This window comes from Salvelinus namaycush, chromosome 14 (assembly GCF_016432855.1).
Source record: "Salvelinus namaycush isolate Seneca chromosome 14, SaNama_1.0, whole genome shotgun sequence".
NCBI lineage: Eukaryota > Metazoa > Chordata > Actinopteri > Salmoniformes > Salmonidae > Salvelinus > Salvelinus namaycush.
In genome coordinates, this window is record NC_052320.1 from 26,175,130 (window position 1) to 26,319,308 (window position 144,179).

Sequence of the window (144,179 nt, forward strand, 5' to 3'; positions counted from 1 at the left end):
AAGTACTGCAGTGCATCTCCTCCTCATGGACTGCACCAGATTTGCCAGTTCTTGCTGTGAGATGTTACCCCACTCCACCAAGGCACCTGCAAGTTCTCGGACATTTCTGGGGGAAAGGCCCTAGCCCTCACCCTCCGATCCAACAGGTCCCAGACGTGCTCAATGGGATTGAGATCTTGGCTCTTCGCTGGCCATGGCAGAACACTGACATTCCTGTCTTGCAGGAAATCACGCACAGAACGAGCAGTATGGCTTGTGGCATTGTCATGCTGGAGGGTCATGACAGGATGAGCCTGCAGGAAGGGTACCACGTGAGGGAGGAGGATGTCTTCCCTGTAACACACAGCATTGAGATTGCCTGAAATGACAACAAGCTCAGTCCGATGATGCTGTGACACACCGCCCCAGACCATGATGGACCCTCCACCTCCAAATCAATCCCGCTCCAGAGTACAGGCCTCAGTGTAACGCTCATTCCTTCAATGATAAACACGAATCTGACCATCACCCCTGGTGAGACAAAACCGCGACTCGTCAGAGTAGAGCACTTTTTACCAGTCCTGTCTGGTCCAGCGACGGTGGGTTTGTGCCCATAGGCGATGTTGTTGCCGGTGACGTCTAGTGAGGACCTGCCTTACAACAGGCCTACAAGCCCTCAGTCCAGCCTCTCTCAGCCTATTGCAGACAGTCTGAGCACTGATGGAGGGATTGTGCGTTCCTGGTGTAACTCGGGCAGTTGTTGCCATCCTGTACCTGTCCCGCAGGTGTGATGTTCGGATATACCGATCCTGTACAGGTGTTGTTACACGGGGTCTGCCACTGCGAGGACGATTAGCTGTCCGTCCTGTCTCCTTGTAGCGCTGTCTTAGGCGTCTCACAGTACGAACATTGCAATTTATTGCCCTGGCCACATCTGCAGTACTCATGCCTCCTTGCAGCATGCCTAAGGCACGTTCACGCAGATGAGCAGGGACCCTGGGCATCTTTCTTTTTGTGTTTTTCAGAGTCAGTAGAAAGGCCTCTTTAGTGTCCTAAGTTTTCATAACTGTGACCTTAATTGCCTACCGTCTGTAAGCTGTTAGTGTCTTAATTCCACAGGTGCATGTTCATTAATTGTTTATGGTTCATTGAACATTCATGGTAAACAGTGTTTAAACCCTTTACAATGAAGATCTGTAAAGTTATTTGGATTTTTATGAATTATCTTTGAAAGATCCTGATAAAGGGACGTTTCTTTTTTTGCTGAGTTTAGTATGCAATAGAGATGGGCCTATAAAAGGGAAAGTGCCAATCTCATTTGATAGTAAATCGTATTGTACTACCTACTTATGAACAATTGGAAATGCTATGATTGATAGTGAAGGATATTTAACTGTGTGGTCGAAAAGCAAGTGGGCATATATTTCAGTATGGTGTCTTTCTTGGATAGCGGGCCATACAGTGTAATGTGGATGTGTAGAGCAGGGATGGGCAACTTTGAAGGGGGTGGGGGCCACCCAAAAAATCACCATGGGGTGAAAAAAATTAAAAGCAAGTTTGCTGCAATTCCACACATTTTGTCATGGGATGTAGAGACATTTTGTCATGTATACTCTGCAGTGCTCCAGGTCGCCAGTCTGCTTATTATTACGCACACCTGTCACCATCGTTACATACACCAGTGCCTCATCAGACTCACCTGGACTCCATCACCTTCCCGATTTCCTTCCCTGTAACTGTCACTCCCTTTGGTTCTTTTCTTAGGCGTTATTGACTCAGTTCATTTTTCATGTCTGTACGCTTTTTGTGTTACCTGTTTGATCCATGTTCGTTTATTTATTAAATTATTCACTCCCTGTACTTTCTTCCCGACTCCCAGCGTACACGTTACACATTTTAGCAGTTTTTAATATGATATCTGAGTGAGACTGCCTAACAAAATCAATGTGGGCCAACCGGGCCGGTAATTTGACTATGATTACTACATTTATAGATACAATGTCTTCAGAAAGTATTCACACCCCTTGACCTTTTCCACATTTTGTTGTGTTACAGCCTGAATTTTAAATGGATTAAATTGACATGTGTCACTGGCCTACACACAATACTCATAATGTCAAAGTGGAATTTTTACAAATTAATAAAAAATGAAAAGCTGGAATGTCAATAAGTATTCAACCCTTTTGTTTTGGCAAGCCTAAATATGTTCAGGAGTTAAACTTTGTTTAACCTGTCACATAATAAGTTGCATGGACTCTGTGTGCAGTAATAGTGTTTAACATGATTTTTGAACGACTACCTCATCTCTGTACCCCACACATACAATAATCTGTAAGGTCCCTCAGTTGAGCAGTGAATTTCAAACGCAGATTCAACCACAAAGACCAGGGAGCTTTTTCAATGCCTCGCAAAGAAGGGCAGATATTGGTAGATGGGTAAAAAAACAAAAAAACAGACTGAATATCTCTTTAAGTATGGTGAAGTTATTAATTACTCTTTGGATAGTGTTTTAATACACCCAGTCACTACAAAGATACCGGCGTCCTTCCTAACTCAGTTGCCGGAGATGAAGGAAACCACTCAGGGATTTCACCATGAGGCCAATGGTGACTTTAAAATAGTTACGAAGTTTAATGGCTGTGATAGGAGAAAACTTAGTATGGATCAACAACATTGTAGTTACTCCACAATACTAACCTAATTGACAGAATGAAAAGAAGGAAGCCTGTACATAATAAAAATATTTCAAAACATTCATCCTAATTGCAAGGCACTAAAATAATACTACAAAAAATGTGGCAAGGAAATTAACTTGATGTCCTGAATACAAAGTGTTATGTTTGGAGACAAATTCAACACAACACATCACTGAATACCACTCTTCATTATTTTCAAGCATGGTGGTGGGAGATAAAAAGAAATGCAACACATTTAACATTTACATTTTTGTCATTTAGCAGAAGCTCTTATCCAGAACGACTTACAGTAATGAGTGCATCATTTTTACAATTTTTCTTTGTACTGGTCCCCCGTGGGAATCGAACCCACAACCTTGGTGTTGCAAGCACCATGCTCTACCAACTGAGCAACACGGGAGGAAAACCTAGAGGAAAACCTGGTTCAGTCTGCTTTCCAACACACACTGGGAGACAAATTCACCTTTCAGCAAGACAAAAACCTAAAACACAAAGCCAAATATACACTGGATTTGCTTACCAAGATGACATTGAATATTCCTGAATGGCCTAGTTACAGTTTTGACTTAAATCGGCATGAAAATCTATGGAAAGACTTAAAAATAGCTGTCTAGCAATGATCAACAACCAACTTGACAGAGCTGAAAATATTATACAATCCAGGTGTGCAAAGCTCTTAAAGACTTATCCAGAAAGACTCTCGGCTGTAATCACTGCCAAAGGTGATTCTAACATGTGTTGACTCAGGGGTGTGAATACTTATGTAAATTAGATATTTCTGTATTTAATTTTCAATCAATCTGCAAACATTTCTAAAAACATGTTTTCACTGTCATTATGGGGTATTGCATGTAGATGGGTGACAAGAAAATATATTTAATACATTTTGAATTTAGGCTGTAACACAACAAAATGTGGAATTAGTCAAGGGGTATGAATACTTTCTGAAGGAACTGTAGCTGGCTGCTAGTCTAATTTACCAATCTGAAAATGTTAGCTGACATGGGCTAATTGAGTGACTATCAGTGACTGACATACAAGAGAAGAACTGCTGATGCACAACCAAAATTCTAAATTGCACCTTGTGTATTCTACTATTGCAACTCGCAATAGTATAACAAATAAATGTGTGTGTTGGGGGGAATTGATCTGAGAGCTGCCAGTTGCCCATCCCTGGTGTAAAGGTTAGCATGAGCACAATAGATCCCTTTCTGTGTTTGCAAACCTTGCCGTGCGAGATCGATGCGTGCCAGAACAAGGGGGAGTTCTTATAGGACGCCAGCAAAAAAAGCCTATATTTACATGTTGCTTATGAATGCATTTCACAATACTTTGGGATTTTAAGGCTGATATGAATATCCTGCTTAATATAATATGTGCGTCATCATCGCATATCAACTGCGTTATACTTAAAAAAAACACTTAAACTTCAACCAGTAAAATGGCTCTTTGGCTTTTGCTACAGCCTATATCAATGAGCTGCTGCATCCAAAATAGTTATTTTGAAAAGATCACAAACAAATATAATCTTAACGGCTGTTCAAGCATGAATCAAAACATAATTGAGAACCCAAAAAAGTTATTTGGTTTAGAAGTAATAAAAACATAAATCCAGGCAATGTTGAATGGGTGCAGATGGCGATGGCTTCCTTACTGTTGCCAAGAGTCGCACACATTTATGCGTGACGTCAGTGTGTCGTGTATTGGAAAGGGGTCTATGAGAAATGACAAGTCAAGCATTGGCCTGCAGTCAGATGAAGCTGTGTGAGTGTCTGAAGTGTTGGAATGAAGTGCTAGCCACGGGGTGGCTTTTTACACATCTCTGTAATCATTCATAGAAAGGTAGTGATAATTTAAACAAAACAAATACTGCCCTCAGATATAGTACAGGCAAACATGCAAGCAGCTCAGATGGCAAGTAGGTATTATGATTCTTCTTCATGTACAGTAATAGTGCTCTAAGGGTCAAATTGTGGACATAAAGTTTCACTGGATGGAAAATGTAAAAGTGTAAAGTCTCATATTTCTAACCAGGTTGCTACACATTACAGTAATGGGTTGTAAGATGTTGCTCTCCAGACTCTGGTCATGTGAGCCAGTGTGCTAACATTTCAGAGTATCAGGAGTGCACTTACAAAATTGTTCCATAAGGGTTCTTTGGCTGTCCCCATAGGAGAACCCTTTTTGATTCCAGGTAGAACCCTTTTGAGTTCCATGTAGAACTCTCTGTGGAAAGGGTTCTACATGGAACCAAAAGGTTTCTACCTGGAACTGTAACAGCTCTCGTTGGTGGTAGGAAGAGTAGACAAAAGCGCAGCGTGGAAAGTGTTCATGATTCCCTTTATTAAAAAAACACTTAAACAAAATAACGAAAACGAAAGCGCACAGTTCTGTCAGGATCAGATACTAAACAGAAAACAAGATCCCACAAAACCCAAAAGGAAAATTACAACTTATATATGATCCGCAATCAGAGACAACGCTAGACAGCTGCCTCTGATTGGGAACCACACTCGGCCAAAAACAAAGAAATAGAAAACATAGACTTTCCCACCCGAGTCACACCCTGACCTAACCAAACATAGAGAATAATAAGGATCTCTAAGGTCAGGGCGTGACAGGAACCAAATAGGGTTCTTCAAAGTGTTCTCCTTTGGAGACAGCTGAAGAACCCTTTTAGGTTCTAGATATCATATTATTTTCTAAGCATGTAGGAAGGAAGGAACTCACCAAATATGGAATACAGTTGTTATGGTAACTTTGGAATGTTTAAATCACCAATTGATGTCCATATATGATTTCTGATTTATGTGGCTTTTGTTATTGTCCACTTGGGTGTTGCTAAATGAAGTGTAATCTACACTGAACAAAAATATTAAAATATAAATGTAAAGTGTTGGACCCATGTTTCATGAGCTGAAATAAAAGTTCCCAGAAATGTTCTATCAAAATGCTTCATTCTCTCAAATTTGTGCACAAATTTTACATCCCTGTTAGTGAGCCTTTCTCCTTTGCCAAGATAATCCATCCACCTGACAGGTGTGGCATATCAATAAGCTAATTATACTGCATGATCATTACACAGGTGCATCTTGTACTGGGGACAATAAAAGGCCACTCTCAAATGTCCAGTTTTGTCACACAGCACAATGCCATAGATATCTCAAGTTTTGAGGGAGCATGCATTTGGCATGCTGACTACAGGAATGTCCACCAGAGCTGTTGCCAGAGAATTGAATTGTCATTTCTCTACCATAAGCCACCTCCAACATAGTTTTAGAGAATTTGGCAGTACGTCCAACGGTCCTCACAACCGCAGACCACGTGTATGGCGTTGTGTGGGCGAGCGGTTTGCTGATGTCAACATTGTGAACAGAGTGCCCCTTGATGGTGTTGGGGTTATGGTATGGGCAGGCATAAGCTACGGATAATGAACAGAATTGCATTTTATCGATGGCAATTTGAATGCACAGAGATACCGTGACGAGATCCTGAGGCCCATTGTGGTGCCATTCATCCTCTGCCATCCCCTCATGTTTCAACATGATAATGCACAGCCCCATGCCACAAGGATCTGTACACAATTCCTGGAAGCTGAAAATGTCCCAGTTCTTCCATGGCCTGCATACTCACCAGACATGTCACCCATTGAGCTATTTTGGCATGCTCTGGATCGACGCGTACGACAGCGTGTTCCAGGTCCCGCCAATATCCAGCAACTTCACACAGCAATTAAAGAGGAGTTGAACAACCTTTCACAGGCCACAGTCAACAGCCTGATCAACTCTATGTGAAGGAGATGTGTTGCGCTGCATGAAGCAAATAGTGGTCAAACCAGATACTGACTGGTTCTGATCAACGCCCCTACCTTTTTTAAAGGTATCTGTGACCAACAGATGCATATCTGTATTCCCAGTCATGTGAAATCCGTAGATTAGGGCCTAATGAATTTTTCAATTGACTGATTTCCTTATGTGCACTCTAAGTCAGTAAAATCTTTGAAATTGTTGTGTTTATATTTTTGTTCAGTATAGATGATATCATCAGTGTATTTGAGGTAGGTAGCTATTTTAACTGTAGTAGATGTGTTACTAATCATGTGAAGTTTGATGGTGACACCGTGGCAGTGATGATGTTTGCATAGCTAAGAAAGCAGTTCTCTTGAAATCTAGTGTAGCATAATGTAAAGCTCTCGAATCAGCTTTGTGGAATTGTGTTGTTGGATGTGATAAGAGCTGACAGCTCTTAGCTGAATTAAGAGGAACGTAAAGCCACCAAATGTACCTCGAGAACAGGAGGTGAAAGTAACTCAGTGAACCATATGGGAGAGTGGGGTAAGTTGAACCAGCCTTGTTTCTAGGAAACCATACAAAATTAATCATTTGACAAAATAGCGTATTTAGGAAGAGGTCATCATTTTATGGAAAAAAACACATGGAAAAAGTGGTGAGCAAATTAGGTCCAAAATAATGTGTCAAAGGAACTTATTGTGTTAGATGTTTCATGATGCTTGTATCTAAACCAAAGTAGATAGTTGTAAGGTTGTTCTATACATCAGTTAGGGTCTCTTTAACCTTCAATATGAGGTCATTAACCTAGCATGAAAGTGCGTCCTTGTAGCTGTGTGGGCTAATATAGTGAAGATGTTTGCCTTGGGGTAAGTTGAGCCAATAGCAAGTTGAGCAAATGTCAGTGTTTTCATCCCAGGTGTAATGTAAAGCATTATCGCTGGGATATGAGTTAGGTGTTAAGCCTGTGTTAAAAGATGCATCAAATGATTTTTTAAAATGGTGATTGTGATGAATTGTGTTTGGGAAAAAACATGGTTTTTCAAAGGTATTGGTAATATTTAATTCAGTACAGAAATGTGTAGGCAGCTTAGCTTACCCTGTCCCGCGGCTCAACCTACCCAGTACCAGGGGTAAGTTGTGCCAAGAGACCACTTTTTTTTGGACAAGCTATGTTTTCAAAACTGTAATGTTTACATGAAATATATATATTTTTTCAGGGATACACAACATCCTGAAATATATGTAGATATCTTTGTTGAATGTAAAAACAAAATGGCTCAATTTACCCCACTCTCCCAAACAAGGTGAATCGAACCAGAGCAAGTCATGGAACAAGTAAAAAGGTCATACAGTTACTGTTAAAGTGGAACACAAACACACACATCAGACAGCTGCAGGGGCAAGTAGAGACTAACCATTGAGCTTCTCCTTTTCCCATCATCATTCCTTGTATTGTATTTATTCATTCACTCTTGAAATGTTTCTCCATCCCATTACTTCCACTCTGCACATGACCGCACTGAGATTGGTGAATTATTAATTAGATAATACATACTGCAGAAGCAGCCAATCAATGTTGACTTTAACGAAAGCCCTCCCATTGGATATCATATCACTACTTCACCAATTGGAAGAGAGAAACTGTTCCTTTAAGTAACTGCCATGCCCATGATTACCATTAACATTAGTTTGAGCAGTGAGTCTTGATGCAGCCTCTATCACTATCAAGTCCTTCACCTCAATGCAATCCAGCCATCTTCCTTTGACGAAGCGCCTCTGCCTTGCTTTCCCCTTCACTGCAGTTAAATGTATCTGTTGTGTTTTTATTCCCTATTGAATGCAGGAATGCCAACACCATATAAAAATCAATGCTTAAGCCAGTGAAGAATCCATGTTGTGTGTCTTAGGGCCTTTTGTTTAGTATCAGTCACAATAACTTAGTGCCTCAAGGCACACATTTCCAGGTTTTCACCATGAAATTAGAGTAAGAGAGTCACATGTGCACTGTGATGGCTATGGTTTCATTGAAAATAAACAAGTGGGCCTTAAAAACGAAGCACGTGATCCACAAAATTATTAATCTAGCTCCAGATCCTTTGCATCGAAGGTTTCAAAGGCAAACAGATCAATATCTGATAGCTGTACAGTTCAGTACAGTTCTTTCACAAGATTTTTCAGTTTAGGTTTCTTTGATACGATACATTCTTTTCCATGCGATGTGCATCATACTGTATATATTTATTTAATGGAGGCTGACATTCTAGACTCATACATACAGAATGAACCAGTATTTCAGTGCAGTTGCATGAACTGTTTATCCCATTCACAAACGTGGGTTTGTGCTGTATGTTTGTTTTGGTCAATGGCCATTGGCTGGTTATAAATGGTAGGTTGAATGAATGTCAGAGTGCTGAATGCAGCTTTTGCCCACATGAATAATTCAAGCGAGGGAATAGATTCACCACAGCTTGTGTTTGGATACTGCTTCTTTATGTTCTTCTTAAGGTGCTGTTTATCCTATGTTCCTCCTCAGGCTGTGTCTGTCATCATCACAAGCTTCTCTCCTCAGCCGTTCCTTTGTCTTTTTAAAAATGTAGTCCAGGCACAGTATCCAGGTAGGTTGTATTGAGAACTATTTGAACGTTCATTTTGTTATCCTAAGTGGGAACGGCAAATGTGACAGTACTTAATTAAGTGCTTTTGGGAATAGCAGGCCTGTGTTGTTTTCTTTTTTGGCTAGGTAATTGAAGCTTAAACACTGCCTGAAATACCACCCCTACTTCCTAATCAAGCTGCCCTATAAAAACTGTAGGAAAACAGGCACGCAAAGAATCTCTATGAACGGGTTGAGACTGAGTATAAAATGTGAAGTGTATTCCCCCAGTAAAACTGCTTAGTCAGATTTAAGCCATGGTGCATGCAAAAACAGTAGTCTGTGATTTCTGTGTATCAAATAACATCATCTTTATTTCCCAATGTATGATGCTCTTGTGTTTTCAAGAGGTAAGGAGGCGCGTGTGTATGTGATTGTGTATGTGATGGGAGAGAGGGAGAGCGCAGTAGAGAGAGAGCAAGAGAGAAAGAGAGAGAGGTTGTGGGGGGGGGGTCGAGCAAGCAAATGAGAGGTAGAGTTAGAGAAAGTGAGAGCAAGCTGAGGCACAGAGCTGACTGAGAGGAGAGAGTGGACAGGAGAGGAGCTAAGGCTAAGCATGACAATCACTCCCTCACTCTCCGGTGTGCGATGTGGTTCGATTCCAGGAGAGGGGCTGCTTATAATTCCCTCATTGCCTTTGCTTTCTCTTCCACATTGTCTGCAGCTTTAATGCATGGTAAGTAAGCTCTTAATTGCTCTAGCTACAACCCAAGCCTTAATAGTAATGGAATACAGAACTTCACGAGTTATTCAGATTTCTGTTTATATGTCAACACATAATATACTCTACTATACACTGACATAAATACATTTTTTTTTTTTATGACCCTTTTCTGAATTTAAGTGTAAAGATAATGTAGTTGAAATTATGCCTTTTCCTTAGGACTATTTCGTATTTCATTTTCCATTGACTGCGTGACCATGTGGTTTTAAGCAACATGGCGAGAACATTGAAGTAACAATTTACATAGAAGGCTAAGTGAACACAGCATGAAAGCCTCATTTCACTTGTAAACTAACCGTTAGTGCTCAACTGATATGTGAGATTGCTGTGTTTTTGTTTATATACTGAATTAGCTGTTTTGGATGTAATTCGCGTCCACTGCAGCAGCGTTGCTGTGTTATAGTGTCTTATTGATTTTTGATTGGGTGAGCATGTTGTGCACTGTAATGCATCTGGGTTGGGTCACCTGTCTGTTGGTTAGGGTCGGGGCACACTCCAGCTCCCCTCACAAGACAGACTAGATGTTTCATGGATACACCCTCACAAATCTCTTGTTTAGAAGAGTGACATTAAAAGAACAAGAACATACAGTCATCTGTATTTGTTTAGAATTGATTTAATCTCGACATTTAATGTTAACCTTTTTATATTGAAATACAATTTAGCGTTATTTACGTTATTGCACATTTAAAGCATAATCCCTTTGTGGATTAATACTGAAGAGGTACAGTTATGTTTTAGCATTTTGTCATGTCATTATCTTATGGTTTTGTGTGGTTGATGTATTATGTGTTTAGAGACCACATGAAGTGCTTATTTGGGTTGGAGTTCTGTACAAATTGACAATCAGTGCAAAATGAACATGTGTTTTTCTATTGGTACAACTGTTTGGTCTAGGTTCTAAATATGATTAAAATGTGGTCAACTTGAAAGTTATTTTTGTGAGGGACCTCTCTGTTTGTATATTGAAGCTCAGACTTTTTAAACAGACTGTGATGCAAACTGGATGCTAAGTTCACCCAAGCTGTGACACAAAGAGACAAGCATGCCTTTACAGCTTGTGCTGCGCAATATCTAAGTTGTGTGTGTTGTGTTTCTTGACAGGTATAAAAAAGGACGACCATACAAGGAATAGAAACGCCTAAGACTCAAACGTTTCCTTTCACAAGACCTCTGACACCAAAGAAATTGATAATACTTAAGGTTTGGTTGTGCATTTGAGAGAGAGGGCGAGAGAAACCAAGAGACAGAGAGAGGCATCCATAATCAAAGCTGGAGAGCAACAGTGAGAGGGAAAGGGAGAAAGCAACAGAGGAAAATGTGTCTATCTTGCAACTTCGGCGACCATCATCACAATTTAATACGAATTTGAAAAACCACAGCGCTGCAACTAATCTGTCTTCTGAGAAAGGGGAGGCAGTGAGCGAAGGCCAGAGACTTATTATTTATTTTATTTTTAACACTGCTGAAAAGCCATATACAGTATTGTTCTACAATATTACTGTGCTATTATTTATACAAAAGCGGTCAATAGTCTGATGTTTTATGAATCAGGCCTAGTTTTCCTGAGCTATTCCAATGGCCTGAACTTTAGGTTCAGTCCCCAACTGCCTTACCTTGACCCTTTTCTTTGATGATGTAAACACTATCATCTCTCTGCCTGCCTTACATTTCCCTCTCCTACTGAAGCCAATGCACAAACAAACTGACAGACTGGAAATGGAGGCAAGCCAACCCGGTTGTTGAGGCCTTCAGTTCGGATGATTAGATCGGATATACCTATACTTTTCCTCCTGATCCGGAAAAAGGCCTAGAAATAGCCCTCAAGTACCTAGACACACTCCGTACCTTTACTCACCATCCGGTTTACTCCTGAAACAAAGCTACTAATCAAAAATGGCTGCTGGAGTTGCAACATGGATGCCCTTTGCTCGGGCAGCAGCCGTAGGCTGGCTACCACTGGCCCAAAAGACCATGCCCAAGCCTCCTGTGGACAAAAAGAGTCGCAGTGATGAGATCTTGTTTGTAAATGTGAGTGGACTACGCTTTCAGACATGGAAGAACACCTTGGACCGTTACCCAGACACCCTTCTAGGCAGCTCAGAAAAGGAGTTTTTCTACAATGAGGAAACTCAGGAATATTTCTTTGACAGGGATCCAGAGATGTTCCGCCATATACTAAACTTTTTTCGAACAGGCAAGCTACATTACCCCCGACATGAATGCATTCAGGCTTTTGAGGAAGAGCTGGCCTTTTATGGCATAATACCGGAGATCATAGGTGACTGCTGTATGGAAGAGTACCGGGATCGCAAGAAGGAGAACCAGGAGCGTTTGGCTGAGGACACCGAGGCCGAGAATGCCGGAGACGCTCCCCTGCCCCCAGACGCCACATTACGAGAGAGGCTATGGAGGGCCTTTGAGAACCCTCACACAAGCACCATGGCCTTGGTTTTTTACTACGTCACTGGCTTCTTCATCGCTGTGTCTGTTATTGCCAACGTTGTGGAAACAGTTCCCTGCCGACCAATCAAAGGGAGTATAAAGGACCTGCCGTGTGGTGAGAAGTTTTCAGTGGCCTTCTCTTGTTTGGACACGGCCTGTGTGCTTATCTTCTCCTTCGAGTACCTCATGAGGCTGTATGCCGCCCCCAGCCGCTGTGATTTTGCGCGTTCGGTGATGAGCGTGATAGACGTGGTAGCCATCTTGCCCTTCTACATCGGCCTTGTCATGCCAGAGAATGAGGAAGTCAGTGGGGCCTTTGTCACCCTGCGAGTCTTCCGGGTGTTCCGTATCTTCAAGTTCTCCCGTCACTCTCAGGGGCTGCGTATCCTGGGCTGCACGCTGCAAGCCTGCGCCTCGGAGCTGGGCTTCCTCCTCTTCTCTCTCACCATGGCCGTCATCATCTTTGCCACCGTCATGTTCTACGCTGAGAAAGGCACCAAGGGAACCACGTTTTCCAGCATCCCCGCCTCCTTCTGGTACACCATCGTCACCATGACAACACTGGGGTAAGTGTTTGGATGTTGTTATACTACTTAACCTTTATAAACTGTAGAAGTATCATAACCAGTTCCATATCAACTTCTACCACCCACATACTGTGTTGCTTGAATATGAAATGGTGGTACTAATCTCAGTAGAATCAATTGAGAAATATCTTGGACTGTGAATGAGTCATTTTAGTTCTTCAATCCCCTGTCGTCACCTCATCTTTACACTGCTCTCAGGTGTCACACACTCCAACACTCTCCCTGCAGGTGTGTTATGAATGGGAGAGTAATGGCTTGTGTACTGTGAATGGGAAATGAATGGTGTTAAGAAGATTTGACAGCCCACTCCATGCACTTGGTGTGAACGACCAGGGTTTAAGAATATTGTCTTCAGTTTGTATTTGAGATCGAGTAGTACAAAAATCCTGTAACCTTATTTAATTTGACATAAGGTTTATTGTTATGTAATAGTATTCTGTGCTGTACAAAGATGCAGAATTGTATATGACAGTTCCCCAATGTAGGGAACCTGTCGCATCGTTTAATTTGATTTGAAAACATGTCATCATTATTAATTCATCAAAACCTTAACAAAGATAATTCCTGATATAAAAGCAGTGGTTTGCAGATGAGTATCTTACTGTGATGAAGGGTAGTTAAATAGGCAGAATGAGTGCAGGAAAAGGGATATTTAAGGGACCTCAGATGAGTTGCATCCTGTTTCAAACTGTCCTTCATCTGACTACCACTGCGGCAGAGACTACATGTTGTTATGTTGATTGAGGACTCATCTGTTGGATTATTTCAAGTGCAGCTGGGCCACAGGAACAACAGTACCCCAGTGAGCCATGGTCCTCGCCCCTGTCTTTTCCCAGGCCTCTTTCTCCAATACGTCCATGAGTAATCCGGCTTGTTTTGATGGCAATCCCCCAGGCCATTAAACTCAAAACAATATGTGTCCAAGCACTAAATGGGCTCAAACACAGCACAGATGCTTTTACTACCGTCTCCATGTTGCCTGACAATCTTCTGGCCCCATTATGATTTCTACTTCAAACCAACATGAGTCTGAGACGATCCAATGTATTGACATGTAGAGTAGAGAGATAATGTACCATGACGCCATACAACTTCATGCAATCTCCTTGATTTCCTCTGTAGAATTACAGTCATCCGGTTGTAAAATATCTGCGTTTGAAGATGGCTGTTTAAATTTCAGATAGGCCATTTGGCACTCCTAGAATGGATTAGATGCGTGGTTTTGGCCTTTTAATGTAGCGCCTATGGTGTGGATTTGTAACATATATCTCTGTGTCCATCTTATCTCAGGTTGAATTACATGATCTAATGCTGGCTTATTAATGTAGCTTCACCCTCAGGTAATGATGTAGCAAGAGCTGCTTGATGAGCAGTGTAGCAGCCTTGCCATCAATGGACAAATAAGCTCTGTCGGCGGGACTGCTCGAGGATTCTGTTTATCACTGCAACAGCATCATCTTTCCATTTGATTGATGGAGGTGGAGCCTTTTTCTGTGTCAGTGTGTAAACGATAAGAACCAAGGAGAGGAGAGAAGGGAGTGCTCCTTTGCCCTATTGTTTCCATCCCCCGAATCCACTTGACACATTTAGGTGTGATGTCATTATGGCATGTTTTGAACTTTGGATCCTGCCATTGTGTGGAGGCCGTCTGAGAGGATGTAACAATGTAGATGTATGGCAGTGACATTTCTCTTTTTTTCAGGAATTGATTAAAGGTGAAAGGCAAAGGACACAATCTATAAAACATAATGCTAATGCTAATTTAGGCTTCATTAAATAAGCCTCAATAGCATTTTTGTCTATCGCTACATTTTGGCTGTCAATTCTACTTTTTTGTGAAGATGTCATGAATGACATAATTTCAGGTCAAAAAGAAAAGAACAATGGCTTACTGCAAGCAACACAAGCTACATGCATGTTTTTTGTGAGTCTTTTTCTGGATCAGAAAAGAAAACAGAAATGATGTGAGAAGGCACTCGTATATTTGGGGAATAAACATTTATGACAAAAATGATCACTCATATGCAGATAGATATGATGTAGTTAGTTCGCTAGCTATAACCAGTCAGCGAATTCCCAATCAATGTGATGAGGCTGCCATTCAAATAGCTAATACTAGCTAGCAAGCAACATTTTTCAGTTAAGAAATTGTTGGATGACACAACACATGTACAACTAGCTAGCTAACATTCATATACAGGTAATTGCCAAATAAAGTAAACATCAACATAAGGTGTCTTAATTAACGTAATAAACATATAATTACATTTAGCTAGCTAGCAGAAATATTGTTTCCCAATAAGTAATCTAGGGCTGCATTCCAAACACTTAACAGACTCAACCTCTCACCTTAGCCCTCAAATTAAGTGGACACTTCTGATGACGTATCATGATGTCTGATGAGCTTACACTTGCAGGTCAAGGGGCGAGGGAGGAAGGAGTGAATTTTAAATGGACCGCCCTTGCCCGTAAATTCGTCACTCATTCGTCCTGCGACGATTGTGTTTTCTGCCACTGGTAACTTGTGCGTGCTTTATATGCGCTACAGTCAATTATGATTGCATGTCTACTTATATTAACTATATAATTATTAATATATGTCTACTGTATGATAGCTAGCAAATGAATTAGCTAACTAACGTTTGCCTGCCTAGCTGGAACTTCTGTAGAAGGAACATTTTCTATTTCTACAATTTCCAAAAGCTAACCAAACAAAAACATCATTACTTTTACGAGACATGTTTGTGCATTAGTAGCACAATTTATAACTTATTTACATTAGTTTTTACTTACACTTGTATGTTGAGGTTTTAAGTTTTGGCTGACTTTTCTTAGCGGATGTATAATCATCGCGAATTGAATTATGGGACGTTTCAGTCCACGAAGTGAACATAATTGTACACTCGCAAACTCCATTTGCGAGTGTACAAACTCCCCTAGAGCTGTGGGGCTTACGTTGCAAACTTTCCTTGCTTGGCTAATCATTTGGACCGACGACAAATATGGCCTCGGGGATTCCCCCAAGGGCATAAGGTAAGGGTAAGTGGACGAGGTTGTGTCTTTTCTGAGTTTGAAACGCAGCCCAGCTTTGATGCTGGCTTCAGCCAACTAGCTAACAAGCTATCCAAACTGTGGCTAACTACTACATGAAAATCATTTTGCTGTGGTATTTCTGATCAAATGTTACCATATAGCTAGACCCTTTATTAATGGAGTGAATAGCAGTGCAGTGTTAACCATTTCAGAGGGAAGAGACTCAGGAATGGAGACTACTGTGCTGTAGGTATTCTATGATATATGCTGCATTTTTTGGTGCAATTATTGAAATATATAGAAAGTAAAGCTATATTCTAACATTTTGGCATTATACTGTAGTCTACTTACCAAATATACTTTAACAAGAACATTTCATTGGCTTCTGCCAACCCGATGATTGTATTTCATTGCACCCACTCTATCCTCTCAGGTTTGGAGTATGTCAATGGTTATATGACACTATCCTCCCAAAATGGAAACATGCATAATTTCCCCAAATCCCTTATTCATGCCGTTTTCTCTCGGAATTCTAGTTCAATTGAAGAGAAAAATAATTTGAAAATTGCGTTCTGATGATGACTGTTACACTATTACAAAACATATGTTTTCTTCTATTTAGGAACATGTTTCCAATAATGGTATTAGCATTGTTAGAGCAGACTGATGATCGATCACTCACTGATGTTCAGACTTCTTTGAAATAGCTTAATGACACTCATTTTGGCCTTAGTTTGTCTTAGCCAGATGTAAATTCAGTACTGTGCTGTAGTAGAATGTGTATATGGAAGAGGAATTTAATACTGTCAAAAAACGGTTATCAGCTTGCCAAGGAGGTTTGATCTGGCAGAATTACAGGCAGATGGAACCATTCCCTAATAGTGTAAGGAACCACTCCTGCTCCGATTAGAACGGTATACTGTAACTCTCAATGGTAATAAAAAAATGTTGAAATTGTTCATGTGTTATGCTGGCATGGTTATAAAATCTCCCGTAATGTATTCTGTTCAGGCTAGACTGATGATAGCTTGTTAAACGTTATACTTTAGTCTTTAGTCTTAGTTAGCAGAAAGATTGCAAGTCATGTATGCTGATCCAAGCATAGGGGAAAGACTCGGAGACTTATAGATGCTCCAATAAATGCACGTTTCTATTTGCAATTACTTGACCCTGTTTCTGGGGCAACCGACTTGATTCCTCATTAATGGGACTTCATATCGAGCTTTTTTCATTCCCATTTTGACCTTGACCTATTCCCATCCAGCACATTGGCCAATAGTTTAGAAGGAAAGGAAATAAGTATTCAAGAGAGCGTAGGAGGAAATAACTAGCTGTGAAAACCTGCCCACAACATGTAGCAATTATTTATAAACTTTGAATACAACCAATATTCTTATTAACAAATAGTTAATATTGATACAGTATTTCTAGATCTTGCATACCTTGTTGATAGCGAAAACTGTCCAATCCCATCAGGAACAGGTGAAATACGTTTTAAAATGTGAAATACCTTATTGACTTTGATCCTAATCCTCAATTTCAGTTAAAAGACAAGCCTCTTTACTCCCGTTGCATCACTTTCCCCTTTCTTGAGTAATTCACTCCCAATACACTTCAGTCACCATCTGTTATTATATTACGTAAGTGCCTTTTGGGAGCACCGCTGTCCTTGAACAATAGTAGGCTGACTGACTGGGCTCACCAACTGTTTTATAACTCAACATGTTTTATAACTGAGTGCAGATATCATTCGTGACAAATTGTTGGATCTGAATGTGTAGTTTTGACCATGAGCTCCTTTGCATGAGATTGGGTTTAGTATTTATGAATAATTGTATTATCTTGTGATGTAACCTGGCTTAATCCTAATTTCTGAATTATGTGATACTTAGAAATTGCCTTCCACTAGCCAAATACTGTACTGTACCAGACGGCCTGTCTTGTCTACCTGCTGGTGGTATTAACATTGCTGCTGGAGGTCGAGGAGACCCATAAAGAGAATGATTCTAGTTGACTTGAAATTAGTTTTCTTTTCTTTTGTTGAAGAATCTGATTTTGAACCATGTCAGCCAAGTGCCATGTGTTGTATGATGTTTCATATTGGTCTGACCTTTTGTTCCCAAACTGCTCTCATTCACTGGATGGCATGACAAAAAGTGTTCCTAGGAGCCAACACTTCTCAGAGGGAGAAAGAGAGGGGGAGAACAGCCTGTGCCAAAGCAGCAATCTAACATTCACTATATATTTTACTTTCTGAGACTGTTCTGAGACTGTTGACTGTTTGTCAGGGCATGCGAGGGTTCATTTTTCATGGAGGCATATCTAAGCCGTTTTATATACCATTATAGTTTATGCTTATGCTGCCATTTTGACAGTACTCTGCAGTCAGACAATAACAAGCTATTCATAATCTATGGAAAAAGCAGACAACTGGATTTTCTCCAGATAACTGGATTTGTTGACCCGTAAAGGTCTACAGGGTGCATTGAGCAGATTAGTGTCATGAAGGCACCACCCATTGACACTAAACTGCAAGTTGGGAGTCAAATGGTCTGCTGTACAGTATGCTACTTTCTCTGGTCTAGAAAATTGGTCAATGGAAATGGAAAGGATAATTGGTGTTAGGTTAACACTCTTGTTATAACCCAGTTGTTGTAGAATATATTCAGTGTGCACTGTGCAAATGCGAAGCTGAGTTGAGTTCTTTCAGGGACCATTCTCAGGTCACAGCAATAGAAAGAGAATTAAAGTTGTTTTGTGGACTATGACGAACATTGAGAATAAAGCACATAGTGAGGTGACGTGGCTCCGTAGAGGATTCTACTCCAAAGAAGGCAACATAAGCAAAACACAACAGACTGAAGGTATTGGCCCTTGCCTTATTTCATATCATGAAGTGGTATACTTCTGCACTCAGGGAGTTTAACAGTGACTGAACCGATGGAGGGGTAGGCATCTACTGAACAAAGTATCAACTGAATAGTCCATTGAGGCCTTATTTTATTTAATGGTACTGTATACTGTAAAATCAATCACAAAGGTGATCTCTATGTTGTTTATATGTACTGAACAAAAATATAATTACAGAAATGTTCCATACGCACAAAAAGCTTATTTCTCTCAAATACTGTGCACAAATTTGTTTACATCCATGTTTGTGAACATTTTCTCCTTTGCCAAGATAATCCATCCACCTGACAGGTGTGGCATATCAAGAAGCTGATTAAACAGCAAGGTCATTACACAGGTGCAGCTTGTGCTGGGGACAATAAATGTCCACTCTAAAATGTGCAGTTTTGTCACACAACACAATGACACAGATGTCTCATGTTTTGAGGGAACATGCAATTGGCATGCTGACTGTAGGAATGTCCAACAGAGCTGTTGTCAGATAATTAAATGTTAATTTCTCTACCATAAGCCACCTCCAATGTCATTTTAGAGAATTTGGCAGTACATCCAAATGGCCTCACAACCGTAGACCACGTGTAACAACGCCAGCCCAGGACCTCCACATCCAGCTTCTTCACCTGCGGGATTGTTTAAGTAGACTAAATACATCCTATGCTGCTCTTCCCCTTTTCTTCTTCCTGTAGTCTATGAAGCTTTGAGTTGACTTCCTCTCTAAGTAATTGGAGTGCTCACAATTTTGGACAGGCTCTCGCTGTGGCCCTTCTGCCTTCTCAAGCTGACCTATTTACTGGCTATGTGGTGGGATGACAAAGCTGACTTATCTTCCTCCCAAGTCCCCATCTGCCTCGATAGTGTCCACACCACACCTCTCCCCGTGGAACTCTCAGGAATGGGCAGATACTGCACAGCTGCACCACTCAGACTCTGTCTCTGAATATCTCTCTCACTGAGGCAGAGAACACAGCCACTGAAAAAAAATCACTACAGCGAATACTCTCATCAATTATTTTCATTAAGTTTCCTTGCAATTCTAAGTGCCTCTCCGAATGTCATGCGCCCCAGTGTATATTCAAAGTGTATATTCAAATATTGAAATCCTCTATATATTGTATATATATTGTATATTGAAATCCTCACTTGGCTAAGCTATCATTCTTTTGTTTCCATGGTTTTGTGTTACTTGAGAACATAACACTTGCATACACGCACACATACATATGTAGCCTAGCCGAAATATGAGATTGTGAGTTATTTTTAGAATATAACTGAGCTCAACCTCCACATTAAGATGAAAATAACAAGGATGACCCTCACATAGAGTGATTCATATTCATTTGTTTAAAATGGGAGCTTCTTAACTCTATGCATAGTACCCAATAAATAACACAACATGCTAAAACTGCAATTCAATGGTTTTGTTCTCTGCTCATTGTTCATATTGTGTCTGTACTGTGTGTTTAATATATATGACCCACATATTACTACACTAGATAGCTCTGGTTTATTAGACGCATGAGCATGCTCTTTATCTTGTTGAGCTCCATGATCGTGTCTAATCAATTTAACACTCTTACTCTAATTGTGCCCATTCTGTGGTTCAAGATCCTTCATGTATATGGTTATTATGATGCTTGTTTGTTGTCTTGAGGGGTGAATACGGGGGATTCAAATCATTACTTTATTCAGCAGCCCCAGACCACATGTTCACCCCATTTCACTGTAAAAAGATGCAAGAGATCACATCTTGAGTAAGATTCTTAGTCTCTACTCAGAGGGTTTTGTTAGATGACAAAATGTTTACATTGACTTCTTCTGCACAGCTATTTCAATAAACGACTTATTTTGTGTATTGTGTATATAAATGGCTTATATTGGGTATTGTAGACTAGGTTCAAATGCAGTTCTCTTTTCAGAGGCGATGACTTTACATAGCCTTTATCCTCATTATGTATTCAGAGGGGATCATCTGAATTGTTGGAGGACAACCTGAAATTATGTTAATCCAAATTGTTGGACTATATAAATATCCTCAATGAAAAAATATCAACCACTGAACTTGTATATTGATTTATCTTGAAAATTAGGGAGCGAACCATTCATTTGGGAATAGCCAAGGTATTTAAAAATAGGATTTATCTATGGAGTAAAAATAATGAATCTAGCTATTGTCCCCAAGGCATGGCACTACAGTTTACAATAATAAACACTTTGAAATATCTTAGCACAGGCCATAATTTAGTTAGCCTACCATTGAATTGTAGTGGTTGTATTTTGAAACTTTTTGATCTGATAGAAAAAGGATTGGGAAAGTCTGTTAATAACTAGGTAAATACCTAGTAATAAAAAGTAAATATACTGTATAGTAGCTATTTACTCCCAAACGTACTATCTAGGAATAAAGCAAGTAAGTACTTCATACTTACTTTGTGAATACAAAGTAACAAAATGTAATTACAGTGCGTTCGGAAAGTATTCAGACCCCTTGACATTTCCCAAATTTTATTACGTTATAACCTTTTTCTAAAATGGATTAAATTGTTTTTTTTCCCTCTCACAATACCCCATAATGACAAAGAAAAAAAGCTAAAAAACAATACATACACAACAATACAAAAATAAATTAAATATTACATTTACATAAGTATTTAGACCCTTTACTCAGTACTTTGTTGAAGCACCTTTGGCAGCAATTACAGCCTCAAGTTTTCTTGGGTATGACGCTACAAGCTTGGCACACCTGTATTTAGGGAGTTTCTCCCATTCTTCTCTGCAGATCCTTTCAAGCTCTGTCAGGTTGGATGGGGAGCGTCGCTGCACAGCTATTTTCAGGTCTCCAGAGATGTTCGATCGGGTTCAAGTCCGGGCTTTGGCTGGGCCTCTCAATGACATTTAGAGAATTGTCCCAAAGCCACTCTTGGGTTGTCTTAGCTGTGTGCTTAGAGTCTTTGTCCTGTTGGAAGGTAAACCTTCGCCCCAGTCTAAGATCCTGAGCGATCTGGAGCAGGTTTTCATCAAGGATCTCTCTGTACTTTGCTCCGTATATCTTTCGCTCGATCCTGACTATTCTCCCAGTCCTTGCCGCTGAAAAACATCCCCACAGTATGATGCTGCCACCACCATGCTTCACCATAGGGAGGGTGCCAGGTTTCCCCCAGACGTGACATATGGGATTCAGACCAAATAGTTCAATCTTGGTTTCATCAGACCAGAGCATCTTGTGTCTCATGGTCAGAGTCGTTTAGGTGCCTTTTGGCAAACTACAAGCGGGCTGTCATGTGCCTTCTACTGAGGAGTGGCTTCTGTCTGGCCACTCTACCATAAAGGCCTGATTGGTGGAGTGCGGCAGAGGTGGTTGTCCTTCTGGAAGGTTCTCCCATCTCCACAGAGGAACTCTGGAGCTCTGTTAGAGTGACCATCGGGTTCTTGGTCGACTCACTGACCATGGCCCTTCTCCCCCGATTGCTCAGTTTGGCCGGGCGGCCAGCTCTAGGAGGAGTCTTGGTGATTCCAAACTTCTTCCATTTAAGAATGATGGAGGCCACTATGTTCTTGGGGACCTTCAATGCTGCAGACATTTTTGAGTACCCTTCCCCAGATCTGTGCCTCGACACAATCCTGTCTCGGAGCTCTACGGACAATTCCTTTGACCTCATTGCTTGTGGGACCTTATATAGACAGATGTGTGCCTTTCTAAATCATGTCCATTCAATTTAATTTACCACAGGTGGACTCCAGTCAAGTTGTAGAAACATCTGAAGGATGATCAATGGAAGGAGGATGCACCTGAGCTCAATTTCGAGTCTCATTGCAAAGTGTCTGAATACTTATGTAAATAAGGTAATTCTGTTTTTTTGTTGTTTTTTTTGCAAACATTTCAAAAAACATTTTTTTGTTTTGTCATTATGGGGTAATGTGTGTAGATAGATGAGGGGGGTAAATTATTTTATCAATTTTCAAATAAGGCTGTAACGTAACAAAATGCTGAAAAAGGGAAGGGGTCTGAGTACTTTCCAAATGCACTTCATGTTGGAAAAGTCAGTTATAAATTATTCTGTCCGAGTTAAAAACAATTTATCATCCAATAGGCTTTCATAAAATGTCCAATATCCTTGCCCATGTAGAAATTCTGTAAGAGCAATGTATATGCCAATTACTTGATGGTCCGACAGCATTCTGTCCCCTATCAACACTTTTTAAACTTTTGGTGCCAGCGAGAATGACATAAGAAGGTAATCAAGACGACTTGCTTGATTGAACCTCTGCCATGTACAGTTGAAGTCAGAAGTTTACATACACTTAGGTTGGAGTCATTAAAACTCGTTTTTCAACCACTCCACACATTTCTTGTTATCAAACTATGGTTTGGGCAAGTCGGTTAGGACATCTACTTTGTGCATGACACAAGTAATTTTCCCAACAATTGTTTACAGATCGTTTTCACTTATAATTAACTGTATCACAATTCCAGTTGGTCAGAAGTTCACATACACTAAGTTGACTGTGCCTTTAAACAGCTTGGAAAATTCCAGAAAATGATGTCATGGCTTTAGAAGCTTCTGAAAGGCTAATTGACATCATTTGAGTCAATTGGAGGTGTGCCTGTGGATGTATTTCAAGGCCTACCTTCAAACTCAGTGCCTCTTTGCTTGACATCATGGGAAAATCAAAAGAAATCAGCCAAGACCTCAGAAAGAAAATTGTAGACCTCCACAAGTCTGGTTCATCCTTGGGAGCAATTTCCAAAAGCCTGAAGGTACCACGTTCATCTGTAAAAACAATAGTATGCAAGTATTAACACCATGGGACCACGCAGCCGTCGTACCGCTTAGGAAGGAGACACTTTCTGTCTCCTAGAGATGAACGTACTTTGGTGAGAAAAGTGCAAATCATTCCCAGAACAACAGCAAAGGACCTTGTGAAGATGCTGGAGGAAACAGGTACAAAAGTATATATATACACAGTAAAACGAGTCCTATATCAACATAACCTGAAAGGCCGCTCAGCAAGGAAGAAGTCACTGCTCCAAAACCGCCATAAAAAAGCCAGACTACGGTTTGCAACTGCACATGGGGACAACGATTGTACTTTTTGTAGAAATGTCCTCTGGTCTGATGAAACAAAAATAGAACTGTTTGGCCATAATGACCATCGTTATGTTTGGAGGAAAAGGGGGAGGCTTGCAAGCCGACGAACACCATCCCAACCGTGAAGCACGGGGGTGGCAGCATCATGTGTAGGGGTGCTTTGCTGCAGGAGGGACTGGTGCGCTTCACAAAATAGATGGCCTCATGAGGAAGGAACATTATGTGGATATGTTGAAGCAACATCTCAAGACATCAGTCAGGAAGTTAAAGCTTTGTCACAAATGGGTCTTCCAAATGGACAATGACCCAAGCATACTTCCAAAGTTGTGGCAAAATGGCTTAAGGACAACAAAGTCAAGGTATTGGAGTGGCCATCACAAGGTCCTGACCTCAATCCCATAGAACATTTGTGGGCAGAACTGAAAAAGTGTGTGCGAGCAAGGAGGCCTACAAACCTGATTCAGTTACACCAGCTCTGTCAGGAGGAATGGGCCAAAATTCACCCAACTTACTGTGGGATGCTTGTGGAAGGCTACCCGAAACGTTTGACCCAAGTTAAACAATTTAAAGGCAATGCTTCCAAATACTAATTGAGTGTATGTAAACTTCTGACCCACTGGGAATGTGATGAAAGAAATAAAATATGAAATAAATCATTCTCTCTACTATTATTCTGACATTTCACATTCTTAAAATAAAGTGGTGATCCTAACTGACCTAAAACAGGGAATTTTTACTAGGATTAAATGTCAGGAATTGTGAAAAACTGAGTTTAAATGTATTTGGCTAAGGTGTATGTAAACTTCCGACTTCAACTGTATATCTCACTAGGTCAGGATAATTAAGCCTCCATATATCCACTAGTTCCAATATAGCTGTGATATTCGTGATTTCCTTAAGTGCATGATGGTGATATTTTTTGTGTCATTTCCTTACGGTCCATTTTGGTATTTAAAACCATAGAATAATCTCCCACCATAATAATAGAGTTGTGTATTGCTTGTATGTTTGATAAATTATTAAATATATTTTCAAAGAAGCGTGAATCATCATTATTGGACCGTATAGATAAATGAGCCAAATCTGTTTAGGACCCAATAACATATTTCTACCTTGTGGATCTGTTTGGACAATTTGCACACTCAGATAAAAATTATTGTTAATTAATATCATCACCCGTTTTGATTTTCTTTGCCCATGAGAGAAGTATATTTCACCCCCCCCAGTCCTTTTTCCACACAACTGTCACGATCGTCATAATAACTGGACCAAAGCGCAGCGTGATCTGGGTTCCACATCTTTTTATTACTAGGTGAAACTCACAGCAAAACGAAACGTGATGCTACTATAGTGCTCGCAGGCAACTATACATAGTCACGATCCCACAAAGCACAAAGGGGAAATGGCTGCCTAAATATGATCCCCAATCAGAGACAACGATAAACAGCTGCCACTGATTGGGAACCATACCAGGCCAGCATAGAAATATAAATCACCTAGATGACCCACCCTAGTCACACCCCGACCTAACCAACATAGAGAATAAAAAGCTCTCTATGGTCAGGGCGTGACAACAACTTCATCTAAAATTGTTGAATGAGTTTCCTGTAAACAATAGATGTTATATTCCTTCAATTTTAGCAATGTAAGTACTGATCGTATTTTCATATTATCTGCTAAGCCATTACAATTACAACTGGCTATACTTATTTCACTATTCTATTTACCATAATGAGATACAAGTTTCTTTTCTATTTATCATAATATATGTTTGTAAACTTACCATTTAAATGTACCATAATGATTGAGTGTCCATATAGCTGTACCATGATATTTGCATTGCTACTAAGTAAACCTCTAATTGTTCTCCACTATTCCACCCACTAAAACCTACCCCCATCCGAAGTTGGGTTGTCGTCCCAGTGACCGACAGACCACCCCCGTCCCCCTTTTCCAAACACAAAACACACACCCAACCTTCCATCACAATACACCCGCACATACCCACATACTGTGCCTTCTATGTCCTCTGTTTTTATCCCTACCATGTTGAATGACTCTTGGCGTAATGCAATTGCTTGACTGGCGCGAGGGAGATTTGCCCAATAGGCTATCGTTTGCTAACTGCAGCAGCCACCCAAAAGATTTGTTCTCTAGATTCGTTTTTGGTCGAGTGTTGAGCAGAGACAGACTGTGTATGTTTTGGTTCTACAAAGCTGTGTCCATCGATAACATTCAATAATGAATTGATTGCATTCATTCTTGCACCATGCAATCATTTATCAGTTCTAAACATGTCTTTTCCTTCTCTATGCTGCCTGCAGCGTGATCTTTTTTCTGTGCGCACATGATAGACAGGTGGTGGTCAGAGCATGTCTCTGGAGCCACTGAGCCGGAGAAGCGTGCATTAATCCTGCTGTAGAATTCATTGCGGCCAGCAGGTCAAACAAACAACTAAAAGCAGTCTTTCATAGTCAGGACTCTAACCTTTTGGGGCGTGATTTGGTTGGCGTGGGGGGCCCCCCACCTCGCAGCAAAACATTTTAGTGGCCCCCCTCTTGACAGTGGAGAGAATATTTATTGTTTTAAAGTTCATTTCCTGCAATTCTACACATTTTGACATGGAGAGTAGAGAAAATGTTGCAGTTTTTAGTAGATTTTCCTGTGTTTTATAGATATTTCCACACCGAGGTTGGAATAATAATGTGAAATTGAGAAAATTATGATAATGCCCTTTAAGTGTAAGAGCTGTTTGAAAAGACCTTCTGAAATTTCAGCTTGTTTTGGTGGGATGACGTTTTGGCCTTCCATAGTGACATCACCATGCGGTAAATTAGTTAGTTAATAGACCAATAAGAAAGAGAGTTCCGAACCTCTCTGCCAATAACAGCAATTTTTCCGTTTACTCCTCCCCACTCAGACCACTCCCAGACAGTACAGTCCTACCAAAATTCTTCTTTGAGAAATTGCTCTTTGCTAAAAAGCTATTTTTGTTTATTTTTGACAATTTTAATTGAAAACAATCAAAGTAAGGTACTTAATTGTTACCATTAATTATTTGATATTGAGATAAAAACAGCTGCATCGGACCGTTAAAGCTAATTTCCTGCAATTCTACCCATTGATATCTGAGTGAGAATGACTAACAAAATCAATAGGGGTCCCCTGAAGGTCAGGGCCTGGGCACGTGGACTGCGTTCCTGGTCGGTATTCGGCCATGATTACTACAAGTTATGTGATCAACACTTTTCAACTATGACAAATTTAGAAAATTACTTGACCCAGAAGTGACTAGTTAGTGTTGCTACAGTACCAATCCACTAGACCAGGTATTTTCAAACTGGGGTACGTGCAATGCCATTGGGGGTATGCCAAATAAAAATGTGATTCACATTTTTTTTTAATATAAAATATATATATTTTAGAAGACAAATAAAAATGTCTTCACATTTTCTAAATGTCCATTTATATTTTCCAACGGGGCTATACATATGCTGAGGTTTTCTTCTCGCCTGATTAGCCTCGTTTCACTGCCAAAAATAAAATTAAACCATCTAGTGTTCAGCGAAATAACAACACAATGTCAAATACAGGTAGCCTACTCAAATAATTAACATCTTGTCACGTTCCTGACCTGTTTTCTGTTAATTTTGTATGTGTTTAGTTGGTCAGGGCGTGAGTTGGGGTGGGCATTCTATGTTTTGTGTTTCTATGTTTAGGTCAGGTGTAATTAGCCTTATATGGTTCTCAATCAGGGACAGGTGTTTGACGTTTCCTCTGATTGAGAACCATATAAAGGTAGGCTGTTCACACTGTTTGTTTGTGGGTGATTGTCTCCTGTGTCCGTATATGTTACCACACGGGACTGTATCGTTTGTTTGTAGTCTGTTCCTGTTCATGAGTTCTTCGTGTATTTATGTAAGTTCCATGTTCAGGTCTGTCTACGTCGTTTTGTTATTTTGTAGTTTGTTGAAGTGTTTTCGGTTTTCGTCTTTACTTTAATAAACTTCGTTATGTCAAATTATCACGCTGCGCTTTGGTCCAATCCCTACTCCTCCTCTTCTTCCGAAGAGGAGGAGGACGACCGTTACAGAATCACCCACCAACCATGGATCAAGCAGCGTGAGAGGAACCAGCAGCAGCGGCCAAAGAACCAGGACTCGTGGACTTGGGAGGAAATATTGGACGGAAAGGGACCCTGGGCTCAACCAGGAGAATATCGCCGCCCCAAAGCTGAGCTGGAGGCAGCGAAAGCAGAGAGGCGGCGTTTCGAGGAGCTAGCTCGGAAGCAGGAGAAGGATCTGGGCTACACTACGTGGGAGGAGATCGACAGGTGGGCGATCGACCCAGGGCGAGTGCCGGAGCCCGCCTGGGATTCTCTGGCGCAGTGCGAGGAGGGATACCGGCGAATGGAGGCAGCACGACGACGCGGTAGGAAGCCTGTGAGTAAACCCCAAAAATTTCTTGGGGGGGGGGGGGCTAAAAGGGAGAGTGGCGAAGTCAGGTAGGAGACCTGCGCCCACTCCCTGTACTTACCGTGGAGAGCGAGAGTACGGGCAGACACCGTGTTACGCAGTAGAGCGCATGGTGTCTCCTGTACGTGTGCACAGCCCGGTGCGGTACATACCAGCTCCTCGTATCGGCCGGGCCAGATTGAGCATTGAGCCAAGTGCCATGAAGCCGGCTCTACACATCTGGCCACCAGTGCGTCTCCTCGGGCCGGCTTACATGGCACCAGCCTTACGCATGGTGTCCCCGGTTCGCCTACATAGCCCGGTGCGGGTTATTCCACCTCCCCGCACTGGTCGGGCGACGGGGAGCATACAACCAGGTAAGGTTGGGCAGGCTCAGTGCTCAAGGGAGCCAGTACGCCTGCACGGTCCGGTATTTCCGGCGCCACCTCCCCGCTCCAGCCCAGTACCACCTGTGCCTACACCACGCACGTGGCTTCCAGTGCGTCTCCAGAGCCCTGTTCCTCCTCCACGCACTAGCCCTATGGTGCGTGTCTCCAGCCCAGTACCACCAGTGCCTACACCACGCACCAAGCCTCCTGTGTGTCTCCAGAGCCCTGTACGCACTGTTCCTTCTCCCCGTACTCGCCCTGATGTGCGTGCCCTCAGCCCGGTAACACCAGTGCCGGTACCACGCACCAGGCCTATAGTACGCCTTGAGAGTCCAGTGTGCCCTGTTGTTGTTCCCCGCACTAGCCTGATGGTGCGTGTCCTTAGCCCGGTACCTCCAGTTCCGGTACCACGCACCAGGCCTACAGTGCGTCTCAGCCGGCCAGAGTCTGCCGTCTGCCAAGCGGCGCCTGAACTGCCCGTCTGCCAAGCGGCGTCTGAACTGCCCGTCTGCCCAGCGGAGCCTGAACTGCCCGTCTGCCCAACGGCGCCTGAACTGCCCGTCTGCCCAATGCCGTCTGAACTGTCCGTCTGCCAAGTGCCGCATGAACTGCCCGTCGGTACTGAGCCTTCAAAGCCGCCAGTCTGCCATGAGCCTGCAAAGCCGCCCATCTGCCATGAGCCTTCAGAGCCGTCCGCCAGACAGGAGCCGCTAGAGCCTTCCGCCAGACAGGAGCCGCTAGAGCCTTCCGCCAGACAGGAGCAGCCAAAGCCTTCCGCCAGACAGGATCAGCCAGAGCCTTCTGCCAGACAGGATCAGCCAGAGCCTTCCGCCAGACAGGATCAGCCAGAGCCTTCTGCCAGACAGGATCAGCCAGAGCCTTCCGCCAGACAGGATCAGCCAGAGCCTTCCGCCAGACAGGATCAGCCAGAGCCGTCATCCAGCCATGACCAGCCAGAGCCGTCATCCAGCCATGACCAGCCAGAGCCATCATCCAGCCATGACCAGCCAGAGCCGTCATCCAGCCATGACCAGCCAGAGCCGTCATCCAGCCATGACCAGCCAGAGCCGTCATCCAGCCATGACCAGCCAGAGCCGTCATCCAGCCATGACCAGCCAGAGCCGTCATCCAGCCAGGATCCGCCAGAGCCAGCCAGCCAGGATCCGCCAGAGCCAGCCAGCCAGGATCCGCCAGAGCCAGCCAGCCAGGATCCGCCAGAGCCAGCCAGCCAGGATCCGCCATCCAATCCGGTGTTGCCCCTCATTCCGGTGTTGCCCCTCATTCCGGTGTTGCCCCTTAGTCCGGTGCTGCCCCTTAGTCCGGTGCTGCCCCTTAATCCGGTGGGTTTAATTTGGAGGGTGGTCATTGGGAGGAGGCTACAAAAGCGGGGTTTGACTATGGTGGGATGGGGACCACGCCCAGAGCCTGAGCCGCCACCGTGGACAGATGCCCACCCAGACCCTCCCCTAGACTTTTGGTGGTGCGTCCGGAGTTCGCACCTTGAGGGGGGGGGGGGTTCTGTCACGTTCCTGACCTGTTTTCTGTTAATTTTGTATGTGTTTAGTTGGTCAGGGTGTGAGTTGGGGTGGGCATTCTATGTTTTGTGTTTCTATGTTTAGGTCAGGTGTAATTAGCCTTATATGGTTCTCAATCAGGGACAGGTGTTTGACGTTTCCTCTGATTGAGAACCATATAAAGGTAGGCTGTTCACACTGTTTGTTTGTGGGTGATTGTCTCCTGTGTCCGTATATGTTACCACACGGGACTGTATCGTTTGTTTGTAGTCTGTTCCTGTTCGTGAGTTCTTCGTGTATTTATGTAAGTTCCATGTTCAGGTCTGTCTACGTCGTTTTGTTATTTTGTAGTTTGTTGAAGTGTTTTCGGTTTTCGTCTTTACTTTAATAAACTTCGTTATGTCAAATTATCACGCTGCGCTTTGGTCCAATCCCTACTCCTCCTCTTCTTCCGAAGAGGAGGAGGACGACCGTTACACATCTAATCACATTAACCGTTACTCTCTCGCAAAAATTCCACTAACGGTCCGTATGTAGCCAAACGTAGCTGCTGCTCATTCTGTTTGCTCAAAAAATGATAAATGATTAAAAAAGTAAGGCCCGCATCCATAGAGACACATACCAGCTCTACTGGTAGTTCTGCTACTACCAGCAGTACTACACCTGCACCTGTCGATGAAACAAGTTGTTCTGCATCCACGAGCACATCCAATGCTAGCATCAGTAATTCTACGTTTGTTGTTAGCCCAGCTAGCATGGACACTGACAATTGTGAATCTGATGCAGCCGAAGAGCTACTACCCTCTTACCCGGGAAAGCACCGAACAACAGACAGGGACGTTGGACCATCGAAAAGGCGTAAAGATGATGAGAACTACATTGATTTGGGGTTCACTTATATTGGGAGTAGTGCCTTTCCTCAGCCACATTGTGTTATATGTGCAAAAGTACTATCTCACAACTCAATGAAACCTTTACTCCTGCGCAGACATTTAGAAACAAAACATGGCAATTTGAAAAATAAGGCACAGGACTTTTTTTTTGCGAGAATTACGATGACTTTCGAGTAGTAAGACATGTATAAAAGCAACAGATACCATTAATAAGAAGGGGCTAGAAGAGTCTTAAATGGCGAGCTACCGTGTGGCTAGGACAGTCAAGCCCCATACTTTTGTGGAGGACTTAATTCTTCCTGCTGCCGCGAATATGGCTGGGACAATGCTGGGGGAAAAGGCCCAAAAAACTATACAGACAGTGCCTTCATCAAACAAAACTGTTTCACGATGCATCAGTGACATGGCAGGAGATGTTTTGAAACAATTACTACTTCGCATACAAGCTAGTGAATTCTATGCGTTACAGCTGGATGAGTCAACAGACGTGGTGGGCCTTGCACAGCTCCTGGTATATGTCCGGTCAATTAAGGAAGACATCCTCTTCTGCAAACCACTGGCAACCAGGACAACAGGAAAGGATATTTTTAATGTACTGGACAGCTATGTGACATCAGATGGATTTTGGCGGTCGAGATGTGTTAAATATAAAAATTATTGATTATTATTATATTATTATTTGTGCCCTGGTCCTATTTGAGCTCTTTGTCACTTCCCACGAGCCAGGTTGTGACAAAAACTCACAGTCATTCTCATGTTTAATAAATGTATCGTATAGTGCGTGTGGCAGGCTTACAATGATGGCAAAAAACAACATTTGAGAGTGTGCTGACCCTGGTGCTCTAGGGGGTACGCAGCTGGAGGTTGAATGTTTGAAGGGGTACAGGACTATAAAAAGTTTGGGAACCAATGCACTAGGCTATCTACTTTTAAATGTTACCCATGATATACAAGTCTGCCACAATCCAAAGCCATCCTTCTCTTTATAGCCTTTAAATAGACATCATTTGTGAGTACATACAGTATATTGACTATCATGATGTGAACATTTACATGTTGTTATTGAGTTTATTTTGTGTTACTTTTACCAGAGTTAATAGATCTATGATCACATTATCCGTCCATTCAAATTAATTATCTTTATCCAGGTAGTTCGGTTTCCACATAGAAATGAATGCAGTTCACATTTACATTTACATTTTAGTCATTTAGCAGACGCTCTTATCCAGAGCGACTTACAGTAGAGTGCATACATTTTATTACATTTTACATACTGAGACAAGGATATCCCTACCAGCCAAACCCTCCCTAACCCTCCCTAACCCGGACGACGCTATGCCAATTGTGCGTCGCCCCACGGACCTCCCGGTTGCGGCCGGCTGCGACAGAGCCTGGGCGCGAACCCAGCCCAGCCTGGGCGCGAACCCAGAGACTCTGGTGGCGCAGCTAGCACTGCGATGCAGTGCCCTAGACCACTGCGCCACCCGGGAGGTTCACTTTACTTGTTGTGCTAGCTTGTATGATTACATGATTGTACATGACTACAAATGTGTTTCTACTTACAGTATTCAGAATTTTTTTACATTACAGCCTTATTCTAAAATTGATTGAATAAAAAATGTTCCTCATCAATCTACACACAATCCCCCATAATGAAAAAGCGAAAAAAGGTATTTAGAAATGTTTGCAAATTTATAAAAAATGAAAAACAGAAATACCTTATTTACATAAGCATTCAGACCCTTTGCTTTGAGACTCGAAATTGAGCACTGGTGCATCCTGCTTCCATTGATCATCCTTCAGATGTTTCTACAACATAATTGGAGTCCACCTGTGGTAAATACAATTGATTGGACATGATTTGGAAAGGCACACACCTGTCTATATAAGGTCCCACAGTTGACAATGCATGTCAGAGCAAAAACCAAGCCATGAGGTCGAAGGAATTGTCCGTAGAGCTCAGAGACAGGATTGTGTCGAGGCACAGATCTGGGGAAGGGTACCAAAACATTTCCGCAGCATTGAAGGTCCCCAAGAACATAGTGTCCTCCATCATTCTTAAATGGAAGAAGTTTGGAACCACCAAGACTCTTCCTCGAGCTGGCCGCCCGGCCAAACTGAGCAATCGGGGGAGACGGCCCTGATCAGGGAGGTGACCAAGAACCCGATGGTCACTCTGACAGAGCTCCAAAGTTCCTCTGTGGAGATGGGAGAACCTTCCAGAAGTACAACCATTTCTGCAGCAGTCCACCATTCAGGCCTTTTTGGTAGAGTGGCCAGACGGAAGCCACTCCTCAGTAGAAGGCACATGACAGCCCGCTTAGTGTTTGCCAAAAGGCACCTATAGGATGAGAGAAAGGAGAAAGGAGATTCTCTGGTAAGATGAAACTAAGATTGAACTCTTTGGCCTGAATGCCAAGTGTCACGTCTGGAGGAAACCAGGCACCGCTCAACACCTGGCCATTACCATCCCTACAGTGAATCATGGTGTTGGCAGCATCATGCTGTGGGGATGTTTTTCAGCGGCAGGGACTGGGAGACTAGTCAGGACGAGAGAAAGATGAACGGAGCAAAGTACAAAGAGATCTTTGATGAAAACCTGCCCCAGAGCGCTCAGGACCTCAGACTGGGGTGAAGGTTCACCTTCCAACAGGACAACGACCCTAAGCACACAGCCAAGTCAACGCTGGAGTAGCTTTGGGACAAGTCTCTGAATGTCCTTGAGTGGCCCAGCCAGAGCCCCGACTTGAACCCGATCTAACATCTCTGGAGAGATCCAGAGATCCAGCTCCCCATCCAACCTGACAGAGCTTGAAAGGATCTGCAGAGAAGAATGGGAGAAACTCCCCAAATATAGGTGTGCCAAGCTTGTAGCGTCATATCCAAGAAGACTCGAGGCTGTAATTGCTGCCAAAGGTGCTTCAACATTGTACTGAGTAAAGTGTCTGAATACCTCTGTAAATATGTTTAAGTTTTTTTTTATACATTTGCTAACATTTCTAAAAAAAAACATTTTTTGCTTTAATCCATTTTAGAATAAAAGTCAAAGGGTCTGAATACTTTCCGAATGCATTGTACCTCTGGTTGATTTTCAATAAGTTTCACTCTGAGTTGTGTGCTTGACTTAATTGTGACGTTTTTGTTTTTCACTTCGACAAAGTCGATCACTTTGTTACATTGCACTGTAATACACGTAAGGTATTTGGTTTTTACATTGTATAAGCAACAGCTTCCTTTTTCAGCCCTCTTACCTCGTACTGTACCTACCCTTTAAGTGTGAAAGTGCTATCATGTAACAACAGGGTAAGATCACGTACAGATTTTCTGTCGTCTTAATGGGACAGTCATCCAATGTGGTGGTATTTCATAAGTAACTACGTTGTATCTACCTGGAAACAGACAGCTTTTATTACAAACATACATGGTAACTAATGGCAAAGTACATAGAAACAACATGAGAGAATAGCCAATTGTTATACTTCAGTAAAAAATAAAGATACCTTAATAGAAACTGACTCAAGTAAAAGTTTTAAAATATACTTAAGTATCAACGGTAAATGTAATTTCTAAAATATACTTAAGTTTCGAAAGTAAAAGTATAAATCATTTAGAATTCCTTATATTAAGCAAACCAGACAGCACCATTTTAAAAAAATGTACAGCTAGCCAGGGGCACACTCCAACACTCAGACATAATTTTCAAAGGACCCATGAAGTAAAAGTAAAAGTTGTCAAAAATGTAAATAGTAAGTAAAGTACAGATACCCCCCCCCCCCCAAAAAAAAATACTTACTGTAAGTAGTATTTTTAAGCATTTTAACATCACTGGAGAATAACAATGTCGGTATGATTGACTTGACAGTATTTTTGTGGTTAATACATGGTAATAAATAAACAATATATCACATACACTACCGTACAAAAGTTTGGGGTCACTTAGAAATGTCCTTGTTTTTGAAAGAAAAGCAAAAAAAATTGTCCATTAAAATAACATCAAATTGATCAGAAATACAGTGTAGACATTGTTAATGTTGTAAATGAGTATTGTAGCTGGAAACAGCTGATTTTTAATGGAATATCTACATAGGCGTACAGAGGCCCATTATCTGCAACCATCACTCCTGTGTTCCAATGGCACGTTCTGTTAGCTAATCCAAGTTTATCATTTTAAAAGGCTAATTGATCATTAGAAAACCCTTTTGCAATTATGTATAGCTGAAACCTGTTGTGCTGATTAAAGAAGCAATAAAACTGGCCTTCCTTAGACTAGTTGAGTATCTGGAGCATCAGCGTTTGTGGGTTTGATTACAGGCACAAAATGTCCAGAAACAAATACCTGTCACGCCCTGACCTTAGAGAGCCTTTTTATTTCTCTATTTGGTTAGGTCAGGGTGTGATTTGGGTGGGCATTCTAGTTTTCTATTTCTTTGTCGGCCGGGTATGGTTCCCAATCAGAGGCAGCTGTCTATCGTTATCTCTGATTGGGAATCATACTTAGGCACCCTGTTTTACACCCTAGTTTGTGGGATGTTGTATTTGCACAGTTTCTAGGTAGCCTGCAGAACGTTACGTTCGTTCATTCTTTTGTTGTTTTGTTGGTGTTCATCTTAATAAAGAAAGATGTATGCTTACCATGCTGCGCCTTGGTCTCCTTCTAACGACGGCCGTAACAATACCTTTCTTCTGAAACTCGTCAGTCTATTCTTGTTCTGAGAAATGAAGGCTATTACATGCGAGAAATTTCCAAGAAATTGAAAATCTCGTACAACACTGTGTAATACACCCTTCACAGAACAGTGCAAACTGGCTCTAACCAGAATAGAAAGAGGAGTGGGAGGCCCCGGTGCACAACTGAGCAAGAGGACAAGTACATTAGAGTGTCTAATTTGACAAACAGACGCCTCACAGACGCCTGTTGACGTTGAGACTGGTGTTTAGAGGGTACTATTTAATGAAGCTACCAGTTGAGGACTTGTGAGGTGTCTGTTTCTCAAACTAGACACTCTAATGTACCTGTCCTCTTGCTCAGTTGTGCACCGGGGCCTCCCACTCCTCTTTCTATTCTTGTTAGAGCCAGTTCTGCGCTGTTCTAATGGGCCTCTGTATGCCTATGTAGATATTCCATAAAAAATCTGCCGTTTCCATGTACAATAGTCATTTAATACATTAACAATGTCTACACTGTATTTCTGATCAATTTTATGTTATTTTAATGGACAAAAAATATGCTTTTCTTTCAAAACAAGGACATTTCTAAGTGACTTCAAACTTTTGAACAGTAGTGTATGCTGTGACTAGGTATTTACATAGTAAGTACCTTGTACTTAACTATAAGGTTCTCAATATTAACCTTTGAGACAAAAAATATACTATATAATAATTACATGTTGTTTGTATTTACTAATTAAGTATGTAGTACGCACTTGCTTGGTTCCTAGTAAGTACGTTTGGGACTAAATATGTATTTGTATCCTTTTTGTTACTAGGTATTTTCTTAGTCATTACATAGTCATTACATTGAAACATCATACTGTATAATGCATAGCTTCTGAGAAACATCTATCAAAAGAAATTATATCACTTGTTCCATTTTGAATTCAACGTTTTGATAAAATGTATAGATTTTAAAGATTTAAAACTTTTCCTCATGATGACAGTGAAAAGTTAACACATTTTAAACATCTTTTGTACTGCCCAAAATATGTTCCTGATAGCCTGAGCAAGTTCCCCTCCCTGTCCTGCCCCCGCCTTTTCCACAGAGTCAGTAAACACATTAACGAGAAGATGCCTTCCTCTCAAATATGCTGGAAGAAAATCGATCACCTCTGCATCGTTCAGCATGCACTCCCATTCAGTCACAGACTCACATATCCACTTACACAGAGAACAAGTACATGTAAGCAAGTACACATCTATTTACAACAGTACCATACACAGATACAACACTTATGCCATGACTTGGACATTGAAGAGTATGTGTAGCAGCCAGTACAGTGGCATATGTCAAGTTGTAACTCAATTGGCAATTGAAATATGCACATTGGATGATGTTTTTACATTTCTTCCAAAATCAATCCACCATATATCATCATCTATATTGTCTGCTGCTGTGCCTAAAGAAGATGAAGACATTGGCAGTCCTTAACAATGCCTGATACTGCCAACCCACGTTACAGCTATTGGACAATGTTGATTTAACAAAACAGACTCTGTCTGAGACACTGTTTACAATTCTCTACACTCAAACCAAACAGGAAACATAGAATGTTATGACATATCTCTCAACAGTTACAGTAGGCATCCTCTTTGACACACTTACTTGCATACAACAGTGTAGTGCAGAAAAGGACAACATTGTGACGTAGGCGCTGATTACTTCCTGTGTTTCTCCATCTGACTCTCACAGGTGAGGTAGCCTACAGCACTGGTATTTTGGTATTTTCCACCTTCTACTCCCTCCTTAATTCTCCACCCCTCCTCCTTCCTCCTCCCTCTCTGAAGACAACTTTGTCAACCACTTTGAAAAAAAGTTGAAGACATCTGCTACTCATTCACTCAGCCTATTGAGTCCACTGGTCTCACTCATACAGAAATACCCTGCGCCTTGACCTCTTTCTCCCCTCTCTCTCCAGATGACATCCTGCAACTAGTGAGGTCTGCCCGCTCAACCCCATCCCCTCCTACATCTCTGGAGACCTTCTCCTATTCCTCACTTCCCTCATCAACTCATCCCTGGCCACTGGCTGCGTCCCCTCTGACTTCAAAATGGCCTGAGTTTCTCCCCTCCTCAAGAAACCAACACTCGACTCATCTGATTAAAAAAATTATCCCTTCTTTCTTTTCATTCCAAAACACTTGAGCTTGCTGTCTCTGATCAACTTTCTCGTTATCTCTCTCAGAACGATCTTCTTGACCCTAACCAGTCAGGCTCCAAGACGGGTCACTCAACCCGAGACTGCACTTCTCTGTGTCACAGAGGCTCTCCGAACTGCCAAAGCTGACTCTCTCTCCACTGTTCTCATTGATCTATCCACTGCCTTCAACACCGTGAACCATCAGATCCTCCTCTCCACCCTCTGGGCTGGGTGTCTCAGGCTATGCACACTCTTGGATTGCATCCTACCTGGCAGGCCGCTCCTACCTGGTGACATGGAGAGGATCTGTGTCTTCTGTGTCTGCACCACATATTCCCACTACTGGTGTCCCCCAGGGCTCAGTTCTAGGCCCTCTCCTCTTCTCGCTATACACCAAGTCACTCTGCTCCGTCATATCCTCACATGGTCTCTCCGATCATTGCTATGTGGATGACACTCAACTACTTTTCTCCTTCCCCCCTTCTGACACCCAGGTGCCAACACGCATCTCTGCGTGCCTGGCAGATATCTCAACTTGGATGTCGGCCCACCACCTCAAGCTCAAGCTCAACAAGACAGAACTGCTCTTCCTCCCGGGGAAGGCCTACCCGCTCAAAGACCTCTCCATCACGGTTGACAATTCACAGTGTCACCCTCCCAGAGGGCAAAGAACCTTGGCGTGACCATGGACAACACCCTGTCATTCTCTGCAAACATCCGTCGAGTACGACCCTACCTCACACAGGAAGCGGCGCATTTCCTAATCCAGGCACTTGTCCTCTCCTGGACTACTGCACCTCGCGGTTGGCTGGGCTCCCCGCTTGTGCCATCAAACCCCTGCAACTTATCCAGAACGCTGCAGCCTGCCTGGTGTTCATGTCACTCCGCTCCTCCACACACTCCACTGGCTTCCAATCGAAGCTTGCATCCACTACAAGACCATGGTGCTTACCTACAGAACAGCAAGAGGAACTGCCCCTCCCTACCTTCAGGCTATGCTCAAACCCTACACCCAACCCGAGCACTCTGTTTTGCCTCCTCAGGTATCTTGGCCCTCCCACCCCCACTCAGCCCAGTCCAAGCTCATCTCTGTCCTGGTACCCCAATGGTGGAACCAACTTCCTCCTGAAGCTAGGACAGCAGAGTCCTTGCCCATCTTCTGAAAACATCTGAACCCCATGGTAAGCTTCGATTTGGTCTGTGTTTGAGCTATAGCTACATGGGGGTATCAAATTAATCCTTAGGTTGGTAGGAACAAATCTAGCCTATTGCCATGTTATCTGATGATGTATGACTTAATGGCAACATTGGATGTCCACTGAGTGACTATATCTATGAGCATCAAAATATGATGTGTCCTGCTTACTCGCATCCATTACACAGGGGATTGGCTACTATGTAACCTTGACAGTCTTGTAGCCAGTGAGATAACCTTTACAGGATATGCAGTTGACCTGGGTGGGACAAAGGCTTAGAACCTTTTATGCGTAATGCGAACTATTGTTACCTGGCTCAGAGGCAAGACACACCGAGCACGCTACATGACATTGTAAACAGATTTCATCGCTTTAATTTCATCGCTTTAGCATACAAGATGGCTTCTCAAGGGGGAAAAGAAAGGTAAAAGCTAAGAATATTGAACAGGAACCTAAAAAGAAGGTAGTTATGAATAATTATACCGACATAGAAGCTTTGAATAAAATACTGGAGTCAGACTCGGATCAGGGGAGCGATTTGGACAACGAGGAATTCAACTTGGCCGACGAAGATTGCATTCTAGAAGGATTGGATACACTTTTAGATCTGTAAGTAAAATATTTTCATGACTTTGTATAGCTAATTTACTATATGTATTTTGTTTTTTATCAGTTGTCTGTAACAAGTAATTTCAATGTTATATAATTCCAAAGTAGTTATTGTCTATGTTTCATATTAGTTCACTGTTTGCTGTTCTACGTTTCATCCTTGTAACTTTGGAGAGGCCACCAGACTCTCATGGCCATTGTTTATTTGTGGTTCTCACCTCTGCCTTTGTCTCCAAAGTGTTTGCATTGTGTGTGTGCTTCACACCTTCTATGTGAGTCACTGTGCAGATAAAGTTTAAGCGTGGTGTTTTGTCTTTACAGTAATGTCATTTAGAAAATGTTGTCAACTGTAATTCTGTGTGTCTTACAACAATATATCCCTTTATTTTATTCACCACAGAGCGGAGGATGCAGAGGATTTGGATGATGACATTTTGGAGCCACCCCTCCCCAGCAAGCGCCCAGCCGGTCAAGGTCTTCACCCCCCTCTGATGGTTCTACATCCACCATTCGACAAAGGCCCCACCCCTCTTCAATCACCCTCACTGCAGGCCCTGGCACCACTCCCCTCTCTGCAAGTTCATCTGGAGGTGCGGAGGCAGGGAGGAGATCTAGGCCTCAACAGAGAAGAGGGAGAGACAGTGGAAGCAGCACAACAGAGGGAGATGAAACTAAGGACAGGTGGCATACGGTCCTTGAAGATGATGAGAAGCCAGAACAATTTAGGTTTAAACCCAAACGACCTGAAGGCCAACAGTTGGTTAGTGATGAAACATACACCACATTACAGCTGTTTCAGCTCTACTTTACCACTTCTGTACTGGAAATACTAATTAGTAATACCAACAAGTATGGGGCAAGAAGCAGCAGGGTGACAAGCTCAACGACATTTCCTTGGTGATTTACATCAGACTGGTGAAGGTATCAAGACTAGTTGACAACTGGAGCAAGTCCCCACTCTGTCGGTTCGAGTTCCCCACCTCCATCATGAGTGAAAACAGGTTATTGGCCATTAACCGTACTCTTCACATGAGTGATCCACAAAAGGATCAGGTGAATGACCAGAAGAAGGGGACTGCAGGGTATGATCGTCTTGCAAGAGTCAAGCCCCATTATCATGACATGGAGGCATGCAAAACTTACTTCCAGCCTGCTCAAAATCTATCTATAGATGAGCGCATGGTTGCCTCAAAGGCTCAAATTGGCTTGAAGCAATATATGAAAAATAGGCCGACCAAATGGGGCTACAAGCTCCACACGTGGAACTTTTTCATCTATGAAGGCAAGGAGATCACACCCACTAGGAATGCAGCTGATGGCATTCCCTTACTTGGCAGCGTGTACAAGCTCTTTGTGGACAATTTTTATACTAGTCCCATGCTTTTCATAGACCTCTTGAAAAAGAAAATAGGTGCTTGTGGCACCATTCGTCCTAACAGAATCGTTTTCCCCAAGACCAAGGTAAACGACATGACAAAGACAGTGGAGAGCTTTTTGTGAAATGGAAGGACACTTGTGAAGTAACCATACTTACCACACAGCATAAGGTATTCAATAACGACCATCGGTGAAAAATGCCATTGGGTGAGGAAGAATGTCCCCATTCCTGTTTCTGTGAAGGACTACAATGCCAGCATGGGGGATGTCGACCTATCTGATGCTCTGATAGGCTACTACCAGGTCCTCCACAAGACCAGGAAGTGGTATAATACTTTTTTTTACCACTTTGTGGACATTGCTACAGTAAATGATTTTATTCTCCCACAAGCAGATGGCCAAAGCAAAAGGTCAAACCCCTCTCACCCAATTGGCCTTCTGAGAAGGTGTTGGAAATGGCTGAATTGGGGGCCCAAAGCAACCTCACAACCATCACAAGACCCCCACTCAAGGTGAGCGCCACTATCCAACACATATGCCAGAAGACAAAAGGAAGAACTGCAAGCATTGCACAAAACACAGGGGGGGAAAAGGGTGAAATGCCAGATCTTCTGTCCAAAATGCCAGTTCGCTTTTTGTTTCCTGGCAGAGAGGCACCGCTTCAAAGACTTTCATGACATGCACACGCTATGCTGAAAGTGAAGTCTAATCATCTACACCTGGGATGTAAAACCAACATGAATGCCATTTGTAAATAGTTCAGCTAATTTCCATTTTTGCACCTTTTTAATGAAGGACAGGTGTGTAACCAAGTTTGTGTTTGATATGACATTTTTATATATTTTTGTATGTATATCTGTTGCTTTTATATTGTTTTTGTAAACAGTTCATTTGTATGTGGGACCAGTACATTGGATATGCCTAGGCTAAACGTTCAGGCACTTTGGAGAGGTTGAGAACACACTTGGATATCCCCTGCATGTCCCCTGACACCACCACAATGTTTGAGAGAGGTTGGTGTGGTAGAAATGTTGTTTGTATAGTGAACAATAAATTTTAGGCACATCCAGCGTGCAAAAACAGTGCAATTACTACATTCTGACACTTTGGAGAGGTTGAAAGGACACCTGAATGTTCGCTGGATACCCCATAACACCACCACAATGTTTGACTGAGGTTGATATGGAAGAAATTGTGTTTTTATACTGAAAAAATTGCATTTAGGGATTGCAAATATGTAAAAGCACTGGAATGATCTAATTTACGCCACTTTGGAGAGATTTAGGGACGTCCCGTGACAACACCTGACACCACTTTCAAAAACATCTGCCCATTTCTGGTTGTTAGGTCTATCAATCCCTTTTCTCTGATATTGTTCACATGTTGTGGAAGCCATCTGATGTGTTTCCAGCTCTAGTCATCAATAATTCACTTATACTGTAGCTTGTCAATGAAATATGACTTTCAAAATGTGTGTGCTTGATCTTGTGTATTCTGTAACTCCTATCGATCTTCTGATCATTTCTTCATAATCTCCCAGATGTCTTCTTTTTGCGTAAATCTCAATTTTGCCATGCCTTTAAGTCCCTTTTCGGTCCCACTTTAAAAGAAGTACAACTTATAAAGGCTTATATAGCATACATAAAGGCTTCACAAATTATCTATAAGCCTATGCCATACTCTATAAAGGGTGTACAGTATAAAGGGTGACATAACCATCCCCACTGTTGGGTGAATTGCCAAATGTGACATAACATACTATGTATGTTTATACACCATTTATTGAGTATGACATACGCTTATAGATGTGTGAAGCATTTATGTAGTGCTTATGAAGCTTTTATGTATGCTATATGCGTTTGTCATTTTAAAGAAAAATCTGCAGTTTCCACTATTTTGTATGCTTATTAACTAACTAATAACCAGTGCAACTGTATTTGAATAACATTTATTTATATCTCCGTACAGAATCTCAACTTGCTTTAATCCTTACGTACAGTAGTTTAAGATGCCTCTTGTAGTCTTGTACATCAAATCATGTAACTTACTGTGCAATATTTGCTGCGACTATCAACAGGTGATCCGTATTTCTGGGCAACAAACACACTCAGCCCATACTTTACCTACTGTGGGACTAAATGTGGCTGGTTTGTTTGGAAAATGAGTCATTGAACATGTACAGTGTGCAGTGGAGGCAAAATGGCAATTACATTTTAGGTTACTCCTTAAATGATGTAATTTGCAGTGTTCAAAGGACTCTATTGTGAGTGTTGATGCTTTACATTCATTCTCAGCACAGCCTCTCCAATTACCACCTTTTATGCACAGTTAGTAAGTTTGGGATTTACGCTGAGTGTACAAAACATTAGGAACACCTGCTCTTTCCATGACAGACTGACCAAGTGAATCCAGGTGAAAGCTATGATCCCTTATTGATGTCACCTGTTAAATCTACTTCAATCAGTGTAGATAAAGGGGAGGCGACATGTTAAAGAAGGACTTTTAAGCCTTGAGACAATTGAGACATGGATCGTGTATGTGTGCCATTCAGAGGGAGAATGGGCAAGACAAAAAATTGAACGGGTATGGTAGTAGGTGCCAGGCATGCTGGTTTATGTCAAGAACTGCAACGCTGCTGGGTTTTTCACACTCAACAGTTTCCTGTGTGTATCAAGAATGGTCCACCACCCAAAGGACATCCAGTCAACTTTACACAACTGTGGGAAGCATTGGAGTCAAGATGGGCCAGCATGCCTGTGGAACGCTTTCAACACCTTGTAGTCCATGCCCCGACGAATTGAGGCTGTTCCGAGGTCAAATGGGGGTGCAACTCAATATTAGGAAGGTGTGCCTAATGTTTTGTACACTCAGTGTATGTCAACAGTCACTTCCAATAATAATCACAGACGATCGCTGATATGAACCGCCGCGTGCTGCTATTACACCCAGCCTGTCAGGCTGGGCTGGGCTGGGCTGGGCACAGCACTGAGGCTGGGCAGTGGTTTCACTGAGACTGGTGGAGCATACTGAGAGGTTAGGGGGGAAATAGTAGTACAACATGACTAGAAATACTTACTTCTTAATACTCTGGCACTGTATCTAGTCTCATTCAGGTACACACTAATTTATGTTAAAAACATGGTATTCTTTTGGTGGCCTCTGCTGCTTTTGAGAGAGATCATGTTTCCCAGGACACGCATCAAAAGCAGTCCCAGGGCCCCTTACAGTTTATTTTACTGACTGATTGTGATAAATCAATACACATACCTGTACTACCAACAATCCTTAGGTTTCGTACCTCTATACGGTTAAACTGCTTCACACCACTACCATTTTATTACTCCTTCATTTGAAACTTTTAGACCACCTAGATGAGCACGGCAAAGCCATTAAACATGTGCACGGAGTTGATGTTTATACTGTAATAAAAAATATATATATTTAAGTCGGTGAAGCAGAATGGAGTGTACGATCTACAAGCAGCTTCATTGCACAGTGTTCGCATGTCTCGCTACTTCATGTCTCACTAGGGTGTGTATGAGGATGCTGCTCTATTTTAGCTGCATGCTACAGGATTGTTGAAGGGAAAGGCAGGTGGTGTAAACAATTAAATATCAAGGACTAGCAGAGGAACACGAAATACCAATCCTTCCTCCTGCAACTTTTATATGCTTCTTATCAATAAGTAATTGCAGAATATTACACTGTTTTGATGAATTGTTGGAAGGGGAGAAGCTATGCTTGCATTGTTATGTTATGTTATCAACTGTATGTGGTACTGAAAAGTACACAAAAATGAAGTCGGAAGTTTACATACACCTTAGCCAAATACATTTAAACTCAGTTTTTCACAATTCCTGACATTTAATCCTAGTAAAAATCACCTGCTTAGGTCAGTTAGGATCACCACTTTATTTTAAGAATGTGAAATGTCAGAATAATAGTAGAGAGAATTAATCATGTCACGGTTTTCTTCCATAGGTGAAGGAGAGGACCAAAATGCAGCGCGGCTAGTGTTCAACATGTTTAATTAGACGAATAAACGGTAACACTAATACAAGTAACAAAATAACAAATGTGAAAACCGAGACAGACCTATCTGGTGCAGACAAAACACAGAGACAGGAAACAATCACCCACAAAATCCCAACACAAAACAAGCCTCCTATATATGATTCTCAATCAGGGACAACGATTGACAGCTGCCTCTGAGAACCATATTAGGCTGGACACAGAAACAGACAAACTAGACACACAACATAGAATTCCCACCCAGCTCACGTCCTGACCAACACTAAACAAGCAAAACACATAAGAACTCTGGTCAGGACGTTACAGTACCCCCCTCCTGAGGTGCGGACTCCGAACGCACCCCTAAAACTCAAGAGGAGGGTCTGGGTGGGCATCTGTCCGCGGTGGCGGCTCCGGCGCAGGACGAGGACACCATTCCACCATTGTCTTTGTCCCCCTCCTTAGCGTCCTTTGAGTGGCGACCCTCGCCCCCGACCCTGGTCTAGGAACCTTCACAAAGGTCCCCCCTAGATAGAGGAGACAGCTCAGGACAGAGAGGTAGCTCGGGACAGAGAGGTAGCTCAGGACAGAGAGGTAGCTCAGGACAGAGGGGCAGCTCCGGACAGAGGGGCAGCTCCGGACAGAGGGGCAGCTCCGGACAGAGGGGCAGCTCCGGACAGAGGGGCAGCTCCGGACTGAGTGGCAGCTCCGGACTGAGTGGCAGCTCATGACTGGAGGGCAGCTCATGACTGGAGGGCAGCTCATGACTGGAGGGCGGCTCCTGACTGGCTGGCGGCTCCTGACTGACGGACGGCTCTAGCGGCTCCTGACTGACGGACGGCTCTAGCGGCTCCTGACTGACGGACGGCTCAGACGGCACTGGGCAGACAGATCGCTCAGACGGCACTGGGCAGACGGATGGCTCAGACGGCACTGGGCAGACGGATGGCTCAGACGGCACTGGGCAGGCAGGCAGCTCAGACGGCACTGGGCAGGCAGGCAGCTCAGACGGCGCTGGGCAGACGAGCAGTGCAGGCGGTGTTGAGCAGACGAGCAGTGCAGGTGGCGTTGGGCAGACGAGCAGTGCAGGCGGCGTTGGGCAGACGGCCGACTCTGACCTGCTGAGGCGCACAGTAGGCCTGGTGCGTGGTACCGGAACTGTAGGTACTTGGCTGGAGACATGCACCATAGGAAGAGTGCGTGGAGGAGGAACAGAGTTCTGGAGACGCACAGGAAGCCTGGTGCGTGGTGTAGGCACTGGTGGTACTGGGCTGGGGCGGGAAGGTGGCGCCGGATATACCGGACCGTGAAGGAGTACACGAGCTCGTGAGCACCGAGCCTGCCCAACCTTACCTGGTTGAATGGTCCCCGTAGCCCTGCCAGTGCGGCGAGGTGGAATAGCCCGCACTGGGCTATGCTGGCGAACCGGGGACACCATTTGTAAGGCTGGTGCCATGTACACCGGCCCGAGGAGACGTACTGGAGGCCAGATATGTTGAGCCGGCTTCATGGCACTTGGCTCAATGCTCACTCTAGCCCGGCTAGTGCGGGGAGGTGGAATAACCCGCACCGGGCTAAGTACACGTACAGGAGACTCCGTGCGCTCTTCCGCACAACACGGTGTCTGCCCGTACTCTCGCTCTCCACGGTAAGCCCGGGAAGTTGGCGCAGGTCTCCTACCTGACTTCGCCACACTCCCCTTTAGCCCCCCCCCCCCAAGAAATTTTGGGGTGAGCCTCTCGGGCTTCCAGCCGCTCTGCCTTGCTAGCGCCTCATAATGCCGCCTCTCCGCTTTTGCTGCCTCCAGCTCCGCTTTGGGGCGGCGACACTCCTCTGGCTCTGCCCAGGGTCCCTTTCCGTCCAGAATTTCCTCCCATGTCCATTCCTCCTGGTACCACTGCTGCTGTCGCTGCTGCCTGTTTCCACGCTGCTTGGTCCGAGTTTGGTGGGTGATTTTGTCACGGTTTTCTTCCATAGGTGAAGGAGAGGACCAAAATGCAGCGCGGCTAGTGTTCAACATGTTTAATTAGACGAATACACGGTAACACTAATACAAGTAACAAAATAACAAATGTGAAAACCGAGACAGACCTATCTGGTGCAGACAAAACACAGAGACAGGAAACAATCACCCACAAAATCCCAACACAAAACAAGCCTCCTACATATGATTCTCAATCAGGGACAACGATTGACAGCTGCCTCTGATTGAGAACCATATTAGGCTGGACACAGAAACAGACAAACTAGACACACAACATAGAATTCCCACCCAGCTCACGTCCTGACCAACACTAAACAAGCAAAACACATAAGAACTCTGGTCAGGACGTTACAAATCATTTCATCTTTTATTTATTTCATCACATTCCCAGTGGGTCAGAAGTTTACATACACTCAATTAGTATTTGGTAGCATTGCCTTTAAATTGTTTAACTTGGGTCAAATGTTTCGGGTAGCCTTCCACAAGCTTTCCACAATAAGTTGGGTACATTTTGGCCCATTCCTCCTGACAGAGCTGGTGTAAATGAGTCAGGTTTGTAGGCCTCCTTGCTCACACACAGAGGTCAGGGCTTTGTGATGGCCACTCCAATACCTTGACTTTGTTGTCCTTAAGCCATTTTGCCACAACTTTGGAAGTATGCTTGGGGGTCATTGTCCATTTGGAAGACCCATTTGCGACCAAGCTTTAACTTCCTGACTGATGTCTTGAGATGTTGCTTCAATATATCCACATAATTGTCCTGCCTCATGATGCCATCTATTTTGTGAAGTGCACCCGTCCCTCCTACAGCAAAGCACCCCCACAACATGATGCTGCCACCCAGCGCTTCACGGTTGGGATGGTGTTCGTCGGCTTGCAAGCATCCCACTTTTTCCTCCAAACATAACGATGGTCATTATGGCCAAACAGTTCTATTTTTGTTTCATCAGACCAGAGGACATTTCTCCAAAAAGTACGATCTTTGTCCCCATGTGCAGCTGCAAACCATAGCCTGGCTTTTTTATGGTGTTTTTTAGCAGTCGCTTCTCCCTTGCTGAGCGGCCTTTCAGGTTATGTCAATATAGGACTTGTTTTACTGTGGATATAGATACTTTTGTACCTGTTTCCTCCAGCATCTTCACAAGGTCCTTTGCTGTTGTTCTGGGATTGATTTGCACTTTTCACACCAAAGTGCTTTTACCTCTAGGAGACACAACGCGTCTCCTTCCTGAGTCGTATGACGGCTGTGTGGTCCCATGGTGTTTATAGTTGCGTACTGTTGTTTGTATAGATGAACGTGGTACTTTCAGGCTTTTGCTCCCAAGAATGAACCAGACTTGTGGAGGTCTACAATTATTTTGGCTGATTTCTTTTGATTTTCCCATGATGTCAAGCAAAGAAGCAGTGAGTTTGAAGGTAGGCCTTGAAATACTTCCACCTCCAATTGACTCAAATTATGTCAATTAGCTTATCAGAAGCTTCTAAAGCCATGACATAATTTTCTGGAATTTTCCAAGCTGTTTAAAGGCACATTCAAGTTAATGTATGTAAACTTCAATTCCCACTGCAATTGTGATACAGTGAAATATAAGTGAAATAAGTAAACAATTGTTGGAAAAATTACTTGTGTCATGGACAAAGTAAATGTCCTAACCGACTTGCCAAAACTATAGTTTGTTGACAAGAAATTTGTGGAGTGGTTGAAAAACTAGTTTTAATGACTCCAACCTAAGTATATGTAAACTTCCTACTTCAACTGTAGATGTTAGCAAAATTAAAGCTAAAGAAATAATGTACAGAAGCTATGTTGTGAATGTGATCTGTTTCTATAGTCTGAAACTGAGGTCCTTTGGAATTGAGTAACTGTTTGTTGAATCATTACTACATGCTATAAACATTATGCATTAACATCTTGTTTACAGTAATGTAGAAGCATAATACCTGATGATAAGAGTTATGGTTGGTCATTTTTAGTTGCACTTGAGCAATCTGCTGTTAGGGAGACTTGATTTAAATGCAAAAAAGACTGGAAAATCTTGTTCTGGTTGACAATGACAGAATAATGTCTACAGTATGTTATTCTGGTAGTCTGATATAATACAGGCTTTTTCCAGAACCTATAGTCAGCCTATAGAATTGTGTTTTTATTGTGTTAGTAGTTGATCATGCGTAAAATTACAGTATAATGGTTATAATAAGACTTTATAAATGTAAATGTACTTTGAACGAGTCATTCTTTAATTCTTTAGCATTACTAGAGTGTTAATGGGGTGACTCATTACGCTCTCCAGATATCTGCCTGAGAGGTATCTTTAAGAGGTATTTTTCTCTAGTAGATTTACAAATGGCACAGACATTATTTGCAAAGTCCTCCCAGTTGATGGTGATCCTTGTGTTCATTGCATTAACCCTCTCTGCATGGACGTGGCTATATTTAGACTAAAAAATAGCCCGCATTCAAAGTGTATAGCAGACGTGCATTCCTGTACAGTGATGTGTTCATTGCAATTAATTGTGGATCTGTCACTGTTGCCTTTTGTATTGTGCACATGCTTTGTCGAGGTACACTGTATTGAATATAAGTTATAGGCTCGGTATTAGATTGCATGGAGGAGTAATGCGAGGGAGGGGAGATAGCGTGAACCTCTGTTTTTTATTGTGTTCTTTATTTCTCCCCGTGCCCCAAGCTGTAGGGAGATGCATATTTCAATGTAGCTTCTAGTAGTATAGAATTTTTTTCTACTCTGAGAGAAACCAGATGCTGCAGAGAAACCTCTTCTCTAGGATAATATTTACCACACAATCCCATTAACCAGCCAGGTCCTGCACTCAGGTCAGACAGTTCATACATAACCAGAGGCCTAATGTATGTTTAAACATGTACAGAATCTTACATTAATATCATTACCCCTTAAGATTGAGCTACTGTAGGGCACAGGGCAGAACCAATTGGCCACCCAGAGGAGATAATTTACATAGTGTTTTTTAAGGAGATACATTGCACAGTATATTGTTTGTTGAGGTTATGATAATTGGATTTCACTGCACCAGCAACTAAGCCTAAGTAAATTGAATGGGCCAACCGTGATCATTCATCTTAAGAAAAATTACTTTTGTGTACGAAATGTCTTGTTTATTGCAAATACTGTACAGTACAAACAAATATTAGGCAACTACCATATTTAGGCCATAAAGCTAGAGAAAAGTGAGCAAAAATGAGCAATAGAATAATTAGCAACTTTCAAAAATCAAGGGTACTTAAAACATTTGGATAGAACAATATCATCTGTCTATTTTTAAATAGGTTGTAGAAAACCAGGAAATGAGCATTAGCTAAAAGATTTAGTCTAAAACAAACAACCACAAAGGTTGACAAAGACTAGCAGCAGTCCAAGTGTAGTCACTCTATTTGCAGTGAACATTGAGTTGAATTGCCCTTCCTCCTCTCCTTCTTAAATCAGTTTAGATTAGATACTGTTGATAACGATCTAATGCCTTTCTCTGCCTTAGTCATCACAAATGGACGCATATCTGCCCAATCTGGCTCTACACAACCAGCCAAGGATCCTCTCTGTATTCTCTCTTTGACATCTCCCTTGATGGGCCACTTGCAGACAGTATTTCTCTTTCTGTGATTCTGATTGTGATGTTCATTGTTTTTACAATATAGCCTACTGGCCTCTGTTTAGTATCAAGTCCATCAGATTTAATTTACCTATGATTAACAGAATATCTTCATAAGGTTATTTCTTAAAGGGCCAGTTCACTCCAAACTCAAAATGAAAATGGAAGACTAGCTACATCTAATTATAAGTAATTAAATGGTGCCAATCTTGAACATTATTTGGGGATTTGCCTTGTTTTCCATTTTATAGAGAATGCTTTAAGTGCCGTGCAAAGATAAAAGTCATTGTTATTATTATTCTTGCCTAATGACTTTCTGTAATCCACATCAAATTATTAGCTTAAACCGCTATGAGTAATTCATGTACACATGGTCTACATTGTGTACATCCAGGACATTCAGATCCCATGGCACACTGACTCCTCTAAATAGCAGAGGGGACAAGTAAAATGTACTTCCTGCTTACAAATCAAATCAAAGTTTATTTGTCACGTGTGCCGAATACAGCAGGTGTAGACCTTACAGTGAAATGCTTACTTACAAGCCCTTAACCAACAGTACAGTTTTTAAGTAAAAAATAGGTATTAGGTAAACAATATCAGAGGTAATATGTACATGTAGGATTAGTTAAGTGACTATGCATAGATGATAAACAGAGAGTAGCAGCAGTGTAAAAGGGACACAATGCATAGTCCGGGTAGCCATTTGATTAGCTGTTCAGGAGTCTTATTGCTTGGGGGTAAAAGCTGTTGAGAAGCCTTTTGGTCCTAGACTTGGCGCTCCTGTACTGCTTGCCATGTGGTAGCAGAGAGAACAGTCTATGACTGGGGTGGCTGGGGTCTTTGACAATTTTTAGTGCCTTCCTCTGACACCGCTTGGCATAGAGAGGTCCTGGATGGCTGGCAGCTTAGCCCAAGTGATGTACTGGGCCGTACACACTTTGCGGTTGAGCAGTTGCCGTACCAGGCAGTGATGCAATCAGTCAGGATGCTCTCGATGTTGCAGCTGTAGAACATTTTGAGGATCTGAGAACCCATGCCATATCTTTTTAGTTTCCTGAGGGGGAATAGGCTTTGTCGTGCCCTCTTCACGACTGTCTTGGTGTGTTTGGACCATGATAGTTTGTTGGTGATGTGGACACCAAGGAACTTGAAGCTCTCAACCTGCTTCACTACAGCCCCGTCGATGAGAATGGGGGTGTGCTCAGTTTTCCTACTTTTCCTGTAGTCCACAATCATCTCCTTTGTTTTGATTACGTTGAGGGATATGTTGTTATTCTGGCACCAGACTGCCAGGTCTCTGACCTCCTCCCTATAGGCTGTCTCGTCGTTGTCGGTGATCAGGCCTACCACTGTTGTGTCGTCTACAAACGTAATGATGGTGTTGGAGTTGTGCATGGCCACGCAGTCATGAGTAAACAGGGAGTACAGGAGGGGACTGAGCACGCACCCCTGAGGGGCTCCAGTGTTGAGGATCAGCGTGGCAGATGTGTTGTTAACTACCCTTACCACCTGGGTGCGGCACGTCAGATAGTCCAGGATCCAGTTGCAGAGGGAGGTGTTTAGTCCCAGGTTCCTTAGCTTAGTGATGAGCTTTGAGGGCACTATGGTGTTGAATGCTGAGCTGTAGTCAATGAATAGCATTCTCACGTAGGTGTTCCTTTTGTCCAGGTAGGAAAGGGCAGTGTGGAGTGCCATAGAGATTGCATCATCTGTGGATCTGTTTGAGTGGTATGCAAATTGGAATGGGTCTAGGGTTTCTGGCATAATGGTGTTAATTTGAGCCATGCCTTTCAAAGCACTTCATGGCTATGGACATGAGTGCTATGGGTCTGTAGTCATTTAGGCAGGTGTTCTTGGGCACAGGGACTATGGTGGTCTGCTTGAAACATTAGTATTGGTATTACAGACTCAATCAGGGACATGTTGAAAATGTCAGTGAAGACACTTGCCAGTTGGTCAGCACAAGCCCAGAGCATCTGTCATGGTAATCCGTCTGGCCCAGCGGCCTTGTGAATGTTGACCTGTTTAAAGGTCTTACGCACGTCAGCTATGGAGAGCGTGATCACACAGTTGTCCAGAACAGCTGATGCTCTCATGCATGCCTCAGTGTTGATTGCCTCGAAGCAAGCATAGAAATGATTTAGCTAGTCTGGTATGCTCGTGTCACTGGGCAGCTCGCGGCTGTGCTTCCCTTTGTAGTCTGTAATAGTTTTCAGGCCCTGCCACATCCAACAAGCATCGGAGCCGGTGTAGGACGATTCAATCTTAGTCCTGTATTGACGCTTTGCCTGTTTGATGGTTCGTCTGAGGGCATAGCGGGATTTCTTTTAAGCATCCGGGTTCGAGTCCCGCTCCTTGAAGGAGCTCTACCCTTTAGCTCAGTGCGGATGTTTTCTGTAATCCATGGTTTCTGGTTGGGGTATGTACGTACAGTCACTGTGGGGACGACATCATCGATGCACTTATTGATGAAGCCAGTGACTGATGTGGTGTACTCCTCAATGCCATCGGAGGAATCCCGGAACATATTCCAGTCTGTGCTAGCAAAACAGTCCTGTAGCTTAGCATTTGCGTCATCTAACCACTATTGTTGACCGAGTCACTGGTGCTTCCTGCTTTAGTTTTTGCTTGTAAGCAGGAATCAGGAGAATGGAATTATGGTCAGATTTGCCAAATGGGGGGTGAGGGAGAGCTTTGTATGCGTTACTGTGTTTGGTGTAAAGGTGGTCTAGAGTTTTTTTTCCTCTGGTTGCACATTAACAAAGCTGATAGAAATTACAATTACAAATAATGCAAAAAAAAACACATAATAGCACAATTGGTTAGGCGCCCGTAAATCGGCTGCCATTTCTTTCGCCGCAATTTATTATGTCAAAAGTGGATGAGTGAGCCACAACATTCCACCTGAGCCCTTTTCTGTGGTCACAGCCAGCCAGCCAGACACTCTGGGGTTGTGTACAGGTTTTATGTTCTATCTCAAGGCCTTGCTCCTATCAGCTAATTCACTGGAGTACCCTCTTGATCGTCAGCCTGTTCCCCCATACTCCACTTGTTTCCTTGACCTCTCATGTCCTTCCTCTTCTTTTCCCTCATATTTGTCCTTACCCCACCTTATCCACTCATCCACTTTTGGCACCCTGACAAGCCAGCACTCAAAGCTCTTTTCTTATTTTTGCCAACCTTTGTCTGTAACCCTTATTATCACTGCACCTTCCAAATTTTCCTGGTGTCCATCTCTCTCCTCTTTCCTTTTCACCTTCAGTAGTCTCTCTCTGTCTCTCTCTCTCTGTCTCTCTCTCTCTGTCTCGCTCTCTCTATCCTGCCCCTTGCTGCTCCCATCTCTAGACTATGGAATGGCTTTCTGGCTCAATACCACACTCAGATAATGACTTCAATGTTCATTCGCATCCTGCTTATTGGCTGTCTTCTATCGACAAGCCGAGGATAAACAGAGCCGAGTGAGAACAGTAGGACTGGAGAGGAGGGTAGGGTGGCAGGCAGGAACACCGTCTGCTGGAGAGGAGGGTAGGGTGGCAGGCAGGCAGGAACACCGTCTACTGGAGAGGAGGGTAGGGTGGCAGGCAGGAACACCGTCTGCTGGAGAGGAGGGTAGGGTGGCAGGCAGGAACACCGTCTGCTGGAGAGGAGGGTAGGGTGGCAGGCAGGAACACCGTCTGCTGGAGAGGAGGGTAGGGTGGCAGGCAGGAACACCATCTGCTGGAGAGGAGGGAGACTGTGGCTAAGCAGAGGACGGTAAATGCTACAGAACCGGCCGCGCCCTATATCTGGTAATGGTCCAACATGATGCTTAAGCAGAATTCTCAAGTAAAACCTGCCACACGACAATAATCTTGCAGGAGGAGACACAATAATGTCTTTGAATAAAGGGATATATAGTTATCCGCAATATCCGTCCATCAAAACTCTTCTGGAGGCTTTTTCTTTGTCATTAGATTTCAATTGAGTATCTTTTACCAGTTCCCCAATATTTACTTCAAACCCCCAACAATTTGAAAAAGAGTTAGCCTGCTTTACAGACTACAGGCTCTGGGTTAGATGGTAGAAATTCTCATATTAAATATTAAAGGTTAGAGAACAAAACCTCACATTCCAGCCTTTAAATAAAGTTCCATTAAAAAGTTGTATGTTACAACCATACACTTTAAGAAAAAAAGGTGCTATCTAGAACCTATAAGGTTTCCTCGGCTATTCTCTTAGGAGAACCCTTTTTGAGTTCCATGTAGAACCCTTTACACAGAGCGTTCTACATGGAACCCAAGAGTTCTACCTCGAACCAAAAAGGGTTCTACCTGGAACCAAAAAGGGTTCTCCTATGGGGACAGCCGAAGAACCCTTTAGGAACCCTTTTTATCAAAGAGTGCACTGGGTTGGGTTGGGTTGAATTTGGGTTGAATTGTCTTTTAAAACAGAGGTACCTTGTAGGGCAAGGCTAAAAGCCATACAAATATGTTACAACTGCCTGCATTGTGTCATCCATTATTTATCATTAGAGCTCTGCACACTAAAATCATTGGAACCATAATGGGGGTGTAGGCACTGATTCAAAAGCACGATGGAGCAGATACTGGCCTCAGTGCATGTGATATGATTCAATAGTTGGGGAAATTCCCCTCTAGAGTTGGAAAGGTGTAAGACTGTTTTACACCTGGACTAGCATACCGTATAAAAGGGCAAACATTAGTTGTTTCTAAAACGGATATTGCTATAATATTTTGAGACAAAACAAAATGATGAATCAGTCTGCATGTCACGTTCCTGACCTTGTTTTCCTTTTGTATAGTTGTGTTTAGTGGGTCAGGACGTGAGCTGGGTGGGCAGTCTGTGTTGTTTGTTCTATGTTAAGTGTCAGGTTTAATTGACCTTGTATGGCTCTCAATCAGAGGCAGGTGTTTTACGTTTTCCTCTGATTGAGAATCATATATAGGTAGGTTGTTTCACATTGTTTGTTGTGGGTGGTTGTCTTCCGTGTTTGTGTCTGTGCACCACACGGGACTGTTTCGTTTGTTCGTTCGTTTGTGTAGTCTGTACCTGTTCATGCGTTCTTCGTGTTTATGTAAGTTCTCTAGTTCAGGTCTGTCTACATCGTTTATTTGTTTTGTAGTTTGTTGAAGTATTTTCGTGTTTCGGTTTTACTTTAATAAATATCATTATGTCATATAACAACGCTGCGCTTTGCTCCAATCCCTACTCCTCCTCTTCGGACGAAGAGGAGGAGAACAACCGTTACACTGCAAGATAAGTAGATGGAGGAAGAGGAGGGGGATGATAAGTGGTGATGATAAGATCTTGTGAATGCATTATTGCCTTTGTTAGAAAATGAAAACACCCATTGAGGAACGGTTCTATTTTAAGATGATCAAATGGAGGCTTTTTTTATTACTGTCTTCACCATTGGTGTTCCCTGTATTGTTTTATTTTAACAAGGGAGGAATAACAAATTATCTCTGTGCTACTATGTGGAATTCGTGTATTTTCCACAGTGGCAATAAGTACTTTTCAAATTGTATTATTCGTCACATGCTTCGCAAACAACCTGGAAACTAACAATGATATGCTTACTTACGGGCCCTTCCCAACAATGCAGAGAGAAAGAAAATAGATAAATAATAGAAAAGTAATAACACATAACAAAAAAAGCAATAATAAATACACAATGAGCAACGATAACTTGGCAAAATACACAGGGTACCATTACCAAGTCGCTGTGCAGGGGTACGAGGTAATTGAGGAAGATCTGTACATACAACTAGGACTAAGTGACTAGACAACAGTAGCAGCAGCGTATGTGATGAGTCTAAAAAAAGTTAGTGCAAAAATGGTCAATGCAGAGAGTCTGGGTTGCTATTTTGTTAACTATTTAACTAACTATTTGGCAGTCTTATGGCTTGGGGGTAGAAGCTGTTCTGCGTTCTGTTGGTTCCAGACTTGTTGCATTGAAACCGCTTCCCATGCGGTATCACAGAGAACAGCCTATGACTGGTGGCTGGAGTCTAACAATTTCTAGGGCCTTCTTCTGACACCGCCTGGTATAGAGGTCCTGGATGGCAGAGAGTTTGGCCCCAGTGATGTACTGGGCCGTACGCACTACCCCCTTGGTCAGATGCCAAGCAGTTGATGCAGCCAGTCAAGATTCTCTCAATGGTGCAGCTGTATATCTTTTTGAGGTTCTGAGGGCTCATGTGAAATCTTTACAGCCTCCTGATGGGGAAGAGGCATTGTCATGCCCTCTTCACAACTGTGTTGGTGTGTGTGGACCATGATAGATCTTTAGTGATGTGGACTCCGAGGAACTTGAAGCTCTCGGCCCGCTCCACTACAGCCTGCAAAGCTGGCATCAAGGCAAAGGGTGGCTACTTTGAAAAATCTAAACTCTCAAATATATTCTGATTTGTTAAATTTTTGGGGGGTTAACTACACGATTCCATATGTGTTATTTCATAGTTTTGATGTCTTCACTATTATTCTACAATCTAAAAAATAGTACAAAATAAAGAAAAACCCTTCAATGAGTAGGTACTGTATGTATAGTCACTGTGGGGACGACGTCATCGATACACTTATTAATGAAGCCGGTGACTGAAATGTTAAACTCCGCAATGCATCGGATGATTCCTGGAACATATTCCTTCCTGTCTGTGCTAGCAAAACAGTCCTGTAGCTTAGTATCCGCTTCATCTGACTATTTCCGTATTGGGCCAGCCACTGGTACTTCCTGTTTGGGTTTTTGCTTGTAAGCAGGAATCAGGAGGATAAAGTTATGGTCAGATTAACCAAATGGAGGGTGAGGGAGCGCTTTGTATGTGCTTCCTTGTTTGGAGTAAAGAAGAGTTTTTTTCACATCTAGTGACATGCTGGTAGAAATTAAGTAAAATGGATTTCAGTTTCCCTGCACTAAAATCACCGGCCACTAGGAGCGCCGCCTCTGTGTGAGCGTTTTCTATACAGCTCGTTGAGTGCGTTCTTAGTGCCAGCATCGGTTTGTGGTGGTAAATAGAGATCTACCAAAAATATAGACGAAAACTCTCTTGGTAAATAGTATGGTCTACACCTCATGAGGTATTCTAATTCGGTGCCCAAATTTAACGGCCTCCTACTATGTCCCAGATGATAATATATGCATATTATTATTACCATTGGATAGAAAACACTCTGAAGTTTCTAAAACTGTTTGAATTATGTCTGTGAGTATAACAGAACTCATATGGCAGGCAAACTTCCAAACAGGAAGTGAGAATTCTGAGAAGGGTCGATGTGAAAGTCATCGCCTATTCAATTCCCTGTAATTTATGGATCTGTTTGCACTTCATACACCTTCCACTAGATGTCAACAGTCAGTAGAACGTGGAATGAAGCCTCTAGTGTGATGTGGGGCCGGATGGGAGGTGTTTCATTCACTGGTCTGGCAGATTGCCAGTTCCTGGTCACGCGCGCTAGTCATGGAATGGCAATGTGTGCAATTACTTATACAGACATGAAGAAATTCTCCGGTTGGAACGTTATTGGATATATATGATAACAACATCCTGAAGATTGATTCTCTACTAAGTTTGACCAGTTTATTCGACTTGTAATATAACTTTTTGAAGTTTTCGTCCGACATTTGCCTTCACTTGCGCCAGTGTTTGGACACGTGTACTACACATGCTAGCTAAAGTTGCTAATTTGACATAAGTAATGGACATTATCGAACAAAAAAAACGATTTATTGTGGAAATAGGATTCCTGGCATTGCATTCTGATGAAGTTAATCAAAGGTAAGGGAATATTTATGATGTAATTTCGTATTTCTGTTGACTCCAACATGGCGGAGAAATGTTATTTATATTTGAGCGCCGTCTCAGATTATTGCATGGTGTGCTTTTTACTAAAGTTTTTAAAAAATCGACACAGCGGGTGCATTAAGAACCAGTGTATCTTTAATTATATGTAAAACATGTATCTTTCATCAAAGTTTATGATGAGTATTTCTGTTATTTGACGTGGCTCTCTGTAATTACTCCGGATATTTTGGAGGCATTTCTGAACATGGCGCCAATGTAAATGGAGATTTGTGGATAGAAATATGCACATTATCGAACAAAACATAAATGTATTGTGTAACATGATGTCCCATGAGTGTCATCTGATGAAGATTATCAAAGGTTAGTGATTAATTTTATCTCTATTTCTGCTTTTGTGTGACTATCTTTGGCTGGGAAAAATGGCTGTGTGTTTTTTGGATTTGGTGGTGATCTAACATAATATATGTTGTGTTTTCGCTGTAAAACATAAAAAAAATCGGACATGATGGGTAGATTAACAAGATGTTTATCTTTCATTTGCTGTATTGGACTTAATGTGTTAATGTGTGAAAGTTAATGACTTGTTAATGTGTGAAAGCGCTGCCTTTTCAGCGGAATGTTGGGGGGGGGGGGGGGGGGGGATGTGTGTCCTAGAAAGGTTTAATATTAGAGATCACGCACCAGCTGTTGTTAACAAATAGACACACATCTCCCCCTTGAGCTTACCCGAATCTGACGTTTTGTCCTGCCAATGCCTAGAAAAACCAGCTATATATATTATCCATGTCCTTGTTCAGCCACGACTCAGAGAAACATAGGATAATACAGTTCTTCAGTTTATAGGATAGTCTAGGATAGGATAGGGCCTCTGTCGGCCTCTCTTGCGCCGTCTCTTTCTCTTCCGAGTCTCGGGATTTGGGCCATGTCCAGGATGAGCACTATGTCCTGCGCCGCCGACTCATTAAAGTAGAAATCTTCATCAAAAACGAGTGATGTCTGTTCTAATGTCCAGAAGCTCTTTTCAGTCATAGGTAACGATCAGCGCAAAACAACACAATAAATAGATGAATTGGTCAAGAGCCTGTAAAACAGCAGTTATCCATTCCAGCGCCATCCGAGCCTAAAGGAGTACTGCGTCTGCATCCACAACTTTCTCACCGAGAGAACGGAGAAGTTTTACTTCACCTTATCTCAATCAATACAGTAAATCAAATTGAATCAAATGTATTTATATAGCCCTTCTTACATCAGCTGATATCTCAAAGTGCTGTACATAAAACCCCAAACAGCAAGCAATGCAGGTGTAGAAGCACGGTGGCTAGGAAAAACTCCCTAGAAAGGCCGGATCCTAGGAAGAAACCTAGAGAGGAACCAGGCTATGAGGGTTGGCCAGTCCTCTTCTGGCTGTGCCGGGTGGAGATTATAACAGAACATGGCCAAGTCATGAACGAACATGAACGAGTCATTCTTTAATTCTTTAGCATTACTAGAGTGTTAATGGGGTGACTCATTACGCTCTCCAGATATCTGCCTGAGAGGTATCTTTAAGAGGTATTTTTCTCTAGTAGATTTACAAATGGCACAGACATTATTTGCAAAGTCCTCCCAGTTGATGGTGATCCTTGTGTTCATTGCATTAACCCTCTCTGCATGGACGTGGCTATATTTAGACTAAAAAATAGCCCGCATTCAAAGTGTATAGCAGACGTGCATTCCTGTACAGTGATGTGTTCATTGCAATTAATTGTGGATCTGTCACTGTTGCCTTTTGTATTGTGCACATGCTTTGTCGAGGTACACTGTATTGAATATAAGTTATAGGCTCGGTATTAGATTGCATGGAGGAGTAATGCGAGGGAGGGGAGATAGCGTGAACCTCTGTTTTTTATTGTGTTCTTTATTTCTCCCCGTGCCCCAAGCTGTAGGGAGATGCATATTTCAATGTAGCTTCTAGTAGTATAGAATTTTTTTCTACTCTGAGAGAAACCAGATGCTGCAGAGAAACCTCTTCTCTAGGATAATATTTACCACACAATCCCATTAACCAGCCAGGTCCTGCACTCAGGTCAGACAGTTCATACATAACCAGAGGCCTAATGTATGTTTAAACATGTACAGAATCTTACATTAATATCATTACCCCTTAAGATTGAGCTACTGTAGGGCACAGGGCAGAACCAATTGGCCACCCAGAGGAGATAATTTACATAGTGTTTTTTAAGGAGATACATTGCACAGTATATTGTTTGTTGAGGTTATGATAATTGGATTTCACTGCACCAGCAACTAAGCCTAAGTAAATTGAATGGGCCAACCGTGATCATTCATCTTAAGAAAAATTACTTTTGTGTACGAAATGTCTTGTTTATTGCAAATACTGTACAGTACAAACAAATATTAGGCAACTACCATATTTAGGCCATAAAGCTAGAGAAAAGTGAGCAAAAATGAGCAATAGAATAATTAGCAACTTTCAAAAATCAAGGGTACTTAAAACATTTGGATAGAACAATATCATCTGTCTATTTTTAAATAGGTTGTAGAAAACCAGGAAATGAGCATTAGCTAAAAGATTTAGTCTAAAACAAACAACCACAAAGGTTGACAAAGACTAGCAGCAGTCCAAGTGTAGTCACTCTATTTGCAGTGAACATTGAGTTGAATTGCCCTTCCTCCTCTCCTTCTTAAATCAGTTTAGATTAGATACTGTTGATAACGATCTAATGCCTTTCTCTGCCTTAGTCATCACAAATGGACGCATATCTGCCCAATCTGGCTCTACACAACCAGCCAAGGATCCTCTCTGTATTCTCTCTTTGACATCTCCCTTGATGGGCCACTTGCAGACAGTATTTCTCTTTCTGTGATTCTGATTGTGATGTTCATTGTTTTTACAATATAGCCTACTGGCCTCTGTTTAGTATCAAGTCCATCAGATTTAATTTACCTATGATTAACAGAATATCTTCATAAGGTTATTTCTTAAAGGGCCAGTTCACTCCAAACTCAAAATGAAAATGGAAGACTAGCTACATCTAATTATAAGTAATTAAATGGTGCCAATCTTGAACATTATTTGGGGATTTGCCTTGTTTTCCATTTTATAGAGAATGCTTTAAGTGCCGTGCAAAGATAAAAGTCATTGTTATTATTATTCTTGCCTAATGACTTTCTGTAATCCACATCAAATTATTAGCTTAAACCGCTATGAGTAATTCATGTACACATGGTCTACATTGTGTACATCCAGGACATTCAGATCCCATGGCACACTGACTCCTCTAAATAGCAGAGGGGACAAGTAAAATGTACTTCCTGCTTACAAATCAAATCAAAGTTTATTTGTCACGTGTGCCGAATACAGCAGGTGTAGACCTTACAGTGAAATGCTTACTTACAAGCCCTTAACCAACAGTACAGTTTTTAAGTAAAAAATAGGTATTAGGTAAACAATATCAGAGGTAATATGTACATGTAGGATTAGTTAAGTGACTATGCATAGATGATAAACAGAGAGTAGCAGCAGTGTAAAAGGGACACAATGCATAGTCCGGGTAGCCATTTGATTAGCTGTTCAGGAGTCTTATTGCTTGGGGGTAAAAGCTGTTGAGAAGCCTTTTGGTCCTAGACTTGGCGCTCCTGTACTGCTTGCCATGTGGTAGCAGAGAGAACAGTCTATGACTGGGGTGGCTGGGGTCTTTGACAATTTTTAGTGCCTTCCTCTGACACCGCTTGGCATAGAGAGGTCCTGGATGGCTGGCAGCTTAGCCCAAGTGATGTACTGGGCCGTACACACTTTGCGGTTGAGCAGTTGCCGTACCAGGCAGTGATGCAATCAGTCAGGATGCTCTCGATGTTGCAGCTGTAGAACATTTTGAGGATCTGAGAACCCATGCCATATCTTTTTAGTTTCCTGAGGGGGAATAGGCTTTGTCGTGCCCTCTTCACGACTGTCTTGGTGTGTTTGGACCATGATAGTTTGTTGGTGATGTGGACACCAAGGAACTTGAAGCTCTCAACCTGCTTCACTACAGCCCCGTCGATGAGAATGGGGGTGTGCTCAGTTTTCCTACTTTTCCTGTAGTCCACAATCATCTCCTTTGTTTTGATTACGTTGAGGGATATGTTGTTATTCTGGCACCAGACTGCCAGGTCTCTGACCTCCTCCCTATAGGCTGTCTCGTCGTTGTCGGTGATCAGGCCTACCACTGTTGTGTCGTCTACAAACGTAATGATGGTGTTGGAGTTGTGCATGGCCACGCAGTCATGAGTAAACAGGGAGTACAGGAGGGGACTGAGCACGCACCCCTGAGGGGCTCCAGTGTTGAGGATCAGCGTGGCAGATGTGTTGTTAACTACCCTTACCACCTGGGTGCGGCACGTCAGATAGTCCAGGATCCAGTTGCAGAGGGAGGTGTTTAGTCCCAGGTTCCTTAGCTTAGTGATGAGCTTTGAGGGCACTATGGTGTTGAATGCTGAGCTGTAGTCAATGAATAGCATTCTCACGTAGGTGTTCCTTTTGTCCAGGTAGGAAAGGGCAGTGTGGAGTGCCATAGAGATTGCATCATCTGTGGATCTGTTTGAGTGGTATGCAAATTGGAATGGGTCTAGGGTTTCTGGCATAATGGTGTTAATTTGAGCCATGCCTTTCAAAGCACTTCATGGCTATGGACATGAGTGCTATGGGTCTGTAGTCATTTAGGCAGGTGTTCTTGGGCACAGGGACTATGGTGGTCTGCTTGAAACATTAGTATTGGTATTACAGACTCAATCAGGGACATGTTGAAAATGTCAGTGAAGACACTTGCCAGTTGGTCAGCACAAGCCCAGAGCATCTGTCATGGTAATCCGTCTGGCCCAGCGGCCTTGTGAATGTTGACCTGTTTAAAGGTCTTACGCACGTCAGCTATGGAGAGCGTGATCACACAGTTGTCCAGAACAGCTGATGCTCTCATGCATGCCTCAGTGTTGATTGCCTCGAAGCAAGCATAGAAATGATTTAGCTAGTCTGGTATGCTCGTGTCACTGGGCAGCTCGCGGCTGTGCTTCCCTTTGTAGTCTGTAATAGTTTTCAGGCCCTGCCACATCCAACAAGCATCGGAGCCGGTGTAGGACGATTCAATCTTAGTCCTGTATTGACGCTTTGCCTGTTTGATGGTTCGTCTAAGGGCATAGCGGGATTTCTTTTAAGCATCCGGGTTCGAGTCCCGCTCCTTGAAGGAGCTCTACCCTTTAGCTCAGTGCGGATGTTTTCTGTAATCCATGGTTTCTGGTTGGGGTATGTACGTACAGTCACTGTGGGGACGACATCATCGATGCACTTATTGATGAAGCCAGTGACTGATGTGGTGTACTCCTCAATGCCATCGGAGGAATCCCGGAACATATTCCAGTCTGTGCTAGCAAAACAGTCCTGTAGCTTAGCATTTGCGTCATCTAACCACTATTGTTGACCGAGTCACTGGTGCTTCCTGCTTTAGTTTTTGCTTGTAAGCAGGAATCAGGAGAATGGAATTATGGTCAGATTTGCCAAATGGGGGGTGAGGGAGAGCTTTGTATGCGTTACTGTGTTTGGTGTAAAGGTGGTCTAGAGTTTTTTTTCCTCTGGTTGCACATTAACAAAGCTGATAGAAATTACAATTACAAATAATGCAAAAAAACCCACATAATAGCACAATTGGTTAGGCGCCCGTAAATCGGCTGCCATTTCTTTCGCCGCAATTTATTATGTCAAAAGTGGATGAGTGAGCCACAACATTCCACCTGAGCCCTTTTCTGTGGTCACAGCCAGCCAGCCAGACACTCTGGGGTTGTGTACAGGTTTTATGTTCTATCTCAAGGCCTTGCTCCTATCAGCTAATTCACTGGAGTACCCTCTTGATCGTCAGCCTGTTCCCCCATACTCCACTTGTTTCCTTGACCTCTCATGTCCTTCCTCTTCTTTTCCCTCATATTTGTCCTTACCCCACCTTATCCACTCATCCACTTTTGGCACCCTGACAAGCCAGCACTCAAAGCTCTTTTCTTATTTTTGCCAACCTTTGTCTGTAACCCTTATTATCACTGCACCTTCCAAATTTTCCTGGTGTCCATCTCTCTCCTCTTTCCTTTTCACCTTCAGTAGTCTCTCTCTGTCTCTCTCTCTCTGTCTCTCTCTCTCTGTCTCGCTCTCTCTATCCTGCCCCTTGCTGCTCCCATCTCTAGACTATGGAATGGCTTTCTGGCTCAATACCACACTCAGATAATGACTTCAATGTTCATTCGCATCCTGCTTATTGGCTGTCTTCTATCGACAAGCCGAGGATAAACAGAGCCGAGTGAGAACAGTAGGACTGGAGAGGAGGGTAGGGTGGCAGGCAGGAACACCGTCTGCTGGAGAGGAGGGTAGGGTGGCAGGCAGGCAGGAACACCGTCTACTGGAGAGGAGGGTAGGGTGGCAGGCAGGAACACCGTCTGCTGGAGAGGAGGGTAGGGTGGCAGGCAGGAACACCGTCTGCTGGAGAGGAGGGTAGGGTGGCAGGCAGGAACACCGTCTGCTGGAGAGGAGGGTAGGGTGGCAGGCAGGAACACCATCTGCTGGAGAGGAGGGAGACTGTGGCTAAGCAGAGGACGGTAAATGCTACAGAACCGGCCGCGCCCTATATCTGGTAATGGTCCAACATGATGCTTAAGCAGAATTCTCAAGTAAAACCTGCCACACGACAATAATCTTGCAGGAGGAGACACAATAATGTCTTTGAATAAAGGGATATATAGTTATCCGCAATATCCGTCCATCAAAACTCTTCTGGAGGCTTTTTCTTTGTCATTAGATTTCAATTGAGTATCTTTTACCAGTTCCCCAATATTTACTTCAAACCCCCAACAATTTGAAAAAGAGTTAGCCTGCTTTACAGACTACAGGCTCTGGGTTAGATGGTAGAAATTCTCATATTAAATATTAAAGGTTAGAGAACAAAACCTCACATTCCAGCCTTTAAATAAAGTTCCATTAAAAAGTTGTATGTTACAACCATACACTTTAAGAAAAAAAGGTGCTATCTAGAACCTATAAGGTTTCCTCGGCTATTCTCTTAGGAGAACCCTTTTTGAGTTCCATGTAGAACCCTTTACACAGAGCGTTCTACATGGAACCCAAGAGTTCTACCTCGAACCAAAAAGGGTTCTACCTGGAACCAAAAAGGGTTCTCCTATGGGGACAGCCGAAGAACCCTTTAGGAACCCTTTTTATCAAAGAGTGCACTGGGTTGGGTTGGGTTGAATTTGGGTTGAATTGTCTTTTAAAACAGAGGTACCTTGTAGGGCAAGGCTAAAAGCCATACAAATATGTTACAACTGCCTGCATTGTGTCATCCATTATTTATCATTAGAGCTCTGCACACTAAAATCATTGGAACCATAATGGGGGTGTAGGCACTGATTCAAAAGCACGATGGAGCAGATACTGGCCTCAGTGCATGTGATATGATTCAATAGTTGGGGAAATTCCCCTCTAGAGTTGGAAAGGTGTAAGACTGTTTTACACCTGGACTAGCATACCGTATAAAAGGGCAAACATTAGTTGTTTCTAAAACGGATATTGCTATAATATTTTGAGACAAAACAAAATGATGAATCAGTCTGCATGTCACGTTCCTGACCTTGTTTTCCTTTTGTATAGTTGTGTTTAGTGGGTCAGGACGTGAGCTGGGTGGGCAGTCTGTGTTGTTTGTTCTATGTTAAGTGTCAGGTTTAATTGACCTTGTATGGCTCTCAATCAGAGGCAGGTGTTTTACGTTTTCCTCTGATTGAGAATCATATATAGGTAGGTTGTTTCACATTGTTTGTTGTGGGTGGTTGTCTTCCGTGTTTGTGTCTGTGCACCACACGGGACTGTTTCGTTTGTTCGTTCGTTTGTGTAGTCTGTACCTGTTCATGCGTTCTTCGTGTTTATGTAAGTTCTCTAGTTCAGGTCTGTCTACATCGTTTATTTGTTTTGTAGTTTGTTGAAGTATTTTCGTGTTTCGGTTTTACTTTAATAAATATCATTATGTCATATAACAACGCTGCGCTTTGCTCCAATCCCTACTCCTCCTCTTCGGACGAAGAGGAGGAGAACAACCGTTACACTGCAAGATAAGTAGATGGAGGAAGAGGAGGGGGATGATAAGTGGTGATGATAAGATCTTGTGAATGCATTATTGCCTTTGTTAGAAAATGAAAACACCCATTGAGGAACGGTTCTATTTTAAGATGATCAAATGGAGGCTTTTTTTATTACTGTCTTCACCATTGGTGTTCCCTGTATTGTTTTATTTTAACAAGGGAGGAATAACAAATTATCTCTGTGCTACTATGTGGAATTCGTGTATTTTCCACAGTGGCAATAAGTACTTTTCAAATTGTATTATTCGTCACATGCTTCGCAAACAACCTGGAAACTAACAATGATATGCTTACTTACGGGCCCTTCCCAACAATGCAGAGAGAAAGAAAATAGATAAATAATAGAAAAGTAATAACACATAACAAAAAAAGCAATAATAAATACACAATGAGCAACGATAACTTGGCAAAATACACAGGGTACCATTACCAAGTCGCTGTGCAGGGGTACGAGGTAATTGAGGAAGATCTGTACATACAACTAGGACTAAGTGACTAGACAACAGTAGCAGCAGCGTATGTGATGAGTCTAAAAAAAGTTAGTGCAAAAATGGTCAATGCAGAGAGTCTGGGTTGCTATTTTGTTAACTATTTAACTAACTATTTGGCAGTCTTATGGCTTGGGGGTAGAAGCTGTTCTGCGTTCTGTTGGTTCCAGACTTGTTGCATTGAAACCGCTTCCCATGCGGTATCACAGAGAACAGCCTATGACTGGTGGCTGGAGTCTAACAATTTCTAGGGCCTTCTTCTGACACCGCCTGGTATAGAGGTCCTGGATGGCAGAGAGTTTGGCCCCAGTGATGTACTGGGCCGTACGCACTACCCCCTTGGTCAGATGCCAAGCAGTTGATGCAGCCAGTCAAGATTCTCTCAATGGTGCAGCTGTATATCTTTTTGAGGTTCTGAGGGCTCATGTGAAATCTTTACAGCCTCCTGATGGGGAAGAGGCATTGTCATGCCCTCTTCACAACTGTGTTGGTGTGTGTGGACCATGATAGATCTTTAGTGATGTGGACTCCGAGGAACTTGAAGCTCTCGGCCCGCTCCACTACAGCCTGCAAAGCTGGCATCAAGGCAAAGGGTGGCTACTTTGAAAAATCTAAACTCTCAAATATATTCTGATTTGTTAAATTTTTGGGGGGTTAACTACACGATTCCATATGTGTTATTTCATAGTTTTGATGTCTTCACTATTATTCTACAATCTAAAAAATAGTACAAAATAAAGAAAAACCCTTCAATGAGTAGGTACTGTATGTATAGTCACTGTGGGGACGACGTCATCGATACACTTATTAATGAAGCCGGTGACTGAAATGTTAAACTCCGCAATGCATCGGATGATTCCTGGAACATATTCCTTCCTGTCTGTGCTAGCAAAACAGTCCTGTAGCTTAGTATCCGCTTCATCTGACTATTTCCGTATTGGGCCAGCCACTGGTACTTCCTGTTTGGGTTTTTGCTTGTAAGCAGGAATCAGGAGGATAAAGTTATGGTCAGATTAACCAAATGGAGGGTGAGGGAGCGCTTTGTATGTGCTTCCTTGTTTGGAGTAAAGAAGAGTTTTTTTCACATCTAGTGACATGCTGGTAGAAATTAAGTAAAATGGATTTCAGTTTCCCTGCACTAAAATCACCGGCCACTAGGAGCGCCGCCTCTGTGTGAGCGTTTTCTATACAGCTCGTTGAGTGCGTTCTTAGTGCCAGCATCGGTTTGTGGTGGTAAATAGAGATCTACCAAAAATATAGACGAAAACTCTCTTGGTAAATAGTATGGTCTACACCTCATGAGGTATTCTAATTCGGTGCCCAAATTTAACGGCCTCCTACTATGTCCCAGATGATAATATATGCATATTATTATTACCATTGGATAGAAAACACTCTGAAGTTTCTAAAACTGTTTGAATTATGTCTGTGAGTATAACAGAACTCATATGGCAGGCAAACTTCCAAACAGGAAGTGAGAATTCTGAGAAGGGTCGATGTGAAAGTCATCGCCTATTCAATTCCCTGTAATTTATGGATCTGTTTGCACTTCATACACCTTCCACTAGATGTCAACAGTCAGTAGAACGTGGAATGAAGCCTCTAGTGTGATGTGGGGCCGGATGGGAGGTGTTTCATTCACTGGTCTGGCAGATTGCCAGTTCCTGGTCACGCGCGCTAGTCATGGAATGGCAATGTGTGCAATTACTTATACAGACATGAAGAAATTCTCCGGTTGGAACGTTATTGGATATATATGATAACAACATCCTGAAGATTGATTCTCTACTAAGTTTGACCAGTTTATTCGACTTGTAATATAACTTTTTGAAGTTTTCGTCCGACATTTGCCTTCACTTGCGCCAGTGTTTGGACACGTGTACTACACATGCTAGCTAAAGTTGCTAATTTGACATAAGTAATGGACATTATCGAACAAAAAAAACGATTTATTGTGGAAATAGGATTCCTGGCATTGCATTCTGATGAAGTTAATCAAAGGTAAGGGAATATTTATGATGTAATTTCGTATTTCTGTTGACTCCAACATGGCGGAGAAATGTTATTTATATTTGAGCGCCGTCTCAGATTATTGCATGGTGTGCTTTTTACTAAAGTTTTTAAAAAATCGACACAGCGGGTGCATTAAGAACCAGTGTATCTTTAATTATATGTAAAACATGTATCTTTCATCAAAGTTTATGATGAGTATTTCTGTTATTTGACGTGGCTCTCTGTAATTACTCCGGATATTTTGGAGGCATTTCTGAACATGGCGCCAATGTAAATGGAGATTTGTGGATAGAAATATGCACATTATCGAACAAAACATAAATGTATTGTGTAACATGATGTCCCATGAGTGTCATCTGATGAAGATTATCAAAGGTTAGTGATTAATTTTATCTCTATTTCTGCTTTTGTGTGACTATCTTTGGCTGGGAAAAATGGCTGTGTGTTTTTTGGATTTGGTGGTGATCTAACATAATATATGTTGTGTTTTCGCTGTAAAACATTAAAAAAATCGGACATGATGGGTAGATTAACAAGATGTTTATCTTTCATTTGCTGTATTGGACTTAATGTGTTAATGTGTGAAAGTTAATGACTTGTTAATGTGTGAAAGCGCTGCCTTTTCAGCGGAATGTTGGGGGGGGGGGGGGGGGGGGAACGTGTGTCCTAGAAAGGTTTAATATTAGAGATCACGCACCAGCTGTTGTTAACAAATAGACACACATCTCCCCCTTGAGCTTACCCGAATCTGACGTTTTGTCCTGCCAATGCCTAGAAAAACCAGCTATATATATTATCCATGTCCTTGTTCAGCCACGACTCAGAGAAACATAGGATAATACAGTTCTTCAGTTTATAGGATAGTCTAGGATAGGATAGGGCCTCTGTCGGCCTCTCTTGCGCCGTCTCTTTCTCTTCCGAGTCTCGGGATTTGGGCCATGTCCAGGATGAGCACTATGTCCTGCGCCGCCGACTCATTAAAGTAGAAATCTTCATCAAAAACGAGTGATGTCTGTTCTAATGTCCAGAAGCTCTTTTCAGTCATAGGTAACGATCAGCGCAAAACAACACAATAAATAGATGAATTGGTCAAGAGCCTGTAAAACAGCAGTTATCCATTCCAGCGCCATCCGAGCCTAAAGGAGTACTGCGTCTGCATCCACAACTTTCTCACCGAGAGAACGGAGAAGTTTTACTTCACCTTATCTCAATCAATACAGTAAATCAAATTGAATCAAATGTATTTATATAGCCCTTCTTACATCAGCTGATATCTCAAAGTGCTGTACATAAAACCCCAAACAGCAAGCAATGCAGGTGTAGAAGCACGGTGGCTAGGAAAAACTCCCTAGAAAGGCCGGATCCTAGGAAGAAACCTAGAGAGGAACCAGGCTATGAGGGTTGGCCAGTCCTCTTTTGGCTGTGCCGGGTGGAGATGTTCAAATGTTCATAAATTACCAGCATGGTCAAATAATAATAAGTAGTTTTCGAGGGTGCAACAAGTCAGCACCTCAGGAGTAAATGTCAGTTGGCTTTTCATAGCCGATCATTGAGAGTATCTCTACCGCTCCTGCTGTCTCTAGAGAGTTGAAAACAGCAGGTCTGGGACAGGTAGCATGTCCAGTGAACAGGTCAGGGTTCCATAGCCGCAGGCAGAACAGTTGAAACTGGAGCAGCAGCACGGCCAGGTGGACTGGGGACAGCAAGGAGTCATCATGCCAGGTAGTCCTGAGGCATGGTCCTAGGGCTCAGGTCCTCCGAGAGAGAGAAAGAAAAAAAGAGATAGAGAGAGCATACTTAATTTCACACAGGACACAGGATAAGACAGGAGAAATACTCCAGATATAACAGACTAACCCTAGCCCCCCGACACATAAACTACTGCAGCATAAATACTGGAGGCTGAGACAGGAGGGGTTAGGAGACACTGTGGCCCCATCCGATGATACCCCCGAACAGGGCCAAACAGGCAGGATATAACCCCACCCACTTTGCCAAAGCACAGCCCTCACACCACTAGAGGGATATCTCCAACCACCAACTTACCATCCTGAGACAAGGCCGAGTATAGCCCACAAAGATGAAGTAACGCCGAGGTCCTTCACAGTTTTATTTGAGACGACTGTACAACCATCAAGATTAATTGTCAGATTCAACAGAAGATCTCTCTGTTTCTTGGGACCTAGAACAAGCATCTCTGTTTTGTCCGAGTTTAAAAGTAGAAAGTTTGCAGCCATCCACTTCCTTATGTCTGAAACACAGGCTTCCAGCGAGGGCAATTTTGGGGCTTCACCATGTTTCATTGAAACGTACAGCTGTGTGTCATCCGCATAGCAGTGAAAGTTAACATTATTTTTTCGAATGACATCCCCAAGAGGTAAAATATATAGTGAAAACAATAGTAGTCCTAAAACGGAATCTTGAGGAACACCGAAATTTACAGTTGATTTGTCAGAGGACAAACCATTCACAGAGACAAACTGATATCTTTCCGACAGATAAGCTCTAAACCAGGCCAGAACTTGTCCGTGTAGACCAATTTGGGTTTCCAATCTCTCCAAAAGAATGTGGTGATCGATGTTATCAAAAGCAGCACTAAGGTCTAGGAGCACGAGGACAGATGTAGAGCCTCGGTCTGATGCCATTAAAAGGTAATTTACCGCCTTCACAAGTGCAGTCTCAGTGCTATGATGGGGTCTAAAACCAGACTGAAGCATTTCGTATACATTGTTTGTCTTCAGGAAGGCAGTGAGTTGCTGCGCAACACTTTTTCAATTTTTTTTGAGAGGAATGGGAGATTCGATATAGGCCAATAGTTTTTTATATTTTCTGGGTCAAGGTTTGGCTTTTTCAAGAGAGGCTTTATTTCTGCCACTTTTAGTGAGTTTGGTACACATCCAGTGGATAGAGAGACGTTTATTATGTTCAACATAGGAGGGCCTAGCACAGGAAGCAGCTCTTTCAGTAGTTTAGTTGGAATAGGGTCCAGTATGCAGCTTGAAGGTTTAGAGGCCATGATTATTTTCAAAATTGTGTCAAGAGATATAGTACTAAAACACTTGAGTGTCTCCCTTGATCCTAGGTCCTGACAGAATTGTGCAGACTCAGGACAGCTGAGCTTTGGAGGAATACGCAGATTTAAAGAGGAGTGCGTAATTTGCTTTCTAATGATCATGATCTTTTCCTCAAAGAAGTTCATGAATTTATTACTGCTGAAGTGAAAGCCATCCTCTCTTGGGGAATGCTGCTTTTTAGTTAGCTTTGCGACACTATCAAAAATACATTTTGGATTGTTCTTATTTTCCTCAATTAAGTTGGAAAAATAGGATGATCGAGCAGCAGTGAGGGCTCTTCGATACTGCACGGTACTGTCTTTCCAAGCTAGTCTGAAGACTTCCAGTTTGGTGTGGCGCCATTTCCGTTCCAATTTTCTGGAAGCTTGCTTCAGAGCTCGGGTATTTTCTGTATACCAGGGAGCTAGTTTCTTATGACAAATGTTTTTAGGGGTGGAACTGCATCTAGGGTATTGCGCAAGGTTAAATTGAGTTCCTCAGTTAGGTGCTTAACTGTTTTTTGTCCTCTGACTGTCACGCCCTGACCTTAGTTATCTATGTTTTCTTTATTATTTTGGTTAGGTCAGGGTGTGACGAGGGTGGGTATGCTTGTTTTGTATTGTCTAGGGTTTTTTGTATGTCTAGGGGTTTTGGTAAGTCTAGGTATATGTATGTCTATGGTGGCCTGAATTGGTTCCCAATCAGAGGCAGCTGTTTATCGTTGTCTCTGATTGGGGATCATATTTAGGTTGCCATTTTCCCTTTTGGTTTTGTGGGTTCTTGTTCTATGTTTAGTTGCCTGTCTGCACTATCCATATTAGCTTCACGGTTCGTTTTGTTATTTTGTTCGTTTTGTTCAGTGTTTGTTCTTTAATAAAGAAGAATGTACGCTTACCACGCTGCGCCTTGGTCTCCTCCCTACGACGGCCATGACAGAAGAACCCACCACAAAAGGACCAAGCAGAGTGTGAATGAGGAGCGGCATCCTGGACCCGGGAGAAAGATGAGTGGAGGACATCCTGGACCTGGGAGGAGGTAATGGCAGGGGACAAGACCTTGCCATGGAAGCAGGTGGAGATAGCACAGGAGGAACGGCGACGATACGAGGGGACACGGTTAGCAAGGAAGCCCGAGAGGCAGCCCCAAGAAATGTTTTGGGGGGAGCACACGAGGAGATTGGCTGAGTCAGGTTGGAAACCTGAGCCAACTCCTCGTGCTTACCGTGGGGAGCGTGTAACTGGTCAGGCACCGTGTTATGCAGAGATGCACACGGTGTCTCCAGTTCGCATTCTTAGCCTGGTGCGCTCTATTCCAGCTCCTCGCATTTGCCGGGCTAGAATGGGCATCCAGCCAGGACGCATTGAGCCAGCTCTACGTTCCAGATCTCCAATGCGTCTCCACAGCCCAGTGTATCCTATGCCTCCTCCCTGCACTCGCCCTGAGGTGCGTGTCCCGGGCCCGGTACCACCAGTGCCGGCACCACGCACCAGGCCTCCAGTGCGATCCAGAGTCCAGTACGTCCTGTTCCTGCTCCTCGCACTCGCCCTGAGGTGCGTGTCCTCAGCCCGGTACCACCAGTTCCGGCACCACGCATCAGACCTCCAGTGCGCCTCCACAGTCCAGTACGTCCTGTGCCTCCTCTCCGCACTCGCCCTGAGATGCGTGTCATCAGCCCGGTACCACCAGTTCCGGCACCACGCATCAGGCCTCCAGTGCGCTTCCACAGTCCAGTACGGCCTGTGCCTCTTCCCCGCACTCGCCTTGAGGTGCATGTCCTCAGCCCGGTACCACCAGTTCCGGCACCACGCATCAGGCCTCCAGTACGCTTCCACAGTCCAGTACGGCCTGTGCCTCCTCCCCGCACTCGCCCTGAGGTGCGTGTCCTCAGCCAGGTACCACCAGTTCCGGCACCACGCATCAGGCTTCCAGTGCGCTTCCATAGTCCAGAGCTTCCGGCGACAGTACCCAGTCCAGAGCTTCCGGCGACAGTACCCAGTCCAGAGCTTCCAGCGACAGTACCCAGTTTAGAGCTTCCGGCGACAGTACCCAGTCCAGAGCTTCCGGCGACAGTACCCAGTCCAGAGCTTCCGGCGACAGTACCCAGTCCAGAGCTTCCGGCAACAGTACCCAGGCCAGAGCTTCCGGCGATGTTTCACAGTCCGGAACCTCCAACGATGGGCCACAGTCCGGAACCTCCAACGACGGGCCACAGTCCGGAACCACCAACGACGGGCTACAGTCCAAAACCTCTTTTGACGGGCCACAGTTCGGAACCTCCTATGACGGGCCACAGTCCAGAACCTCCAACGACGGGCCACAGTCCAGAACCTCCAACGGCGGGCCACAGTCCGGAGCCTCCAGCGACGATCCCCAGTCCGGGGTCTCCAGCGACGATCCCCAGTCCGGGGCCTCCAGCGACGGTCCCCAGCCCGGGTCTCCAGCGACGGTCCCCAGCCCGGGGTCTCCAGCGACGGTTCCCAGCCCGGGGTCTCCAGCGACGGTTCCCAGCCCGGGGTCTCCAGCGACGGTTCCCAGCCCGGGGTCTCCAGCGACGGTCCCCAGCCCGGGTCTCCAGCGACGGTCCCCAGCCCGGGGTCTCCAGCGACGGTTCCCAGCCCGGGGTCTCCAGCGACGGTTCCCAGCCCGGGGTCTCCAGCGACGGTTCCCAGCCCGGGGTCTCCAGCGACGGTTCCCAGCCCGGGGTCTCCAGCGACGGTTCCCAGCCCGGGGTCTCCAGCGACGGTCCCCAGCCCGGGGTCTCCAGCGACGGTCCTCAGCCTGGGGTCTCCAGCGAAGGTCCCCATTCCGGGGTCTCCAGCGAGGGTCCCCGGTCCGGGGCCTCCGGCGATGATCCGCAGTCCAGGGCCTCCGGCGATGATCCACGGTCTGGATCTACAAAGGCGGAGGGATCAGTGTAAAGAGGGGGGGCGGCGTCCAGAACCAGAGCCGCCACCGAGGGTAGATGCCCACCCGGACCCATCCCTATAAGTTCAGGTTTGAGGTCGGGAGTCTGCACCTTTGGGGTGGGGTACTGTCACGCCCTGACCTTAGTTATCTATGTTTTCTTTATTATTTTGGTTAGGTCAGGGTGTGACGAGGGTGGGTATGCTTGTTTTGTATTGTCTAGGGTTTTTTGTATGTCTAGGGGTTTTGGTAAGTCTAGGTATATGTATGTCTATGGTGGCCTGAATTGGTTCCCAATCAGAGGCAACTGTTTATCATTGTCTCTGATTGGGGATCATATTTAGGTTGCCATTTTCCCTTTTGGTTTTGTGGGTTCTTGTTCTATGTTTAGTTGCCTGTCTGCACTATCCATATTAGCTCCACGGTTCGTTTTGTTAATTTGTTCGTTCTGTTCAGTGTTCGTTCTTTAATAAAGAAGAATGTACGCTTACCACGCTGCGCCTTGGTCTCCTCCCTACGACGGCCGTGACACTGACGTCCTTGGGTAGGCAGAGGGAGTCTGGAAGGGCATCAAGGAATCTTTGGGTTCTCTGAGAATTTATAGCACGACTTTTGATGATCCTTGGTTGGGGTCTGAGCAGATTATTTGTTGCGATTGCAAACGTAATAAAATGGTGGTCCAATAGTCCAGGATTATGAGGAAAAACATTAAGATCCACAACATTTATTCCATGGGACAAAACTAGGTCCAGAGTATGACTGTGGCAGTGAGTAGGTCCGGAGACATGTTGGACAAAACCCACTGAGTCGATGATGGCTCCGAAAGCCTTTTGGAGTGGGTCTGTGGACTTTTCCATGTGAATATTAAAGTCACCAAAAATGTGAATATTATCTGCTATGACTACAAGGTCCGATAGGAATTTAGGGAACTCAGTGAGGAATGCTGTATATGGCCCAGGAGGCCTGTAAACAGTAGCTATAAAAAGTGATTGAGTAGGCTGCATAGATTTCATGACTAGAAGCTCAAAAGACAAAAACGTCGTTTTTTTTTTGTAAATTGAAATTTGCTATCGTAAATGTTAGCAACACCTCCACCTTTGCGGGATGCGCAGGGGATATGGTCACTAGTGTAACCAGGAGGTGAGGCCTCATTTAACACAGTCAATTAATCAGGCTTAAGCCATGTTTCAGTCAGGCCAATCACATCAAGATTATGATCAGTGATTAGTTCATTGACTATAGCTGCCTTGGAAGTGAGGGATCTAACATTGAGTAGCCCTATTTTGAGATGTGAGGTATCACAATCTCTTTCAATAAAGGCAGGAATGGAGGAGGTCTTTATTCCAGTGAGATTACTAAGGCGAACACCGCCATGTTTAGTTTTGCCCAACCTAGGCCGAGGCACAGACACGGTCTCAATGGGCATAGCTGAGCTGACTACACTGACTGTGCTAGTGGCAGACTCCACTAAGCTGGCAGGCTGGCTAACAGCCTGCTGCCTGGCCTGCACACTATTTCATTGTGGAGCTAGGGGAGTTAGAGCCCTGTCTATGTTCGTAGATAAGATGAGAGCACCCCTCCAGCTAGGATGGAGTCCGTCACTCCTCAACAGGCCAGTACTGTATGTCATACATTTTTTCTGTATTATGTCTAAAGAAAAATTGGTTCAGAGATTCAATAACAGACAATTCTCATACAGTATCACTTCCCACGTATGGGTTGTATTCCTATGTTACTCACATTGTCATTCCTACTACAGAGTGCTGCGAATGGTTAGGGTACCCATTATGGCTGATGAATTTCAATTTACCACTCTGTCCTAAGGAAGATAGGACTACAGCTGTTTATCGAAAGAGGAAAAGACTTTCTAATTTATTTGAGTGAATCTAGGTCTTAAATAGACCATGCATAATGATTCTCCATTGCATGATCTTTTCATTAATCAACCACCAGATCACTATGGGGGTTTAATGAGCCATAAATATCTTTCACTTTCTTGAGACAGTGAAAACACAAATACAAATTTACACATTCACATCTAAACACACTTTAATACCCTTGCCCCATAAATGGAACAAGAGAAAATGATTTCATAACTTAAACAAAAAACAACACTTCATTTGTGTTATTTTCCCCTGGCTTTGGTTAGTATTAAGGTGGCAGGTCAGCTTTTCATGATCAGTCCAGCAAATTGCACAGGCTGTAGACAGGGAGCAGTAAATAGCCTGGTTATCTATATGGGACACATGCTCTGCTCTCTCTCTCTACCCAGCATCACAAAACAACCGATCTCAACAGCAACCTTCGAGGCTCCAGCAACACAGAGTGCTGCTCACTGCTAACACTGAATGAATATCCTTACCTGTTTCAGCGCTCATGTTCATGCTGTGATAAAGTTCATGTTTTATGGCATGTCTTTATGGAATCACTCATACATACATTTATGTTATGCTGCTGTTCTGAATGTTGTTGTCAGGGCACCCTTCTGTGTTTCAGTCCTGTTGGAAGTTTAGCAGAGGGACAGTCATAAGTCACAGACGGGCAATATTATTAATATCCGGGAATTAATAATATGATTTGAACAGATTTTGTCCGAGGCAAATCACCTCAACTACACAGCATGCGGACATCACTGAAGGAATCCAAGTCCACAATGACCCACACTTCAAAGTCAAAGTGATTTTTAAAATGTTTATTAAACAGGGTTTTTTTCTCTTACCCAAATAGAATTTGTACAATTGTAATCAAAGCGAGGAGATGTGGTTGTCCCATCCCAGCAATTTCAATGTCTATGAATACCGCTGGTCTATTGGTCGCTGACACTTTCTGTCAATAAATCATTGGTCATACCGTAACTAAACAGAGAGCATTCTCTTGGTGGTATCCAGGTGTGCTCCTGTAATCATTAACATTGTCAGCGAACCAAGGGGAAATCCATCCTCTGTTTAATTCCCAGGCACTTGACATTTGCCTGTTCATTACCAAATGAGTCATTACCTGATGCAATCACTGATGAGCTCATTGTCCCCATTAGGTTTGAATAGGATGCATGTCAAGTGGTGCTTGTGGGTCTGTCACTTTGCATTAGCAGCTGTTTATCATGTACAGCAAATGAGTGTTTAACCAATCAGAGATGCCGGACACAATCACCACTCCACTCACAACAAGTCAATATCAGTTACACACCTTATGGGATAGTCAGTATTGAGTAGGTTAGCAATTACAATTTATGGCCTAGTCAGACTATTACTCTGTTTCAGCTGGCTAATAGGCATTTTTAGATACGTACTGTTTGATGTAGCACAGAGAATATTCGACTAAACTTAACTTGTCAATACTTTCTCAATTCCCGACTCGGAAGACGACCAATGTCTTCTAAACGTCCATGTCTAGTTGCAGGGGGTTTGTTTGAATTTAGAAAATGCTCTGTTATCAAATTTAACGTTTTGCTCCATGAAGTAATCCAACAATGTATTCGCCGCCATCTTGTCTAGTTCAAATCTTCTCTCCTTGAGTGAGACAGGTGGGTGTCCACCCCAAAGTGCCGCATGTCATGATGACACTCACCTGTCTCAATAAAATGAGAGAAGATTTTTAATTTGAAAAAAATGGCGGCGTACACATTGTTGGATTGCTTGGTTAGCAAAACATTTAATAACGGAGTGTTTAAAAAATGCAAGCAAACCCCCTGCAACTAGACATTGATAATAAGAAGACATTGGTTGTCTTCCAAGTCCGGAATAGAGGATGTGTCGCCAAGTTAAGGTTGGTCGAAAATTTGGGGGCTCTCGAGTGGCGCAGAGGTCTAAGGCACTGCATCTCAGTGCTAGAGGCATCACTACAGACCCTGATTAGATTGGGAGGCCAATAGGGCGGCGCACAATTGGCCCAGCGTCGTCCGGGTTAGAGTTTGGCCGGGGTAGGCCGACATTGTAAGTAAAAATGTGTTCTTAACTGACTTGCCTAATTAAAAAAGGTTAAATAAAATAAAATAAAGAAATAAAGTTGGTAGAAAATGATCTGCTACTCCAACAGTACCTAACCTGTAACGGCTAATGGAGCATCACCTTAGCCCGTTACAATCTGCTAGCTATGAGTAGGTAAGACTCCCAATGAATTTCAATCTGAGATGGTAGGTTCACCTTGGGTGACTCTGGCAAAAATGCTCCATTCTCCAATGGTCTTGTTTGTGATCAGTGTTAAGTTTTTCATTGGCTTTTCCACAAACATTTTTTCAGAGGATTATCCTACAGTATGAGAATGCTGGATTGTAATGATTTAGCTCGTTTGAATCAGACCTTTTAGACACAGTTGGTCATTTTTCTCAAGCTTGAAGTGCAACATATTGCACTGTTATTAGACACGAAAACATAGCCTTTGGGCTAGATACAAGGATCATGTACAAAACCTCTCTTTCGAAAATGTGAGCAGCCAAAATTATTCCTTGATTGTAGAGACAGAATTGTGGAGAGGCAGGAATAGAGTGGTACAGTGCCTGTAGTGCTGATGGTGATTCATATGAAGAGCATTGTACTGCATTCACATGACTGCCAAGAATATAAGGTAGCCATATAAATAATAGCTCATCTTAAAAATAAAAATAAATGAATCATGTGAAGCATTTTCCATAAAAAATAAAAAAGAAGGAAAAAAAGAAGAGTTTACAGTTTTCTGCGATTTCTCGGTTCACTATTCTCTCTCTACTCAATATCCCTGTGAACTACTGACAACCCTCCTTGACCCCTTTCAGTACCCACATCTAGGCCAGGCTGCCTCTCTCTCGCTCTCCCACAGGGGCATCTGTCTAAGACATTATTCTATTATGGGCAAATTAAAGAGCTAGGAAGCTCTTCATAATGCTGATGAGAAATGCATGGATATTGCCGCATAAGAAAACATTGAGACACTGACACTGAACTGACCTGTGCACAGTAATATTCTGTTTTTGTCTCAAATATTTCATTTGTATTCTATTAATGCCTGTGTTCAATCTACTGTAAATATGCCATTGTTAAAATATATAACAATTGTAATTATATAGTATAGCTTTCATAGCATAATATCAATGAGCATTAACATACAGTACCAGTCAAAAGTTCGGGTGATTGTGGAAGCCAGGTCATCTGATGCAATACTCCATCACTCGCCTTCTTGGTCAAATAGCCCTTGCACAGCCTGGAGGTGTGGTTTGGGTCATTGTCCTGTTGAAAAACAAATGATGGTCCTGCTAAGCGCAAACCAGATGGAATGGCGTGTCGCTGCAGAATGCTGTGGTAGCCATGCTGGTTAAATGTGCCTTGAATTCTAAATAAATCACAAACAGTGTCACCAGCAAAGCACCCCCACACACCATCACAACTCCTCCTCCAGGCTTCATGATGGGAACCACACATGCAGAGATCATCCGTTCACTTACTCACCGTCTCACAAAGACGCAGCGGTTGGAACCAAAAATCCCAAATTTGGACTCATCAGACCAAAGGACAGATTTCCACCAGTCTAATGTCCATTGATCGTGTTTCTTGGACCAAGCAAGTTTCTTCTTATTATTGGTGTCCTTTAGTATTGGATTCTTTGAAGCAATTCGACCATGAAGGCCTGATTTTTGCAGTCTCCTCTGAACAGTTGATGTTGTATCTGTTACTTGAACTCTGTGAAGCAATCTGAGGCGCAGTTAACTCTAATGAACCTATCCTCTGCAGCAGAGGTAACTCTGGGTCTTCCTTTCCTGTGGCGGTCCTCATGAGAGCCAGTTTCATCATAGCGCTTGATGGTTTTTGCGACTACACTTGAAGATACTTTCAAAGTTCTTGACATTTTCTGCATTGACTGACCTTCATGTCTTAAAGTAACGATGGACTGTCATTTGTCTTTGCTTATTTGAGCTGTTATTGCAATAATATAATATAATTGGTATTTTATCAAATAGAGCTATCTTCTGTATACCACCCCTACCTTGTCACAACCCAACTGATTGGCTCAAATGCATTAAGGAAATAAATTCCACAAATTAACTTTTAACAATGCACACCTGTTAATTGAAATGCATTCCAGGTGACTACCTCATGAAGCTGGTTGAGAGAATGCCAAGAGTGTGCAAAGATGTCATCAAGGCAAAGGGTAGCTACTTTGAAGAATCTCAAATATAAAATATATTTTGATTTGTTTAACACTTTTTTGGTTGCTACAAGATTCCATATGTGTTATTGCATAGTTTTGATGTCTGTACTATTATTCTATAATGTAGTAATAGTAAAAATAAAGAAAACCCTTGAATGAGTAGGTGTGTCCAAACGTTTGACTGGTACTGTATATAACTTGTTCTCTTGCTTATCTTTGAACCGAGGGCCATCTGCAGAGATCCTGCCATTCGATCATTTGGATGTTTTCCAATGCGAAGCAAGATTAGAGGCTGGAGTTGATGTAGATTGGTCCAGGAGGCACAGAGCCCCTTACGGGCTATTGAACGGAGGGAAGCAGGGAACACAACAATAGACAACATCTTCACATAAAAAGAAGGCAGCAGGTAGTATTCTATCAAACACTTTGTCTTATGGGCTCGATGAGTGCTTTTTTAGATGTTCCCCCTCCTTATTCTGCCGGGTTTGAGATAGCCGTCTTGCCTCCTAGCTAACTTGCAAAACGATAAAACGTTGCTAACATTAATATATTTTTCAATTCAAAGGGGAAACAGTTGGCTGTAAAATGTATTAGGATCAGACCTAGAATGAATTTGAATGATATGGTAGGAAAAAAATGTCCCTTAGGCATTTGCTTATGATACATAATTTAACTTGTGTAATAAGAAATGTAAGTCTCATTATGAGCATGTAATTTCTGTCATGAATGAAGATATACCGTTTGTAAGTACGGTATCGACATACTAAACCAAACACTAGTACTAATACTACTACAACCACCACCTCCACCATCTTCACTACAGCTCTACTTTAACAGAGCTATTGCAGCTACTCGGATGGTTGGAACTAGCTGATGCTCCCTCAGCACTATGATGGTGTGCTGCACTAACTACAGTATGAGGCACAAACAATTGCTCAAAATGGTGCTGATCTAAAGGACTTGAGTGGTTTACAAATGTTCCCAGTCCAGAGAAACTCTATTAACTTTCCCATCAACTGTACAGTAATCTTTCTCAGTTTCCCCCTGTAATTATCCAGAACTGATTTCAACTGTATGGCTTGAGGAGTCCATCAGTAGCTTCAAATTAAAGCAGTAAATCAAATCTGTTTTTAGACAGAAAATTCATATTTTTCCCTTTTCCCTTATGGTTATATGCGTCCTATAAGACTTTTGTATCAATGTTTCTCGGATCAATATGCTACTCTAACGGTGACTGACTATTAATGCATGCGGATCACAGTATCTTCATGCTTGTTTTTGTACCTGCAGAATGCCGACAAATAGACAACCTGTTGTGAATACAGTACATACAGTAGTACCACTACAAACCTTTTGGTCTTTACATTATTTGAAAGACAAACATTCCATGAGTGAATGATGCTAACAGGTTTGTAGTGTTTATCTCTGACAGTAGCCCCCTGCCATGTTGGGACACAGCATGTCTATGTAGGACTTATTGTAATGGGAAATCTTGCTGATCAGGAGGCAGGTGGCATATTCCTCCACTGCACAGCAATGGCCATGATGAAAGTGGGAAATGTTGGCTCCACCACACCTGTCTGGCTTCTGACATCACTCCCCTATTATTGCTTTGTAACAGTCATTCAGCTCAGCACCAGTGAATTATGGAGTGAGCTAGGCCAATCAGAGGTGAGATGGTGTACTACTCTATATGAGGCAACCACCAGCAACTTGTGTGCCTTTGTTTGAATGATAGCATGTGCTTGGTAGAAAGTGGAAAAATGTGTGCGTGTGTGTATGTGCGTGTGTGTGTGCGACTGCATGTGCACGTGTGTGTACGTGCGTGTGTGCATGTACAGTATTTGTGTGTTCAGTGAGAGTGAAGGAAAGACACATACATGGTTTACTTAATTGCTCTGGCGTGATCACTCTCAGTCATGGTAATCAGTCTTTCTTAAATGAGGTGTTCAGTTGCAAAGATGAGTTTCTGAGTTTTGACAAGTAATGTATGATGTAATCAAATGTTCACACATGCACAATGAAGACTTGTCACAATGGATTTATTGAAGTCTTACTAGTGTAGTAAGAGTAATTGTGTTGATTTCATTTTCTTGTCACCCTATGAGTTTTTTCACAGGTAGTAGAGTGCTGTACCTGTCATCTATTTCAGCCACATTTCTTTTTTAATTTCAGAGCCATTCTAAAGTAAACTGTTTGAAGTCCAAGACAGGATGATTGACACGTTTACACTCACAGCCATTGGTTTGCATCTCTGCCTGTATACACTGTGATGTTGAAATATAACTGTTCTGTCTCACTAGTCACAGTAATGACCTGAGAGGAGCGTTCCTCACATTAATCCCCCACTGGCTTGTTGTCGCTGTTTGCAGATATGGAGACATGGTTCCAGACTCCATAGCGGGCAAGATATTTGGCTCCATCTGCTCCCTCAGTGGTGTGCTGGTGATTGCTCTACCTGTGCCTGTTATAGTCTCCAACTTCGCGAGGATCTACCACCAGAACCAAAGGGCAGATAAGATGAGGGCACAGCAGGTAAGAGAGAGAGGCATGATGTCATTCTCATCACCTGCATGTCAGTGTGTTGTGAAAGTCAACAGCCCCTTTGCTGTAATGTATCCGATGTATGATAGGGTTCTATTCTTACTAGGTGTGCTTGTCAGGCAAATGCCGATTGGAAAGCTACAAGGATTCACACTGTCTTGTGAAATGTCCGTTTTGTATTTATTCCCCAGATATTGCTCACTGGGTTGTATGTGGAGCAAATGCTGACACAGGCATTTCTGTCCAATTCTTTTCCATTCTCCAGAAAGTGCGCCAGGCAAGGATTCGAATGGCTAAAAAAGGGGCCACCAATGCATTCTTGCAGCACAAAGAGGATGGGGGATTGCAGGTGAGCAATACACATGAGCAAATGTTTCCTTGTGCTCATATACAGAATCACAGTTATTTCACTGGTGTGTGTTTGGATTTCACATGTACAGCATACAGTATTTCACCTAAAGTATGTTTATATATATATATATATATATATATATATATATATATATATATATATATATATATATATATATATATATATATAGTAGCACACACTCATCAGGGTCTGCGCAAAGTAGGGAAGAGTCAATGGCAAAAGGGTAAATACCTACTTTAATGCTTTTAGCAGAGGTTCTGGACTGATAAGATAAAGCATTTGGAGTTCAGCTTCGTGATAAAACAAAATAGCACTAAAGCTTTTCTCTTTTCTGGAGATAGTTTTGTTGCCATGGCATCATTAATTGTTCCTTTAACTGTAGCTTATTCTTGGCCAATAGTGACTGGATTTACTTCAGAATCAGACAGATTACTCTCTCTCTCTCTCTCTCTCTCTCTCTCTCTCTCTCTCTCTCCTCTCTCTCTCTCTCTCTCTCTCTCAATTCTGGAGCACCTCCCCTACACCAACACTTTCTGCTGTAGTTTCACCTACCTAATCTTTACTTTACGGACTTTATTGTCCCCATGGGGAAATGTTGTTGCAGTGTCATGTACACGTTTAAAGAGGTGTTTAATTACAAAACAAATTGACAATACAACTTTCACATACCAATAAAAAGAGACTAGCCTGCTGGCCTTATCTGCATAATAATCTCATGTCATTATGATTGTCAATTTGAAAAACATATATATATATTAAAGAAAAAAGATGAATAAAGCTGCTGGCCGGGAACATCAAGCACATTGTAAGAATCAGTCAGCTTCAGTTTCAATGACATTTCAAATAACCAAATGTCACGTTGACAGTCAATAATATTTAACCCCAAACTTTCCTTTGATTAAATCTATCCAACAGAGTCAGCACCAATAGTCCTACAATAATGAAGGATGACTTGCTACACCAAATATCTATTATTTTCCCCTCAGAATGAATCTCATTCACAGTATGCAAATAAATTGTTTCAACCAATGATCCTACACTCTTAGAAAAAAAGGTGCTATCTAAAACCAAAAAGGATCTTCGGTTGTCCCCATAGGAGAACCTTTGAATAACCCCTTTTGGTTCCAGGTATAACCCTTTTGGGTTCCATGTAGAACCCTTTCCCCAGAGGGTTCTACATGGAACCCAAAAGAGTTCTGTCTGCATTCAAAAAGGGTTTTCCTATGGGGACAGCCGCAGAACCCATTTGGAACCCTTTTTTCTAAGAGTGTATTGAGAGGTCAGGGAATCAGAGAACAGAAAGCAGAGGTTGTGGACAGGCAGTTTATGGACACACATAGGTAATGGTGTTAGCAACAGGGGCCACAAAATATAGAGTTACTAGAGGATGAGTAGCAATTCACTAGTCTCCTGATTCACCATCCATCCTGAGCTGTTCATCTTTAAAGCAGTGAAAAAATGTTTTGCCTCAGTTGTATTACCTCAGACTTCACCTAAATAAAACATTCTAACATAGCGTATCTACAGGTAACTGCCAAAATAATGGAAACACTTCAGTAAATATGGGATACAAAGTATATTCAAAGCAGGTGGTTCCACACAGGTGTGGTTCCTGAGTTGATTAAGCAATTAACATCCCATCATGCTTAGGGTAAAAATGCTGGGAAGGGCATTATTTTGGCCATTATTTTGGCTACCATAGCTATGCCCCCATAAGATGGCAATGCCCCCATCAGCAGGGCACGAGTGGTCACTGAATGGTTTGATGAGCATTAAAATGATGTAAACCATATGCCATGGCCGTTTTAATCACCAGATCTCAACCCAAGTGAACACTTATGGGAGATCCTGGTCCTTCGCCTGAGACACCATTTTCCACCACCATCAACAAAACACCAAATAATGGAATTTGTCGTTGAAGAATGGTGTCGCATCCTTTCAATAGATTTCCAGACACTTGTAGAATCTACGCCAAGGTGCATTGAAACTGTTCTGGTTCGTGGTGGGCTAACACCCTATTAAGACACTTTATGTTGGTGTTTCCTTTATTTTGGCAATTACTTGTACCTTTGTATCTCTTGTATTTCCCTAGTTATTGCCCTCCTTTGGAAAGATCAGGTCATATAGTGTAGACACTGAGTGTCCATGACATAGACTGACTAGGTGAATCTAGGTGAAAGCTATGATCCCTTATTGATGTAACCTGTTAAATTCACTTCAATCAGTGTAGATGAAGGGAAAAATGTTTAAGCCTTGAGACAATTGAGACATGGATTGTGGATGTGTCCCATTCAGAGGGTGAATGGGCAAGACAAAAGGTTTAAGTGCCTTTGAATGAGGTATGGGAGTAGGTGCCAGGCGCACCGGTTTGAGTGTGTCAAGAACTGCAACACTGCTGGGTTTTTCCACACTCAACAGTTTCCCGTGTGTATCAAGAATGGTCCACCACCCAAAGGACATCTGGCCAACTTGACACAACTGTGGGAAGCATTGGAGTCAACATGGGCCAGCATCCATGTGGAATGCTTTCGACACCTTGTAGAGTCCATGACACGGTGAATTGAGGCTGTTCTGAAGCCAAAAGGGGGTGCAACTCAATATTAGGAAGGTGTTGCTAATGTTTTGTACACTCATATATATATACTGTAACGACTCTGGGTTTATAAGCGCGGAAATCGACTCTGCCGCACGAGCATGCTTTTGCGGCACAGTCGATAGCGCGCTGGACTTCGGACTAGAAGGTCGAGGGTTCGAGACCTGCTCCCTGCCTGTTTCATTACATTTGTGTCAGAAGTGGGATCGGACCTTGTATCCACGACAGTGCGTGTGCTTGGCCGGTGAGCGCGTTCCTGTAAGACGTAGAGTCGCAAGCTAGCGTGAGGACGCGCTCTTTGAAAGGAGGGAGTAGTGTAACGACCCTGGGTTTATAAGCGCGGAAATCGACTCTGCCGCACGAGCATGCTTTTGCGGCACAGTCGATAGCGCGCCGGACTTCGGGCTAGAAGGTCGAGGGTTCGAAACCTGCTCCCTGCCTGTTTCATTACAATATTGTCCATATCCTATTTTGAAATGCCCTGCCCTATAGGGCATATAGGCATTAGGTAACTATTCTAATGTTATCATCATTGCACGTAACCCCTCCATGATGACCCCTCCTCACAGAGGTTTACTCCATGTAAACATCAGTGCTTGACTTGGACTGAATTTTTTTCATTTTAGCTAATTAGCCACTTTTCAACTACTTACTACTTTCTAGCTACTTTTGCAACTACGTAGCATGTTAGCTAAACCTTCCTCTAACCTCAACCCTTTTAGCTAACCCTTCCCCTAACCTTAACCCTTTTAGCTAACCCTTCCCCTAACCATAAGCTTAACGCTTTAACCTAACTCCTAAACTTAACCCTAACCCTAACCTTAACCCGTAACCCCTCACCCTAACCCCTAGCCTAGCTAGCGTTAGCCATCTTGCTAACGTTAGCCACTTAACTAGAATTCGTAACATATCATACGCTTTCAAATTCGTAACATACTGTATAGTATGTTTTGCCAATTCATAACATATAATATGAATTGTAATTCGTAACATATCATATACGGAATGGGTGATGGATATCCACAAATGAATACATACCATATGAAACGTAACATATCATACTAAAGGGAGAGTCTCGGATTTACGTACAGAATAATACTAAATGCTCTGTGACCAGGTTGACATATAGTACTATGTGCATGGCAGACTAGTGTGGTTAGTAACTGTGTGTTATATCATACACTCTATGATGCCAAATATGATTGAAGACGGCAATGCAACTGGAAGTATCTCCAGTAACATTCCTTAATAGCCGTAGCCAGTGCAGGGAATTAAAGAAGGGCTCCCTCCCAGACATATTTCAGTATACTAATCTTGCTTCACCAAAGGAGGAGAGAGGGATATAAGAAGATGCCCATTCTGCTGATTTAACGAGTAGAGGTGGGCGAGGAGGAGGAGGCACAGATGGGGAGGGATTGAATTCTCATCTTTACTATGCACCAGGTTGATTCCAGAGTAATCTTTATTTCTTCTCAGCAGCTGAAAGCTACTATAATCCAATATTTACAATCCCAGAGTGAGAGGGTATTTTTTTCAGCACGGATCTATAAACCCATTACTAACAGGACTGCAGAGCTATTTATAAACCTAGAGGGGTTGTTTTTTTCTCCCAGGTCTATCACAGGGTTGTATATTTTCCTGGTCCTCTTTGTCTTGCCTGCAGTTTTGTCTCTATACCAGAGCCCCCCCACAAACACCTATAGAACCACCTCCCCAATTTGACACCTCACTGTTTCCCGTAACATGGATCTTTAAAAAAACATTAGCATAAAGAATGCATGGCTTCCAGCCACAACCGAACTTAATCCATGAATCATGATTTGCAATGCTATGTCCCACAGTATTTATATTTACAGTATGTTCCTCTTTTGATACATTAGGACAAATATAGCCAATTCTGTCATAAATTGCAAAACAAATAACCTAGGATTGAACTCTATCATCAGGACTGCATAATCCTATTCCAAATGACTGTGATTAACATTAATTGTAATCTACTGTATGAGGGATGGCTAGCAGTCTGTTTTCTACTTGATGTAATGTAATGCAAAACATTCTCTCAGATTTCCAATAGCTAACATGAAATGTTCAACCACTCATGTAATGTCACCGCAGTGCAGTGTTTTGTGCTGTTGTACACGGCAACATATAGACTGGTGCAGAACAGCAAAACCATGGATTTAAGAACACACTACTCACTTAATCCATCTCCTCTGTAATCCAATGACCCAATAGAGCACGACTTCCAAAGGGCAAAAGCTAATTGTTTTTATTTCTACTTAGGGACGATCTTATCGGACATGTCTGTAGTGAATCAAACAGATGTCCCTTAGCCCGCTGACTCTGCAGCAGGTCTCCAGACTGGCTTTGTGACTAACATAGCTGTTTCCCTGCTCCCTCCCTCCCACCCTCCCTCCCTCCCTCCCAGTCTGACACACTCTCTCTCAGTCCAACAGATAAGATCATCTCAATGTAGATGACTTTGACAGGCTGTTCGCCGTCTATTGCAATAATGATAGCGATCAACCACCTTGACTTAGAAATCTCAGCTTCACAGCCAGATGTTTAACAAACCACAAAACAATGCTTTTTAGGAAGCATCAGAGGGGGCACTGGTCCTCTGGGGTTCTGTGTGTCTGGGTGAACATCACTGGAGAGAGAGGCCATGAACGGTCACTTACTGTACAATCAGACAGTTAAGGACAGTCACTCAGATGTATTTCCTTAGCCCTGTGGAGGCATACGGTCTACTCAGTAGTACTGTGTATGGTATTATTGTATCAATAATAACTAATTCTACTGTCACGTTCGTCGTATAGAGGAGACCAAGGCGCAGCGTGATATGAATACATCATTTTAATATAAGATGAATGAACACGAAGAACACTAAACAAACTAACAAAATAACAAAGCGAATGTGAACGCTATAAACAACGAGTGCAGACATGCAACTTCACATAGACAATAACCCACAAACCAAACTGGAAAATGGCAACCTAAATAGGATCCCCAATCAGAGACAACGATAAACAGCTGCCTCTGATTGGGAACCAATCTAGGCCACCATAGACCTACATATGCCTAGACTACACACACACACCTAGACATACAAAACCCCTAGACAATACAAAACAATCATATCCATCCTCGTCACACCCTGACCTGACCAAAATAATACAGAAAACATAGAATACTAAGGTCAGGGCGTGACAGTACCCCCCCAAATGTGCGGACTCCCGACCGCAAACCTGAACTTATAGGGGAGGGTCCGGGTGGGCATCTACCCTCGGTGGCGGCTCTGGATCTGGACGCCCTTCTTTACACTGAGTCCTCAATTGTAGCACTGACCCGTGGATCATTGCCGGAGGCTCTGGACTGCGGATCCTTGCCGTAGGCCCCGGGCTGGGGACCCTTGCTGTGTGGATCATCGCCGGATGTTCTGGACTGGGGACCGTTGCTGGAGACCCCGGACTGGGGACCGTTGCTGGAGACCCCGGGCTGGGGACCGTCGCTGGAGGCCCCGGACAGGAGGGCGACTCTGGCAGCTCCAGACAGGAGGGCGACTCTGGCAGCTCCGGACAGGAGGGCGACTCTGGCAGCTCCGGACAGGAGGGCGACTCTGGCAGCTCCGGACTGGAGAATGTCTCTGGAGGCTCCGGACTGGAGGGTGTCGTTGGAGGCTCTGGTTCTGTAGGGCGTCGCTGGAGGCTCCATACTGGAGGGCGTCGCTGGAGGCTCCGGACTGGAGAACGTCTCTGGAGGCTCTGGACTGGAGGGTGTCATTGGAGGCTCCGGTCTGGAGGGCGTCGCTGGAGGCTCCGTACTGGAGGGCGTCGCTGGAGGCTCCGGACTGGCAGCCTTTGTTGGAGGCTTTGTGCCATGACTCCTCACTGGAGGCTTCGTGCCATGGATCATCACTGGAGGCTTCTTGCCATTGATCATCACTGGAGGCTTCGTGCCATGGATCATCACTGGAGGCTTCTTGCCATGGATCATCACTGGAGGCTTCGTGCCATGGATTATCACTGGAGGCTTCGTGCCATGGATCATCATTGGAGGCTTCGTGCCATGGATCATCACTGGAGGCTTCTTGCCATGGATCATCACTGGAGGCTTCTTGCCATGGATCATCACTGGAGGCTTCGTGCCATGGATCATCACTGGAGGCTTCTTGCCATGGACCATCACTGGAGGCTTCGTGCCATGGATCATCACTGGAGGCTTCTTGCCATGGATCATCACTGGAGGCTTCGTGCCATGGATCATCACTGGAGGCTTCTTGCCATGGATCATCACTGGAGGCTTCGTGCCATGGATTATCACTGGAGGCTTCGTGCCATGGATCATCACTGGAGGCTTCTTGCCATGGATTATCACTGGAGGCTTCGTGCCATGGATCATCACTGGAGGCTTCGTGCCATGGATCATCACTGGAGGCTTCGTGCCATGGATCATCACTGGAGGCTTCGTGCCATGGATCATCACAGGAGGCTTCGTGCCATGGATCATCACTGGAGGCTTCGTGCCATGGATCATCACTGGAGGCTTCGTGCCATGGGTCATCACTGGTGGTACCGGGCTGGGGACACGCACCTCAGGGCGAGTGCGAGGAGCAGGAACAGGGCGTACTGGACCCTGGAGGCGCACTAGAGGCCTGGTGCGTGGTGCCGGAACTGGTGGTACCGGGCTGGGGACACGCACCTCAGGGGGAGTGCGGGGAGGAGGAACAGGACGTACTGGACTCTGGAGGCACACTGGAGGCCTGGTGCGTGGTGCCGGAACTGGTGGTACCGGGCTGAGGAAACGCATCTCAGGGCGAGTGCGGGAAGGAGGAACAGGATACACGGGACCGTGGAGACGCACTGGAGGTCTGGATTGTAGAGCTGACACAACCCGTCCTGGCTGGATGTTTATTTGCAGGGCGCTGGCACAGGACGCACTGGGCTGTGCAGACTCCCTGGAGACATAGTACGCAAAGCCGGCACAGGATATCCTGGTCCAAGGAGGTACACTGGAGACCAGGAGCACTGAGCCGGCACCCTCCTTCATGCCCATTCTAGCCCGGCCAATGCGAGGAGCTGGAATAGAGCACTTCAGGCTAGAATAGCGCACTGGAGTCACCGTGCGCTCCACAGCATAACACGGTGCCTGACCAGTAACACTCTCCCCACGGTAAGCATGAGGAGTTGGCTCATGTCTCCTACCTGACTCAGCCAATCTCCTCGTGTGCCCCCCCAAAAATGTCTTGGGGCTGCCTCTCGGGCTTCCGTGCAAGCCGTGTTTCCTCATCTCGTCGCCGTTCCTCTATTCTCCGGCACTTCTCCTCGTAGTATCGCCGTTCTGCTTTCGCTGCCTCTATCTCTTCTTCAGAAAGGCGATACTCCCCCGGCTGTGTCCAGGGTCCTGCTCCATCTAATATCTCCTCCCAGGTCCATTTCCCCATTAAGCGCTGTTCCTCTTTTTCACGCTGCTTGGTCCTTGTTTGGTGGGTTATTCTGTCATAAAACATAGAATACTAAGGTCAGGGCGTGACATCTACATTGTTTGTCGGGCAAAATCAAATCTCATGTGTTTACAATGTTAAGTTTGCTTATCACAGCAATACATTACCAGCTACTAATTCAAATATTAATGTCACTGTATTTTCACTGACAATATCTTTTCATGTGGGGCCATGTTGGGCTAAGTGATTTGCTCTCTTGCTGTGTCCCTCAGGATGGTGATGGTGACAGCACACCTTTTTGTGTGAAGAACAGGTCCGCCTTTGAGCACCAACATCATCACCTATTGCACTGCTTGGAGAAAACCACAGTGAGTGCTCCTTTTATGCCTTTTAACTATCTCATGGATCATTTTGTCTGATATAACTTTTTATTCAAGGTTATCACTCACTTTGATGTACTTTATGCACACTCAGCAGTGTTAAACTCATGATGTTTCACACTTTCAGCAGTTATGAGCAGCGATCATAGAATTAGAAAAACTTTATTGTCCACGCAATGTGGAAATTTGTCTTTGGGCTTCACCACTTAAAAACAGACATTAAACACCATCAGGAGAACATCATCCTGGAGCTATAGCATGCAGAAACCTACAGCTAGTTCAAATCTGTGCGGACGATCAGAGGCCTTTTCTTTCTTTCTTTACTTAACCAGGAGAATCCCATTGAGACACAGTCTCTTTTACAAGGGTGATCTGGCCAAGAAGGCAGCAGTAGTCAATACATTATCAAAATGTACAACAAAGTAACACAATCCAGCCTGCAGGAAACATTTACACTCCTCCTGAACATCTTTGCCCCAGAGTTTTAAACTCACTGAGGGACATGATAGACATTTTTATTTCTTGTATGTTTCGACAGAATCACGAGTTCACAGATGAAGTCACCTACAGCGAGGTGTGTGTGACCGACTCAGTGGGCTTCCGCACCAGCCGCAGCACTTCGCTGTCCAGCCAGCAGGGGGCCACCACAACCTGCTGCTCCCGCCGGGCCAAGAGGAGGGCCTTCCGCCTTGCCAACTCCACTGTCTCTGTCAGCCGGGGCAGTGTGCAGGAGCTGGACACGCTGCACGTCACCAAGACTCCTGCTGGTACCCAGTACCCACAGAGGTACTGTACCACACACACCATCCACCTGTCCACCTGATCCAAGGAGCCCACCCCTCCCTTTCTATCTTTGCCCCACCACTAAATCACCTGTAGAGGCTGTTGATGTTTTAGTATATTTTACTCTGGCCGATTCATTGAAAATAACCTTCTGCTGATCCTGAATTACGAGCTGAGGCAAAGTTGTTCAAGCTCTGCTGGCTCTAACCATTTTGATGCTGTTGATGTTTGTCAAAACAACCTCCATGGGTTTAATGATAAATGTACCAGTAGCCTAAAACCATGCAAAAAAATGTTTTTCATTTGTCACTGTAGCATGACTAATGATAGTTTATTGTTTAGAGAAACAGTTGATAATGGAGAGATTGCACTTGCATTTTTATACATAGTTGTTGTAGATGGATGTATCACTTTACGGAGAGTGGAAGAACAAATTACCTGTCTAGAATACACTGATCTACTTACAATGATTACACATAAAAGTCCACTCAAAATAAACAAGTTGGACTATTAAGGGGAATATTGGCGTGCATTGTCTAACTTTATCTATGTGTGTGTGTCTGAGCAGTCGCTCCAGTTTAAATGCCAGGACTGAAGACCTGAAGCTGAACTGTGATGACTACACGGCAGCCATCATCAGTATCCCCACTCCCCCAGCCAACACTCCTGATGAGAGCCTACCTAACTCACCCGCCATCCCTGGCATCCTACGCAACTCTCGCTCCAGTACCTTCAACACCCAGGACACTGTCAAGATCTCCTCTTTATAACCCCCTGAAGCACAGGACCTTGACCCATTGCACAAAAGAAGAGGAAGGGGGCCCATCAGAGAAGAACATGGGAAAGAAGGACATTCAAGGATGATACCACACACTCTTTGCAAATGCTTCACTCCAATACCAACGTAATGTCTACTGAATAGAGGTAGGGCTAGCGTGAATCTTTTTCATTTATTCATTCATTTGATTTGAACCATCCATGTGAAAGGTGGTTACTGTGAGGTTGACCTTTTGGTCTAGGGAGTTACGGGGGGTGGGGGAGTTAGTAAATTGAGTAAGTATCACAGAGACTCACAGAGACTGTGAGCTGAGCAGGAACAGATGACCGCGTGTGAAACAGGAATCTACATGCCTCTTGGACTCAGAGAAGGGACACATATGGATGGTGTGGTTGGTAAGAGTGTTTTTCAACAATAATATACCCACCGTGGCATCGAAAGCCTTTAACTTTTCAAGATATGCAACGTTAGAACAAGCAGGAAAAACTAATATACATAATGTGTGTAACAAATTGCAGGGAGAGATTATAAAGATTATGAATAATGACAAAATTATATTGATATATAAATACACCTTTAGAGAGAGAAATATTAATTCTGTATTCTGCAATAGATTTCTTCACACAAATTCAATGAAAATAAAGGAGTGATCGTTAGATGGTAGTACATATGTAACATATTTTGTATCATACGTCTCTAAATCACATGCATCTTCAAACTTTACCAAAAAATGTCAGTGTAATGACTAGCTTAATACAGCTATGCATGTTCCTGTACAGTAGATGGTGGAGAATAGAACTACTGATATTAGTGATATCAGATATGACTAGCTCATCGGTTATTTGCATGGTACCTTATTCTTTCCCTCAGAACAGTTAGTTTTATTTATTTCTCCTGACAACATTGTAAAGTAATAATGATGTCAAGTGCTGCACCAGAAGTGTACATTAGTTTTAAAAAAAATGAATGAAATAAAAACATTGAGGCATGTTCCTCGCCAGAATGCGAAGTGGGTGAGTATGATTGTGTGGTCTGTGTGTGGTAGGTTGGGAGGACTTGTGTTTATTGATCACAAATATGCATGGATACCGTTGTAGGTATTTTACCTGTTTTTTTCTTTGGGAAATAAAATGTAGAGGAGGGATTCAACAGCGTCTATTGTCAAAGAGAAAGAAATTAGGGAGAAGAGGTTACCAGTAAGAAAAGTTCACAGTTACCTTTCGTTGACTTCTCTTATTGTAATATTGTGTTACAGGGTTAAGTGTATGCAGCCCGTTGATGGCTGTGTAATTGACAAGCAACTTTTTTGTTAAACATGCTAACATATCGGTGCTGCTACTGTACTTCATTGAACTTTACTGTTGGCATGGCTCCAGTTCTGTTTATGAGATCTGGTGTTTGCAATAACCGTTGTAATTATTTTACTGCAAACTTTGGCAATCCTACTTTTTTTCTCTGATTATTATTATTTGCATAATATTGCAATGAAAGATTTCTCTGTAACTGTGCACTACAGCTGTTCTAAAGTTACTTTAGTATTTATTCATATAATGCAGATAGTAGAATGAGCACTATGTCAACCTCACACATTTGCTAACATTAATTTCCAAACATATATAGCTATATGATTCACATTATTTACACAATGTCATTTTCTCATGGAAGTGATGACAGATGAGTAAAGTCGTGTCATATGCTTTATATGTGTATGCTGTATGAATACAACAAACATTTGATGGGAAGATTATATAGTAATTATAAGAATCTTATACATACCACTCCTAATGAAGTGTTTACCTAACCCAATGATAAGTGACCGGATGTGTAGGCTCAGGAGAGGTGGCACCAGCCAGTACTCATGTCAGCGAAAGAGATGCACTGATTCCCTAGAGGACGATGAGCGGAACAGATCAAAAGCACAGATGTCTATATTCTATTCCACAAATAAAGCAATTAGAATTCAGAAAATTGTGTTGCCTTTTATTTTCATTCCCCCAAAAAGAGAAGGGATAGACGCTTTGTTCCAGTGCTTCTTCCCCTGAATAATGGTGTTTGTTTTCTATTTTATCGATCATCCACTCTATGGTAAGATTTCATTTGAGAAGTCACCAGTAGGGGAGGCTACAACATATGATGTAAAATATCCCCCTTTCACCTTTACACTCAAATGACGGTAGACAATGATGACATTACCCCAATGTTTTTATTACTAATTGATTCATTTCAATTATCAACAGTCTGTTTTCATAGATAGTGCAGAATAAATACATTGCAGTGAAAATCTCAAGTACGGTATGCTTAGTTTAATCCCTCTGTGTGATCTGACCATAACATGACCTGTGTTGAGTAACCCTGTCCATCTCTGCGTGTATGGACTGGAACAGCTATCTGTCTCTGTATGTTTTATATGTCTGTCTGTCTTAATCTTCCTGACATTGGCTCTGACCTTTGTAGTGGCACTAACCTGTGTAAAATGACATAATTAATCTGATTTGTGGTATTGACATCAGAGGGTAGCTAGCTAGAAAAGGACTGAATGGGATTTACGGCTTCACTCATATTGCACTTGCTCCACAGTATTAGCCCTCACAATAGCTAGAGTCTAAGCCTCAAGTTCTTATTCCTAAAATCAGCCCTCGTTACATAAACATTTTAGCAGATGCAGAGCGATTTACTGAAGCAATCAGGATTATGCGGGCACATCAACAGATTTTTCACCTAATCGTCAGTTATTGGCCCAACGCTCTTAACAACTAGACTATCAGTGCCACCATATTTACTGTGGTGTCAGTATAGCCTATTTTATATATCTTCATATTTCATATTACACCTAAACCTTTTAAATGAAATAAATCAATAACAAACAAAAAAGACACGGAAAGATCGAGACGTATAACATATTTATTATAAGAGTTCATCTAAACTACAAGTTCAATTTATGGACTTACAATACCTACACTAATGTTCGAAAGTTTGGGGTCACTTAGAAATGTCCTTGTTTTTAAAAGAAAAACACCAGTCTCAATGTCAACAGTGAAAAGGCGACTCCGGGAAGCTAGCCTTCTGGCAGAGTCGCAAAGAAAAAGCCATATCTCAGACTGGCCAATAAAAATAAAAGATTAAGATGGGCAAAAGAACACAGACACTGGACAGAGGAACTCTGCCTAGAAGGCTAGCATCCCGGAGTCGACTCTTCGCTGTTGACAAAGAGACTGGTGATTTCTGAGTACTATTTAATGAAGCTTCCAGTTGAGAACCTGTGAGGCGTCTGTTTCTCAAACTAGACACTCTAATGTACTTGTCCTCTTGTTCAGTTGTGCACCGGGGCCTCCCACTCCTCTTTCTATTCTGGTTAGAGCCAGTTTGCCCTGTTCTGTGAAGGGAATTGTACACAGCGTTGTATGAGATCTTCAGTTTCTTGGCAATTTCTCGTATGGTATAGCATTTTCTCATAATAAGAATAGACTGACGAGTTTCAGAAGAAGGTCTTTGTTTCTGGCCATTTTGAGCCTGTAATCGAACCCACAAATGCTGATGCTCCAGATACTCAACGAGTCTAAAGAAGGCCAGTTTTATTGCTTTAATCAGAACAACAGTTTTCAGCTGTGCTAACTTAATTGCAAAAGGGTTTTCTAATGATCAATCAGCCTTTTAAAATGATAAACTTGGATTAGCTAACACAATGTGCCATTGGAACACAGGAGTGATGGTTGCTGATAGTGGGCTTCTGTACGCCTATGTAGATATTCCATAAAAAATCTGCCGTTTCCAGCTACACTAGTCATTTACAACATTAACAATGTCTACACTGTAGTTTTGATCAATTTGATGTTATTTTAATGGACAAAAAATTAGCTTTTTTTTTCAAAAAACAAGGACATTCCTAAGTGATCACAAAATTTTGAACGGTAGTGTATGTGAAAAAAACGGCTTACTAAGATGGAAGCTGTGCTTTCTGTTAGCAAAGATATTCCTCTGTGGTCTGTGTTTTCTCATCAAATGTAAGCAAACTGTTCATTGCACAAGAGTACTAAGATAATCATCCAAGTAGACGTCCAAGCATTTTTCTTACGCACGTTGGCTACTAAGTTACATCAAAAGTGAATAATTAATTAACGTACTCATGATGCATTCATTGAAATGATCAGTCACCTGATTGCAAAAGAGGAAAGTTGCAGAGTACATCTGTTCTTTAAAAGTACACTTGATGACTGATAGGCCTACTCATAATCTGATGACGTGTCCTCCCACTGGGCACACACTGGTTGAATCAACATGGTTTCCACGTCATTTCAATCAAATGATGTTGAACCAACATGGAATAGACATTGAATTGGCATCTGTGCCCAGTGGGCTCCTCTTCGGAAAGGTCAAATTTGCCCTTCCAAATCAAATCAAATTGTATTTGTCACATGCGCCAAATATAACAGGTGTAGACTTTACCATGAAATGCAACTTACAAGCCCTTTCCCAACAATGCAGAGTTAAAAAGTAAGAACATTTGCACACAAAAAAGGAAATAGAAACACAATAAAATAACAATAACAAGGCTATTTAAAAGGAGTACCGGTACCGAGTCAATGTGCAGGGGTACGAGGTAGTTGAGGTGATTGAGGTAATACACAGTGTACAAAACATTAGGAACACCTGCTCTTTCCGTGACATAGACTGACAAGGTGAATCCAGGTGAAAGCTATGATCCCTTATTGATATCACTTGTTAAATCCACTTCAATCAGTGTAGATGAAGGGGAGGAGACAGGTTAAAGAAGGACTTTAAGCCTTGAGACAATTGAGACATGGATTGTGTATGTGTGCCATTCAGAGGGTGAATGGGCAAGACAAAAGATTGAAGTGCCTTTGAATGGGGTATGGTAGTAGGTGCCAGGCACACCAGTTTGAGTGTGTCATGAACTGCAACGCTGCTGGGTTTTTCATGCTCAACAGTTTCCGGTGTGTGTCAAGAATGGCCCACCACCCAAAGGACATCCAGCCAACGTGACACAAATATGGTAAGCATTGGAGTCAACATGGGCCAGCACCCTGTGGAACACTTTCGACACCTTATAGAGTCAATGCCTCAACTAATTGAGGCTGTTCTGAGGGCAAAAGGGGTGTTCCTAATGTTTTGTACACACAGTGTATGTACATGTAGGTAGGGGTAAAAGTGTGTGTGTGTGTGTGTGTGTGTGTGTGTGTGTGTGTGTGTGTGTGTGTGTGTGTGTGTGTGTGTGTGTGTGTGTGTGTGTGTGTGTGTGTGTGTGTGTGTGTGTGTGTGTGTGCGTGTGTGTGCGTGTGTTTGTGTGTTGGAGTGTCAGTGCAGTATTTGTGAGTGTGTGGTCTTTGAAAATGTTTAGGGCCTTTCTCTGACACCTCCTGGTATAGAGGTCCTGGATGGCAGGGAGTTCATCACTAGTGATGTACTGGGCTATACGCATTACCCCCTGAAGAGTCTTGCGGTCGGATACCAAGAAATTCAGATAGTGTGTACTACTGAAAATGCCTATGCAAAGATTAACTTTATAAAAGTGGCCCTACCCTTCTCTCTTCTGAGATGGTGGGAGATAAGATAACATGCTGCATCTTTCTCAGTAAGTGTACAGACCACAAAGCCACAGACAGCTCGCTCAACTTTTCCACTAAGCTGGCAGATCTCCTATCTCAGCCACAGACTGCCAACACTGTCATCTAGCTGCAGGCATCAGAACAACTTCTTACTCATGGAAAACATAGTTGTTAACTACAACCAATTTAGTGTATATATGATACCATGTTGAAGTTTGCCATTTGTTACTGTATATGTTAAGTGTGTGTTAACAGTTGTTGAGAATAATATTAGTTGTATTTGCTATTTTTTCTGAAGACATACGAAACTTGATAATAACCTGTACTCTTATAATTCTTCTTTTAGTAGTTATAAGCGCTGTGACATTAATGCATGTACGTTTACTGTAAATATATTAACCTTGCTATACTACATCTTACTTTGCAGTCATGAAACAGTCATGAAAAACAGATTTTATGAGCATATGAAAACCATGGTTTAACTTTAGTCATTACTGGAAGTAAATTGTCACACAATAAATATCCTTCATAGACCTACAATGTATTTGTGTAAATATCACAAATGTGTCTGGATTAGGTCTAGTTCTAAATTAGTAAATACATTCTATTTTTCTAAAGTTATGTTATTAATAGTTCTTGAGTTATTGTATTGGATTTTGTTATCAAAGCTTGGTTTTGGGGACTAACTCTAACCCGTTTCTAGAAGCTTTTAACAATAAATCAAAGTTTGTCCTTGACTAAAGCAAAACTGAGTATGATCCTCTCATCAGACTATAAATCTATAAATATTGTGTCAAATTCAGTGAGTTTTAAAATGCCAATACATTCAAAAAAGTAGTGCTAAAATTGTAGTTAATTTCCCCACCATTAAAAGGATAGTTCAGCCAAATTACAAAATGACATATTGGTTTCCCTACCTTGTAAGCAGTCTATGGACAAGATTTAACAGCAATCCATGATTTAGTTTACTATAATCATATATAAGTGACTTTGTTGAGCTACAACAGTCAATACTTTGTAGAAGCAGCTTTGGAAGCAATTACAGCAATTACAGCTGTGAGTCTTCCTGTGTAAGTCCTTGGTTGTGGAACACTTACCTATTATTATTTTCAAAATTCTTCAAGCTCTGTCAAATTGATTATTGATCATTGCTAGACAACCATTTTCAGGCCTTGCCATAGATTTTCAGGTAGATTTAAGTCAAAGCTGTAACTCGGCCACTCAGGAACATTCATTGTCTTCTTGGTAAACAACTCCAGTGTAGATATGGCCTTGTGTTTAGGTTATTGTCCTGCTGAAAGGAAAATGTATCTCCCAGTGTCTGGTGGAAATAAGACTGATCGTCTAGGATTTTGTCTAGGATTTTGCCTGTGCTTAGCTCCATTCAGTTTATTTTTTATCCTGAAAAACTCCCCAGTCCTTAATGGTTACAAGTATACCGATAACATGATGCAGCCACCACTATGCTTGAAAATATGGAGAGTGGTACTCAGTAATGTGTTGTATTGGATTTTCCCCAAGCATAACACTTTGTATTCAGTTAATTGCTTTGCCACATTTTTTGCAGTATTACTTTAGTTCCTTGTTGCAAACAGGATGAATGTTTTGGAATATTTGTATTCTGTACAAGCTTCCTTCTTTTCACTCTGTCATTTAGGTTAGTATTGTGGAGTAACTACAATGTTGTTAATCCATCCTCAGTTTTCTCCTATTACAGCCATTAAACTCTGTAACTGTTTTAAAGTCACCACTGGCCTCATGGTGAAATACCTGAGTGGTTTCCTTCCTCTCCAGCAACTGAGTCAGGAAGGACGCCTGTATCTTTGTAGTGACTGGGTGTATTGATACACCATCCAAAGTGTAATTAATAACTTCACCATGCTCAAAGGGATATTCATTGTCTGCTTTTTTTTTTACCCATCTACCAATAGGTGCCCTTCTTTGCGAGGAATTGGAAAACCTCCCTCGTCTTTGTGGTTGAATCTGTGTTTGAAATTCACTGCTCGACAGAGGGACCTTACAGATAATTGTTTGTGTGAGGTACAGAGATGAGGTAGTAAAAAAAAACACTGTTAAACACTATTAGTCTATGCAACTTATTAAGCAACTTGTTAAGCACATGTTTCCTCCTGAACTTATTTAGGCTTGTCACAACAAAGGGGTGAAAACTTATTGACTCAAGACATTTCAGCTCTTCCTTTTTTACTAATTTCCAAAATGATTGAAAAACTTAATTACACTTTGAGATGATGGGATATTGTGTGTCGGCCAGTGAAAAAACATCTCAATTTAATTCATTTAAATTCAAGCTATACCACAACCAAGTGTGGAAAAAGTTGAGCTGTGTGAATACTTTCTTTAGCATGTAAAGAGCAGGAGTGTAGCAACAGCATCTCAATGAAAGCAACCAACAGAATAAGTCGTGATGACACACATTTTGCCAGACGCATAGGCTCCAAGTGCAAACTTCAGCAGTGCAAAAATAACAAAGGGAATGTGTTGTGGAGGATTGGTTTCTGTGTCCTGTGCAGGTAAGAGTAAAATGTTAACTTTGAAGATGTTCATGGGGGTGGCAGGTAGCCTAGTGGTTAGATCGTTGGGCCAGTAACCGAAAGGTTGCTAGATTGAATCCCCGAGCTGACAGGGTAAAAATATGTCGCTCTGTCTCTGAACAAGGTAATTAATCCACTGTTCCTAAGCCGTCGTTGTAAGTAAGAATTTGTTCTTTAACTGCCTGGCCTAGTCAAATAAAGGTAAAATAATAATATGTTGAGAGTATAGTAAGTGGTGTCTCTTTATAATTTATTTTTCAGGTAGTGTGAAATTGAATTCAACTCAGAATTGTGGAGGGAAAATGTAGATACTTTATCGAGGCACCTGGGAGTCGGTACAGTGTATCAACTAAAATATTTTACATCAAGGGAAGCTACCCTCCTTTGCAAGTGACTAAGTGTGGCAGTCCCCAAGAACACACACCGGATCAGATTGAACAGCCTGATGAAAAGAAGGCGTACCAAAGACAGCTCCCGAATGCACTGCTGATATAATGTCTTACATCACTGTGTCCACCAGAAGACGTGTGGAAAGCCCAAACCTGGTGAAATCTATTGTGAAGGTACTGTAGTTGTTCAAAGTACTCATTTCCAATGTTTCATGTTATAAGTAGCTATAGCTGGATGTGTGAGGTAACCTTGTTTTCAGATATGTTGCTGACTGTGGGGCTCTATCGAGCTATTGAAAAGCAATAGGTATCTCTCACTTGGCAGAAATGCTTTTGTCATCTTTCTGAAATCTTTCTACGGACTTTAAATAGTGTACTGTCTATGTCTTATAATACACTACATGACCAAAAGTATGTGGACACCTGCTAGTCAAATATGGGCATTAATATGGAGTTGGTCCCCCCTTTGCTGCTATAACGGCTTCCACTCTTCTGGGAAGGCTTTCCACAAGATGTTGGAACATTTCTGCAGGGACTTGCTTCCAACTCAGCCACAAAAGCATTAGTCGGGCACTGATGTTGGGCAATTAGGCCTGTCTCACAGTCGGCATTCCAAATCATCCCAAAGGTGTTCGATAGGGTTGATCTCGACAAACCATTTCTGTATGGACCTTTATGCACGGAGGCATTGTCATGCTGAAAGAGGAAATGGCCTTCTCCAAATGTTGCCACAAAGTTGGAAGCACAGAATCGTCTACAATGTCATTATATGCTGTATTTTATTTTTATTTAACCTTTATTTAACCATGTAGGCCAGTTGAGAACAAGTTCTCATTTACAACTGCGACCTGGCCAAGATAAAGCAAAGCAGTGCGACAAAAAACAACAACACAGAGTTACACGTGGGATAAACAAAAGTACAGTCAATAACACAATAGAAACATCTTTATACAGTGTGTGCAAATGGAGTAAGGAGGTAAGGCAATAAATAGGCTATAGTAGTGAAGTAATTACAATTTAGCAAATTAACATTGGAAAGATAGATGGGTATGGGTATGGGTATGTATGGGTATGTTTGGCAGCGTGAGTGAAGGAGGCTTTGTTTTGCGAAATAGGAAGCCGATTCTAGATTTAATTTTGGATTGGAGATGCTTAATATGAGCCTGAAAGGAGAGTTTACAGTCTAACCAGACACCTAGGTATTTGTAGTTGTCCACATATTCTAAGTCAGAACCATCCAGCGTAGTGATGCTAGTCGGGCAGGCGGGTGCGGTCAGCGATCGGTTGAAGAGCATGCATTTAGTTTTACTAGCGTTTAAGAGCAGTTAGAGGCCACGGAAGGAGTGTTGTATGGCATTGAAGCTTTTTTGGAGGTTTGTTAACACAGTGTCCATAGAGTGTTAAGATTTCCCTTCACTGGAACTAGCCTGAACCATGAAAAACAGCCCCAGACCAATATACCTCCTCCACCAAACTTTACAGTTGGCATTATGCATTCAGGCAGGTAGCGTCCTCCTGGCATCCATCAAACCTGGATTTGTCTGTTGGACTGCCAGATGGTGAAGCATAATTCATCACTCCAGAGAACACGTTTCCACTGCTCCAGAGTCCAATGGTGGCGAGCTTTACACCACTTCAGCCAACGCTTGGCATTACGCATGGTGATCTTAGGCTTGTGTGCGGCTGCTCTGCCATGGAAACCCATTTTATGAAACTCCTGAGGAATAGTTATTGTGCTGACATTGCTTCCAGAGGCAGTTTGGAACTCGATATTGAGGGTTGCATCCGAGGACAGACGATTTTTACGCGTTACGCGCTTCAGCACTAGGCGGTCCCGTTCTGTGAGCTTGTGTGACCTACCACTTCGAGGCTGAGCCATTGTTGCTCCTAGATGTTTCCACTTCACAATAACAGCACTTACAGTTGAACGGGGCAGCTCTAGCAGGGCAGAAATATGACAAACTGACCTGTTGGAAAGGTGGCATCCTATGACGGTGCCACGTTGAAAGTCACTGAGCTCTTTGATAAGGCAATTCTACTGCCAATGTTTGTCTAGGGAGATTGCATGGCCGTGTGCTCAATTTTGTACACCTGTCAGCAACGGGTGTGACTGAAATAGCCAAATCCACTAATCCACATACTTTTGTATATATAGTGTATTTTTCCCCAATAATTGAATATGATTGCCGGTTATCTAGTCAAACAGCCCATTGCTCAGATCCCCATCACATCAACTTGATTGTTTGTCTGTCCCTTGGGGCGTTGTCTCTGTTCATTTCAGCTCATGGTTGTTGCTCTCTTTCTCTTACTGCGAGGACACTTTGTAAACAGGGTCAAGTGTAACTGCACTTATGTCATTTCAACACCTACAAATAATACTGTAGGGACTTAATTCACTAAAGTACAATAGCCAAATCGAAGGACACTTTTGTAAACACTTGCAATTATCTGTGTCTATGTCACAACAGCGTTTTTTGTAAATAAAATATGAAATTACCCTAAAGTGGTATACCCTGTAGATCCTAAACACATGACACATGCGTCTGTACAATTGAGCCGCCACCAGAGGGCAGTCAGTGAACACTTTGACAGCAATAGTAGCATCCTGTGGCATTGAATGAAATGTTACGTAATATGTGAAAACAAAAACTCATGTTTTCGTAATATGTGTGCATTCGAGAGACACTGAGAAGGTTTTGATTAGAGTCATATTTGGATCCAGCAAGATTCTCAGTGAGAAAAGAGTTTGCTTTTGAGAGTGTAGACTATGAGGATGTTGAGACCAATGGAAATGAAATGTTCAGACCAACGGAAATGAGAGACTTGAATAAACATAGTGAGTGCAATCCTTTTTTGTTAAAACAACACCACAAACATGCATGTCACCCATTAAATGATCAACATTTTTATTAAGAAAACTCGATATATATCAATTAAACATGATAAAGTATTTATATCCACTGCTTAGTGTAGCAGAGAGAGTACCCTGTCAAAAGATAGATAGATGACAGAAAGGATTACTATAGTAATGATAAGAAGTGAAGAATTGTCGGTGCAGTGCAGTGCACTTTTTTTAAAGGTATTTTCAGACTTATTTGAACAGATAGTGGATGACAGTGGGGAAAGATAAAGAGAAGTTGTGTCAAAGGGTAGTAGGCTGGATTCAACTCATGCTGACACCATAGACGTGTGCTGGAGGCTGCGGCATTACTGCTAGACCAGCCCGGCCCCTGTGCAGGGCAGTCTTGCTGTACTGTACCATCACATCGGTCTCTGTATCGTCGTTCCAACAGGATCAGAGAGTGGTGGAGACAAGGAAAATTGCCAGCGATGTCGTGTGTCTTCCCTGTCCTACGATGACATTGCTGAGGAGGAGAGCATCCCAGCTCAACCCTTAACCAGTGGAAGATATGGAACCAGTAGCCTGAAGCCCAGGGGCAGGAACAGGAGCAGGAGCTGCTGCTAACCACAGTAAGATAAAGTCCCAGCTCAGTTTCATACATACAGTGTATATACAGTACATACATTAATGTGTTGTTTCTTTATGTGCTGCTCTGAACTAAATGTTTTGCAGGACATGTTACCTACGAGGTGGAGGAAGATCCACAGGAGAGCTACGAGGATGTGATGTCGATGACCACGCCAGCTGAGGAGACCAGAGAGGAGGTTGCATAAGTCATTGAGAGACCCAAACCCAAGGAGCTGGATATCCATGATGATGAGGAGGGTGACCTGGAGCCTAATGGAGAGGGGTGAGCAACATGGAGGCTTGACATGATCTGTTGTCAAACAGAAGTAGGAGAGGGGGTGTTTTGATTATGTTTTTACATTGGCGCTTTGCATCGTTCTCATGCATTTGAGAAATACACGTTTTTCGTATATAGTAATTACCTAGCAATTTGGTACTTTTTTCATGTCATGTAAAATTAGTACGGTATGGTTTATACATTTTTACAAAATAGAGAAGACATGTTATCGCATAAAATTCTTTTGAATATTTTGTATTCATTAAACTTGCCATTTCAAATGTCTTGTGACATCTCTTTTTAGGATCCCAAAGTTGGCGTCAAAAATCAGGGTATCTGCATAAGAACCTCACGTTCCCTCTTCATCGGTCCACTTATAATATTGCTGTTTCTTTTTCATATATGAAGACACAATTATTAGAATTACTTGACTCTTTTTTGTCTCTAACATTTGATATTGTTTCAAATGTTTTGATTAATTTGACATGTTTTGATTAGTTTGTTGTGCCATGGCCTGTAAAGCAGAACTGACTGACACAGAACAGAATCAATGGTGTCTATCTTACAACAACACATGTATTAATGAAACATGATCTTGCTATGTGGTAGTTCCTTCCATAAAGAACAGCATGTGAAAAGTCTTAATTGCTTTTTATGCGTCAAAGCTCATAGCCAACAGCTGTTTTTCAATTACTTTTATCGTATTTTTTTTTTACTACTTTTACCATTTATAAATGCAAAATTTGAAACATTTTTATTTGTAATTGCAATAACATTGTGCAATGAAATAATGTTGTTTTATTCTCCTCTTCAACTTCTCAGTATTTATGTGTATATGAAAGTTCTTATTCAGATTTTACACAATAATAATTTCAATGTTAGATTTTTTACCTTTTGAATTGATTAGATTTTAATGTTTATAAAATATGAAAGTAGTAGTTCACAGGGTTTATCTCATAGCTATGTATTTTATTTGTTTAAATATGTTTGTTTAGTGTTGTTTTCTCTATGAAATCATATTTGAGATTTGGTGTTTGGAATTTTAAGAATATTGTCAATAGTGGGGAAAACAATCAGTGTAAATTAGAAAACTAACTTAAATGTGAAAAATGAAACAAAATTGAGATGATGATGAGAGGTATAAAATTAATTACAATTAAGAATACTTCCAATGATTATTTGATGTACAGTTTCAGATTTTCTTTATTATGTAATTCGCAATTGAAGAAAATGAAAATGAAAATATACTGCTTTAATAACGTACTGTGCTATCAGTAATGTTTTTTGTAAGGAGACTAAATTATTGGCTTTATTGATGCTGTCGTGTTAATATAACATTTTACATTGTGAAATGATTCAAATGATGGTAATATTTTTTTAAATACTGATCTGCATATTTTGAAGGTTTACAATGCCTAACAATATTACATTTTAGACAAGTAAAAACAGTGAAGGTTACACTGTCTATGCACATACAGTATGCAGTGCAGTGCAATCAAAAATGTGATTTTCCTGTGTTTTATATATATTTTCACACTATGAGTTTGGAGCAATACTGTGAAATTGTGAAAATTATGATAATGCCCTTTTAGTGTAAGAGCTGCCTGAAATTTCTGCCTGTTTTGGTGGGATGGAGTTATGGCCAGCATGGTGACATCATTACACAACGGGTGGGTCTAATCCTGGATGCTGATTGGTTAAAACCGCATTCCAGCCTGTGTCTATTCCACAAGTTACCACCGGTTAAATCTATGATGTTAAAATGCCTATTTACTCTGTTCCATCTGACTGGACAATCCACTGTCTCATCAGCCTAGCCAGGCAATTTATAAACTTGATCTACACTATGAAAAGCTTTAAGACCTTTTCTCCCATTTCTTTTAGACTAGCATTTGGTTTTCAACAGCATAACAGTAATAACTTTGCTGTCTCTAGGACATTTGCAACTTTGATTGAAATTCAATCTCCAGCTGTCCTATGTGGTAATGAATGTGTCAGGAGTCGGAATGAGACAGACAGGCTGGCAGCTTTTCTCAGCCAGTCGAAATCATGAATCAGCATCATTTTTATGGATATTTACAAAGAAATTTCAATAGAAAAACACAAAATGAAGCTAGTTTGCTGTCATTCCAACTTCAGCTTGTAGTGATTGTGTTAGCTGTGTAGTTGGCTATCTCTTCTGAACAACAGTGTCCTGACGAGAGGGCAAATGTTCTATGCCAGGTGAAATCGCACATCATTAGCTTATTGTTATGGATGTGTCCCAAAACAATCACTAGAAAACAGCTTAAACAAACGCAAATGCAGCTACTTTGCTGTTATTCTGGCTGCACTGTTTGATGTGACTGTGTTAGCCAAAGTTGGCTAGCTAGCAAAGTAGGGATGAGAACTTTGCCAGCCATCATGGCAACAGAACTGATAGAACAAACGACCAGCTGGCTTGGGTAGCAACCCTAGATTTGTGTCGGGACTATATCTTGTGGCAGGAGGAAATAGTATGAATAAATTGATCAAAATATAGTTTTTAATTAAAAAATAGATTTTTTTTCTCAGCCCTAACAACACCCGTGCCAATCTATCTTCAAAACACCGGCTTCTCTATCATTATCACTTAAATGACATGGAGTTCCCAACCCCTCTGCCAATAACAACTAGTTTTCAGTTTCCCCCTCCCCACTCAGACCACTCCCAGGCAGTCCGAGCAAAATTTAGCTTGAGAAATTGCTCTTTGCTAAGAAGCAATGTTTGCTTCTTTTAGACTCTCTTAATTGAAAACAATCACAGTAAGGTATTTAATTGTTAACCAGAAATGATTTGATATTGAGATGAAAACGGCTGCATTGGACCTTTAACCAGGGCTCCCGAGAGCTCCTAAGTGGCACAGCGGTCTAAGGCACTGTATCTCAGTGCTAGAGGTGTCACTACAGACACCTTGGTTTGAATCCAGGCTGTGTCACAACCGGCTGTGATTGGGAGTCCCATAGGGCGGCGCACAATTGGCCCAGCGTCATCTGTTTTGCCAATGTAGGCCATAATTGTAAATAAGAATTTGTTCTTAACTGACTTGTCTAGTTAAATAAAGGTTTAAAAAATGAAATAAATACAAATTAACAATACTGTGAAAAATAACAATAAATTAATCTGTGTTAGACTTATATTGTTATCTACTGTGCACACTGAATGCAAACAGGATCAGTTGCTCGAGACACAGGAGATTTCTTTTGTGTTGTGTATTAAACTGTATGTTTTTAAACGTCTATAGTTTGATATTCAGCATAAAAGCCATTTACCATCACATCACATTCTCTCAGGCAAACTAAAATAATTATGTGACACCAACAAAAAATATTTCCATGACCAAATATTCTGTTTCTTATGAGAAGACTGATATAATGTCCCTTCATGGGAGGAACATACAGTACAGCAGCATCCCGTGACCATGAATGTCAACCTTCAGAGAGCTTTATGTGTTGCCAGGAGTTATTCAGGGCCAATTGCGTTCCCAGGACTGAGGATATACCCAGCGGGACTAATTTGTAAGTTGTGGTCCGAGTGTTATATGTAAACCTCACACCCAGCCTGCCACTCTACTAGGGGGCTCTTGTAAGGGTAGGGATCCAGGATTCAAAAGGCTGCAGGGATGGAGACATAAATAGAACAGAGTACATACCAATATTTAAGAGAGGGGATAAAATGTTCACTCTGGGTTTGATTTTGTCTCCATAATACAAAGAGGAATTTATCTTACAGCAATCCCTGTTACCTATGCATCTTGGCATGGATCTCAATTGGACTTTTTTGATTGCATAATCATGCTCTTAAAGATATCAACAGTTTGCAGGGTATCTCTTTACATTGAATGCTTTGTCTAACAGCACTGAGGCCATAGTCATGATAAAATGGTTTATCACTATCTTGTTGATAGTAAATAGTAATTCTGACGGCTCTAACATCAACAGTGTGTTCTATAAAACTTTTTGGGTGGATTAGAGTAAATTTAGAGTCTGGAAGGGAATTGAATAACAAGAGTGAATTGAATAATTCAATTTATGAATAAAGCTATTATAAAACAATTTATTTTCCTGAATTTGATTACAATTCATCTTTTTACTTTACATTTCTAGAACTGACTGCGGCACTGTCAACCACCTAACCTTGGAACCTTGGACAAATGTTCATAACCTCATCTACTAGATATTCAAAACAACAGCTCTGACATCACTAGCCTGCCATGGCCATTTGCTGTGGTTTCAACAGACAGCTTTGTTTGCCGTGGATCGAGGTTGGTGGAGCGAACTGCTGTGAAATCCCAATGTTTCTTGACCTCATCACACACGTGCCTTTTGATTGCTGTAATGGGGCAGCCTGTAGCTGTGAGAAAGGCCCAGTTGTGGTGTTTTTCCATAACAGCGGAGGTGTATTAATAGGTATTGCTCCCCAGTGGATGGTTCCATTAATATGGCCCTATCTTCCCTATCTTGGCCTGCTGGTGTTACTGTACATCTAAAGCATCTGTTGGACTGAATGCTCAGTGGTACCCTGGATAATGATGTAATTCCAATGGGCAACACATGACATCTTAATGCAAGCTCTCCTTTGTTTCCACACACATGGCAGTAACAAATCATATGACAGACAGACTTCTACCATATTCACATATGAGCTTGATAATGACATTAAAGTAATAATAATAAAAAATAGTTGCCAGGCATCATAGGAGATACTGTTTACTAACTAATTAAGAATATATGCATGTTTTAGTGATGGGTATTCAGATATCAATGTATTAAGTATTACAGTAAGAAAATGAATTGGGGCCATGCAATAGACTAGCGTTCTGTTCAGGGTTTGTACTTCTACATCAAACTGCCTCGCGCTACAGAAACAGGAGATAGGCTCCTGCTCCCATGAGCCGTTCCAGCTCACACAAGCCAAGGCTCAAGCAAGGCTACTTACTTACAGTAATGTCTACACTATATCCCTGACAAGACTCCTCATTTGCTGCCTATTACAACTTTTGCTTGGTTCAATCATTGATCAGTGGCATGCTGTAAAGTAAGTTGATATATGTTGTCTAATGGTTGAGGAATCTGCCAAAGTATTGAATGACCAAATGGTTTGTACTGTTATGTCGTGTTCAGATGACAAATGGAAAAGACTGGCTTTACATTTTTGCAACGCCTTGTCTCCATTAGAATCCAATTATTATAGAGCATAAATGAGCTGGCCAGTCATTTTACATGAGGATTTTTGTTCACACGTTTTATATATGCTGTGAAGTACTACAAACATGACAACCATTTGGATAAAATGTATCGGAACGCATATATGGGCATAGTGTCATCAATACCAGATTAACCCCTATACCATTTGAGGTACTTGTCATTGATTAAAAGACATGATTCATCTCTGTAGTTTCCTGGAAGTGACACTGCAATAACTTGTTTGCCACAAAGATTCATGTTCTTGCATGTAATATACAGTGCATTCAGAAAGTATTCAGAGCCCTTGACTTTTTCCACATTTTGTTACGTTACAGCCTTATTCTAAAATTGGTTAAATAGTTTCCCCCCCTCATCAATCTACACACAATACCCCATAATTACAAAGCAAAAACAGGTTTTAAGAAATTTCAGCAAAAAAAAAACATTTACATAAGTATTCAGACACTTTACTCAGTACTTTGTTGAAGCACCTTTGGCAGTGACTACAGCCTTGACTCTTCTTGGGTATGACGCTACAAGCTTGGCACACTTGTATTTTGGGAGTTTCTCCTATTCTTCTCTGCAGATCCTCTCAAGCTCTGTCAGGTTGGATGGGGAGCTTTGCTGGACAGCTATTTTCAAGTCTCTCCAGAGATGTTCAATCGGGTTCAAGTCCGGGCTCTGGCTGGGCCACTCAAGGACATTCAGAAGCCACTCCTGCATTGTCTTGGCTGTTTGCTTAGGGTCATTGTCCTGTGGGAAGGTGAACCTTCACCCCAGTCTGAGGTCCTGAGCGCTCTGAAGCAAGTTTTCATCAAGGATCTCTCTGTACTTTTCTCTGTTCATCTTTCCATCGATTCTGACTGGTCTCCCAGTCCCTGCCGCTGAAAAATACCCCCAAAGCATGATGCTGCCACCACCATGCTTCACCGTAGGGATGGTGCCAGGTTTCCTCCAGACGTGGCGCTTGGCATTCAGGCCAAAGCGTTCAATCTTGGTTTCATCAGACCAAAGAATCTAAAGAACCAAAGAGTCCTTTAGGTGCCTTTTGGCAAACTACAAACGGGCTGTCATGTGCCTTTTACTGAGGAGTGGCTTCCGTCTGGCCACTCTACCATAAAGGCCTGATTGGTGGAGTGCTGCAGAGATGGTTGTTCTTCTGGAAGGTTCTCCCATCTCCACAGAGGAACTCTGGAGCTCTGTCAGAATGACCATCAGGTTCTTGGTCACTTCCCTGACCAAGGCCCTTCTCCCCCGATTGCACAGTTTGGTCTGTCGGCCAGCTCTAGGAAGAGTCTTGGTGGTTCCAAACTTCTTCCATTTAAGAATGATGGAGGCCACCTTCAATGCTGCAGAAATGCTTTGGTACCCTTCGCCAGATCTGTACCTCGACACAATCCTGTCTCTGAGCTCTACGGACAATTCCTTCAACCTCATGGCTTGGTTTTTGCTCTGACATGCACTGTCAACTGTGGGACCATATATAGACAGGTGTGTGCCTTTCCAAATCATGTCCATTCAATTGAATTTACCACAGTTGTACTCCAATCAAGTTGTAGAAACATCTCAAGGATGATCAATGGAAACTGGATGCACCTGAGCTCAATTTCGAGGGTCTGAATGCTTATGTAAAAATGTCTAAAAACCTGTTTTCACATTGTCATTATGGGCTATTGTGTGTAGACTGATTCATTTTAATTTTTTATTTAATCCATTTTAGAATACGGCTGTAACATAACAAAATGTAGAAAAGGGAAGGGGTCTGAATACTTTCTGAATGCACTGTATATATACTTACTGTACCAGTTGGATTGCGAGGTTGAAAATCACATTCTGAAGACACATGGGTTGCTATCAGGTTGCTATGTAATGTGCAGGAAAATCAAAACTGTTGAGTTTTAAAATAGTAGAATCAACATTTAGATTAGGGCACATAGGTCTGAATGTGCCCACTAATGTAATATAATGTGAAGGCTGAATTTATCTAAAGGCTTTTCAGTGTGAAGAAAATTGCAGCTTGGATTGTTTAGGAGTCAAATGCCATAGCGTGCACCGCAGTGTGAGTTTACATTGGCCGTGTTTCTGTGTGACTGGGGCCCTGGGATCTGGTGAAAGATGACCCTGGTTAGTGTAACACCCTAAATATGCTGCAAAGCATGAGGGCAGGCCAAGTAACCAAGTAACCTCCTGCCACCAGCTCACAGGACACCGCATTCTCCCTCCCTGGGACAGCCGTGCTTGCGCCCGCCGCTCTTAACCTAACAAAGGCCGGGCGTCCGTCAGTACAGGGCCAGCTGCAGCAGGTGCCAGGAATTTATTCAATGTAAAGGAGTGAGGGTTGAGAGGGTGGTAGATGAGGGAGAGTGGTGAGAGGGGGGCAGGAGTGGGAGAGTGGTGAGTGGTGAGGGGGTGGTAAGAGAGAGAGTGGTGAGTGGTGAGGGGGTAGTAGGAGAGGGGTGAGTGGTGTGGGGGGGTAGGAGAGGGGTAAGTGGTGAGGGGGTGGTAGGAGAGGGGTGAGTGGTGTGGGGGGTTAGGAGAGGGGTAAGTGGTGAGGTGGTGGTAGGAGAGGGGTGAGTGGTGAGTGGTGAGGGGGTGGTAAGAGAGGGGTGAGTGGTGAGGGGGTGGTAAGAGAGGGGTGGGTGGTGAGGGGGTGGTAGGTGAGGGGTGAGTGGTGAGTGAAGGGGTGGTAGGAGAGGGGTGAGTGGTGAGTGGTGAGGGGGTGGTAGGAGAGGGGTGAGTGGTGAGTGAAAGGGTGGTAGGAGAGGGGTGAGTGGTGAGTGGTGACTGGGTAGTAGGAGAGGGGTGAGTGGTGAGTGGTGAGGGGGTGGTAGGAGAGGGCCGAGTGGTGAGGGGGTGGTAGGAGAGGGCCGAGTGGTGAGGGGGTGGTAGGTGAGGGGTGAGTGGTGAGTGAAGGGGTGGTAGGAGAGGGGTGAGTGGTGAGTGGTGAGTGAAGGGGTGGTAGGAGAGGGGTGAGTGAAGGGGTGGTAGGAGAGGGGTGAGTGGTGAGTGGCGAGGGGGTGGTAGGAGCGAGGTGAGTGGTTAAGGGGTAATCCCTAATCCTCGAGACTCAGAAAAAAAGGCACCGTAAAAGAGGCTGACGTGCGGGCACCCTGACAAAACTATGTCGGCGAGTACATAAACTGCATCTACCCTCCATTCTATTGGCGAACATACAATCACTGGAGAACAAACTGGACGAGCTCCATTCGAGACTTACCTATTAACGGAAGAAGAACTGTAACGGAAGAAGAACTGTAATATTGAAGAACTGTAATATTTGTAGACCATAATATTTACCAAGATAGTTTTAATCTGTATTTTTCGTAGCTGTCTATTTACTGGCACTAAGAACTCACTCAACGAGCTGCATAGAGCCAAAAGCAAACAAGAACATTTTCATCCAGAGGTGGCACTCCTAGTGGCCGGTGATTTTAATGCAGGGAAACTGAAATCAATTTGACCAAATTACTACCAGCATTTCACCTGTACAACAAGAGGCGAAAAAACTCTAGTTCACCTTTGCGCCACACACAGAAACACATACAAAGCTCTCCTTCGTCCTCCATTTGGCAAATCTGACCATAACTCTATCCTTCTGATTCCTGCTTACAAGCAAAAACTCAAACAGGAAGTACAAGTGACATGCTCAATATGGATGTGGTCCGATGAAGCGGATGCTAAGCTACATGACTAGTTCGCTAGCACAGACTGAAATATCTTCCGAGATTCATCCGATGGCATTGAGGCGTACAGATCCCAATCAGAAGTCATGGATTACAGGAAAAATCTGCACTGAGCTAAAGGCTAGAGCTGCTGCTTTCAAGGAGCATTTTATAAGGGCACTTATCCGTACCCTTATAAAAAATCCCACTACGAACCATCAAACAGGCAAAGCGTCAATACAGGACTAAGATCGAATCCTACTCTGATGCTCGTCAGATGTGGCAGGCTTGCAATCACAAATTACAAAAGGAAACCCAGTCGAGAGCTAACCAGTGAAGCGAGCCTACCAGACGAGGTTAATACCTTCTAGGCAAGCAACAATGAACCATGCATGAGAGCACCAGCTGTTCCAGGCGACTGTGTGACCACTCTCTCCATAGCCTGTGAATAAGACCTTTAAACAGGTTATCATTCACAAGGCCAAACGGATTACCAGGATACGTATTCAGAATATGCACTGACCAGCTGGCAAGTGTATATTCACTGACATTTTCAACCTCTCCCTGACCCAGTCTGTAATACCTACATGTTTCAAGCAGATCATCATAGTCCCTGTGCCCAAGAACGCCAAGGTAACCTGTCTAAATGACTATCAGCCCATAGCACTCACATCTGTATCCATTAAATGCTTTGAAAGGCTAGTAATGGCATCAACACCATCAACCCAGACACCCATGGACCCACTCCAATTCTCATACCACCCCCAACAGATCCACAGATGATCTCTATTGCACTCCACACTGCCCTTTCCCACCTGGACAAGAGGAACACCTACAGTATATGAGAATGCTGTTCATTGACCCCAGCATTCAACACCATAGTGCCCTCTAAGCTCATCACTAAGCTAAGGACCTTGGGACTGAACATCTCCCTCTGCAACTGGATCCTGGACTTCCTGAGGGGCCACCCCCAGGTGGTGAGGGTAGGCAACTACAAATCTGCTACGCTGACCATCAACATGGGAGCCCCTCAGGGGTGCGTGCTTAGTCCCCTCCTGTACTCCCTGTTCACCCACGACTGCGTGGCCACGCATGACTCCAACACTATCACTAAAGGGATACTTCAGGATTTTGGCAATGAGGCCCTTCATCTACTTCCTCAGAAACAGATGAACTCATGGATACCATTTTTAGCATGCTAGCAGATACCCATAGACTTCCAGTCATTCACTAACGCTAGTTAACAATTGTGCTAGTACTAGTTAGCAACTTTCTTCAAACTGCATGCAGAGACATAAAAATGGCATCCACGAGTTCATCGCACTCTGGGGAAGTAGATAAAGGGCCTCATTGCCAAAATATGTCTCTTTTAGATTGCAGATCACACTACAGTGGTAGGCTTGATCACCAATGATAATGAGACAGCCTATAGGGAGGAGGTCAGAGACCTGAAAGTGTGGTGCCAGGACAACAACCTCTCCCTCAAAGTCAGCAAGACAAAGGACCTGATCTTGGACTACAGGAAATGGAGGCCCGAGAATGCCCCCATTCTCATCGACAGGGCAGTAGTGGAGCGGGTCGAGAGCTTTAAGTTCCTCGGTGTCCACATCACTAAGGATTTTTTATGGTCCAAACACACCAACAGAGTTGTGAAGAGAGCACGACAATGCCTCTTCCACCTCAGGAGACTGAAAATATTTGGCATGGGTCCTCAGATCCTCAAAAAGTTCTGCAGTTGCACTATTGAGAGCATCTTGATTGGCTGCATCACCGCGGTATGGCAACTGCTTGGCATCCGACGCAAAGCGCATCAGAGGCTAGTGCGTACGGCCCAGTACATCATTGTCATCCAGGTCTTCTAAACCAGGCGGTGTCAGAGGAAAGCCCTTAAAATTGTCAAAGACTCCAGCCACCCAAGTCATAGACTGTTCTCTCTGTTACCGCACGGCAAGCGGTACCAATGCACCAAGTCTGGAACCAACAGGACCCTGAACAGCTTCTACCCTCAAGACATGACTACTATAAAGTTAGTTAAATAGCTAACAAATAGCTACTTTTTTGCATTGACTCATCACATATGTTGCTCCTACTGTTTATTATCTATCACTTTATTCCTAGTTATATGTACATATCTACCTCAATTACCTCATACCCCTGCACATCGGCTCGGAACTGGTACCCCTTGTATATAGTCAAGTTATATTTACTCATTGTGTATTTCTTATTTTTTATGTGTTTTTCTTTTCTATTATTTTTCTATTTTCTTTCTCTTTGCATTGTTGGGAAGGGCCCGTAAGTAAGCATTTCACTGTTAGTCTACACCTGTTGTTTACGAAGCATGTGACGAATAACATTTTATTTGATTAAATTTGGTAAGAGAGGGAGAGAGTTGAGCGGTGAGGGAGTGGTAGGAGAGGGAGAGAGGTGAGGGGTGAGGGTTGTGGTAGGAGAGGAAGAGAGTGGTGAGAGGTGAGGTAGTGGTAGGAGAGGGAGAGTGGCGAGGGGTGAGGGAGTGGTAGGAGAGGGAGAGGAGTGGTGAGAGGTGAGGTAGTGGTAGGAGATGGAGAGTGGTGAGGGGTGAGGGAGTGGTAGGAGAGGGAGAGTGGTGAGGAGTGAGGGTTGTGGTAGGAGAGGGAGAGTGGTGAGGGAGTGGTAGGAGAGGGAGAGTGGTGAGAGGTGAGGTAGTGGTAGGAGATGGAGAGTGGTGAGGGAGAGGTAGGAGAGGGAGAGTGGTGAGGAGTGAGGGTTATGGTAGGAGAGGAAGAGAGGTGAGGGGTGAGGGAGTGGTAGGAGAGGGAGAGAGGTGAGGGGTGAGGGAGTGGTAGGAGAGGGAGAGTAGTGATGAGTGAGGGTTGTGGTAGGAGAGGGAGAGAGGTGCGACTATGCATCACTTAGGTTATGGACGGAGCTTCAAAGAAGGAAATATGATATGCCCTCGAGAGTGGATGAAAAGAAGCAGACAGAAGAGATGGATTATGTTTATTTCTTCATACCAAAGGCATACTCAAACACTGTGTCAAAAACTTTACGTGCAACCTATACACAATAATGATGTACTTGATTCGAATAAAAGAAAGTTACAGTATGTTACCATACATTTCAAAGAAACTTTGGTTTAACAGTACACTACTGTAGTTTACGGTATTTACGGTAACATACTGTACCTGTTTGTCAATAAGATACCGTAAAAACATTAAAAAAAAATTTACAGTGCACAAAAAAGGATGATTGGAACGTCAATTTCTATTTAGGGTGACATAGTTAATTGGTATATAGCAGCTCCCAAGTTGTTGGCTTTGCTTTAAATTAAGTTGATATGAAACAATGTAAACTTGAAACAGCTTTCAGTGTGACAGTCATTTACTGGGGCCAGTTAGGGAATATTTAAAAATTACACTCTGGATATTTACCCATACCCCTTTCATATTCAGTCTATTACATTACATTCATTATACAGTTAATGTATTTTCTGTATATCTATTTTTGAATATGGATCATTCATGAACAATGAGAGTATGCACAGAAATAGACAAACTGAGGTAGCCTCATTCACAGAACAGCCTGTACAGTGTGACACACTACAAAAACATTTGAGAGAACATTGAGCACTGCCAAAGTGAACACTGCCACTAAGCCAGCTTGAACGCACAGTGCACACTCTCCCTCTATGAAATTATTCTAATGCTTGTCTTCTGTGCAGTGAGAGATTCTAAAACGCAGAATATAAAGCATTGTTCTGAAAATAGCTGCTCCTATGCTAGGTACAAGTTCTATGTAACAGTATATTTCTCAGGTTACCAACGTTGTGTAGTTACACACAATATAGCATCAGCGGCTCCTATGCTACAGTAGATACAAACTCTTTTGTAACATTGCTAAATTTATCAGGTTACCAATATTGTGTACATACACACAGAATAGTACGAGCTCACTCACACTCAAATAGTGCTGCTTTTACAGTACACTCTTATCCTATCAGAGATTTTTCCCCTTCACTTCAGATGTAGCCCTTGTGTGGCTCTCTGGACTGACGTTGAGTATGATTCAGTTACCCTACCTATCAGTGCATTGTAAGAGTGGTGTCGAATGCACACCTTGTGCTCCCTGTAAATTGGATAGTTGATACCATGAGCTGGAGGTGTACACAGATACCTCAGACACCGTTCCACTGAAGACCTTTACTCCACCTCCTGGTGGACAGGACTACTCCTACACACACTAGGGGTGGAGCAGGTGGCACTGACCTTGCCATTCTCCGGTTGCAGTCCGTTTGTGTCCACTAGCGTCGGCATCAACCAGTCCTTTTCCACATAGGACCTGACCTCCCCTACTGTGCATCTGTTGTTAGCATTGAGCTCCAACAGCCTGCTGAACATTTCCATGGCAGCTGGGGTGAATCTCTTCCACAAGGGTGGAACTTCCTCCACGGTGGGTGCCTGGCACCAATCAGCAAACTCCTGGTAGAAGTCATCTGAGGTCACGCAGCGCTCCCAGGGGAAGTAGCCGGTGAGAATGCAAAAGATGACCACTCCGAAGGCCCAGGTGTCCAGGCTGGGCTCCACGCTGAGCGGGGGCGCTGTCACCTCCTTCTGGCCCTCCTCCAGGGCAACGGCACACAGCTCTGGAGCCATGTAGGGCAGCGTGCCGGAGATGAAGCGAATCAGAGTGCCTCTCGTCTGAGCCAGGCCGAAGTCAGCCAGCTTTACCCGGCAGCAGTGGCTGTCCAGCAGCAGGATGTTCTCTGGTTTGATGTCGCGGTGGACCAGGCCGTGCTCGTGGATGAACTCCAGGGCACTGGCAATCTGCAGGACGCAGCGCTTCACTGCACTCTCTGGGATACCCACCTGGGAGCAGAGGATTGGAAACTGTTAGAGCTTTGTGGTCATTGAGACTTGTCTAAGGTGAATTAGAAGACTGTACAGTGCATTTGGACTATTTTTAACAGTACATTGCGCTGATGGACACTCAAAAGGGTATAGATTGACAATATTCACCAATCCTCTTGATTGAATTCTAAAACACTTTGTACTTAGGTCACAGATTTACTATATCAAAATCAAACACAATCTTACTTTTGGTTGGATGACGGCAAAAAGGTCCCTCCCAATAACAAGCTCCTGGGCAAAGCCATAGTGCTCATTAGATTGAAAGGCGATTCCGAAGAGACCTACGATGCAGGGGTGGCAGGATAGGTGCAAGGATATACAGTACTCCCGTAAGAATACCTGGAGCTTGGTGGAGGCTTTTGGCATCACTTTAAGAGCCATCGGTGTTCCTGTAAAACATTCCTATTTGTTATGTTTTATAACGACTTGGCAAAATGTTATGACCATAAGAGATGTTTATGAATAGAAAACACAAGAGATAGCAGACGGTATAAATGATATTAGCAGCAGCATTAGATCCAGTATTGGCAGTACACTATGACATTTGCTGTTCCAAGATGACATAGCAGTCGGTCGTGTGTTGTGTTTGTTTTTGTCTTATCCCATGTCTTATCCCGTGTAAATAGCCGTTTTTTCCCCCGTATACATTTCAATCTCACTTTCTATCTATGAACTAAATATACTTTCCTGCAACCCGCCTCACCCAATGTGGTACGGATCTGCTATTTTTATTCCTTATAACTGGAACCTCCATCAGGAGCTAGCCAGCTAACTAGCTACTAGTTTTTGTTAGACACGGCTAGCGGTCTTCACCTTTTAGCTTGGACACCGCCAGCTTTAGCTCGGACAATACGTGCCAGTCTGCACAGTGCGATATCAACCCAGAGCATATCGGACTGCTTCTCTCTACCACATCACCGGATTCCTGCCGCTCTGGATCATTAAACCGGATCATCGCAGCTAACTAGCTGCTACCGAGTGGCTACTGTTAGCTAACGCCTCTGTCCCGAAGCAAGCACCAGTTAGCCTTGAGCTAGCCACGAGCTAGGCCCATATACCAGCTAATTCAACAAAACCCTTTGTTGTCAACGCGGGGCCCCGCCGATCCATCACGACTGGTCTGCCGACATGGTCACCCGATGTGGTCTCAACTGGCTTTTCTGTTGCAATGTCGCCGAAGACCCATCTTCTTGCCCCGGCCCGCTAGCTTTCTAAGCGCCGTGTCTCCTACTCGCCTAGCGTATCTATTGCTATTCTTTGGACCCTATGATCACTCGCCTACACAGCGGATGCCCCCTGGACAGTTTCAATAACACAGTACCTAATTTTGTTTATCTGTCGGCCCCAGCCTCAAACTCAGGTCCTGCATGTTCCTAACTGACCCGCTCTGCCCATTCATCGCCATTTACCCGTTGTTGTCTTAGCTCTCCCGATCAACACCTGTGACTGCTTTATGCCTCTTTCTAATGTCAATATGCCTCTCTCTAAAATCAATATGCATTGTCTACTGCTGTCTAGGCTAGTCCTTACTGTTTTATTTCACTGTAGAGCCCTCAGTCCCAATCACCTTGCCTTAGATAGCTCTGTTGTCCCACCCCCCACACACGCTGAGACCTCACCTGGCTTAACTGGTCCCACCAGAGACGAAACCTCTCTCATCGTCACTCAACGCCTAGGTGTACCTCCACTGTACTCACATCCTACCATACCCTTGTCTGTACATCATGCCCTAAATCTACTGTATTCTACCACGCCCAGAAATCTGCTCCTTTTATTCTCTGTTCCCAACGCATTAGACGACCAGTTCTTATAGGTGTAGGATAATGGTACGGCTAGGCCGTACCATTATCCTACACCTCCTCTGTTCCTCTGGTGATGTAGAGGTTAACCCAAGCCCTGTAGACCCCAGTACCACACCTATTCCCCAGGCACTATCATTTGTTGACTTTTGTAATCGTAAAAGCCTTGGTTTCATGCTAGTTAACATAAGAAGCCTCCTCCCTAAGTTTGTTTTATTCACTGCCTTAGCACACTCCGCCAACCCTGATGTCCTAGCCGTGTCTGAATCCTGGCTTAGGAAGGCCACCAAAAATTCTGAAATTTCCATCCAACTACAACATTTTCCTCCAAGATAGAACTGCCGAAGTGGGCGGGGTAGCAATCTACTGCAGAGATAGCCTGCAGAGTTCTGTCATGCTATTCAGGTCTGTGCCCAAACAGTTTGAGCTTCTACTTTTAAAAATCCACCTTTCCAGAAATAAGTCTCTCAATGTTTCCGCTTGCTATAAACCCTCCTCAGCTCCCAGTTGTGCCCTGGACTCCATATGCGAATTGATTGCCCCCCATTTATCTTCAGAGTTCGTACTGTTAGGTGACCTAAACTGGGATATGCTTAACACCCCGGCCGTACTACAATATAAGATAAACTCAGCAAAAAAAGAAACGTCCTCTCACTGTCAACTGCGTTTATTTTCAGCAAACTTGTGTAAATATTTGTATGAACATAGCAAGATTCAACAACTGAGACATAAACTGAACACGTTCCACAGACATGTGACTAACAAAATGGAATAATGTTTCCCTGAACAAAGGGGGGGGGGGTCATAATCAAAAGTAACAGTCAGTATCTGGTGTGGCCACCAGCTGCATTAAGTACTGCACTGCATCTCCTCCTCATGGACTGCACCAGATTTGCCAGTTCTGGCTGTGAGATGTTACCCCACTCTTCCACCAAGGCACCTGCAAGTTCCTGGACATTTCTGGGGGGAATGGCTCTAGCCCTCACCGTCCGATCCAACAGGTCCCAGACGTGCTCAATGGGATTGAGATCTGGGTTCTTTGCTGGCCATGGCAGAACACTGACATTCCTGCCTTGCAGGAAATCACGCACAGAAAGAGCAGTATGGCTGGTGGCATTGTCATGCTGGAGGGTCATGTCAGGATGAGCCTGCAGGAATTGTACCACATGAGGGAGGAGGATATCTTCCCCTTGAGATTGCCTGCAATGACAACAAGCTCAGTCCGATGATGCTGTGACACACCGCCCCAGACCGCGATGGACCCTCCATCTCTAAATCGATCCCGCTCCAGAGTACAGGCCTCGGTGTAACGCTCATTCCTTTGACAATAAACGTGAATCCGACCATCACCCCTGGTGAGACAAAACCGCAACTCGTCAGTGAAGAGCACTTTTTGCCAGTCCTGTCTGGTCCAGCGATGGTGGGTTTGTGCCCATAGGCAATGTTGTTGCCGGTGATAGCTGGGGAGGACCTGCCTTACAACAAGCTTACAAGCCCTCAGTCCAGCCTCTCTCAGCCTATTGAGGACAGTCTGAGCACTGATGGAGGGATTGTGCATTCTTGGTGTAACTCGGGCAGTTGTTGTTGCCATCCTGTACCTGTTCCGCAGGTGTGATGTTCGGATTTACCGATCCTGTGCAGGTGTTGTTACACGTGATCTGCCACTGCGAGAATGATCAGCTGTCCGTCCTGTCTCCCTGTAGCGCTGTCTCAGGCTTCTCACAGTACGGACATTGCAATTTATTGCCCTGGCCACATCTTCAGTCCTCATGCCTCCTTGCAGCATGCCGAAGGCATGTTCATGCAGATGAGCAGGGACCCTGAGCATCTTTCTTCTGGTGTTTTTCAGAGTCAGTAGAAAGGCCTCTTTAGTGTCCTAGGTTTTCATAAATGTGACCTTAATTGCCTACCATCTGTAAGCTGTTAGTGTCTTAACGACCATTCCACAGGTGCATGTTCATTAATTGTTTATGGTTCATTGAACAAGCATGTGAAACAGTGTTTAAACCCTTTACAATGAAGATCTGTGAAGTTATTTGGATTTTTATGAATTATCTTTGAAAGACAGGGTCCTGAAAAAGGGACATTTCTTTTTTTACTGAGTTTAGATGCCCTCAATCTCACACAAATTATCATGGAACCTACCAGGTACAACCCCACATCCGTAAACATGAGCACCCTCATAGATATCATTCTGACCAACTTGCCCTCTAAATACACCTCTGCTGTCTTCAACCAGGATTTCAGCAATCACTGCCTCATTGCCTGCGTCCGTGATGGGTCCGCGGTCAAACGACCACCCCTCATCACTGTCAAATGCTCCCTGAAACACTTCAGCGAGCAGGCCTTTCTAATCAACCTGGCCCGGGTACCCTGGAAGGATATTGACCTCATTCCGTCAGTAGAGGATGCCTGGTTATTCTTTAAAAGTGCTTTCCTCAGCATCTTAAAAAAGCATGCTACATTCAAAAAATGTAGAACTAAGAACAGATATAGCCCTTAGTTCACTCCAGACTTGACTGCCCTTGACCAGCACAAAAGCATCCTGTGGCGTACTGCATTAGCCTCAAAGAGCCCCCGTGAAATGCAACAGGGAAGTTAGGAACCAATATACACAGGCAGTTAGGAAAGCAAAGGATAGCATTTTCAAACAGAAATTTGCATCCTGTAACACAAATTCCCAAAAGTTTTGGGACACTGTAAAGTTGTGGTAGCCAGGTGGAAAGCATGGCCAGCCGTAGAAAAATGCTTATGGAAAGGAGGGACGAGGTGCTCTTATTCTGCATGGACTTTACAGTGTCCCAAAATTTGAATTTGAATTTGCATCCTGTAGCACAAAGTCCATGCAGAATAAGAGCACCTGTTCTGCACCTCCGCAGCAACTTGCCCAAGCCCCCCCCCCCCCCCCCCCCCCCCCCGCTTCTCCTTCACCCAAATCCAGATAGCTGATGTTCTGAAAGAGCGGCAAAATCTGGACTCCTACAAATCAGCTGGGCTAGACAATCTGGACCCTCTCTTTCTAAAATTATCCGCCGCAATTGTTGCAACCCCTATTACTAGCCTGTTTAACCTCTCTTTCGTATCGTCTGAGATCCCTAAAGATTGAAAAGCTGCTGCAGTCATCCCCCTCTTCAAGGGACCCAAACTGTTATGGACCTATATCCATCCTGCCCTGCCTTTCTAAATTCTTCGAAAGCCAAGTTAACAAACAGATCACCGACCATTTTGAATCCCACCGTACCTTCTCCGCTATGCAATCTGGTTTCCCAGCTGGTCATGGGTGCACCTCTGCCAAGCTCAATGTCCTAAACGATATCATAACTGCCATCGATAAAAGACAGTACTGTGCAGCCGTCTTCATTGACCTGGCCCAGGCTTTTGACTCTGTCAATCACCACATTCTTATCAGCAGACTCAACAGCCTTGGTTTCTCAAATGACTGCATCGCCTGGTTCACAAACTACTTCTCAGATAGAGTTTAGTGTGTCAAATTGGAGGGCCTGTTGTCCGGACCTCTGGCAGTCTCTATGGGGGTGCCACAGGGTTCAATTCTCGTACCGACTCTTTTCTCTCTATACATCAATGATGTCGGTCTTGCTGCTGGTGATTCTCTGATCCACCTCTACGCAGACAACACCATTCTGTATACTTCTGGCCCTTCTTTGGACACTGTGTTAACAAACCTCCAGACGAGTTTCAATGCCATACAACACTCCTTCCGTGGCTATCCTACCGATCCTTGACTTCGGCTATGTCATTTACAAAATAGCATCCAACACTCTACTCAGCAAATTAGATGTAGTCTATCACAGTGCCATCCATTTTGTCACCAAAGACCCATATACTACCCACCACTGCGACCTGTATGCTCTGGCTGGTCCTCGCTACATATTCACCGCCAAGCCCACTGGCTCCAGGTCATCTATAAGTCTTTGCTAGGTAAAGCCTCTCTTATTTCAGCTCACCATAGCAATACCCACCCATAGCACGCGGTCCAGCAAGTATATTTCACTGGTCATCCCCAAAGCCAACTCCTCCTTTGGCCGCCTTTCCTTCCCGTTCTCTGCTGCCAATGACTGGAACGAATTGCAAAAATCGCTGAAGATGGAGACATATCTCCCTCACTAACTCTAAGCATCAGCTTACCGATCACTGCACCTGTACACAGCCCATCTGTAAATAACCCCAATTACCTCATCTCCATATTGTTATTTAGTTTTGCTCTTTTGCACCTCAGTATCTCTACTTGCACATCACCATCTGCATATCTATCACTCCAGTGTTAATGCTACATTTTAATTATTTTGCCACTATGGCCTATTTATTGCCTTACCTCCTTATTAATCTTACTACATTAAAACACACTGCATATAATTTTTTTCTATTGTGTTATTGACTGTATGTTTGTTTATCCCATGTGTAACTCTGTTGTTTTTGTCGCACTCCTTTGCTTTATTTAGCAGTTGTAAATGAGAACTTGTTCTCAACTGGCCTACCTGGTTAAATAAATGTGAAATTTAAAATTTTTAAAATAAGAATAATTCTAAGGGTAATTTGATACCAAAAAATTCTGCCACTTTCCAAGCTACATGAAATTAATAAAACATTTTCTTGTGTCATTGAACCAAAGGAAAGTCCTTAGTATTTCAGCCTTTTAAACAATGAGTTGGCGTCTTACCCCTGCAGCGATGGGTGACCAGCAGAACCTTGCCATACTTCCCCCGGCCGATCTCCTTGATAATGTTGAAGTGCTCTTTGATCTCCAAGTGGCTCAGGCTCTGAGCCGTCAGCGCCATCAGTTCATCAATCAGACTGCCATCTGCAAGGCCCAGCTCGATCATCTCTCTCTCTCTGTCTCAAATCTGACAGTCATAGAGACGTGGGTTAATTCATGTAATGATCCAATGCCTCTGCACAATTCACAGCAAACAATTATTGGAGATGCACGGATGCAAACACAGTATACAGTCTATACGGTGCATTCGGAAAGAATTCAGACCCCTTGACTTTCTCCACATTTTGTTACATTACAGCCTCATTCTAAAATGTATTAAATTGTTTTTTTCCCGTCATCAGTCTACACACAACGTCCCATAATAACAGAGCATTTATTTAAAATAAATAGCACAAATATCAAATTTACATAAGTATTCAGACCCTTTACTCAGTTCTTTGTTGAAGCACCTTTGGCAGCGATTACAGCCTCGAGTGTAACGATTGTTGTCGGGAGAAGGAAAGAAGGACCAAAGTGCAGCGTGGTACGTATCCATAATACTTTTAATCAATATGAATACATCAACAAAAACAACAAAAACGACCAACGAAACGAACAGTTCTGACAGGTGCAACAAACACTAACCAGAAAATAACCACCCACAAACACAGGTGGGAACAGGCTACCTAAGTATGATTCTCAATCAGAGACAACGATAGACAGCTGCCTCTGATTGAGAACCATACCTGGCCAAACACACAGAAATACAAAACAAGGACAACATAGAACACCAGACATAGAATGCCCACCCAAACTCACGCCCTGACCAACCAAAATAGAGACATAAAAAGGATCTCTACGGTCAGGGCGTGACATCGAGTCTTCTTGGCTATGACGCTTCAAGCTTGTCTTACCTGTATTTGGGGAGTTTCTCCCATTCTTCTCTGCAGAGCCTCTTAAGCTCTGTCAGGTCGGATGGGGAGCGTTGCTGCATATTTTAAGGACTCTCCAGAGATGTTTGATCGGGTTCAATCTGGGCTCTGGCTGGGCCACTCAAGGACATTCAGAGACTTGTCCCGACGCCACTCCTGTGTTGTCTTGTGTGTGTGCTTAGGGTCATTGTCCTGCTGTAAAGTGAACGTTCGCCCCAGTCTGAGGTCCTGAGTGCTCTGGAGCAGGTTTTCATCAAGGATCTCTCTGTATTTTGCTCCATTCATCTTTCCCTCGATCCTAACTAGTCTCCCAGTCCCTGCCTCTGAAAAACATCCCCACAGCATGATGCTGCCACCACAATGCTTCACCGTAGGGATGTTGCCAGGTTTCCTCCAGATGTGACACTTGGCATTCAGGCCAAATAGTTCAATCTTGGTTTCATCAGACCAGAGAATCTTGTTTCTTATGGTCTGAGAATCCTTTAGGTGCTTTTTGGCAAACTCCAAGTGGGCTGTTTTACTGAGGATTGGCTTCCGGCTGGCCACTCTCCCGTAAAGGCCTGGTTGGTGGAGTGCTTCAGAGATGGTTGTCCATCTAGAAGATTCTCTCATCTCCACAGAGGACCTCTGGAGCTCTGTCAGAGTGACCATCGGGTTCTTGGTCGCCTCACTGACCAAGGCCCTTCTCCCCCGATTGCTCAGTTTGGCCGGGTGGCCAGCTCTAGGAAGATTCTTGGTGGTTCCAAACTTCTTCTATTTAAGAATGATGGAGGCCACTGTGTTCTTGGGGACCTTCAATGCTGCAGACATTTTTTGGTACCCTTCCCCAGATATGTGCCTCGACATAATCTTGTCTCGGAGCTCTACGGACAATTAATTTGATCTCATGACTTGTTTTTTCCTCTGACATGCACTGCCAACTGTGGGACCTTATATAGACACGTGTGTGCCTTTCCAAATCATGTCCAATCAATTGAGTTTACCACAGGTGGACTCCAGTCAAGTTGTAGAATCATCTCATATATGATCAATGGAAACAGGATGCACCTGAGCTCAATTTTGAGTCTCATAGCAAAGGGTCTGAATACTTATGTAAATAAGGTATTTCAGTAAATTTGCACACATTTCTATAAACCTGTTTTCGCTTTGTCATTATGGGGTATTTTGTGTAGATTGATGTTGGAATTTTTAAATACATTTTGAATAAGGCTTTAACTTAACAAAATGTGGAAAAAGGGAAGGGGTCTGAATACTTTCCAAATGCACTGTACCAAGATTATACTGTACCAAGGCAACAGAGCTTCATTTTGAGGTCACCGTTTTTGGTGGTCACAATAGAAATGTATTTATCGAGCCATTCCTAATAATTAATCTGACAGTTAATAAAGGGTGAATCACAATCGCAATCTCCAGTGAAGAGATCCATCCATAGCCAGTCTTACTACTGTAACTGTATGCATGCCCCTCTACCTCGGTCGACTCCTTTCAGCTGAGAAGCACTGGCCCACCCAGCGCTGTCTCTGTACCACAGTCATTCATACACACTAATACGACACACTCAGCACTCACTGCAAAACCTAACATTTTACGGTATCACATGGCGTGAAACACATTGATGGCATTAGATGACATGTTATGTAGACATGTTGCAGGTGTTTTGAATTATCCGTGGCGTATTTGTATGGCAAGGTGGATTACTTGGAGTCAGAACATGCATTCTGTATGGCCTGGTTATCTTGTTATGTGACAGCCTAAATACTTCTCAAAGATTGTTATATTTGTGTAGGCTGAGGCAAAATAAAATAGCAAATAATCACACAAACTGCTAAAAACACAACATCACTGGTTAATAACAAACCCAATCAGTGTTATTATCCCACAAAGTACTGTGTAGTGACAGAACATGTTGCTGTAATTGTAGCAGTAACATTATAGCGTAAATGCATATTTAAAATGTAGACAATAAAGATGGGCTACATTGAATTAATGTAACAACATTTATTTTAAACATCCTCTTTCATAATTTCCTGTTTGAATGATGTCAACTACTACAGTAAGAAAATCTAATTCCGTTGGACTTGAAATGAGTTACCGAAATGAGTTATTTTGAATAAGTGTATAATATAATATTCTGGAGTGGATGTATGTATACAGTAGTTTATTTTAACCAGAACATTAAACATTAAACAAGATCTCGCTATGAATTTACACAATTCAATTACATTGTAACTCATTTCCAATGTAATTATATTTACAGAAATGTTCAATCATAAAATAGTTAGCAAAAGGAAGCAATATGGGTTTCACAATAACTATTGATTGTTTTTCCATGTAAACATTCAATATTGATCAGTTGTAAACTGATCAATTTAGAATACTTTCAGGGTTTTTGTCATCATATGATGTATCACGCATTATCATTACAAATAATACTTTTTTGCAATACCACAAGCCTTCTCTGCAAGATGTATTTTGTAGGTGTACATAAACTACAAAATGTGTACATAAGGTGTACATAAACTATAAAATTGGTGTTTAAGTACATATAAAAATCTCATACCCATATGAAACGCATAACAAAAACAATTATTTAATTGCATTTGAATCGACATTGATCTTACTCAAGCATAAGAAATTGCATCAACCAAGATGATCAGAAAACTGACTGATGGTTATCTTACCTTTATAGTAGAGTATCACAATGGTCTCGACCAATAAATATGCACACATATGTTGCAACAAACACAACACACACACACACACACACAAAAACATATGCACAACCGGCATGCAACTTGCATGCATGTGCCAGTTAGCGTAGTGGTGAAGCTCAGGTTTAGCGTGTGTCCCTCTGTCCTTCCATCACCTTACCGCAGCTGTGCTGTGGATCACAGGGCTGTGTGGCTGGCTGAGTGGACCAGGGTTAGAGGAGAGTGCTACCACTCGGCTACAGCTAAGACTCGGAGCCCACTTCGACAGCTGATTACAAACTGGCTGCTGCAAAGGGCACTCACACTCTCACACACACACTGTTACACTCACACTGTTACACATGCTGCTTTATAAAGCAGAAGCACCTTAACTGCTCTTGGAAGATTAAAGGTTCTGTCACTATTGGATGTACCAATATGGGCACATGCCCACACACTCACACTCACGCTCGCACACTCACACTCACACAAATACACACTAATACAGCCCCCTAGGGAACTACGAGTAAGTACATGTGCCATAATACCACTACAACCTCTCAATGTTCTGGACTGCTTCTATTAAACGACAAATGTGCAGGTGTGTTTAAAAATACAGTCATACATGCTTATCTTTAATAAAGACTTGAGCACAGGGAAGATAGTATGCTGTATTATCTCTCCAGTCACAAATGTAAAAGGTGAAAAAAAGTTGTTTCCTGATATTTCCTAATTCAACCACATTGTATTTACGTCCTCCTTGCCCTGTAACCAAGCCCATGTACCCTGAGAATGTGCTGATTGAACACACCACATACATTCAGTTCCATAAATATTGGCACCCTTGATAAAGATGAGCAAAAAGACTGTATAAAATAAATTATACAAAAACTGAGCTACAGTATATTGTATGCTCCAAACAAAATGAAATTATATTATTTTATACTAATACAATTGCTAAGAGAAAGAGATTTTGTTTAACAAGTAAACATTTTACCAACATTTTAGTAAAAAACCTGGTTGCCTCTGCAAGGAGGTCTGACACTTGGCCGCAAGTGGATCTTCCAGCAATAACCCCAAGCATACATCAAACTCCACAAAGAAATGTTAATTGTCCAGTAAAATGGCCATCTCAGCCTCTGGACTTGAACCCCATTAAAAACCTGTGGTTTGAATTGAACAGGGCAGTCCATAAGGGCAGATGAAGGATATCAAGGACCTGGAAACACTATACATTTTTTATTTTTTGTATTACTTGTTAAACAAAAACTCTTTCTCTGAGCAATTGTATTGGTATAAAATAATATAATTTTCCTTTTTTTGTTGCATGCAATATAGCTCAGTATTTGTATTATTTATTTTATACAGTCATTTTTGCTCATCTTTATCAACTGTGCCAATAATTATGGATCAGATTTGTATGACGTTATGACTAGATTACCTCACCACACAGCATGTGGTTAAACTGTCCCTGCTGAGATGAAGAAAGCTCATAAGAACTCAGGAAAGTATTCTTTATCTCATTAAAGAATCTTAAGCAGATTTTTAAAAAACTCAATTTGGCAAACCATATATAGCTACTGGTGTTGCATCCAGCCTCCGGCCTGTTGCATCCAGCTTTCTATTGGCCTTTGGCCAGCTGGGTCACTACTAGATTGTCCAGGCTGAAATGGATCCAGGTCCAGCGCAACAGGGGGCTTATCTGCAGAGCCCGAAGTGCCGGCCATGAATGCACTCAAGCAGTGGCACTCACACACACAAACATGTCCACAGGGATCTGTATGAAGCAACCTGGACTAGAGTGGTGGTCTTCAGAGTCCTCACTCATCACCCCTGACCCTAGTTATTCTGGGGTCTATAGGCTTCTCAGATACAGGGGTGGATTGGCTATCTGGCAATTCTGGTAATTGCCAGATCGGCTGGACGATTATTTTGTTTGGATGGGCTGGTCGAAATTGACACACACAAATATATTTTTTATATACACTGCTCAAAAAAATAAAGGGAACACTTAAACAACACAATGTAACTCCAAGTCAATCACACTTCTGTGAAATCAAACTGTCCACTTAGGAAGCAACACTGATTGACAATAAATTTCACATGCTGTTGTGCAAATGGAATAGACAAAAGGTGGAAATTATAGGCAATTAGCAAGACACCCCCAATAAAGGAGTGATTCTGCAGGTGGTGACCACAGACCACTTCTCAGTTCCTATGCTTCCTGGCTGATGTTTTGGTCATTTTTGAATGCTGGCGGTGCTCTCACTCTAGTGGTAGCATGAGACGGAGTCTACAACCCACACAAGTGGCTCAGGTAGTGCAGCTCATCCAGGATGGCACATCAATGCGAGCTGTGGCAAGAAGGTTTGCTGTGTCTGTCAGCGTAGTGTCCAGAGCATGGAGGCGCTACCAGGAGACAGGCCAGTACATCAGGAGACGTGGAGGAGGCTGTAGGGGGGCAACAACCCAGCAGCAGGACCGCTACCTCCGCCTTTGAGCAGGAGGAGCACTGCCAGAGCTCTGCAAAATGACCTCCAGCAGGCCACAAATGTGCATGTGTCAGCATATGGTCTCACAAGGGCTCTGAGGATCTCATCTCGGTACCTAATGGCAGTCAGGCTACCTCTGGCGAGCACATGGAGGGCTGTGCGGCCCCCCAAAGAAATGCCACCCCACACCATGACTGACCCACCGCCAAACCGGTCATGCTGGAGGATGTTGCAGGCAGCATAACGTTCTCCACGGCATCTCCAGACTCTGTCACGTCTATCACATGTGCTCATGTGCTCAGTGTGAACCTGCTTTCATCTGTGGAGAGCACAGTGGCGAATTTGCCAATCTTGGTGTTCTCTGGCAAATGCCAAACGTCCTGCACGGTGTTGGGCTGTAAGCACAACCCCCACCTGTGGACGTCAGGCCCTCATACCACCCTCATGGAGTCTGTTTCTGACCGTTTGAGCAGACACATGCACATTTGTGGCCTGCTGGAGGTCATTTTGCAGGGCTCTGGCAGTGCTCCTCCTGCTCAAAGGCGGAGGTAGCGGTCCTGCTGCTGGGTTGTTGCCCTCCTACGGCCTCCTCCACGTCTCCTGATGTACTGGCCTGTCTCCTGGTAGCGCCTCCATGCTCTGGACACTACGCTGACAGACACAGCAAACCTTCTTGCCACAGCTCGCATTGATGTGCCATCCTGGATGAGCTGCACTACCTGAGCCACTTGTGTGGGTTGTAGACTCCGTCTCATGCTACCACTAGAGTGAGAGCACCGCCAGCATTCAAAAATGACCAAAACATCAGCCAGGAAGCATAGGAACTGAGAAGTGGTCTGTGGTCACCACCTGCAGAATCACTCCTTTATTGGGGGTGTCTTGCTAATTGCCTATAATTTCCACCTTTTGTCTATTCCATTTGCACAACAGCATGTGCAATTTATTGTCAATCAGTGTTGCTTCCTAAGTGGACAGTTTGATTTCACAGAAGTGTGATTGACTTGGAGTTACATTGTGTTGTTTAAGTGTTCCCTTTATTTTTTTGAGCAGTGTATATCAAAAAATAAAGCAATGAAAAAGGTGAAATGGCCCGGTGGCCCATGGGCCTGTTAAGATTTTTTTAAGAAACATTTTGGGGCAATTTCTCTGATCTATAATGAGCCTTTGGCTGATCAGGAAGCAACGGCCGGCCTCCCTAACAAGATGGGCCAGCCTGGTTTTCTGAGCTGAGGTCACACAAACACAAACACAAACTCAAACTCAGCATCAGCAAAGAGACCTGCTCCAACTCTGTCATTAGACAGTCAAGATCATGGATCGTAAAAAACTGGAAAGGGTGCCTATAAACGTAGAAAGAGCACATTCTACATTGTCACCTCAGTCAAAAAGAATTGACCATGATTTGGTGCATTACCCTGCCCCTGCCCCTGTGCCTGTGCCCTCGCTGGGGCCTGCTGCTGTGATGAACGAGCCACTCTCCTCTCCTCCCATGCGTTTGAGAGAGAAATGCGTTCTGAACATATAACATTTCAAAATGCAATTGAAGTAAAAACACAGCTTTGAAAGCTTCGTCCCTTTGTCCCTGTTGAAGAGAGGAGGGTCTCAGCTTCCTGTAGGTATATATTTATTTCTCAACTCTCAATATTCAGCTTAATAGCAACTATTTTGCAAACAAAATATTTAATATGGCTTTGAGATATTGAGTGCTGTGCCTACAACTGCAACGTTTTTTTTAGGACTAGCAGTGGGTATTATATTTACAGTTAACAATCTAGTTAACGTGTTTTTTCCACTTCCTCAGGTTTTGAACCTCAAACAAATTAGCCTATGATAATAATGTACATAAAGATGTATGTAATTAATCTCTATTAAAAAAATATAATAATAATTAAATTATGGAGTCCTATTTTGACAGGGAGTTGGCAGTGCATGCAGTGATGTGGGCTGGTGTGGATAAAATGTCAGGGCCGATATGTTGTCCCAGGCTGCCCCAGCTCAGATACAGATACTGTGTCTGTGCATCCAATTCAGTTTGGTTATGTTTAATGGTATGTCTATTTCAATGTGAATTCCTGATTTCTTAGCAGTGTATTAGGTCAGGTACTGAATATTATTTGTCTGCTAAACTGTTTTATCATTTAAATGTACTGTCATTTTGAACCGCATCAATAATAGCTCCTAACTACTTTGAGCCGTGCATGATTTTGTGTACATTGTGCAGTGTCTAAAGGTTGCTCATCACATTTCAGTGTCAGAGTTGACCCAGGCTGTCATGTTTTGGAACTTTGACATGGTAGGACAGAGGTCCTGGTGTCCCTCCCTTCCAACCCGTCCCCAGAGTCTGTCAGGAATGGAATTACAGAGTGGTGTAGAAAGGCAACCAGCTCAACACAGCTGCAATTAGGCTAACATTTCCAAATAGGTGCTACACTAAAAGTTAATAACTCCCAGCTGTTCTGGACATTAGTCCCATAGAAAGATAGAGGTATAGTTTTGCATGCGCATTGAGTTTACTTATACAGTACACGATTCTTCAGAAGATCAACAATGTATGCTAGCTATCATATTTGTACATGGGTAACAAACCTTGGGATCACTGAGTGTCTTTCCATTCAGAGAATGAAACAATTCATCTCAAACACACACGCACGCCCGTTCTTGGCCACCTGCTGTTAAGAGAAAATATGTATTAATTGTTTATAATTATTCAGGGTATCAGGTATCTTGATCGTGATAAACTGCAGCTTTACTGTCCAAGTCTCAGTGACACATGGTCTTATATAAGCCATACTGCTTGACAGCTCCACTAGCCACCTCACCGCTCTGTGCCCTCAGCTGCTGCCTGGCCTGGCCTGGCCTGGAGGAACTACTGAACCCAAGGCCTCAGCATCATCACATCACACAAAGTGTGAGAAAAACCCTCAACGAATGTTGACATGGAGCTCCTGGCAATTTTTGAAATATGTCTGCGGGACATTTATTTACACATACATGCTCTGTTATATAAACAAATACCCATACACATAATTACTTTTGTCTTAAAGACAAATAATATGCTACTTATCAGGTAGCGCCTAATGGGGACTGACGAACAGTGTTTCCTAGAAGAGGGCAGCAGGCAAGGGCATGCGTGTACGAAAGCATATTTGTAATGCCTGTCTGCAGTATAAATTGTTGCTGGTTGACACAAAGTAAGGGAATGAACAGAGGAAACTGTGCTGCTTAATATAGAAAGATTAATAAAGAGTCATTCTGAAGGAGATGGGTTACACAGTGCCCGCTGCAGATGGAGTGGGTGAAGACAGGCGAGTGAGATATCGTTTCAGCCTGGCATGTCACTCATCTCAGTGAGCATGGCCCTTGTGGGATCTGAGGGATCTGTCCCATGTGACACATTTATAATAGTCATGTACGTCCATACATCACTGAGATATCATTATTTTAGTCCAATCAATTTGTTTGGCAATGCCTTGCACCTTTTGGTGTAGAAAATGGAGCTGTACAGTAGTTGCAGGTGACTGAGTGCAAAAGTTGACTGGTGGGTTTAGCCATGCTGGTTAATAAATGGTCATCAAAATGCTCAGTGTGTGTGTTTTATTATTGCCTGGCACAGCCAAGGAAAATATCAGTGGAGCAGGAACCAGGTTTGCGTTATGTGGCACATGGCACGACATTGGTATTAGTAAGGCTATGTAGCTGGTGATCACTCTCTGTTTCTATTTAATACCAGCCCCTACAGTATCCACACAGCCCTAATCCTGCTACAGTCGGAGTCGTAGCAGCAGTGTTAATTGGGGTAATTGTGAGGCATGAGGCTGCCTGCTGCCGGGCCCTGTGGAGTTATTCCTATAATGGAGTAACAGGGTGGCAGTAGGATTCCTTGGGGGATTCAGGGGCGTGAGGGTATCTGAAACATTTCCTCTCTGCCTTCCATGTGACAGAGACAGTGTTTTGTTTTGTCAACAAAGAGCGTTATGGCAGGGACTTGTCTGACCACTGGCCTGTCTATGAATAGCTTGTCAAATTGGCAATACTCTCTCAACGTGTTCAATGACATGTACTACAAACTAGTGGAGCAGACAATTGTAATCCTCTCATGTAAGTTAAAAACAGCAGAGTACAATTATTCGTCTTCGTGATAATTTTTACAAATTAAAATGTAATGGTGATTCTGGAGTTCTCCCAAGTTGCTATTGACTCCATTGTAGGATCAGGACACTTTTAAAATAATGCATATAGATTTCTAAATACCTGGAATGGGTTGAAAGTTCATGGTTCTCAATTCCAGATCTTTTTATTTTTTAGCTCACCAGTAGATGAAGCTGAATTTGTTCAACCCCGGCCCCAATCCTCAATTGTAAAATTGACCCCGGCCCCAATCCTCCTCAATTGTAAAATGCTTTTATTACTTACAGTACAAGCATTATATGCATTCAAACTCCATGGTCATTACACTGTGAAGCCACTGAATCCACATTTCTAGAGCACAGTGGCTCCAGTGAATATTTATAGCATTGGACTGCTGCAGTTTACAAGCTTTGGTAATGATGTGCAAAGCGCTGTAACCTATGTCATGATGACATGTTGACAACAAAGGTATTTACTGTAATCCTTACAGTGGTGATTCCTGCATTTATCTCAGTCTTTCTTTGTTGAATAGATGACAATGGCATTGGCAAAGTAGTGACCTCCCTCCCTCCATCCCTCCCTCTCTTACAGATACAACACACAAACACAAATACAAACACAAATACAAACACACACACACACACACACACACACACACACACACACACACACACACACACACACACACACACACACACACACACACACACACACACACACACACACACACACACACACACACACACTTGAACACAAATTCATGGAGCATTTGCTTACATTTATAATTTAGTAATTTAGCAGACGCTCTTATCCAGAGGAACTTACATTAGTGCATTCATCTCAAGATAGTTAGGTGAGACAACAACGTATAAAAGTCGCAGCAAGTACATTTTATCATCAGTCAGTGCTAGTAGGAAAAGCTAATGGGATGTGTTTAAGACTCTCATTTTCAGAAGATGGGCAGGGACTCTGCTGTCCTAGCTTCAGGGGGAAGCTTGTTCCACCATTGGGGTGCCAGGACAGAGAAAAGCTTTGACTGGTCCCAGTGGGAACTGCCGAGAGTGGGAATGTCGGAGGACCGAGAGACCAGAGGTGGCGGAGAGCTCGGGTTGGGGTGTAGGTTTTGACCATAGCCTGAAGGTAGGAAGGGGCAGTTCCCCTTGCTTAGAGGCGATGTCAGACTGGCGATGTCAGACTGCCAGTAAAATGCTGCCATCTAGTGAAACTAACCCTTCTTTGAACTTGTAATCTCTACAGTGCCAACTGAAGACATATTACTGTATTCTGGGGCAAAACATATTGATCAAAACATCACTCAATATATGTGGTCTTGATAACCATGTTGACCCCAATGATTTATATATACACTAGATGACTGACAGAGGACACTGTTTTGAAGTCACAGCGCCTCCATCTTGGCACTCCCCCACCATTGAAAAACATATTTTGGAAGCTATAGAAAGGTATTTATTAACGTCTACATCTGTTTATTCCATTACAGGCACATCAATGCATACTTTTTCAAGACATTTTCATTAAAATATAATTTTTGGAAAGTACTTATGTACCACAACAACAAAAAATACTTGTAATTTTGTCCTTGAAACATTTAATTGAAATACTGTAGAAATCCATTTATTTCTATGGAGTAGTACTTCTTCTGAGGAGTGCCAATAGGGCCAACCGGTGGCTTCAAATTCTCTCATTGGTCAACACATAGCATCAGTAATCCAGGGTTTATATCAATGACTGTATATATGAATGGACAAAGCCATCGGTCAAATCAAATCAAATAAAAGTGTATTTGTCACATGCACCCAATACAACAGGTGTAGACCTTACCATGATGCTTACTTACAAGCCCATAACCAACAATGCAGTTTTAAGAAAAATAAGAGTTAAGAAAATATTTACTAAATAAACAAAAGTAAAAAAAGAGTAACAATAAAATAACAATAACAAGGCTATATAGGGGGTACCAGTACCGAGTCAATGTACAGTTTAGTTGAGGAAATTGAGGTAATATGTACATGTAGGTAGGTGAAAGTGACTATGCATAGACAACAAACAGCGAGGAGCAGCAGTGTACAAATGGGGGGGTCAACGCAAATAGTCTGGGTAGCCATTTGATTAGCTGTTCAGCAGTCTTATGGCTTGGGGGTAGAAGCTGTTAAGAAGCCTCTTGGCCATAGACTTGGCCCTCCAGTACCGCTTGTTGTGCGGTAGCAGAGAGAACAGTCTATGACTATGGTAGCTGGAGTCTTTGTCAATTTTTAGGGCCTTCCTCTAACATCGCCTGGTATAGAGGTCTTGGATGGCAGGAAGCTTGGCCCTGGGCCGTACACACTACCCTTTGTAGCGCCTTGAGGTCGGAGTCTGAGTGGTTGCCATACCAGGTGGTGATACAACCAGTCAGGATGCTCTCGATGGTGCAGCTGTATAGCTTTTTGAGGATCTGTTGTCCTGGCACCACACTGCCAAGTCTCTGATCTTCTCCCTGTAGGCTGTCTCATCGTTGTCGGTGATCAGGCCTACCAAGTTGACAAACTTAATGATGGTGTTGGAGTCGTGCTTGGTCGTGGGTGAACAGAGAGTACAGGAGGGGACTAAGCACGCACCCCTGAGCTGCCCCCGTGTTGAGGATCAGCGTGGCAGATGTGTTGTTGCCTATCACGTGACACCATGCATTCCTATGTGAAGACTCAATAGCGCATTGAAGCCAAATGAAGTCAATTAAAACTTATGTCTGCAATCCCGTTAACGGGATCGATATGACAACAGCCAGTGAAAGTGCAGGGCACCAAATTCAAACAACAGAAATCTCATAATTAAAATTTCTCAAACATACAAGTATCTTATACCATTTTAAAGGTAATCTTGTTGTTAATCCAACCACAGTGTCCGATTTCAAAAAGGCTTTACAGCGAAAGCACCACAAACGATTATGTTAGGTCACCGCCAAATCACAGAAAAACACAGCCATTTTTCCAGCCAAAGACAGGAGTCACAAAATGCAGAAATAGAGATAAAATTAATCACTAACTTTTGATGATCTTCATCAGATGACACTCATAGGACTTCATGTTACACAATACATGTATGTTTTGTTCGGTAAAGTTCATATTTATATAAAAAAATCTCAGTATACATTGGCGCGTTATGTTCAATAGTTCCAAAAACATCCGGTGATTTTGCAGAGAGCCACATCAATTTCCAGAAATACTCATAATAAACTTGATCAAAGATCAAGTGTTATACATGGAATTTTAGATCCACTTCTCCTTAATGCAACCGCTGTGTCAGATTTCAAAAAAGCTTTACGGAAAAAGCAAACCATACAATAATCTGAGGTCGGCGCTCAGAGCCCAATCAAGACAAAAATATATCCGCCATATTGTTTAGTCAATAGAAGTCAGAAATAACATTATAAATATTCACTTACCTTTGATGATCTTCATCAGAATGCACTCCCAGGAATCCCAGTTCCACAATAAATGTTTGATTTGTTCGGTAATGTCGATCATTTATGTCCAAATAGCTACTTTTGTTAGCGCGTTTGGTAAACAAATCCAAAGTCACGAAGCGCGTTCACTTAAAGCAGACGAAATGTCAAAAAGTTCCGTAACAGTCAGTAGAAACATGTCAAACAATGTATTGAATCAATCTTTAGGATGTTTTTAACATAAATCTTCAATAATGTTCCAACCGGAGAATTCCTTTGTCTTCAGAAATGCGATAGAACAGAGCTCGCTCTCACATGAACGCGCATGGTCAGCGCATGTTCAGGTCATGGTAGACCTTACTCAATCCCCTCTCATTCGGCCCCACTTCACAGTAGAAGCATCAGACAAGGTTCTAAAGACTGTTGACATCTAGTGGAAGACTTAGGAAGTGCAAAATGACTGATATCCCACTGTGTATTCGATAGGCGATGAGTTGAAAAACTACAAACCTCAGATTTCCCACTTCCTGGTTGGATTTTTTCTCAGGTTTTTGCCTGCCATATGAGTTCTGTTATACTCACAGACATCATTCAAACAGTTTTAGAAACTTCAGAGTGTTTTCTATCCAAATATACTAATACATGCATATATTAGCAACTGGGACTGAGGAGCAGGCAGATTACTTTGGGCACCTCTGGGCACCTTTTCATCCAAGCTACTCAATACTGCCCCGCAGCCATAAGAAGTTAAGATGATGTCTCATGGAGACATAACATCTGCAGTTTGATCTACTCCAGCAAGTTGCATGCTAGCTCAGTGCTGCCCCCTCTTATTAAGTCAATCAAGTTGAAGGCCGACCGGGGTACTGCAGGCTGCCACTAAATTATCTTCATAAGTTCTTCTATGTGACTGTAAAATAATCAGATAAAGGACAAACATCTGGTGTATTAAAAGCAATTATTGGTACCATGATTGTCTTTAAAAAAAATGTTACACAAAGATTGACCATGAACATTGCTATTTTTCCATTCACTGTAACGGGAGATCATGTTTTTCCAATCAATGCCTGCAGTACTGTGGTCGGCCTTGAACTTCCGTGGCTTCAGTGAGAGGGGACAGTCATTCTCCCCTGTTTTATATACATCATTGGTTGACCCTAGTCTCTTAAGGCCCTTGATTGAACCTATTCTTGATTTAAAGACTACAGTAATATGATTTTAATGGGAGCAGTTGGTGTGCTATTCTTACACTCCCTAACGTGTTGAACACTGCAATGCATTATAACAGAAATGAGATATAGCTAACAAAATGTCTGCTGCAGCATTAAGATATGTGTCGACACTTTTAAAGGGATTATCATCTCACCCTGTGAAACATGTTTTGATCATAAGATTGTGCTACACGAATATTTTCCTGCTAATATAACCCTTTTTCACATAATAGGCATTCAGCATTTGGTGTGTGGGTAGGATATTTAGCTATCGACCTATCTATCTATACAGGATTTTACGATGTGGAAATTGGAGTTGATGACCATTGATTGGTAGGCTAATGTCTGACCTGTGTCTATTAATTCCTGCATGTCACGTGAACTGATTGCAATGGTGCTTCTTCAAGAGAACAAAGTCACATTTTATGAGCTCCTGTATTCAGCCTCTGTTTAGTCATAATTTTGATTATAATTGAGGTTCCACTCTCTGACTCTCCAACACAGTATGAGACAAGAGTATCATAGGGACCAATGTCAAAGTCTAAATTCATCATTGGCTCCAAATAAACGTATAGGCTACCTATGATTTAGGGTGCATTCATGCTCCGTTTTGGTTGATAAATCAATGAGTAGGTTATATGCGTTGGCTCGATTGGCTAGGCTACTTACCGGTGATCAAATGAGCTGATTAGGCCTAAACTGATTCACGGAATCTTGACATGAGCAGGTAATATCATATTTTTCCAATTTGTGGAAAGAGATTTCTTAAAGGGTCAATCCGCATCGAAACAATAACAAAGCACAATTCCTGCCCCTGTTTTGGTAAAAAGCTGAGGGGTGGGGCTGGAGGGATGTAATCACTCTCAAATTCATAAAAAGAGCTGACCATCCATGTGTCAAAATGATAGTTTTAACCATATAGTGTTTGTGTACATTTATTTAGTTTACAAACATTGGATTAAAACAAGCTTATATGTTGTGTTCTGATGGGACCACAGTTTACTAAGTTCATGAGGCATTTCTAAGTTATATTCTTGAAGAATCAAGAGGTCCAAAAACTGAAGATTGAAAGTGTCTTGTTCCCTAGCAAAATGTTCTTCTGAACAAGCCGGAAGCCTATGCCTACAGTACATTCAGTAGGCCTATGTGTGTTTTTTGTTCTAGGCTTATAGGTCTACATTTCTATCGAGCTGCTCTATTTCCATGACCAGTGATGATGCGCTCACGATATTGTCATGTTTAATCAGCTGCATTCCACAGCCTTGAATTCCTTAAAAATCACCAGTTTACACACTGTAATTATAGTTTCTTACTTTGAAAAGGTGGCTGTTGTGCTAGGTACAAGTACATTTGATGTTTTGCTCTGCATGGCTTATAACATCTCTGATGTATGTTATCTTGATTTATTATGCGTTAATCAAAAGTGGACATATGCTATTTATCACAGTCCCTGGTTAGAATCCAGGCAGTATCACATCCGGCTGTGATTGGGAGTCCCATAGGGCGGAGCACAATTGGGCCAGCGTCGTCCAGGTTTGGCCGGTGTAGGCCGCCATTATAAATAAGAATTTGTTCTTAATTGACTTGCCTAGTTAATTAAAGGTTCAATAAAAAAAATTAAAATAGGAAAAAAAATCGCTCCACTGTTTCCACCTGTCACTTGTCTGGCCTTGATGTTGCTGAGGTCATACACACCACCAGTGAGCCATATGATAAACTGTAGGCCCCATGCTGAGTGAGGTCTAGGCAGGGGGCCCTGGAAGGGACCATCCTAGTTGGTAAATTGCTGCTGTGCCAGCATGTGTCTGTTGGCTGGTGCCCATATTCAGCTCAATCAAAAGGAGTCACAGTGATGAGAGTGACACGGCCTGCTGCCTTGCCCTGCCTCCAGCAACGACACCTCTGCTTGAGGCCTTTCTCCTTGACAACCCCATCTCCGCTCAGGGGACTGAGTGGCTCTTGAGTTCCATTCTGAGATGATTGAGGCGATGTGCCGTGAAACAACAGCTTTTCTGCTCTGGCTGGAGACTAGTCCCTGATTGTGTCTTCTGCTGTGAGGATCAGAGGTAAAGACTGGCTCGCTGAGGCCCACTGCACCGTCAGACCTTCAGACCTCCCTGACACAGACTTTCATTCATTTCCGTGGCACATGGACTATCATTCAGTTCCCTGACACATGGACTGTCATTCAGTTCCCTGACACATGGACTGTCATTCAGTTCCCTGACACATGGACTATCATTCAGTTCCCTGGCACATGGACTATCATTCAGTTCCTTGACACATGGACTATCATTCAGTTCCTTGACACATGGACTATCATTCAGTTCCTTGACACATGGACTATCATTCAGTTCCCTGACACATGGACTATCATTCAGTTCCCTGACACATGGACTATCATTCAGTTCCCTGACACATGGACTATCATTCAGTTCCCTGACACATGGACTATCATTCAGTTCCTTGACACATGGACTATCATTCAGTTCCCTGACACATGGACTATCATTCAGTTCCCTGACACATGGACTAT

The 144,179-nt window shown here is 42.9% G+C and overlaps 2 protein-coding genes across 2 annotated transcripts; one reads left to right on the forward strand and one right to left on the reverse strand.

Annotated features, from left to right (window-relative positions):
• Positions 1–11,739: 11,739 nt before the first annotated feature.
• LOC120058916 (potassium voltage-gated channel subfamily D member 1-like) lies at positions 11,740–94,224 on the forward strand. Its single transcript, XM_039007665.1, has 6 exons — positions 11,740–12,854; positions 83,711–83,873; positions 84,148–84,231; positions 92,564–92,659; positions 93,210–93,457; positions 94,023–94,224. The coding sequence occupies exons 1-6, from the start codon at positions 11,740–11,742 to the stop codon at positions 94,222–94,224; spliced, it is 1,908 nt and encodes a 635-aa protein (XP_038863593.1).
• A 25,303-nt stretch (positions 94,225–119,527) lies between these two features.
• Positions 119,528–126,875, reverse strand: si:dkey-8e10.3 (serine/threonine-protein kinase SBK1). Its single transcript, XM_039007424.1, has 3 exons — positions 126,713–126,875; positions 120,422–120,624; positions 119,528–120,193 (listed from the first exon to the last, which is right to left on the reverse strand). The coding sequence occupies exons 1-3, from the start codon at positions 126,873–126,875 to the stop codon at positions 119,528–119,530; spliced, it is 1,032 nt and encodes a 343-aa protein (XP_038863352.1).
• Positions 126,876–144,179: the final 17,304 nt, after the last annotated feature.

Bases quoted from the DNA above. Each gene is read 5' to 3' on its own strand.
- si:dkey-8e10.3 (XM_039007424.1), bottom strand. From the start codon at position 126,875: ATGATCGAGCTGGGCCTTGCAGATGGCAGTCTGATTGATGAACTGATG. The intron at 120,625-126,712 runs GTAAGACGCCAA...AATGTTTTACAG, and splicing joins GGTCACCCATCGCTGCAGGG to GAACACCGATGGCTCTTAAA. The intron at 120,194-120,421 runs GTAAGATTGTGT...CTCTGCTCCCAG, and splicing joins TTGCCGTCATCCAACCAAAA to GTGGGTATCCCAGAGAGTGC.
- LOC120058916 (XM_039007665.1), top strand. From the start codon at position 11,740: ATGGCTGCTGGAGTTGCAACATGGATGCCCTTTGCTCGGGCAGCAGCC. The intron at 84,232-92,563 runs GTGAGCAATACA...TGTGTCCCTCAG, and splicing joins AAGAGGATGGGGGATTGCAG to GATGGTGATGGTGACAGCAC. The intron at 92,660-93,209 runs GTGAGTGCTCCT...ATGTTTCGACAG, and splicing joins ACTGCTTGGAGAAAACCACA to AATCACGAGTTCACAGATGA.